General features: G+C 43.4%; 1 protein-coding gene and 1 long non-coding RNA gene across 4 annotated transcripts; one reads left to right on the forward strand and one right to left on the reverse strand.

The window, feature by feature from the left end:
- Positions 1–8,664: 8,664 nt before the first annotated feature.
- On the reverse strand, positions 8,665–10,989 carry LOC147633251 (uncharacterized). The gene is made up of 3 exons (XR_015267051.1): positions 10,650–10,989; positions 8,957–10,569; positions 8,665–8,878 (listed from the first exon to the last, which is right to left on the reverse strand). It is a non-coding gene; the product is annotated as an uncharacterized LOC147633251 (long non-coding RNA).
- An 8,564-nt stretch (positions 10,990–19,553) lies between these two features.
- RAD4 (DNA repair protein Rad4 family) lies at positions 19,554–108,104 on the forward strand. Of its 3 annotated transcripts, none has more exons than XM_086806284.1 (14): positions 19,554–19,924; positions 20,400–20,477; positions 20,872–20,999; positions 21,220–21,705; positions 21,806–21,898; positions 51,353–51,442; positions 64,517–64,645; positions 64,788–64,837; positions 65,056–65,973; positions 66,079–66,421; positions 66,555–66,749; positions 66,901–67,059; positions 103,284–103,493; positions 103,589–104,393. In XM_086806284.1, exons 1-14 carry the CDS (start codon positions 19,882–19,884, stop codon positions 103,964–103,966), a joined length of 3,300 nt encoding a protein of 1,099 aa, XP_086662410.1. In that variant the 5' UTR covers positions 19,554–19,881; the 3' UTR covers positions 103,967–104,393. The 3 variants fall into 3 exon arrangements, with proteins under 3 accessions (XP_086662410.1, XP_086662412.1, XP_086662411.1); XM_086806285.1 differs by having other exon boundaries at positions 19,560–19,924; positions 20,872–20,993; XM_086806286.1 differs by lacking the exons at positions 103,284–103,493; positions 103,589–104,393 and adding an exon at positions 107,486–108,104.
- Positions 108,105–144,179: the final 36,075 nt, after the last annotated feature.

A 144,179-nucleotide genomic window follows, 5' to 3' on the forward strand; every position in this document is an offset into this window, starting at 1 on the left:
CTTTTGCCCCTTCATCATCATCATCCTCTTCATCTTTATCAGCCCTTTAATCTTCCATAAGCCCTTTGCCCTTATCTTGAAGATGTGATTGGTTACATAGAATTTGAGTCTTCATAATATAAATCGCAATTCAAAAAAAAAATTAGAAATGAACTGAAATATCTAATTACATAGTACATACCATCATCTTGGATTGCTTTGATTTACGATTGTACATCTCCTTCTTACTATATCCTTGCATCCCAAAGTTCTCAAAGTTGTTGCTATGTATATGGTGCTCTCAAGTCTTAGATCTCGCCACTCATTTACGATGGCTAGCACAACATCAATATATTTCTCGGCATGGCACTTAGGAATCCATCTACATATAATTGTTTCCATTCATATTACGAATATAAGAGCACAATAAAGTAGTAAGTAGTCTTTCTAGATTGTTACGGACCTAAATACAACACGCTTAGTAGCTTTGATGAAAGCACGGTTTGAAGCTACCAAGCCTTATTTTTTCAGGGACCCCATCATTTTCTCAAACAAATTCCCAAAATACAGTCTCTTGAGATCGGCGAGGTCCTCCTAAAATGTATCTAGAAAATGTATTTTATACTTATCTGTTATTTCTGTAAGGACTGGCACACCTTGTTATCCAATCTCGTGCCATATCACCTCAGCCAATCTATGAATAAACTTACATTTAGTGCATTGCCATTGAAATTTTTATTAACACAAGATACAGTGCTTTGTATATATCAAGAAAATAGAAAAAATAATTATTACTTACTCTTTGGGATTTGGAAGTCCTTCAACCTCTGTTGCGAATCTCCATCAATCAAAATATCTAAAATTGTAACTTTTTGGTCCATTGGCAATGTGTTGGATGCCAAGCTAAATAACATATCAAACAATCTGGTTTGTCATCCCAATTTACTTGCATTAGTCGACTGTAACACACAACACCAAAATCAAACCGCAACATTAAAACCAAAATATGTTGTTGCCTACCAAAAAGACTGAGAGGGAAGAGTGTAGGCTTTCTTACTCAAAGAAACCTTCTCCTTGTGTAGGGTTTGCAATCACGACGGCCAACCATCTAGTAGTATGCCTGCACTTTCTCTCATCTTTATAAAATATAGTTCTCCATTTGCCTTCAAACTCATTTGTAGGCAGGGTATCTACAAGGGGATCATTCTCTTGGGTGGCAGCAATGTACTTATCCTATAGTTCATAGGTTACTACATTAGTATATAAACATTAATCATATATTGCAAATGTTAGAAGATAGGAGATTATACCTGGAATACTTTTGGGATAGTTTTGAAAGTTCAAAGTTGTACCAAGATGGGCGACCCTTTTTTTATATCAAGGCATGCTTCTCCATCCATGCCTTGTTTTTCGCTCTTGTGTGCTTCATAATTATTTCTTTATTTTCTAATCCGAGCACCCTAATGAGACACACTTTGTCCATAAGAGATGATAAAACATAGCCCACTTCATTCATCCTATGGTAAACAAATTAAAAGTAATGACAAAAGATAAAACATACTGCACTTGAACCACCCAAAGTGAAGAGATTTAAGACATATATTCTCATAATGTGTACGTTCCCTCACCTGTTTAAGTGAGCTATGACTGTGAGGACCTCCCCTCGCTATCCTTATTAAATTCAATAAGGATAGCGTCAACACATGGATGTCTTGATACAGCATTCTTCAATGCTACATTCAGTGCGAACCTAATTAGTCCATTTCTATTTTAAAAAACTTAACACCGCGTTCAAAAAGTTAGCAATTTAAGATGACTCACATTTACTAATCTCCTCCATCCATGCCAAAACGTGATTATTGTCGTTCCATACATAAAACATCTTCTTAGACAAGAATTTCCACTCCATGTCTTTGATCACATTCTCGAACTCCTCGTTTTCATTCATCATGTCATCCCATCTACTAACATCATCCTATGATACTTCTCTAACATGATTGTGGGATGAGGAGATGGAGAAAATAAACCTACATTGTATAGAATTCCCTTGCCAACTTCTTGTACCTAAACTGCACTCTTCTTATAGAGGGGTTAGGCACAAGTTTGCACAAGGGAATAGGTGGCAAAGGAGTGGGTCTCTTCACCTGCACTGCACACATAGAGGGTGTGCTTCCCACTTATAAAAACACCTTATGCAAGATTACTTAAAATGTGGATAATAATTACCTTTACTCTGTTTAGACCATCCTGCATGAGTTCTTCGCAGATAAGTTGCATGTGTGACCATGTAGTGATCTTCATTCTCACCTTCTTTTTTAGTTTCCTCTTCCACCTCTTCTACTTCCCTTATTTCTTTCATGGATTTCAAAGAAGAACTTTTCTTCTATTTAGACTATCCTGCAGGAGTTCTAGTCACAGACAAGTTGCATGTGGGACCATGTAGTAGTCTTCATTCTCACCTTCTCTTTCAGTTCCCTCTTCTACCTCTTCTAATTCCCTTTTTTCTTTCATGGATTTCAAAGAAGAACCTTTTTGGTAGACTTAGAAGATCAACTTGGATTTCTTTGTGAAGGTACCCAATCGTCATCTTCTTTTTCTTGCATTATTTTCCTCCTCTTCTTTGTGCTTGTTACTTCTTGGCTTGCTTGTCTAGTAGCAATGCGCTTTAAGCGATGTGCACGCTTTCGATTACATGTTGGGTTTCCATTGAGTGTGGGTCAATCTAAATACAATGACATCTACAAGATAAATTAGTTTACGTAAAACAAAAAAAATAAACATAATTACCAAGGTAAAAACAAATATAAAACCACTTATGCAATCTCTTGCTAGCCATACAATGATGTAACCTTTGCTTTGATTTAATGTGGAGACATCACCATCTTCAAGAGGAAAAGGAAGTAGTACTTCTCCCACTTTGACATCTTCAATCAACTCGCCAACATACCCAGACAACAAAGGAACTCCATGCACGGTATCAATAATGGAGTTTACATGCAACATAATGCCAGTAGCTACTTTCGAATCGTGGAACATCAAAAACACCCATGTCCCTTTTTTCAAGTTGAGGAGGTGCTATATCCAAGAGAAAAAAGAGAAGAGAAACAAGAGTGATAAAATTAAGAGATTAATAAAATAAAATGGAAAGGAAGGAGATTGGAAGAAAAAAGGAAAAGGAAAAACAAAAGAAGTGAACAATAATGGAGACATCAAGAAAAGAGGGAAGATCAGAATAAAACAAAGGAATAAAGAGATACAAATAGAGAAGCAATACAAACTTTTAGGCTTTTTGGAAAAAAGAGAGAGAGAGAGAGAGAGAGAGAGAGAGAGAGAGAGAGAGAGAGAGAGAGAGAGAGAGAGAGAGAGAGAGAAAGAGATAAGAAATGAAAGAAAGAGAAAGAGATAAAATATAGAAAAGATAGATAGAGAGAGAGAGAGAGAGAGAGAGAGAGAGAGAGAGAGAGAGAGAGGGGGGGGGAGGAGGGGAGGGGAGGCGCATGCGCACGCATGCACGAGAGAGAGAGAGAGAGAGAGAGAGAGAGAGAGAGAGAGAGAGAGAGAGATGGTGAGGCAAAAGAATGAAAGAGAGAGCAAGGAGATGAAGGAGAGAGGGGGGGGAGGAGGGGAGGTGAGACAGAGAGAGCAAGGGACGCAGAGGAGAGGGAGGGAGAGGCAAAGGAGAGTGAGGGAGGGGAGGTGAGACAGAGAGTTCAAGGGACGCAGAGGAGAGGGAGGGAGAGGCAAAGGAGAGTGAGGGAGGTGAAGGGAGATGCAAAGGAGACTGAGAGAGGCAAAGAAGAGTGAGGGAGGCATGCTACTACTCTTAGTGAGAAGAGCGAACACCCTTCTCACTAAGGGCAATGTTGCCCTTAGTAAAGGGGGGTGTCTCCCATCTCAGTAAGGGCAACCGATGTCACCCTTAGTGAGGGAGGGGGGGTAGGTCGCCCTTAGTGAGGGGGTCAACCCCCCCTCACTAAGGGCAACCGAGAGAAGAAAGTGAGGGCATGACCTTAAGTAAGGGCATTCCCCTCTCCCTCTCTTCCTTTCACCTTCCCCTCTCATTAAGGGCGACCAGACCTCTAAGGGCGATCGATAAAGAAGTGAGGGCATGACCTTAAGTAAGGACATTCCCCTCTCCATCTCTTCCTTTCATCTCCCCCTCTCATTAAGGGCAACCAGGCCTTTTTCCCTCACTAAGGGGCGATCACCCTTCTTTAAGGGGACCTTAATTTGAAGGTCGTTTTTATGAAGGGCACCCTTAATTTAAAGGCCGTTTTTATTAAGAGTAATTTTAATTTTGGTAAGGTTATTCTAAGGCTGATTTTAATGATGTTAATTTATTAATTAAAATGATTTAAATAAAATCTAAAGGAATAAAATAATAATATTTATAATTTAAATAATTTATATATGGGAGCTAGTTATGTAAATATTTATTATCAAATATTCTCATTAAAAATAAACTCTAGATTTTTTGTATTAAATGACACTATTTATAATGATTGAAGAATGTTTTTATGATTGTTAAAAATAATATATTTTATGAAAAATGAATATAATTTTTTAATTTTATTTTAATATGTATAGATTTAGTGTTAAAATTCAAATTCGTTTTTATTAGTTTATTATGGGTTTGTGAGTTATTTTGAGTTGTTTTTTGTGAGATATATACTTTGCAAATAGAGATCTCTTTCTCCTCTATTTTCTTTTAGTCTCTGATTTTGTTTATTGACATGGAGAACACAACATTTCACAATTTTGTAAGAGGTTTAGAGAGTGATCCTATTGTTAGGTCTATGCAGGAATGTTTTTATATTTCATGTTCGAATGTTATCTACTCATTCTGGATTGAAGGTTTTTGCAATCAAACCAAAAGACGATGGTATAGATCATCTTATATCTATCTAATCAGCTAGACGTGGAACCATGTAATATCTTTGATAAAGATATAACAATAGAATACCTTGTTGTTCCAATAAGAGGAGAGTCAAGCAACACTACAACAAGCACACCAAAGCAAGTCATTATTGATATTACAATATAAAATTCTCCCATAGGCACACCCTATCGGAAGAGTATGGTCAAATACTTATTATCTAAGGAATCTCATGCAGATGTTCTTTGTAGAATGATATTAGCATGCACCCATATTGAGAAGGTGGAAGACATTCCTCAAATATACAATGGCAATGTGGCTTTCAAGTTACCAAAAGTACGTGATTCTTTAGCCTCTCTAATGTAAGAAATGGAACAAGCACATGATGGCCATTATTGGGTGAAACCTACAGAGAGTCATGTAAAGTTTCTCGGAGTAGTCCGAAAGAGTTCTTGTGGGAGGCTATGCCTTGTGTGGAAGTAGGACTATGAACAGCACACCGACTAAAACATCATGGATTGGTAAGCTTATTATCTTAGCTCAATTTTAATAGAAACCTTGATTATTAAGAGTATTTATTGGGACTTGTATTTTTTTAAATAATAGGCAAGCGCGCACAGAAGCTCCCCTCATCGGGCTTAACATTGCATGGATATGGCTCTATGGCTTGTTTCTACTATAAGAACAAATATGTATGTAGAAGCACGTGTGGTGCTATAGTGTACTATTGTATGCATGATGACCCATATATTGTATGCATGACCCATATATGACCAGATTGATGATACATTAAGGGGAATATTTACATGAGGTGCAAAGGATCACATCAAGTCAAGCATTGCAAAAGATAAGAGAACTTGTGCAAGAGGCAGTTTTAGAGGTGGCTACAAGTGGTCCAAGGAAGATACAAATGGATATCACCAAACAACTTCATTGGATGTAGTTGTTAGGAAGTATATGAAGGATGGATCAAATATAAGCAACATGGAGTTATCACTATTATTGGAACACATACATCCCCTAATTCAATGTCAAAGGTAATTTTAACTCCATATTGATTTTAATTTTTTTAATTGTTCTTATAACTTAATTTAACATAGATTGTTAAGTTATCCAATTCTCTTACAGATTCAAGAGGATGGTACATACTTAAGGCAAATAATAAAAATAATAAGAAAAATTATAGTTAAAAGAAGACTTTATTCTAGAAAGGTTGTTACATCATCCTTACATACTGTTTACTAAAGATAACATGATAGCCTCATGTAACTACATAAGGATTCCTACAACTAAGTACTTGTAAGGGATATAGCCTTAAATTGTGTTTACTAAAGACAACCTGACATAACTACATAAGGGTTCCTACACCTTATGTGCTTTTATGGGCTACTCTATTCTTCAACTCCTCTTAAAGGAACTCCTCCTTTTCTTCAACAATGTAGCTGTAACTCTGCCAAGTGCCAATGACGGATTCAATCTTCATATTCTAGATATATAGATCTATGAAATCGATGGGCTCATTTGCTAGAAGCTTTCTCCAAAGATTACGGGCCTCTTGTGTGATTTTGAGATGTTCTTGCACATCTGCACCCCACTTCGTGCACACATCCTTGCAAATAACTTCAAGGGTACCCTTGAGAGTACAGTTGGGAGCATTTGATGAAGACATGATAAGATCAACTTTTTGCACATCTCCACACCACTTCATGCACAAATCCTTGTAAATAGCTTTAAGGTTATCATTAAGAGTAGAGTTGAGGGCATTTGATAAAGACATGATGAGATCGACAAAGATAGAGGATGAGGGAGAAGATGAGGGTAGGTGAGGAAGAGAATGATGGTGAGGGAGAGTTAAGTAAAGAAGGATAAATAGGGAGGGAGAGAAATATAATAAGCAAGAGAGGGAGAGAAATATAATAAGCAAGAGAGGGAGGCAATGGGAGTGAGGATTAGAGTAAGAGCTAGGGAGTCATGTATATAGATACATCATGCTAAAAACAAAAAGGGATTTTGCATGGATGTTCCTAAATTTAAAAAAGTAATAGCATGGATAAATGGTTCCCTACCCTGATTTAAAAATCGAGACATGTGCATGATGGATTCTTTTCCATAGTCACCCTATATTTTTCACTACGTAATAATGATTCCTTGGTCTCAATTACAAACACTTCCATTTACCCAACCTTAATGCCCAAATGCTCAAAGATCGTAACTGTGTTTGAAATTACCAAATCTATTCTCTTGACCGCCATATCTGATATGCCACTTATGTACTTTATTATTGCTTCTTGGTGTAGTCCCTTTTGCAACATAAATCCACTAGTGTCCAATGCTTGGATCTCACCCATAGTAAGGTTTGTACCTCATCCAACTGGCCATACAACCAAGGGTCTAGTAGCAAGTGATTGACAGATAGTATTACATACTCTCCAAGTATGATCCACGTTGTTACAAAACCATGTAAATTGATGCTTAACTGTAACGTTATCACCAATATAGTTTAGTTGCACATGCATTAGTGTGCCACTCAACTGTTTCCCCCACCAATCTGCTAGTGGTTGAAGGGTTTGGAGCTTTTGATGTTCTAGCCTTCTCCATCAACTTTGTTAATTACTATAGGGCTTGCTCCATGATATTTACCTTGCATGAATGCATGCTTCTTTGTGCATTGCAAGAGGGCATTAGCAACTCAATGCACAACACCACTGACGGCATAGTCGCTTGTGCTCTTCTTGAAAATTCCTCACTACATATTGAACTATATGAATGTTCAAGATTTGTTTCCAATGAAAAAGACACAATCGCTTACAACCTTCCAATATATTCTCTAGTCTATTGTTATAGAATGTCCTTACTTCTCTCCAATTGACTCTAGCTTCATCGGCCATGAAGCCAAAAAAATCTGGTTTAGGAAAGCCTTTATGCACTCCACAACATTGTTATCATCTCCCATAATAGAACTTGTGCCATTGTGTCTTCCTCTTTCATTTTGCAAGAAGCAATTATCATAAGCTCTTGTAAGCTACATGTCATCATATAACAGTTCTAAAACAACAATAAAGAAGTTTAAAATTTTTAAGAATTTTACAAGACAAAATTGTAACCTAGATCATATACATGTACACCCATTGTTTTTCATGTGCAACCATTGTTTTCCATCCTTGCACATGCCTAGTGTCATCAAAACAAACCCAATCCCTTCTCAAATCACCATCTCCTATTTGATGCATATGGTTCACTAGGTCTAAACCCGATGTGGTAAACACGTAACACCGCTCTGAGGGAATTACCATTTTCCAAGCTAAAACCCCCAAGCTAGCGAGAGAGGGTCAATTAGATTCTAATTTACCAAAAACTCATATTCCCACAAGCATATTAATCCAATAAATAGAGGTATTAAGATGAACATTTTTAAACTATTTCAAGAGTCTACTAAGTACTATTTACAAATAGCTAACTGACTAGTTATTGGTTGTTACTAATTATCCATATTAATCCATCAAACTTAAACCATGAGTCCATCTATCAATTGGTAACACAAGATGATATAAAGTAAGCCCAACGACTCCAGCCAAAATTGAAACATAAAAAGTTAAGTCACAACAAACACTTGAAGTATAAAAAAGTTAAGCCATCAATGGGCCTACCACATCAATAGAGAGGTAAAGCTCAAATTCAACCATCACCACTTAGAAAAATATAAATTGAAGCCACCATTGACATTATCATCAACTACACAAGCCAAAAATTATTATTTTTTGCTCATCACTACAATAACAAGCAAGAACAATATTGACAAAAGCATAGAGAAGTTCAACATCAACATTAAAAACCAAACTCAATACATGTTGATGTAATAATAAAAGCCCAAGAGTAAATGTAACAATCTACTTGATATCTTCTTCACCAACATCATCCACAAAAAGAGACCTCACATACCTTGTCTCTCACAAAGGATGATCAAAATAGTCATGTTGAGCTACCATAAAGTTTGCTGCATCTGTAGCATAACATGGCAAAGACCTTCAATTTAGAAATATCATAAAATTTTAAGTCAATGTGTGTTTGCCAATCACATACATCATATTTTAAGTTACTCACCAATCCATAGGAGCACTAAACTCCAAAATTGTATCCGCATCATCATCTACAACATGAGAAATGGATGGCCCAACAACATGGGTACAAGATCTGACAAAAGGTGTAAGAAGATCATCACATAGCTCCTTATCATTATCTATGACCAAGCATCTTCTCCCGGTATGTAGTGCTGCTCGTATGAGAGGTCTTGTGCCAGCCAAAAGCTCTAATAGAGTAGCATAACTAGGGGAAAGAAAGTTAAGAAACATAAAAATAAATGATGGACTCTTCTCCATAAAACATGTCCATGATCTAGGCTTTCCTACAAGCTTTGATCGAGTGGAAGAAGGAAGATATTGAGTCAACATGTAGGATTCCAATCATTGCTTTAACTCATGAGCAATGTCTCGACCTTGGGACTCATACACAAGTGGTGCAACCAAGCTTGCACAAAGCCATTACATGAAATGCATTCTCTTGCTTAATCCATAGACCATTCCAAGAATTATGAACAAGAATCTTAGAGAACTCCTAGGATGCCAAAGAAAATCTCACAATGTAGTATAGAAAGATTAAAGTTTAAGAACACCTTCACTTTGAAGCCATATTTCTCATTAATGGTGGAGTAAGCTTCGAGAGTTTTTGCAACCCACCTAAAACATATTTCCAATTTCACACATGTGGAGAGCACTCCACCATTGCCACACTTGATGCAAAACACAAAACAAGTGTTTAACTATTATCATCTATTGCTGTAACGGCCACTCCCAATGAGTAAAGGTAGTGATCATCTGTCAAGGCATTCAATAGTGGAACACTTAGAACACCTCCCATTTGAAGATCTTGTGGGAAAATCTATAAGACATAAATCTACACTCCATGCAGAAGCCTTGTTGCTCCTTTGTCTACCATGACCTCCACTTCCCAAGAAGAAGGTTCTCATCTCATTAAATCCTTTTGCAAAATTTATTTTCCAAAAGCTATATAATCACAACACCAAACCTTCACATTGTCATTTACTGCTTTGCATGCCATTGATGAAAAAGCAAGAAGAGGCAAGTGCACCATATCCATATCATATGTTTTCTTTCTCTTCTTAGCCTCTTCCATGCCCACACCTAACATCAAAATATATAATAGATCACATCTTGATTGAATACAAGTACTTAAGATTTGTTACATATCTACCTCTTTAACAAGCACAAAATATTTTACGAACAACCAAATCACCTAATGTGTCAAGGTTCTTTTGTTTTGGCCTTCATTTGTACCCTTGAGCCTCCGCATCAACCCTCTGTTGGTTAGCTAATATTTTTTTCTCTTCTTCTCGTTTCTTTCTCTCATCCTCATTTATGTTGCTAATAGAACCGGGATCGGACCTACACTCCTCCTTTGAATGCTTCTCGAATAAGTCCTTTTCTTCCTTAATGAAAGTCCCCTTTTTCATGTCCAACCACCATGGGCAGTGATTTCTTTCCCAATTGGAAAGCAAAAATGATCCTATAGAAGATGCATCCTCCCTAAACACTAGAGAAGTATACATACAAAATGTTGGTGGAGTCAACATAGTCCAAGCCTTGCATATATGAGGAATACTAGAATTTTTTTTGGACTCTACCATATAAAGAAGATACCTACAAAAATGATCATATGGTTAAATACCTAGAGTGTTAAACAAGCCAATTTAAAAACAAGAACTTGAGAATGCACCCACCTATACACCACATGCCTAGTTGCATTTGGAAGATCCACTTGCTTCAATGGAGGACTCGAAACTGTCATATCCTTAAAGAGAGGCTCATATAGACACCTTCTCTATATTGTCGAAACACAATGTCATGAAAATACTCATCAAGAGTCGGATGCTCTGGAAGTATTACCTTCTCTCCTCCCATGTTTTTCTCTACCACTTGAGATAGCAACCTTGAAGCTTCCGTTGGAACTTGGTCCATCCATACTTCCTTTGCAAAACCAGCGGATGAATCCATGGTCTGATGATTGTAGCCCATATAAGCTTTTCAAATTATCATCTACTCCCAATAATGACAAAATGTAGATAATATCTACATAAAAAAAGACAAGCCAATTAGGATATTTTAGTTTCAAGATTGATATGTATAAAGAGAGAATGAAAGCAACCTATCCAGTGCATTTTTTTGCTTCTATAAGTCTTATTGACACTCCTCTTGATTGACACAATCTTTTGCAACCTCTCTTTTTTTTGGCATGCTTTGCGAAAATTTCTTGCATTGAATTTCAACATCTCTTGGCCAACCTCCCTAAAATTAAATCTTGTTAATAAATAATCAAAACAAAAATGTAAAGCCACTTAGTTAAATAAAAGAAATACTCACAGAGAATGCGAGCCAATAGTGTTTAAGGGGATACCAAACCTTTCTTTCTCCGCTTCCTTATTTTATTCTAGCCTTTTCTATACTTTGCTTCTCTTCTTCAGTAAACCCCTCAACAAATAGTTGTGCATCACAAGCACGCAAAGTACTAGCATAGTATAGATAATCTCACAAGTTGGTCCTAATAATAGAATTCTCTTTAAGTTTGCAAAAATATATTTATTCAAAAAAAGAGGAGATAATAGGGCCACAATAAAATATAGTACAAGAAAATGCACTTACTCAAAAACTGCAGGGAGAAGGGAGCTTGAGCTCTTGCAACAAGCACACACACACTCACACAAACCCTAGAAGAGAACACACAAGGTGAGAGGCTGAAAATTCTTCTTCTTCTTCACACAACAAAAGAGGTCTACAAAGAAGATAAAGTGACTAACACACATAATAGAGTATATACAAGCGGTCCAGAATATGAACACGCTAAGAGGAGTGGGTAGGTGTGGACTAGTCAGTGTAGTCCAGCTGTAGAATCTCTGGCGAAGATATATCGGTGCAAGCTACCAAACCCGCCAGTGATGTAACGAATAGTCATGTAGACGCCTCGTGAGTGTCAGCTCATGTTGAGCTTGACATCTCAACACTCCCCCTCAATTTCAACTCCAGCTCATGAACTCCAAGCATATCTTGAAATCTACGGAGCTTCTCAGCTCCTAAGGCCTTCGTGAAAATGTCAGCGACCTGATCCTGTGTGCTAACGTAAGTTAATTCAATGTCGCCTGCTAAGATTCTTTCCCTGATAAAGTAGTAATGTATCTCAATGTGTTTCGTCTTCACATGAAAAATTGGGTTGTTGGCCAACTATATACTACTAATATTATCACAATATATGACAACCTTTCTCTCCACACGCAATCCCAAATCAGCAAGTAGCTTGTGTAACCAAGCTACCTCACACGCTGCCACCGCAACTCCTCTGTACTCAACAAGGCAACTGTGGGTGCTTCTTGCTACTCCATGGCATAGATAAGACATGTACTCTAAGAAGACACCCACCATTCTTACAATGGAGATTGAGAGCTTTCGAGTGATACAAAATGAGAAACGTGATTTGACATTGAAAAAGTTTTCTCATCACAGTGTCTTTGTTGTTAGTAGGAAGGAATTAGGTTAGAGTTTGAAACTATGTCAGAGTGTTGGATGCAGTGATGAGCGTGACGTTTATTTGAAGTTCCCTTCTCATTAAATAACATTGAAGGTGAGATTGTCTTGGATGTTCAGTTTGGAAACACATTCATTGTTATTGATGATGCACTAAAAGGTGCTAAAAGCATCGTCTCAGATATCTCCTTTGTAAGCATTGTTGAGATAATTAAAAATTTGCCTCTATCAAATGCTCTTCGAATTGCATATGGTCTTGTCATCATGGAAATACAAAGTGTAACAGAGCCGCCACATAAGTACGATGGTAATATATTGTTTGAATTTCCCTCAGTTGACGTTGGGTACAAGACTCAAGGTATGGATGTAAAATTTGATGGTCACCTCTGGTGTGAGGATATAGCCACAAACATTTCAAATTTCAATGGAATCGTGAGATTGAGAAAATGTGGTGGTGGTGAGCTAATGTGCAACAATGACCTTTGTTCATACATTGCAAGAACATGTATAAAGAATGAGATCCACTGGAAAGGTCACTTGATTTCAGTGCCAAAAGTTAGTCAAAAAGCTCCATGAACATTGCAATTCTTACACTTCAAATGCCATCCTATCTATAAATCTTTGTTTCCCAAGAACTCAAAGAGTAACAAGGTGTGCTTACATATTGTTACCATATGCACTTGGTTTCAGAAGGAACCTCTAGGAAAGAGTTGGAGGATTTAAAGAACAAGGTTGCAAACATGGTTACAAACACACCAGAATCAAGACCACCAGGGGTCCTGGCTCTGGAGTTGATCTGGTGAATAAGATGCGTCCTGGCAGAGAGCTAGGTAATTGTTGGGTGTGCTTTGACCATGTCAAAAGAGTTTGTGATTGGCACACGATGGCATGTCATGTTTATAATCCATATCTTCAAGAGATCCAAACAATAGCTATTGGAGACTTCAAGACAGAGGTTACTGAGGCTCAAGTGCTCTTTTGGAATTTATTAAATGAGGTGATGTTGAAGGCCGGTCATGAGCAAGCAGAATTCCATAGATTTATGGGGCTGATGAGGCAGTTCAAAATTGGAATGCTGTAACTATGTTCAATGGGGGTCCTGACAACATAATGGAGGAAAAGGAACGCACATGCTTGTGGCACTGGGAAGATAATTTACATAGATAGGCTATGAAGTGCATTCCATCTCAAGACCAAGAAGAATTCAAGTTACGAGGACAGTGAAAGAATGCTCCCTCTAGCATAGCTACTGAATCTCAATTGAAGTCCTTGTGTGCTTGGCTTGACACTGATCATGCTATCCCTAAATATATACACATGTTGGAAACATGGATTGTGTGGTGGCATGCTAGAATTCATCATTGGGGTGAATATATATTGAAGGTATCAGCACCCACCTTTCACTTTTTCTTTTTTCAAAGCTTCAAAAATTTAACAAGATTCCATTTTCTTGCTAATGTGTAGGAAATTGAAGAGGATGACCGATACCTTGTGCCAAGGAAAAATCTATCTGAATCAATTCATGGGAGTTGCTTGGCTACAAATAATCAGGTCAAATACATGTCACTATATGATGCATGTGTCACAAATCTTGTAGCGGTATGTTTGCAAGATGCAAGGCAAGAATCCTTCCTTACCGGCAGCATATTGGTGATGGGCCAGACATTCAAAGGCCGTGGTCTCTAAATTGTTTTCTTTTTGTATTGAGGACACCTTATTTGTGCTATGTGGTATCCTATCATATGTAATGGTGATATGCTCTTCTAACAACACAAAATACCATGTCTTTTTAATGGCACTATGATACTCTATTCATGTAAAGCTTGGAATCTCTAGCTTACTTTATATCATCTTTTGTTGCAAATTGATAAATGGACTCATGTTCTACTTGTGTAAACAACCAATAACTAGTTACCATTAGCCCTCGTGCTCATACTAGAGATAAGAAGAGAGTAATTGTACAAAGCATCTTCTCCTTGTGCTTTGTGGCTCGTTTAAAAAACTAGTTACCATGATATTCTCTTGAATAAATATATGAATAAACAAGACTTTAAAAACTTAGCTCGAACTTTTTGGCTCGGTTCATGTGCATACCGCCGCTCTGACTTGTCCAAAGCTTGCCTAGGACAATGACTACCATGGAAGAAATGGTTGTTTGTAGGTGTCTTGTTCAACAATCATACTGCTATTGCACATGCTTTTCCCAATAGTAATTTGGCATACTCTTCTGATCAAAGCATGGCTCGTGCTATCTCACCAATAACCCTATTCTTTCTCTCGGCAACTCCATTTTGCTGAGGTGTGTACCTACATGTAAGTTTCCTTCATACCCCATGATCTCTCAAGAAAGCATCAAATGCATGTGATGTGAACTCACCTCCACCATCTATCCTCAAACATTTGATCCACCATCCGTATTGCTTCGAACTCTTTGAACTTCCCAAATGCTTCACATTTTTCCCTCATAAAGTAGATCCATGTCATTCTACTATAGTCATCAATGAAGGTGACATAATACTTGCAACCATTTATGGATGGGGTTTGTGTTGGACACCAAATATCACTATGATATGATTTCCAAAGGCCTCCTATTTATTTGACCCTCCTTTGGAAATGGAAGTCTTGCTTGCTTCCCAAACTGGCATGCATCACATACATGATTGCTTCCATCATGCTTGAACCTTGGAAAATCACCAACAATCCCTTTGGTTTGCATAGACTTTAGCTTTTGGATATTCACATGTCGAATCCTCTTATGCCACATATCAATGCCTTGCATAATGCCATGACTATGTAAAAACATGGCTGATCTTAACTATGGAATACCTACATCCACAAAATAAATAGTCTTCCTTCCTTTTGTCCCTTTAAGCTCATATCCATTCTTGAAGTCCTCAACAAAATAACCATATTGATTGAACCTTACGTGCAATCCTTTTGCCTTACGTGCAATCCTTTTGCCTTGACCCATGGATGCAATATTCTTAGTGTTTGATGACACATACAATACATTGTCTTCACTCTCCCATTATGCATCTTCAATGGCACATATAATACATCCGACATTGTCTTCACTCTCCCATCATGCATCTTTAACATGAGTGATTTGATGCTGCGAATCATCTCTAGTAAGCACATATCCCTCTGTTTATGTGGGTAACTTCCTATTGCTTACTTCTATCATCACCTCCCTGTTTACTAGATGATGCACAGTTTCCTTGCTGCAACTTTCCACTTTTAAGGTCATTCTGCTTTTTATAGCAGTCCTTTGCCATGTGCCCTAGTTTGCCACAATAATAACACTCTATGCTATTTGCATTCTGATTTCTTTGCCAACCACCTCGACCTCTTGGCTCCCCTTACCTCTAGACTAGCGTCTTCCACCTGTGTATGATTGTTGTTGTGAATCATCCGACTGTTGTTGTCCAGAATTATAATTTCCTTGTCGGCCACCACCTTGGCCTCGACCACGACCTCTACCGTTTCCTCTACCTAAATTGGAGTAGAAGGCGTGTTCTGATGTGTTCTTGGTTTGTGAAGAAGATTCCTCACCTGAAGACTTTTCTTCTATGATCATAGATACCAAGTCTCAAAAGTTGGGAATATTCTCCCTGACTGTAATGGTCTTGAATGGCTTGTACTCTTTGCCAAGCCCATTCAAACAGACACTTGCCAAGTTATTATCTTCCACCGATACATTGATAGACCCAAGGGATTCAATAATGTCCTTGATCTTTAAAGCATACTCATTGATTGACATGCTTTTCTTTTCCACAGTATGTAACTCTTGCTTTAGCTACAATTTCCTTGCCTTTGTGTTGGCCTAGAATATCTGCACACCAGATTCTGCCACGCAACTGCTGGAGTGTTGGCATCTTGTATGTGTCCTATCATTATGTCTATGACACTAATTAAAAGCCAATACATGAATTTCCTTACACCCTGGTTCCAATCCTTCAATGCCTTTATGTTTACTGGAGTGGCATTCTCTTCAAACAACAATTACATCAGGATCACATATTGGGAGGCTTCTCATTGTCTCCTTTGACATAGTCCCAAAATTCTTTACCCATAAGGAAATTGGTTATTATGAACTTCTAAGCATGGAAGTTGTTCTTGTCCAGCTTCTCACACTGACAATTTGATTCATTCCGTCACCAGACATATTTTCCTGCAACAACTAAAAAACTGCACAACAGACAATTTCTGTATGCAAACCTATAACACAGCAGTATCTTCTGTGACTACTACAGTGGTACTTTACACAAACCTCTTGCTTGCCTCCTTAGCTCTCACACGAACCGGAGCTTTGATACCATAAAGAGAATGTGAGAGAGAGAGAGAGAGAGAGAGAGAGAGAGAGAGAGAGAGAGAGTGAGCTTGAGTTTCTTGCAAGCAAACACACACACATACACAAAAGAGCGCAAGACACAAGAGAGATGGATGGCTAAATTTTCTTCTATCTTCTTCTCTTCTCTACAACCATATAACTAAAAGATAAGAGTACATATATAAAGGGAAAGTAGTCTCCTACAATATACAAAGTGGTCGGTCTATCGTGTGCCATAACTCTAGTACTACAATTTGGTTGTCACATAGCCTGTCATCCACTAGTGACATATCGACCATAATCTCACCAACCATGCCAGTAACATAAGTGTGGAAGCTATCACCTAGGCGGGTCATCAATGTCCGCCCATAGCACTAGTTGATCTCCATATCTCAACACTCTATACCATGTGATATACATCTATTACGATCATTCTCGAGGTTTATGTAGCTATTATAGGAGGTTGTTAATAATTTTGCTTACATTGCACATCCCCGTTGATTTAACTCCTAAAAAAAGCTAAGCATTTTCATTGAATTGAGAGACAAGATAGATCTTTGAAGCTTTGAAAGCTCCTACTCATGCACCAATGTTACAACTACATAACTTGCATAGACCATTTTTCATAGTTGTAACTGTCGATCCTAGTGGTTATGGGGTTATTAGAGCAGTTGTTATGGAGGATGGGAATCTCTTAGCCTATGAGAGTTACAAGGTAAAACTAACAGAGAGGAACTATAGTATTTATGATAAAGAGTTAACTGTTATGGTGGTACATGCTCTGCAAACGTAAAAGAATCATTTTATGGGATCAGATTTTTGATAAAGATAACACACAACATCAATAAGTTTCAACTACTTTCGATTTTAGATAGGCATATCAAGTGGACATCTTTTATTCAGAGTTTTCAACCTATAATTCAATACTAACCCAATAAAGAAATATGGTTTTTAATGCTCTAAGTAGAAGACCATCATTAATCACATCTCAATCATAGAGTAAACGCTTTGAGGCAAGGAAGGATATCAAGTTGTGAGATGATAATTGGATTCTTGTCAATGATTATTCATCCTATGAGGGTTATATTTTCTATCAGAAAAGATTATCTCATCACATGAGACCTTTTACAAAGACAATGATATGGAAGGGATGCACCGGCCTCCACCACACATGGTACATAGGGGGTATCCTTTACGGCTTGAGAATTTACTAGCCTACAATGAAAATGGATGTAGCCACCTTTCCTACTTAATGCATGATATGTCATAAAATTAAGAGCTACAATGTTAAGCAACAAGGTTTATTGATGTCATTGCCTATAAAACAAATTAATCGTGGAAACAGATCTCGACTGACTTCATTTAACATGGGTGTTTGCAGAAGCGTGTTTATGATTGATAAAATGTGATTAGTGCCTAATCAAAACTTAAACATACTCAATACACAGTAGAGAGAGAGAGATGACCTAATCTATCATGAATTACTAACATTAAGTATATATAACGCTTAATAGAGATGTTGAAGGGTAGCACTACTCTTGAGTCCTCAATGATGATGCCTAATTGATCAATGAATGAATATGACTATGGCCTAGACTCCTATTTATAATGTCTAATGTTAGTGAGTTGACACCAATCCTAATAAGAATGTCCAACTATGTGTGTTCACACAATAACCTAATAACTTTGTCAAGACTTGGCTGTTGTTTGGGTGCGTAGATAATATTATAAGAAACTGGCACAATAGCCCTTACAAACACATAAATTCAGCCACATACTTGACCTCTAAGCTTGGCGAATCGGTAAAAGCATGTCCACATTACACTTGCGAGAGTGTGCACATGACATACCCTCCTGCTTATAACTTGGAGCACGGGTGCAACTGATGCTCTACCACTCCAACCTGGTACAGATCTTCTTGTGAAACTCGCTCTCTGTTCTACATACTAGTCCAAACTCCAATAACAGAGCTACTAGACCAATAATGTCTATGCCATTGCCTCTCCTTGGGAAGTGTGGGGCAGTGGAACTACCTCCTTTACCTTGGATGCTTAACTAGCATGGTAGACACCACTACAAAATCACTCATCTCCTCCTCCTCCTCCTCAAGGGGTTTAGAGAGAAAAGTCTAAAAACTCTTCCATGTCCTAAAAAACTGGAATGGACTCTAGGATGAGTTGTCCTCCATTTGTCTGGATCACCTCCAAGCATGGTAGTGTCTACTCCTTGAGCTTAATCTCTAGAATTTTGTCCTCACATGGGAGCTCTCTCTCATCGATATACCACTTCCTCTCTTGAAAGCTGTTTGGCATCCTCAGACACTCCCTCCGATACCAAGCATTATGAAGCTTGGATGCATACAAGCATAAGACTTAAGGAATTTTTGTGGATTTGTGGTCTTGCATTTGGAGCTAGATTTGTTAGTATTAGGGCTAGACTCAAGGATTTTGGTGTGGATCTAAATGGCAGGTGGTCTTGCATTTAGAGTAGATTTGTTAGTATTGTAAAGCAATGGATACCAATATCCATCGTATGTCAAATTTTTCAACTAGAACACAACGTGTGCAGGGACATAGGACAAAGTTGCTAAACATGGCATATGTCTCCAGATTAGGGGCACTGCCTTAAAATAATATAAATGCTTTTCTAGATTTTAAAATTCTCCTTGAGGATGTAGTCGGGTTTGTGAGGGTGTTCCACTCCATTGGGAGGAACCCAAGTTTGAACCCTATTGTACTTGATGGGATGCTTTAATCCATCCATAATAACTAATCTCTCTCTCTCTCTCTCAAAGAAGAAGAAGAAGTCATGATAAGGAGACCAAAATGCTTGTGAAATGGATATGACGATAATGTGCAAGCAACCTGGGAATTAAAGGAACTTAGGTTGTGCGAGAGTGTTGTCATCTCACATGGTCTGGCCGGCACCCCTTACTTTTGTCGACCAGTACGTATGAAACCAGTCGAACCCATTAATCATGGACAAAATTAGTTCTTTCTAAAGTGCAGACCGACCTGAGACGTTGAGCCCACGTTTTTTTTTTTGGCATTCCCAAGAGGTTTTTCTGTGATACTGCAAGTTGACCCATTATCAATTTTCATTCAGAAATGAACCCCAGAAGAAACACAAGGTCTGGCCAGCTCTCTTCAGGTATTGCAGCGCTCTCCTCAACGCATTCATTGTGTGATTATAATAAATGAGGGAAAATTAAGCATACCACTTTCCTCTGTATTTAGGTGACTATTGCATATCAGAACACATTTTTCGTTGCGTTCTTGCATACTACAATACATTTTTTTGTAAAACTTTTATTAATTTTGCAGAATTGCATTTACCGGGGCAATAGTGCATATCAAAGTATAATAAATAAATACATAAATAATATACATACATACATACATACATACATACATACACATATGTACTTACAATACTTTGAGTATAATTTAGAACTTGGACATTATATTAGGTTGTTCTCAGATATGTAAGAAGGGTATCTATAGTAATTAAGTTTGGCTCAATGATGTATTTTTGATGCTTCACGTGTGTTTAGTGCCTTCTTAAGAAAACAGTAGTGTTTTACTGATGTTTTGCTGACTCTCCCAAACTCATACTGTTAATGCAGACTTTCAGGGCCTTTTGGAGAACTTACATGCTCCTTCTCAAGAAAACTCTAGTCAGAACAGCTCTGCACCTGAACATTGTAAGTAGTGTGGTTGCAGTTCACTATCTTGCCATGGAGCACGCCACTAAGCTCATGTTTGTAATGAGGCAAAGCCATGTTAGAGTTGCTGGGATGCCACCGGATGGTAGTGTGAGCTAATACATGCGGCCTTATGATGTCGTTCATATTCTATGCCTTGTCTGCCATCTTGATTACAAAATTTTTAATCCAGACTCATTTTTCTATGTTTATGAAGTAAGACTTAAGTCATGTGCGTGTCAAACAACACATGATTCATGTTCATCAAAATGCCGATGATGTTGGGAGGGGGGATCGCCCTGATAGACATGTTTCTTCTTTATGTAATTCTTACTTGGTAGAGTAGAATTTTTTGTTATAAAGCATTGATTTTGGAAAATCAATTTCATTCCAGCAACTCTAGCAGAAGCATCCAAACAAGATGTTGGCAAGCTTCTAGATCGTGCTGGTGTGAGGGCTGCAGCATCCAAGGAGCGGTCAAAGAGAGTTAGGGATGGTTTTAACCCTAATAGTGGAGTAAGTGTATGTCAACACAATCTCTGTAAAACAACAAACGATTAAAATTCTATTTTTTTAAAACTTGAATAAAAAAATTCTTAAAATTCTCTTGTAGCAAGTAAGGCTTTCCACATTTTTTCTCTAAATTAAAACAAAACTTTAATCATGCATTTTTTTAGATGGGCATTTTGTATTGGTAGGCCAGTCCAACTGTTTGAAAACTTCTATGTGTGTATGTTGCCAGAAAAGAGGCAGGAAAAATGTTTTTCTTGAAGGAGAGGCGAACCTGTTTCATCAGCGAATCAAGAGGCATGATGGTGGACCCTGTGAAAACTCTTTGATATGTGGAGCTGTGGCTTCAACTTTAGTGGATGTCAAGTATGGTTCCTCTACTGGGAAAGGTGGCATCCCAGCTGCCAGCAGTGAATTGGTTGAAGTCGGGGAGAATGATGAGGCAATGCTTTCAAAGTATCTGGACACGTGTGTGCCGATGGAGCGGAAACAGATTCAAGATTTGAGACTGAAGGGTGAAGATGTTCTAGAAGGGGGGTCTTATATGGATGATGGATTTGAATGGGAGCTTGGATCTGCTGCTGTCGCTGGCGGTGATCAAGAAGACGATAAACCGTGGGCTGGGGAGATCAAGATTGAAGTTGACATGGACACCCCTGAAACATTGGAGAAGAAAGCAGGGAAGCGTATCGTAAGGAGAGCTAATGCAAAAGATAAGGTTCACCACTGTTTTAAGTGCACAACACTAGGTGGAAAAAATCAACCCACATATATGCATTGGTCTTTTCCCTTTTTGTGACCTAGTGATGTTCTTGCAGGAGTTTGCAGAGCTAGTTCACAAGACACACTTGCTGTGCTTGATTGCGAGGGGGAGACTTGTTGATGCTGCATGTGATGATCCAGTTTTACAGGTCACAGCTTACCACCTAAAATCTAGTGCAGAAGGAGAAGATAGGATCTTCTTTAATACAAAATGCTCACATTCAAAGAACAATATCTATGAGAAGAAAAAGGGGGGGAGAAAGAAAGAAAGCTTTATTAACTTCTGCTGGTGGACGCCAACTTAATCTATGAGACTGAGTACAAACATGAGACCATCAAAGTCTTAAGTGTCTGGAGTTTAAAAAAAACGGAAAAATCTAGAATTGAAGATAAACCCTTCCTAATCAGTTTGTGGAGTTTCTTGGCTGGGAGATGCATCACTTGGAGGCTGAGGATCTACTGGCTTAGGTTTGTCGAATTCTTGGATGAGGGCCCTTCCAAAGGTAAATGGACCACTCATTCTGAAGAGTGTAAGGGATTTTGTTAGGTGACACCAAGGTGACAGCAAAGGAGAGCTTTCTTTTAGTGCTAAATGTGTGTGACAGCTTGTATGTGAAACCCCTCTATGTTTTGCATGTGAATCATCTTAAAAAAAAGGCTTAGAGATAAGGTTGACCTTAGAGATTCTGCAGATAAATGTCAAGCAAGCAGAGTATGTGTAACAGGGAGCGTGTATCTCGGGATGATCAACCATTAACTTAATTAACCGCACATAAGCAGGAAGGATGAAACCATTTTGATCTCATGACCATAAACATTGCACTAGGGCTCAAAGATGGGTCGGGCCCGCCCCCCCTCCCTCTCTTATGGTATTGTATCATCAAAAGGGTGTTGATTCTTGTACAAGCTTTGAATGACTGGGAGCTACTGGCATTATACAATTACAATTGAAAACATTCTGAGAGTAGTGCATCGGTGTACTTGATCTGTAGAACACGTGTGTCTATGTGCAAGAGAAATAGAGAAGAGTGTTGCAGAATCACACAGCACATACAAGTGTCCTTAAACTACTGTGTGCATTATATACAAGAAAAGGACGATTACAATTGAATTCTCTGTTCGAGAGAGAGGCTGAGAGTGAAATCGTCAACACACAACCCAAACGATTTTATGAACACCGACATACTCATTTGTTGCAAAGCTCTCATCCTTACTATGTAGGATGGGTGGCAATATCACTTTGCCATAAGGGGGCCTTTCTCGTGGAGGTATGCATTGTGCTATTCTATGCAAACTCTACCAGCGTAGGTACTTCTCCCAAGCTGTTTTTTGATCTGCAGCATAGCATTTGAGTGGATCCAACATAGCTGAATTCACTACCTCACTTTGTGCATCCACCCGTGAGTGATAAACCAACGAAAAGTCCAGCTTCGTGCCCATATTTTCAAATACAGCTTTCCAAAAGAGGCTTGTAGTCTTGGGATCTCTATCCCCCACAATGGACTTAGGCATACCATGGTGTTTGAACACTTGTGCCACAAATATCTTGACTATACTCTGGCTAAATAGTCTTTTTGACCGGCAAGAAGTGTGCTTGCTTGCTAAATGTGTGAGTAGTGGTCCAAATAGCATCATTGCCTTGTTGAGTACGAGGCAAATCCATGATAAAGTCTATTGCAATACTTTCCCATGGTTGCGAGGGAATAGGCAATGACTGAAGCAAACCTGGAGCCTTTTGCCTGTCAAACTTGACCTTTTGGCATGTGATACATGCACGTGCATATCCCTCAGCCCTCAATATCCTTGCGTATATGTACGTGCATGTGATGCATGTACGTGCATATGATACATGCACGTACATATGCCTCGATATCCTTGCGCATACTTGGCCAAAAGAAATAGCACTCAATCATGCACGTAGTAGGTATGATACCTCTATCTTGTAGAAGGAGGAGCATGGCACTCAGCAATGACCTTTTGCCTCATGTTTGACACAATACATGTACAGTTATCTTTCATGAGATAGTCACCTTTGATCACGTATGAGGCATGTATACGACCAGTCATCAAATCAACCCATAAATGCCCAAAATCAGCATTTGTATGGTACAATTCACACATGGCAGATAAATCCCCATGTGCAGCAACTGACACTGTAGTCACATATGGCTTTTTGGACAATGCATCTGCCGCCACATTCTTCTTTTCCCCCACCATGAATGGTGTATTTATTTTATTAGAATGATCTAAATCTCCAAATAAAGACTGGTTCTTGACTTGCACTCTTCACCTTGGCTGAGCACTCCCCTTGGCCGTCCTGGCCCTTGGAATACACAAGCCCCTATGTGAATTATGAGATGATTGACCTGAATTACGCCTTGGGTATTTATACCCCTAAACACTATTGATCGGCCTATTCTTAATTCTCCCCACAACCTAGATTTCTCCAGGGTCTGCATCTTCTTGTTCAGATATGTCCACGTGGCATCCAAGTGCGGGATGCACGTGACATCCTCTTCTGCTTAACTTGACGGAAGTTGCATAGCCTCCTAATAGTGTGTCAATAAAGCCAGATAGTCTTTGAAGAATTCTTTGTCAAGCCAAACCGCTTCATGAGTCCCTCGGTCTTGAAACTTTGTGAGGAACTATCTTTGTCTTCGGCTTGAGCCAAACTGCTTCATGAGTCCCTCAATCTTGAAACTTTGTGAGGAACATCTTTGTCTTCGGCTTGAGCCATGCTTGAAGCAGTGCAAAAGGATCTGTTTTGGAACCATTACTCAGCTTCATCAACTATATCTTGTTCCACCTCGTCATTCACTTCTCAAGGGATTGGACTTGCATATGGTTTTAGCCAACTGACATGGAACACATTGTGCATAGTCCAGCTCGGAGGTAGCTTCAACTTCATTGACACCTCATTGATCTTTCTCTGGATAGGAAATGGTCCGAAGCTCCTGAGCGATAACTTTGGGCATCAATTGTCCACGTGTTTCAGTCTTTGCTTCATAATCCGAAGATAAACCCAATTTGATAAAGTTGCACAATGTGGAAGCCAAACATAGGAGAGAAGGAGAGAGGCAGAGAGGGGGAGACATCAGACAATGAACATCTTATTATGTAGCATGAGACTTTGACAATGGCAATACTAGCCAACAAGTGGTGTAGAACAATGTGCCTATGAATGAATGAATCGAGTTGGATACAAGTGATGAGAGAAAGAGGACATTATATAGGGAGACCATGTAGTTGGCCGAATGTCCTAAAGCTGGCCGACAACAGTCCCACTGCAGAAATCCTCACGACTAGTTCAAACATGAGAAAATATGAATATGTCAATAAAAGGTCTAGAACCCACAACACTTGAGAACTTCATATCCCTTCGGTCTTTGTTGACTTGTCGAGTGTAGGCCTCCTGTGCTTTAGCCAACGTGTCTTTAATTGATTCTAAAATCTCCTGGTAAGACTCCGTCATTTTGTTCGCTTCAGGTATTGAAGACGAGGTTCTGCTCAATAGCGATTGGAATGGTCTTCCAAACGCTGCTTCATATTGAGTCCTTCCAATAGCTGGAAAAAATGAATCATTTAAAATTGCTTGAACTAGAGGCAAATACGATTCCCACTTACCTTGTTGATCGTGGACATAACACTTCAGCACATTAAAGGCCAACTGGTTGTAGATTTTTGTCTGGCCATCAATCTGTGGGTGAAAATGCACTAGGAAAATTCAATTTAGTATCTAAATTATCAAACAATGCCCTCAAGAAATGACTGGTAAACTTGGCATCTCGGTGTGACATTATGGTCCTAGGGATCTCGCCAATCGGGTGCCAATGCCGAATGAACAAATGGGCAACATCTTCGGCGGTCACATTGGCTCTGCATGGAATAAGCATAACAAATTTGCTAAATCTATCAACAATAGTTAAGCACTGGGTACGATGCTTACTCGGATTGGGAGGCAGATTTGTGACAAATTCCATCGATATATCCTAGAAAGGTCCTTTGAGAATTGGTAAAGGCTGTAACAACCTTACAAGAAGCTTTCACTTTTTGACAAACGTGACAGTGTTGCACATGAGTGAACACATCGTGCCTCATTCTTTGAATGGGAGAAGAAGAATTAGGGTTAGGTTCATGTGTGGGAGACATACACAGAGAGAACAAGGGAGAGAGAGAGAGAGAGTTGTGGGGATAAGTCAACTCATGGGAATGAGTGTGTGACTCCCCTATCACACATGTGTATTGCACTAGTACACATAGTGCACTTAGTACATTAAAAGTACTAAGTGTACTATGTACTATAACTTATGGGCTTGTACACACTATAAGGGTGGGCATTATGCCTTTACTCCAACAATTCTTGGCCAATAGTCTTTCTAACTTCTCTAGAGTTGAATTCATGTCCCGGTGACCACCAGTGATGGCGTCATGGGTGTCATGGAGAAGAGCTGCCCTGAACGACTTCATGACACAAAGTCGGTCTTTGTAGAAAAGTCAACCATCTTGTATCAAAAACTGGCATGGTCCTGTGGCATCCAATGCTTGCTCCCACTGTGCACGGAATTCCTCGAAATCCGTTTATGTGTGCTTCATGTCATCTAGTCCCGTACCAACAAGGTCGAGTCTAGTGGTTTGAATCAATGTCCATGTTCCCTTCCTGCTCAAAGCATTGGCCATTGGGTTGGCCTTTCGTGGAAGGTAGTCGATCATACCACCAAATTGCTGGAAGATTTAGCTTTAATGGTACTGACGGTCACTCCACTGTGCACTTGGCATTGTCTGAATCCAGCGCAATGCATGATGGTCAGTGTGAATCTCAAATTCACGGCCATAAAAGAAAGGCTTTAAGCGCAGAGTTCAATCGGGCGAAGAATGACTCATCCCATTCCAGTGGATAATGATTCTGTATGGTTTAATGCTTCCAATGTTTCAAGGCCTGAATAACTGCTAGGAGTTTCCGATCGTAGATAATTTGTTTCTACAGGCAGTAACTTACAGGACATGTAAGCTACTGGATGGCCATTCTGTTGCAATACAACTCCAATTGCGATGTTACTCACATCGGTGATTACTTGGAACGGCTCGTCCCATGAGACAAGCGCTAGACAAGGCGCTTCTGACAAAGCCACCTTGAGGTTCTTGAATGCCTTCAACACTCGTGGAGTCATTCGGATCCGCTGCCTTCTAGTCTTGACACCCTTTGGTAGATCTGTGAGATCCACTAAGAGGTTAGAGAATCTCTCTATGTGGGTGGAGTGTGCTTGGCATATATCCACAAAGGATCTAATGTCGTATGTAGTCTGTGGTATCTCCCAATTGACAATCTCGACTACCTTGGTCAGATCAAGTCGGATGCCCTCAGCATTGATTATGTATCCAAGGTAGTGAATCTTGACGTAGAGCTCATTGCTTTCCAGCAACTTCAAGACTTTCTCCACATCAATGTCATGCTGCTCAACCGCAGTTGAAAAATACCAGTATGTCATCCAAAAATATGAACACACTCTCCAATCAAGTCCCAGAAAACCCGCATCATCATGCGGTTGAATGTGGCTGGGGCGTTCTGCTAGTATACACTCAATGCCCGCCTCTTAGCATGTATCTCACTTTGATGTATAATGCACATTTGTTAGGCTCCCATTATGAGGAGTAGCCATGGTGCATGTCTTTAGTGGCAACCCCGGCTTAGATGCCGATGGGGTCATTATTGTGACCATTGATGATGGTGGGGCTCGGGGAAGCACCTTGACTGGGGGGTTCGGGGGCAGGAGTCTCCGAGGCGACAGTATGAGGAATATTTCCTAGAATATTCTCTCTGGTACCAGGTCCATTATTAGTGGGCGGTGGTTGGTGGTCAGTTGGCTAGGTTCTTGATACGCGGGTGGTGACCGGGTCTATGCAGTGTAACCGTCCTCGTTGTATACGCGTCTACCACACCGCCTACAGTACTATACATGGACATGGTTGCCATGAGCTAAGGCATCTAATGCTTGTGAGTATTGATCCCCTTCTACACTTCGTACATCCTCCATCCAGAGTCTGTCTAGATCGCCATGTAAGCTCTACTTGAGAGCGCATGGGTGGACATCACTACTATCACTTGTATCCCTTTTGGTATAATCAAAAATTTTGAATCCTCTCCATTGTGTATTTATTGCATTGTCTATTGTGCTTTGTCTTGCTATCTCTTTCTGCTGCGTCATATTCTTTTATGGTATCAAAGCTTAGGTGCTCTTAGCAAGAATAGTGCATAAAGTTTTGTAATATGCAACGGAAGTCTTCGTATTGGAGGATCCTGTCACACAAATGCTCACGGTCTTCTGTATCCTAAGTTTCGTGAGTTTAGCAATCCACTTTAATGACTTCAAACTTTAAAGAGATATGAGAGAGAGAGATGAGAACTATACACCAGATTGGGTCCCAAATTACCTACTGAAGGGCCCCCTATCCCGATAATGCGATTGTATTTGCTTTATTACTTTAGAGAGAATGACTGTGGACTGTAGATAAGCCAAACGCAAGATCTCAGAGGATCGGAAGCCTGGCTGAACTGTACACGGCTGTAGAAACACCTCAATGAACTGATCTCGAGTCTATGCACTCTTCCCAAGGGCATGAGGAAGGGCTGCACACCTGAGGCTGAGAAAGGACTACGGTGGACTGTTCTAAGCTATGTAACTATGTTGTAAATGCTTATGAATGATATGTTACCTTCACCAGATGACTGTTGCATGTATGGATGATGCACAGAAGAAGGCAGAATCCTGTTGTAGAACTGATGCTGGACTGAAACGCAGATTGTAGGGTTGAAACGCACTGCTGTATGGCTGTAGATCTGCAAATGAACAGCTGATCGCCAAGGTAGATGCATAAACGCAGTTGTAAACTGCTGTCTTGGGCCTGTGGAGGTACTGTATGGCTGTGCCTATTATCTGTAGGGACTGCTGAACTGATGAATGATCTACTGAACTGCTGCGTTGAGGTACAAGGACTGCTGTACTGCTGTGTTGGACTGCTAGGACTGACTAAGCAAAAAACTAGGTTCTCAAGGGTTGGAGAAGCAAACGTAGAAGCTCCAAGGGTTGGATGAGACTATGGCTGCAGGCGGGGATGCTCCTGGGGCTGAGGATATGAGGCGCCTGGATTCTGAGGACTGAATGGTAGAACTAAGCCCTATGCAAGCCTATTTATACTAGATAGGGGTTGGTCAAGTTGGCTGGTCATAATTTAATAAACTTTATGTTTATAAATGACAATAAATGCTTAAATAAATACCATAAAATATTGGAAAAATACCAGATAAATCCTAGTAAATTCCCTAAGGCTTCTGGGATGTTCTAAATGATGCACATGCATATGAATGAATATTATGCAAGATGTAGAGTGCTTTTTGATGCAAACCCTAAGGCTTCTACTGACTCTACATGCATGAATGATTCTCTCCAAGTGGGTTAAGGGACTTGATTGACTGACTGACCCGCTAAGGCTGAGGAATGACCTACGTAGCTCGTGCCTGACTTATTATGGACTGAGGATATACAATGGGGTCTCGGCATACAACAAATATCATCCTACTGGGTTCTAATAATGTACAACTGTTGCACTGCTAATGATGAGCTAGTTTGTCACCATGCACTGAGTACAGAGTGCATGTGACATTCCCTCCTGCGTAGCTTGGCGGCAGGTTCATGGCTTCCAAGTAGTCCGCCAAGAACTGGGGGTACTCCTGGAAGAACTCCTCGTCTAGCCATACGGCTTCGTGGGTACCTCGATCTCGGAATTTCATATAGAACTGACGTATCCGTCGATCGGAACTATGCTTCCATCGATGAAGAAGGATCTGCTCGGGCTCAATAATTTCTGCTTCATCTACCACGTCTGGCTGCTGTTCATCTGAAACATCAAACACTTCTGGACCAACATATGGTTTTAGCAACTTCAACTTCATGGAGACATCACTTAACATTTTGACTATTGGAGAAGGGCCAAAACTACGGAATGAAAGCTTGGGACAACGTTTGCCCACTTGTTTCAATCTTTGTTTCATGATACGCAAATAGACCCAATCTCCTTTCTTGAAGTGGACATCTCGTCTAGACTTATTTGCCTGTCTGCTATATGCTTCATGAGCTTTGGTCAAGCGGTCCTTGACTGACTCAATGATCTTGGAAAATGCTTCCGTGGTTTTATTAGCCTCTAAAGATGGAGACACCATTCTTGTCAAAAGAGAAGAAAAACGGCGACCAAAGGTTGCTTCATATGGAGTCCGTCCGACACTGGATGAATGAGTGTCGTTCAAGATAGCTTGGACCAATGGAAGATAATGTTCCCATTTGGACTGCTGGTCACGACAGTATGACTTGAGAACATCAACTGTTTATAAATTTCTGTTTGGCCATCTGTCTGCGGATGGAATGCACTAGACAATTGCAACTTAGTTCCGAAGTTTTTAAATAATGCCCTCCAGAAATGCGAGGTAAACTTGGAATCTCTATTTGATGTTATGGTGCTAGGCAAACCACAAACTGGATACCAATGCTTGAGAAACAGATGGGCTACGTCCTCGGTTGTGGCCGTATGCGTGCATGGGATGAGCTTGCAGAATTTACTAAAGCGATCCACAATGGCAAAACACTGAGTGTTACGTGATCCGGTGGATGTTGGTAGAGGCCTTACAAAGTCCAGACTCCATAGATATGTCGATGAGTCCGTTGGGGATAGGCAAAGGTTAAAGTAAACCTTCCTTCTTTGTATGGGGAACCTTGACTTTTTGACAAATCTTACAGACTTGTACATGTGCATAGACATCACGTCTCATCTTTGGCCAATAAAAGGACCGTTCTAATTTCTCGAGGGTACTATTGATACCCTTATGTCCTCCAACTAAGGAGTCATGGGCATCGTGGAGAAGAGCGGAACGCTTTATTGAGTAACACAAAGACGGTTCTTGTAGAACAACCAACCGTTCTGTACTGAATAGTGGCCAAGCTCAGAATTGAGGGCCAAATTGTACTGAGTACCAAACTCAGGGGAGTCGACATATTGGTCTTTCATACTATCTAAGTCCTTTCCCGTGATTTTGAGAATGGTAGATTCTTGGACTGCCTAGATGCTGGACTTTCGACTAAGAGCATCTGCTACTGGGCTATGCTTACCAGGGATGTATTCAATCATACCTCCAAATTGTTGGAAGATTTGACTCCACCTGGCCTGTCGATCACTCCACTGGGCACTTGGCATAGTCTGAAGCCACTTAAGTACTTGGCGGTCTGTTTTCACTGTGAAAGCCTGTCCATAAAGAAAAGGCTTCCAATGCTTGAGTGCTGTGATCACACCCAAAAGCTCTTTGTCATATACCGAATAATTCTTTTCGGCGACATCCAACTTTCTACTATAATATGCCACGGGTCTATTGTCTTGCTGGAGGACTGCACCTATGGCTACATTGCTAGCATCAGTGATGACCTCGAAAGGTTCGTCCCAAGATGCTAACTTTAATACAGGTGCTTATGAGGCAGCTTTCTGGAGTGCACGGAATGCATCAAGCACCTTGCCTGTAACTGAGACTTTCTGCTTGTGAGTCTTCACCCCCTTGAGCAAGTCGGTAAGAGGTGCTGCAAGGTTGGAAAAATGATGGACATGGGTACTATAGGCCTGACAAAGACCTACGAATGAACGGATTTCTTGGGCCTCATCCTTTTTCTTCTTTCCTTCGGGCCTCATCCTCTCTCCTTTGTTGTTCCATCTGAAAGAAGAGGGAGATGTAGTCGGGTGCTGCTGGAGGCGGAGGAAGACGTGCTGTTGCTACCTTCAAGAGTTGGAGACGCTCCATGAGCAGCTGGTTCCGAGCTCTAAGAAGAGCTATGGTGTCTGCTGTAGGCGGAAGAACATGGTCTCCTTCGGGGGAGACGTCTTCCGGCTGATGAGTACTCTCTTCTGTAGACATGATGCTGAAGTCGGTGGTCGTGCCAGAACGCAATCTAACCATCCAAGGATGCCCCCACGCTAGGATACGGTGTGTGTGGGCAATTTGAATCTGATACCAATGTAATATGCAGCGGAAGTCTTCGTATTGGAGGATACCTTCACACAAATGCTCACACCATCTTCTGTATCCTGAGTTTCGTGAGTTTAGCAATCCACTTTAATGACTTCAAACTTTAAAGAGATATGAGAGAGAGAGATGAGAACTGTACACCAGATTGGGTCCCAAATTACCCATTGAAGGGCCCCTTATCCCGATAACGAGATAGTATTTGCTTTATTACTTTAGGGAGAATGACTGTGGATTGTAGATAAGCCAAACACAAGATCTCGGAGGATCGGAAGCTTGGCTGAATTGTACACGGCTCTAGAAACACCTCAATGAACTGATCTCGAGCCTATGCACTCTTCCCAAGGGCATGAGGAAGGGATGCCCACCTGAGGTTGAGAAAGGAATGCGGTGGACTTTTCTAAGCTATGTAACTATGCTGTAAATGCTTATGAATGATATGTTACCTTCACTAGATGATTGTTGCATGTATGGATGATGCACAGAAGAAGGCAGAATACTGTTGTAGAACTGATGCTGGACTGAAACGCAGATTGCTGTATGGCTGTAGATCTGCAAACGCAGGACTGGAGGGGATGCACAGAAGAAGGCAGAATACTGTTGTAGAACTGATGCTGGACTGAAACGCAGATTGCTGTATGGCTGTAGATCTGCAAACGCAGGACTGGAGGGGACTGAACAGCTGCTGGCCAAGGTAGATGCATAAACGCAGATGTAAACTGCTGTCTTGGGCCTGTGGAGGTACTGTATGGCTGCGTCGGTTGAAAAGTTTGCTGAAGGAGAAGCTGCTTAAGCATTTACCTCGTGGATTAAAAATCTACAAGATCAAATGGCTGTTGTAGGGATTACACACACTAGTGAGGAGTTGGCCCGGAGGTGCATCCGAATTCTTCCAGAGAAGTATGATGGCTTCGCTACATCACTATGTTAGAATTTATGCATCTCAGTGTATTTGGGTTGTACCATTTATTGGGTATTTTATGCATTTTCTCCTATTTATTTGTCTTGTGAGCAGTCAGCCAGTCCTAGAGGCAGTTGACCAGCTCACTCATGCACTATATAAGGAGTTCCCCCATTATTCACTATTTCATCCACTTCCCTTGCACAAGTTGAACATCTCTTGCTAGCCTATTGCCACTGTAAAGCTTCAAGCTAATATGAAAGGTGATCTTGTCCACAAGCTCTCTCTACTCTCTCTCATCTTGTTTATGCTTCCGCCTGAGCATTCTCCAACATGGTATCACTCGCTTAGGTTCAGGCTGCTCCATCTTTTGCAAATCTGCCCGCCTTCTCATCTGTGCCTTGCGTTTTCTGCCCTAGTTCCTCCTGGCTGCAGATGAGTCCCAAACATCTGCTGCGTTTCCCTAATTTGCTGCATTTTCTGGTCCAGCCAGCCCTTCCCTTGCTGCCAGCTAGTTTGGTGTTTGCGTTTTTCTCTCAAAATACACAGCGGAAATGATAACCAAATCTGAGACCACAAGAGCAAGTAGAGTGCAGAAAATAGACAGCACAAGAGAAGGAGAGAGATAGGCGTATAACTCTTCTCTATACACAAGATCTCGAGGAAAAACTGAATACAATACGTGGGGGGCCATGGGGCCATTTTATATGGCCCCATGAGTGCAGTCGGCCAGTAGATGGACAGCCGACTGGACCTGAAATACCCATGACCAGAAAATACAGGAGTCGGCCAGCATATCAAAGTCGGCCATCACTCGTGTGCAGTCGGCTAGCAGCAGAGAGCAACTGGGGCTGCCTGTGACCAGTGGGCGAGCAACTGGTACAGCCGACAGGTCCTACACTGCCTCCCACACCCTGGAAAAATAGGGAAAAATGGGAAAAAAATATGGGGAGTGAGGAAAAATGATAAAACACCTATACAGGGCGGGCACACCCACAATAGAGGCCCTGGTGTCTGATAAAGACAGGAGATGACTTCTAACACCCCCTCTAGCTCCTGGCTGTGAAATCAACCCTAGGGAGCTGGAGTGCCGCGTGAGCGTAGCTTGAGGTAGAGACTTCGTGAAGAGGTCCGCCGCATTGTCCTCCGTCGAACAATAAAGTAGCAAGATGTCACCAGCCAAGATCTTCTCACATACAAAGTGATACTGTATCTCTATGTGCTTGGTTTGGGCATGGAAGACCGGGTTCCGAGCAATAGCTATACAACTCTGGTTATCGCACTGGATGACTGTGGGCTCCTTCTGTGGAAACCCAATCTCACCTAGCAGCCTCCGCAACCACACAACCTTGCAAGTAGCACCACAAGTAGCCCGGCACTCTGCCTCTGTTGAAGATAGGGCAATAGTTGGCTGCCTCTTACTGCTCCAAGAAACTGCTCCTGAGCCGAGGGTAAAACTGTAACTTGAAGTAGATCTCCTCGTGTCTGGATCTCCTCCCCCCAATCTGAGTGACTCGAACCTTGGAGTTTGACTCCATCCCCTCCTGTGTAAAAGAGTCCTAGATCCTTCGTACTGTGCAGATACCGCAAGATTTGCAATCCTGCGTCCCAATGAGACTTCAATGGCATCTGCATAAAAGAGCTCAACAGCCCCACGGAGAAGCTCAAGTCCAATCTGGTGCTCAGCAACTAGATCAATGAACCAACCAACTTCCGATACTGCGAGGCATTAACTGGCTCACAAGGATCATTAACGGTTAACTTTGTGTTTGGGTCCATCGGCGAAGTAATAGGCTTGCAGTTCTCCATCCCAAAGGCCTCAAGTAACTCATGAACATACTGCTGCTGAGAGACAAAAAACCCCCTCTGGGTCTACCAGATCTCCAATCCCAAGAAGAAGTGGAGTAAGCCTAAGTCGGTCATCTCAAACTCCTTTGACAAGGCAGCCTTCGTCACGCCAATGTGCTCCACATGACCGCCGGTGAGAATGAGATCATCCACATAAAGGATGATAATCGTAACCATGCCGCGTTCCCGAAAGAGATACAGGTTAGGATCTGCAACTGATCTCTGAAATCTAGTCCGAACAAAGAAGGAATCAATCTTCTGATTCCAAGCCCTGGGAGCCTGCTTAAGACCATACAAGGCCTTACATAACCTGTAAACCATCCCTTCTGATCCTGGAACAACAAAGCCTGAAGGCTGCTCAACATACACCTCCTCCTGCAAGTCACCATTTTAAGGAACGCAAATTTTACATCCATTTGATACACGGGCCACCTCTGAGAAGAAGCAAGGGCAAGAACGGTCCGAATTGTGGACATCCATGCTGTCGGTGCAAAGGTATCCTCGTAGTTGATGCCTAGTCGCTGAGCATAACCTTTAGCCACAAGTCTGGCTTTGTGTTTGTCCACCGACCCATCTGACGCATATTTGGTCTTAAAGATCCATTTGACACCAATGACTGACCGTTTCGACGGCCTCGGTACCAACTCCCATGTGTTGTTCTTCTCGATGGCATCAAGTTCCACTTGCATGGCTTTCCTCCATGTATCTTGTGAGAGGGCTTCCTTGACGGAAGTGGGCTCCTTATCCCGCATAATACGAGACATCAGAGCATAGTTTACCTGAAGAAGCTCTGCTATATTGCTTTTGTCTCGGACTCAGTGTGATCTTCGAGGGCCGTTCTCTGTGGTCCACTGGGAGGGTAACTCCGTGACACCTGACTCCCAAAGGGTGTCCAACAACCACCTAGGTACTCGAACAGATCGTGGTGCTGTTGCGGGGGCTCTACTCCAGCTGCGGGCTCAACCTCTTGTGCTGACTAAGGTTGATCAACTGGAGCAATGGTCTGGGAATCATCATCAGACTCTTTTGGATCTCCAACAAGTGGCGGCTCCTCGACAGTGGATACTGGAACATGCTCATCAAAGACCACATCCCGGCGACAACAATCTCGTTCCTGTCTGGATCATACAATCTGTATCCCTTGGAAAGAGAATTATACCCCACAAATATAAGCTTGCGGGATTTGGAGTCAAGCTTCCCCCTCTGCTTCTTCGGAACATGCATAGTAGGCTCAGAACAACAAATGGAACCTCCAAATCTTGATCACAAGTAACTAGAACATCTACAAGACTCGTATATCTGCATCAATGCTAGCCAAAACTAGCTTCTTGAGATCATCATCAAGAAGCTCAATGAAATCTTCTACTGCATCATAACTCTTCTCACTATACATCATCTCCTCATGTGTAAAAGCATCATCGTAAATATGAGAAGAAACATGGCTATCATCAACCATATCTAAAATACATCATGTGATGAAGTAGACTCAATCACATGAGTCACACATAGCCTACTCCTCTCCGTAATAAAGAATGTCACAACGCATCACTCCCAAAAACACGGAAGTGCGAGACATCAAGTTTCCTGCCAAAGTAGGCCTCAAACGGAGTCATATTAGGTACTGAAGTCGTTGGAGACCGGTTGAGGGTAAGGACAGCCGTTGCCACAGCCTCTCCCCAAAGTGGACGAGGAAGATCAGGATGCTCCAGCATGGTCATCGCCATCTCCACCATAGTCCTGTTTTTGCATTCTACAACTCCATTCTCTGAAGGCGATTGTGTATTGGCCAGTTCCCTCTTGATGCCATGGTTTGCATGAAATCTGAGAAATACAGTCGAGGAGAATTCACCCCCTTTGTCAGCCCTGAGAGTCTTTACCTGCAATCCAGACTCTTTCTCCACCATCACGTGCCAATCCTTGAACCGTGCAAAAGCTTGGTCCTTCTGTGAAAGAAAGTAGACCCACGTGAATCTGGTACAGTCATCAGTGGCCAAAACCAAAGTGCGACAGATATCCGACGTGAGAACCTGTCCAACGAGAGGAGAGTGCAGAGAGCTTGTAGATACCATTCTCCACACCGCCTTCCCAAACAACCTGGCCAGTCTCACAGTCCCGTAGAGCAACTGAATGCTCCTCAAATTCCACCCGAAAGCCAGTCTTGCATACTTCATGCACTGACAGAAGATGAAAACCCAGAGCAGGGACGTAAAGAACACGGGAAGCATGCTTGCCCCCCTTGCCGTCAGGAATAATCTCCATCCGGTCCTCCCTGTGTATCAGAATAGTGGAGTTGTCGCCAATAAAAATGCGACTTGACTGCGGTTTCAGATCCAAAAAGAAGTCACGGGACGGAGTCATGTGCCTGGAAGCACCATTGTCAAGAATTCATTACCGGGTATCCTTCACGGTGAAGCCAACTGCCACCTTGCTCGAAGACAATGAAGCATCGGAGTCCATCATCTCTAAGTGCACAAATGCAGGAGTCTTTGCAGTTGAGGCTGAAGAATCAGCACTCTTCCTAGTCCGCTTAGGACACTTCCTCCAATAGTGGCCTTTCTCGCCACAATCATTGCAGGATCGTTCGGCCTTTAGCCTCTCTCGTTCTGTGTCGGGCTTCTTCTCAGAAGACTTCTCCGGTGAAGCCTTCCCTTTGCCCTTGTTGTTATTCCGGCCTTTCGACCGTTGGCCAGTTGAGGCCTCCAAACCTCCGTTGTGAGGAGGGATCGTGAAACGTTCCTCCTGGTCCAAGACCATGGGCCCAAGCTCCTCCCAGGTAATGGTGCTGAGCCTGCCACTTGTAATCAAAGAGGAGTAGAAAGCGGAATACTGAGCAAGCAAGTGGGACAGCAAAGTAATGGCCATGTCTTCAGATGATATCTCCTTCCTAGCCTGGAGGACTTCCTGCTGAAGGGCTTGCAGCTTGTTAATGTGCTCCCGCATCGTCGATGACTTTGCAGGGTTCATAACCCACATCTGCACTTCCAAGGAGATCCTCTTCATGGGTGATACCTTGTTATAAAGAGAAGCCAAGTGCTGCCATATGCCTCTGGCCAGCGTCATATGCTTTACGTGATTGATTACTTGTGGTGTGCAATTGAGGAAAATAAATGACCGGACCCTGGCGTTGACACGATCCCACATCTATGCCTGTGCCTCGCGGTCCTTCTTCATTGACAGTAACTCCCCTTCCTCTGCTTCCGGCCGCCGTGGAACCCCGATAACGATGAAATCAACAAGGTCATATGACTCCAGCACAGACTCCATCATAACCTTTCAGATGCCGTAATTGTTCCCGTCCAATTGACGGTCCACTGGGAACGAGGGGAGAGTCGGGATCTTCACATGCTTCTCAGCCATCTCTAACAAATCTGCCATTGCGGGGATGTAACTGAAAAGGGTGGGTTGGTGGGAAAAAAAAACTCTAAACCTGCAAGCGGCTCTCATACCATGTCAGAATGCGCAGCGGAAGACTAACGCACGTAGGAGACGCATCACCATCGAGCTCCACGAACACCCCCAACGGGCACTGCAGCATCCCTCCACCGGGCTCCCATCTCCCGGTGAGCTGCCTCCCAAAGCACCGGCCGGAGGAGATCATTATGACAAGGTGCCACTCTAGCCTATATATGGCTCTTCAACTTCCCATGCTTCCACTTATGGGATAATCCAAGGCACCTTCTAGCCATAGATCACACGCTCGAAATCGCCAACCTTCCAACACCCTCCCTCGATTCGAGCTCTGCAAGCCACCGAGGCGCAAGGGGGTTGCCCAGAACGAGCAAGTAGAGTGCAGAAAATAGACAGCACAAGAGAAGGAGAGAGATAGGCGTATAACTCTTCTCTATACACAAGATCCCGAGGAAAAACTGAATACAATAGATGGGGGGCCATGGGGCCATTTTATATGGGCCCATGAGTGCAGTCGGCCAGTACATGGACAGCCGACTGGACCTGAAATGCCCACGACCAGAAAATACAGCAGTCGGCCAGCATATCAAAGTAGGCCATCACTCGTGTGCAGTCGGCACAGAGAGCAACTGGGACTGCCTGTGACCAGTCGGCCAGCATCTGGTACAGCCGACAGGTCCTACACTGCCTCCCACACCCTAGAAAAATAGGGAAAAATGGGGAAAAAATACGGGGAGTGAGGAAAAATGATAAAACACCTATACAGGGCGGGTACACCCACAACAGAGGCCGTGATGTCTGATAAAGACAGGAGATGACTTCTAACATTTTCTCCTACAGAGGCCAGCCGACCAAGTACTTGGCTGCGTTTTCTTCTACAGAGGCCTGCGTTGGAGTTTTGGCTGCAAATTCTGCTCTGGCATCAGTTGTTGGTGAGTTCTCTTGCATGTGGAGTTGCCAGACAAGTGGTTGTACATTTCCTCCTTCCTCCATGAGTCCCTACCCTGCCGGTAGGAGGTTCCCGGTGGTTTCTTGGACTGTTTTGCTGCTGTCCAGCAGCCTCTCTCAGGTTTGAAAGGGGGCTGATTGGTTCTGGAGCCTCGCTTCGTTGGAAAGCACTTGAGAGAAGTGTTTGAAAGCTGAGATCTGTGTTTCTTGTTGCTGTGGATATGGCTCTCCCCTTGTACGAACAAGAATGACAAGTTGAAAGGACCCAACTATGCTCATTGGAAGCTTCAGATGCGGATCTGGTTCATCCACAAGGGTTTGTGGGATATTGTTCATGGCACTGAAAGGAAGCCCGAGCGTCCTCCAAACTCTAGGTGGTGGACACAGGATCAGGAGGATGAATTTGCTCCGGAATTACAAGACTGGGAGAATCGGGACTCCAAGGCGCATTATGTGCTTGTGCGGACCATCACAGAGGATGTCTCACTGACCGTGCAAACTCTCACCAGTGCTCATCAGGTATGGTCTAAATTGGAGGATCTCTTTGCTTGAGATTCATTGATGAGGGCAGTTACCTTGCAGGGACAACTCTACGGTTTGTTATTTCTTGAAGGCAGTTCCATGCAGTCGTTTCTCATGAAGGCCAAGGTTATCCATGACTAGTTACTGGCTATGGGTGCTGCTTTGTCCTCTACTTAGCTGGCTACACTTATCCTCACCAAGCTTTCTCCGGACTATGATGTGATTTCTTGACCTTGCGGTGCTAGGTCACATCCACTCTGTTGGATTTTGATGATCTTAGCTCGCTACTTTTGGAGGAGTCCGTTCTCGTCTCACAAGGAAAGTTAAAGGTGTTAATCAACAGTTCTGACCAGGCACTTTCCTCCATTCAGAAGAAAGGTGGGAGTCGCTGCATCTCTTGTGGGAAAAGAGGACATCTGTCTAAGGATTGTTTGTCCAAGAAGAAGGACAAGACCAAGGGCAAGGCTTCATCTCAGAGAAAAGGCAAAGACACGACACACAACAGTGATACAGATTCTAATACCACTTCTAGGGCTCCTAGGGCACTTCCGGCTTAGGAGGACCCAGATGGTGTACTTCTCTAGTACACATATAATTTTCCCCATGTGCTTCCTGCCAGAGGAGGCTTGTGGGCTTCGAGGCTTTTGGGACGTGATGTGTTCGGTCCACTGTTGGGGATTATGGGCTCCGTGTGTCCAACAGCTCATCATCTATTCTTGGAGTTCATTGCACACTTGTGTGGGAATTCGTGGCCAAGCAAAGTTCCTTGCTGTTCGTGGTGGCATTTTGTTTCGAGGAAACAGGTTGGTGGATGCTCTCTCCGAGGTGATTTCAGTATTTGCTGTGCTTGAGGGTCCATGGTTGCATCTTCATCAACTTATCTTCTTCCGACTCTTGCACACTATGAGCTCCAGAGGGGGTGTTAGAATTTATGCATCTCAGTGTATTTGGGTTGTATCATTTATTGGGTATTTAATGCATTTTCTCCTATTTATTTGTCTTGTGAGCAGTCGGCTAGCTCACTCATGCACTATATATTCATTCACTTCCCTTGCACAAGTTCAACATCTATTTCATTCACTTCCCTTGCACAAGTTCAACATCTCTCTACTCTCTCTCTTGTCTTGTTTATGCTTCCGCTTGTACATTCTCCAACACACTAAACACTCAGGTTAGAGTACCACCTTTATCATTTGAAGAATTTAGTGCTATGTTACTTGAGAAGGAGATGCGGTTGAAGACCCGCGATGGTGGTGATGTTGCATTTTCGACCAATGCTAAAGGCAAAAGCGCGACATCTTTTGATGAAAAGATCTCATTGTCAATATGGCCTTGATGGTTGAGATAATGGGAACAGTGAAGGAGCCAGCTACCTTGGATAAAGCCTTAGCAAATCCAAAGTGGAAAGCCACAATGCAGTCTGAGTATGATAGCATCATAAAGAACAACACCTAGGAACTAGTTGATCGACCACTAAACAGAAAGGTGATTAGTACCAAATGGGTTTGGAAAGCAAAGTTAGTTGCACAGGGATTTGCACAGGTAGAGGGTTTCGACTTTGATGAAACCTTTACTCCCACAGCTCGTATGACAACTATCAGGGCGATACTTGCCTTGGCAGCTTGGCTACTAACAAAAAGTGGCTAGGCTTTCACATGGATGTCAAATTAGCATTTTTGAACGGCCATCTTAAGGAGGAGGTATATGTAGCTCAGCCACCAGGTTTTGAGATGCCCGGATTAGAAAACAAAGTTTGCAGGCTAAAGAAGGCATTGTACGGGCTGAAACAGGCCCCAATGGCATGGTATCACAGGATAGACCAATTTTTCAAAAAGATTGGGTTTATAAGAAGTGCTTCTGATGCTAACTTGTATGTTCGAAAAAGGCATGACAAGATTGTTTTGGTTGTCTTGTATGTAGATGACTTAAACATTTTAGGTGACAATGAAGAGATGGTCCAGCAGACAATGGATATGCTGAGCCATGAGTTTGATGGATAGACTTGGGTTTTATGCATTTCTCTTTGGGATTGAGGTTTGGCAAGAGTTAGGTAAAATCTTCATTTTTGTAGCAAAAGTATGCTTGGGAGATTCAAACTGCAAGCCTGTGTCTACGCCAATGGAAGTGAACGAGAAGCTTTCTGCAGAGGATTCTTTATCACTTGTTGACATCAGGAAGTACATGAAGCTGGTGGGGAGTTTGATTTTTCTCACCAACACTAGACCTGATATCAGTGTCATAGTTAGTGTGTTGGGCAGGTTTTCCAACAAGCCACGAGAGAGTCATTAGAAGGAAGGGATGAGGGTGCTTAGGTACATCGGGGGTACTCTTGAGTATGGCATCACTTACAGCATGCGTGACACTCTGACAAGTTATTGTAACTCAGATTGGGCAGGAGATTGTGATTCTAGGAAATCAGTTTCTGGATATTGTTTCTCGCTTGGTTCCAGTGCTTTCTCTTGGACCAGCAAAAAGCAACCTACAGTGGCACTTTCTTCCACAGAGGTTGAGTATAACGTAGCTTGCTTTGTTGCATGTGAGGTAGTATGACTGAGGAGAATCTTGGTTTACATGGGAGTTTAGATCAGGGAGGCTACAGTCTTGCGGTGCGACAATCAGAGTTGCATGGCTATCTCAAAGAACCTTGTGTTTCATGCATGCATGAAGCACATTGAGATTTGGTATCATTATGTGCGGGAGCTCATAGAGGATGAGATAGTGGACCTGGAGTATTGCTCTACAGAGCAACACTGCGTTGACATCTTCACCAAGCTCTTGGGAAGGACTAGCTCACTCGGCATCTTCATCAACTTGGCATTGGGCCCATAGTTACCAGGGGACGGGGACGGGGACGGCTAAAGAACGAGGACGGGGACGGCACTCAAAATTGTTAATTTTAGAGGAGTAAAGAATCAAGATTAATCAATCAATAACAACAAGCTTTCTAACTCCAAAAGTTATGAATCATGATACACATTACATTTAAAATTAAATTACGCTACGAGGTGCAAGAGTCAAGAGTCAAGAGTCAAGACTTGCAAAGTCGGAAAAGAAAGAGTTTAAAGTTGATAACATTAAATAGAAAGAGTTTAAAGTTGATAACATTAAATAGATATACTCAAAAGATGTTGGGGTCTGGGCGATACAAAATATAAGTCACTCGCTCTCATACTCTGCGCTCCCAATAAGAGAGGTGCTAGCCTCATGATCATGAGTGCGTGAAGTGTGGATGGGGGTTGTGTCATCCGATGAAGGCTCATGATGAGAACCATCTGTCCCACCCTCCTGTGCAATAGTTGTAGCTGCCTCCTCTTGTTCCATCTCCCACTGTGTAAAAGTATCGGCATTGCATCTTGCACTCTTGCCAAGCATGCGCAAGTTTGCGCTAATTAAGACAAGATCATTAGCTTTTTCCACCCCAAGCTGATTTCTTTTCTTTGATGAAATGTGACTGTAGGAGGACCATAATTGCTCTAGGTAAGAAGAGCTAACGGAGTGGCTCAAGATCCGGATCGCCAACTGTTGTAGCTCTGGTCCATCTGATCCGAAGTCCTCCCACCATAATGCTGCACCAACCTTGAATCTGTCCTGCTGCGCATGTGCACATCCATATGAGCCTTGAAATGCCCTGTAATTAGAGAGTTGGTCTCTAATTTTGTGCCTGATTTCCCGGCGTGAGGCGATCCAAGATGAGTCTGCAACCGTTGCTCACTTCTTTATCACCCTCCTTCCCTTTTCCCTGAAATTCTGGGTCCACCATAAAAGCAGTTGCATGTAAAGGAGAGGAATATGAGCTCCATCTCGCCACACAAAGCGAGTGGATCTCCTCATATCTATCTACGTCTGGCTCAAGCTTCTCAAGACTCTCTATCATCCGGTCCATGGCTTCGTATACTTTGCCGATGCATGGCTGCATAGCATCAACAATCCTGAGCAAGTGGACAATGGGATGCACCATGGCGTCGGTACGCTTGAGGTCCTCCCAAAAATCAGCATGGTCGACCTTTTTCTTGCATGAAATCCCTACCTGTGTACGTGCAAAAGATGAGGAGCAAAACTCATCACTGATGAATAGTTGCCGCATGGCACCCTGACAATCCTTCAAGCGATGCAACATAAGGAAGTTGTATACAAAGCGAGTGTCCGAGTACTTGAGAAGGACCTTTGTGGACCTCTTCCCAAACTCGGATCGAAGGTATGTGTGATTGTTGATGAAGGTCACAATTGCACATATCAATCACCGATTCAATCCATGACAATTTCCCAATATCTTTCAAAAGATTATTGAGACAATGTGCCATGCAAAAAGAGACGGTGATTTGAGGGTACATACTCTCAAGAATAGCTCCCGTTGCCCTATTTGTCGCCTCACCATCCGTGATGAAACCGATCACACATTCGGGGCCGATAATCTGGACAGTGCTACTCCACTCAGCAGCAAGTACATCCGCACTCTTTCCCGTCCCTGAAGCATCATGTGAGGAGACAAAGTACATCTCCCCCCGTGAGTATGCCACAAGGCCATGGATAGACCTTTTCCGTGTGTCACTCCATCTGTCTGCAATCAAAGAGACTCCATTGCGAGCCCATTGTCTCTGTGTTTGCCGCCGCTTGCTCAACAAGGCGTTTCTCCTTGTCAAGCATAGTGGTCCGCAAGGCTTCGGAGGATGGAGGTGTGTAGTGAGGACCGTACTCGCCAATCTTCTTCAGCATCGTTTTGAAGTAGTCGGACCTATTTATCATTTCAAAAAAAAAGAGGGTAAGTAATTAGAATGGCAAAATGGTGACCCGTGAATCGTGACTCGTGAGACATGATGATGAAATCATGTGAGTGAAATACGTACCATGCCACACGAAAAGCAATGTGGTCATGGAAAAAGAAGCGGGCCACCGCGGCATCAACCTCCTCCTCCTTTTTGGGATCCCAACTCCCCTCAAGAGTACTTTGCCGACGAGAGAGAGAGGGTGGACTAAGTTGCGGCATTGAGAAGGCGGTTTGTGTGAAGCCTCGAGTAGTGCCACGAGGAGGACGTGATGGAAGGGTAGATGAAGATGCACCACCACCCGATGTAGAACCTGATGTTTGGGTTGGAGTGACATAAGTGTTGGGATCCACTGCACGCACCCTTTGGCTTGCACTCAAAGCTTGATGGGCGGCAAGCTTTGCAAGAAGCTCCTTTCTTATCTCCGGTGTGACCCGCTCACAAAATTTCACCTCATGACCGTGCTCATGCAACAAATTGGCCCTCACCCTATTGGCCCCACCCACACGCTTATATGGGCAAAGCTTGCATGTCCATGGACGTGCACCCCCCGCATGAGTAGGAGGCTCGAAGTTGACCTCATCCCACCATGACCACCCATCCGTTCTACTCCTACCGCCCGCACGAGAAGAGGATGCCATGAATAGTTAGTAACTTAGTAGTAGTCTAGTAGAAGAGGGTGGAGAGAGCTTAGAGGGTAGAGTTGGAGAAGAAGGAGAGGGAAGATTGAAGTAGATAGTAGAACTAAGAATCTAGATACTAGAGGTCCGAGGCTCGAGCCTCGAGGAAGATGGTGGAGAGGAAGAGGATGGAGTAGGAGAGGGAGATGGTGGCGAGGAAGAAGGTGGAGAGTCGAGACTTGTCACTTGAGACTTGAGTAGGAGAGGGTGGAGAGGAAGGTGGTGGAGTAGGAGAGGGAGATAGTGGAGAGGAAACTTGAAAGCTTGAGTAGGAGAGGGAGATGGTGGAGAGGAACTCAAGTCTTGGAAGGCTTGAGTAGAAGAGGAGTAGCTTGCAGCCCATTATATAGTATATGGCAGCTGGCTACTAGCATGTGCATTGTGCATTGTGTTACCCTCTCTCTCTCTCTCTCTCAAACTCTCAAACGGCCAGCCGCCAACGGCTAGTAGCCGTTATTTGAAAAAAAAACGACTGGAAATGTAGCCGTTGCAGCCGTCCCCGTTCCCGAATGACAACGTCCCCCCATTCCCACGGGGGGGACGAGCGTTCCCTAGCCACATCCCGTCCGTACCGTCCCCTAGGCCGTCCCCAGGCCGTTACGCAAGTGTCCTTGCTCGGGACGGCGTTCCCACGTCTCACGTGGGCGTCCCGCCGTTCCCCTGTCACTCTGGTTGGGCCAAAAACCTAGTTCATCTTCGGGTGGACATTGAGGGGGGGTGTTAGTATACACTCAATGCCCGCCTCTTAGCATGTGTCTCACTTTGATGTATATGCACATTTGCTAGGCTCCCATTATGAGGAGTAGCCATGGTGCATGTCTTTAGTGGAAACCCGACTTAGACGTTGATGGGGTCATTATTGTGACCATTGATGACGGTTAGGAGATGATCAGGGGTACGAGCGTTAGCTGGGGCCCGAGGCAGCGCCTCGGCTGGGGGGTCCCAGGGGAGCTAGCATCCCGCTCTTGAGGCGACGGTATGAGGAGTATTCCCTAGAATATTCCCTCGAATACTAGGTCCATCATTAGTGGGTGGTGGTCGATGGTCGGTGGGCCACGTTCTTGATACGCGGGCGGTAACTGTGTCTATGCAGTGTAACCGCCCTCGTTGTATACGCGTCTACCATACTGCCTTCAGTACTATATATGGACATGGTTGCCATGAGCTAAGGCATACAATGCTTGTGAGTATCCACCCCCTTCTACACTTCGTACATCCTCCATCCAGAGTCTGTCTAGATCGCCATCTAAGCTCTACTTGAGAGCGCACGGGTGGACGCACCAGCACTTGTACCTCTTTGGTATAATCAGAATTTCTGAATTCTCTCCATTGTGTATCTATTGCGTTGTCTATTGTGCTTTGTCTTGCTATCTCTTTCCGCTGTGTCATATTTTGTTACGTTCGTCAAGCCAAAAGGCATGACCACAAATTCATAGTGAGCCTGCTCCGTACGGAAGGCTGTCTTGGGGATGTTCCCCTCAACAATTCTCACTTCGTGGTACTCACTCTTCAAATCCAATTTTGAGGACACCTTGGCTCCATTCAGCCTCTTGAGAATATAATCTATTCGAGATATCGGGAACTTACCCTCGATAGTCAGCTTATTGAGTGCATGATAGTCGACACACTATCGAGAAGAACCATCTTTCTTCTTGACGAACGGGATCAGAGCTACAAATATCGGCACACTTGGGCGTATGAAGCCAGATTGCAACAGTTCTTGGAGTTGGTGGTCCAACTCCGATTCCATTGCCGTGGACATGCGGTATGGAAACTTGCCCGGGGGATCCGAGCCTAGGAGGAGGTCTATCTTGTGGTGTTTGACTCGTTGCATTCAATTGATAAATCCATGCAAACGGTCACCTTGAACACTCCTGCAGGCATTGTGAAATTGCTCTTACGAGAGAACGAGACCTTGGAGGAGCTAGAACTTTCTAGACGGGGGGAGCTGGGGAGGGAGATGGTCCCGAAGAAAAATCTTCTGAAACTTTTCATGGAGAACCTGGTACTTCTCTAAAGCACTGGCCACTGTCTGGGAAGTCTGGACGCATATCATCGCACGTTGTGTACCTTTCGTGATTTCTCGTTTAGCTTGCAAGTGGCTTAAGAGAGGAAAGATTGGGATTCCTGGTTCACATTTAATGGTTATTGGGACTTTGGACACATTCCGGATAATCCATAAATTGTGTCTATTCCAATCAATATCTGGCTGGAACTTGTGAAACCATTAAATTTCCAGAATTATGTCTGCTCCTACAAGAGGGGAAATCATAAAATCTTGCACAAACTCAATGTCATGAATCACCAATTTCGCACCTTTAGCTTCAAACTTGATGATCGTGGTCATGCCTGTGCTAAATCCCTCCACCTTCTTGTCTACTGAAGTCAGGATTAAATGAGCTCGCAGAGCGTCTTGTTCCATGACCACATCCTCCATGCTGCCGTTGTCAAACAAGACAACGACTCTCTGGCCACCTATGTAGTCAAAGGTCTTGAGCAATTTGTTGCGCTCATACTCCTGGTCTTGGGCGCCCTTTTGCTTATCTTCGACTCCCGGCTAACGATTGCACCAATCGAAGATCCGAAGAACTCGGGACAGTAGCTGGGGTCTGTGTGGGAGCTGTGCTCACCACGGGAGCCATGGAGGTTGGGATGGCCGTCTGTGGAGTGGTAGTCTTCTTTGGATAATCCTTAGAAGTGTGCCCTTTTGTGTGACAAAAGAAACACCTACCCTCCTTCTTGTACTGAGCTGTCTCCTCAGCACTCAATTTTCCACCGGTCTTGCCTGCTTGAGCTTACTGGTCTGGAGTAAGCTTAGGCGCGGTGGTCGAGTTCTTGGACCCAGAGGCTCTCGTGCTTTGTCCCGGGGAAGACCCTGTCTGGTACTGGCCTTTTTCTCTCGAGGCGGGTGCCTTGGGAGTGGAAGGCTAGGAAGTCTTGGGCTTTCCACCATTGTACTTCATTTCAGCACTCCGTGCAAGCGAGAGTGCATTCTCGAAGGTTGTTGGCTGAAACATATGCACCTCGCATTGGATTTACGTGTCAAGGCCATAAAGGAACTGCCCTTTCTTGTCCTTGTCAGATATGCCCAAAACATAAGTTCGAAATCTTATTGGCAAACTGTAGGACTGGTCGCACGTTTTGACGTGGCTCCCTAAACTCATCTTCGAGTTGCTCAAGGTAATGGGGCGGTAGAAACCGCCGCTTAAGATCTAGGACAAACTCGTCCTAGACATAAGCTGCCATACCTAATTTGGTGTGGGCATGAGCCACTGGGTCCACCAAGGAGTGGCCTCACCTTCCAAGTACCAACTAGCCAAGATCACTTTGTCAGTATCATTCTTTCTAACTGCAGCCAAATAAGCTTCAATTTGATGCAACCAGGAATGTTCATCCTCTCGGGAGGATGACTCAAGGAAGCTGCTGGTGTCGCTCTTGCGTGGGGTGGCACAAACATAGTCACATGGGACGCGAAATGGGGACGGAGAACGTGGATGGAAAAGCTTGAGAATGGCCATTCCCATTGACTATAGAGTGACATGGGACGGGAATGGGAACGGGAAGATGCTGCCATCCCCAACATTCCCAAGTCTAAAAATGCCCATTCCCTGTGACTATGGGCACAAAGCCTACCCCTTGCCCATTCAAGGGATGCAACATCCCCTTCTTGGGATAGCCCTGAGGGCTGGTGGGCAAAGCCTAGGGGTGGCACAAAGCCTACCCCTTGCCCATTGCAACATCCCTTCTTGGGGTAGCCCTAAGGCTTGGCCCCACCATCCTACATGCAAAACTACATGCTTCCTATAGATGCCTGGCATCTGGTTGCAAACCAAACACTTAGATCATCTGACATCATTCCAGAGGGAGACTCAGTACGGACTGGCACTGCTTCATGTGCAGGACAATGGACACCGACCTTGGATCCTTAAGAGTGGAATCCTGGCTGACTCGTCTCGGACTGGGCTTACATGGACTAGTTTCCACTCCAGGTGTTGCACCTTCTGTTCAGATATGTCCACGTGGCATCCAAGTGCGGGATGCACATGAAATCCCCTTCTGCTTAACTTGACGGAAGCTGCAGAGCCTCCAAATAGTCCGTCAATAAAGCCAGGTAGTCCTTGAAGAATTCTTTGTCAAGCTAAACCGCCTCGTGAGTCCCTTGGTCTCGAAACTTCATGAGGAACTCTCTTTGTCTTCAGCTTTAGCCATTCTTGAAGTGGTGCAAAAGGATCTGTTTTGGAACCATCACTTCAGCTTCATCAACTATGTTTGGTTCCGCTTTGTCTTTCACTTTCGAAGAGATTGGACCTACATATGGTTTTAGCCAATTGGCATGTAACACATTGTGCATAGTCCAGCCTGGAGGTAGCTTAAACTTCATTGACACCTCCTTTGATCTTTCTTTAGATAGGAAAAGGTTAGAATCTCCTGAACGATAACTTTGGGCATCACTTGCCCACTTGTTTTAGTCTTTGCTTCATAATCCGAAGATAAACCCAATCTCCTTCCAAGAACTTCACATCCCTTCGGTCTTTATTGTCCTGTCGAGTGTTGGCCTTCTGTGCTTTACCAAACCTGTCTTTCACTAACTCCAAAATCTCATGGTAAGGCGCCATCATTCTGTTCGCTTTAGGTATTCCCCACCCACATTCTGTGTGTTCCTCTTCTCCTTCATCTCCCGTCTCGCACAGCACAGCATCCGTGCACACCCCGAGGTCCCTTCAATTGCCTTTCTAGCTTCTCCATAGTCAAATTCATGCCCCTTTGCTTTTGACCCAATGGCTAACAAAGCAAGGGCCCACGTTGCTCCTAAAGCCCCCCGAGTGTCATCATCAAAGTAGATGGGGTCCCCTGGTAGGTTTCTCAGAATAACTCTCTGTCTCATGAAGGTTTGCCTGCTCACTTCGTCTGCGAACTGTAGCACTAGGGCTTTACTTTGGGTGGGGTCCTTGGGTGGGGCTGTCCTCCATATCTTGGTGAATGGAAGTGGTGCATCCTCCGCATGGCCTAATTTTATGCATAAGTTTTGGCCGTCCGCCTCAGGGGTGCACCCCTCTTGTCTCTGGAATACCTGTCATGCGTATCTTTAGGCGACGGAGAGAGAGAGAGAGAAAGCTGTATTAACGTCTACTAGAGGCCGAACTCGACCTATGAGACAAATCAATGTACAACTATCAATGTCTTCTGGATGGCCAGAAAAAAAAGGACAAAATGAACATGAAATAAACTATGAAAGTACTGAGCTAGTGGGGGGGTGTGATGGATGGAGCACTACTGCTAGAGGCTCAGTAAGCAACCTATATGCGCAGGGTATATAAGAATGATGCAAATCTGTAAATAAAATCTGGTTCTTCACTTGCACTCTTCACCTTGGACTGTAGCAACCCCTCATGAATAATGAGGTGCTTTGACTGATTTATGCCTTGCCTATTTATAGGTCTTGATTAAGCTGGTCGGCTGGCTGATTTATCAGTCAACCTGTTCTTATTTTTCTCCACGGCCTGGTCCCATGCATTTAATGCATTATCTTCAGTGTTTTCACACCTTTTCTGGTTTGGCCACTTTTTGCTGTCTGTCCAGGCTGCGCCTGGCTGGTGGGCAGCACCTTGGCCTGGCCGACTGGCTGCTGGGTAGTCTATCAAGCCTGGCCGCCTGGCTGGGCTGGCCCCAAGAGCCTGTCGGCTGCCTGGCCAACAGCCTGCCGAGCCCTTCATTGGGCTGGTGGGGAAAGCCTAGGGCCTTTGTTGGCCCCTTGGGGTGGCACAAAGCCTACCCCTTGCCTATTCAAGGGATGCAACATCCCCTTCTTGGGGTAGCTCTAAGGGCTGGCCCCGTCCTACATGCAAAACTACATGCTTCGTATAGATGCCTGGCATCTAGTTTTGCAAACCAAACACTCAGGTCATCTGACATCTTCCAGAGGGAGACTCACAGTACGGACTGGCACTGCTTCATGTGCAGGACAATGCATACCTGACCTTGGACGCTTAGAGTGGAACCTTGGCTGACTCGTCCTGGATTGGGCTCACATGGGACCAGTTTCCACTCCAGGTCCTACACCTTCTGTTCAGATATGTCCTCGTGGCATCCAAGTGCGGGATGCATGTGACAGAACCCTACCCTACTTATTAAGGGGTAGCCATAATATGATAGAGGGAATCAGAAATTCGAACCTTGTTCTTTACATATACATATATGTATGCAAGTGTGCTTGCGTCTGTCACACTTGCATACATATATTTATGCAAGTGTGCTTGCGCACGCATAATGTCTGTGTGTGTGTTTGTGTGGCATGTGCATGTGTGTAAGACACACATGCACATGCCGCACATATATAAGGTGTCAAGGTTTGATCTCACACCGATATGATAGCCTCTTGGGCAAGGGCCCACAGAATTTCTAGTGCTTTTACTGCATGAATGTAATTCACAACAAATTTGTCAATGATTTTGTCTCATTTGTATCGATCTTGTGAACAGGCATCACTTCTTTCGGTTGTCCATCCTCAGTTTGACTTCCTTGATACAGAATCCACTTCTGCAATGGAGCTTGGACCTTTTATAAAATGGGTAAGGGCAGGCTCTTCAACTGCTTTCAATTCCAACAGTAAACTCAAAATATTGTTTTGTTTTGTTTTGCACAAGTAAACCACAAAGCTTTATTTAACTGTAGCAAAACAAAAACAAGTGATAATGCATACAAGTGTAGACATCTCGCTTATAAGGTGTAGATCAAGGGATGCATCTGAAAGCAATCTCAGACAAGGGAAGACAATCCAATTCAAGTCAGTCTGGGCTATTTACCCGCTATTTACAGCCAGAAGTATGTCATTTTACTCATTCAATAAAGCAAATACACCATCTGTGATGGGGGCCCTTAAAAGGGTATTTGGGACCCAATACTGTGTATTTGTCTTCTCCCTCCCCCTCTGTGTGTGTGTGTGTGTGTCTGTCTGCACTCTTATCTTCTGTACGTTGTGCTATTCATTGTCAAGAACCAAGGGCTGATAGTGTTTATCAGAGTATAATCCTCATCTGTAAGCTTCTGCATGTTACAGCTTGTTGAAATCTCCTAGCTTGCGTTTAGCGCTGAGGGCTGCCTCTGGCAGTTGTAGCAACACATGGGACTTGCAAGAATATGAGGTGGAGGCCAAGGCCTGAATCGCATCCTGATATAGGGGGGAGGAAGCTAGCCGACTGGTGAATATGCAGGCTGACTGAATATCCATTGCCCCCAAAATAGGTGGCCAATGGGCTGCCTCCAAACATGGATTTTAACCATGTCTCCCAAATGGTTGGTGTTTCTAGTACCATTTACATGGATTTGCACACACTGGGATGACACATTTGACTTATGACCTGACATGACGGGCACCCGATCAATGGCCTAATAGGTGCCTGGGATGGCTCGAGTCATTACATCATACAAAAAGGTTACAATGGTGTGCGGGATAGGCATGACATTGACATGTGCGGGACGTGCATGATGCTGATGACCGAGACTACCCCTTGGTGGTACATTGGTGATTCGTCCTGTACAAAGGCTTACAAAATGTTTGGTGTTTGAACTTTGGCCTTAGGGCCTTGCGCTTAAGTTGTAGTATGCCCATTGCATCCAGGTGCATGATGCATGTGACAACTAGCTTAGCTGTAACAGACCATGCCTTGCTAGAGATCAAATTATTCACTTCTAAAATGAAAAAAAAGAAGAATTAAAGCACACAATGGTGCAGCCAAGCATGCTATGCATCAATTCATATACGTGCATATGTGAGTATCTATGTGATCAAATTGAAGACAACACCGGAACTAGAAGAACCGGGTTGTCTGCTCCCCCTTCGTGCCTCGGAGGGATATTTTTAATTCCTCAGCTTGCATCAACCTGCACTAACATCTGGTAACATCTCAAATCAACCAATTTCTACCTTGTTTAATTTAAACCATGTTAAAAAAAATTTAACCTTAGAACCTTAGACCATTTAATTTAAATTTTTCTCAAAGAGAGAGAGAGAGAGAGAAATGAAATGAAATGTTATATTAACGTCTTCAAAAGGTCAAAGTGACCTATGAGACCAAAGTTACAACCATGTGACATCTGATACACTGTCTGGAAAAGAAAAGAAAGAATTGAAGGTAAGTATCTAGCCCTACAATACATCAGTAGGGAGCATCCGGAAGTAGTGACTACGGAGAGCTCTCTCAACTAGAGTCCCATGGGGTGCCCATTGCTGGGTTGTCGGCTGTGTGTCCTCCTGGGTAGCCCCTCTAAAGAAGTCAGTAATCTGTCTGTGTGGACTCCCTGCCAGTCGGGCGTCTGCTCCTGTTAATGGACTCTCTGAGCCTGCGGATCTCCAGGAGATAAAAACCCAAGCATCGCTGATCACAATAGTTGCCAGTGGTCCAAATCCCTCTCTGAAAAGGCAATGGTAGCGCCCTCGAATCTCATAATATGCTGTGCAACGACAGATGTAGTGCTCCTCCGTCTCTGGCTCTATTCAATAAATTTGACAAATCCTGTCCCCTGGAATGCTGCATTGCATAGCATCGTTATGTGCTTGCTTGCAATTGAAATTGCATGTTGTTTTCATGCTTGCTTGACCAATGTGTAGTTTCGGGTAAGGGGACGCCCACCCGCGAACTGTGCGTGTGAAACTGTCTGCTCACATGGTTATGTGGCATGTGTGACAGGTGGTAAGTATTGGTCATAAACCTAGCCTTAGGAGTTAGCATTAATTTATAAGTGAGTGTTTACACACTTCATTAAGTTTTGGGCGACCAAAACTCACTTATAAATTATGACCAGCCCGGTGTTCACACACACTGATGTCCCAAGGTGGACATAACCCAATGTCCCCACTGCCCAAACCTTATCCCCTTTGTACAAAGGGAGTAACCAGCCATGTGTCCACTGTAGCTTGCTCCACAAAGCACCTGTCTGCCGCCTACACTGGACAACTCACCACCTCACTCTTCCTCCTCTCTCTAGAGATTGGCGCCTCCCTCATGAGGGCTGTTGGGTTGCATTTTCTGCACTTTCTCCTTCCCAACTCCATTTCCAAGCTTGCTAAGGTGTTTCTCAAGCTTCCAAGAGTGTTTTCGGATGCTAATCACTCTCCTACACACTCCCAATGACTGAAATTCAGCAAAACAGCTCTCTTTATTGCTGTAATTTTCGGTCTTTTTGTTGAAAATCCTAATTTCAGCCCTCCTTTCTCAAGTTGAATCATAGGGGAAGCTTTTCCAAGCTTCCCTTCATCCTCTTGAAGACTTTTGTCGCGAAGAAATGCGACAAATTGAAGATCTTATCACTCCAAGGACTTCCATTGCGAAGACTTCCGCTGTCATCGACTCTACTTGCAATTGGTAAGCTTTTATGCTTAAATATGGAAGCAAGTAGCACGAGGGAGGAACCGGATTACATGATCACATACCCTATGTAGTGTTCTCTTGTCTTACGTGCTCTCTTGTAGATTGTTGCTACCATGTGTTGGTGGAACAATAGAGAGCAGATGGTAGGGAACATGGGCAAATGGATTCCCAAGGTCATGGGGATTACTCTTTTAATATAAAATTTAATTACTATAAATTCCTCTTTTTCTTAATTCAATAATTATGCATAATCATAAAAATCAATTTCTCCATGATTACTATGAAAATCTTTCCATTAATCTAGGATGATAATTCCTAGAATATGGTAGGAAGTCCTCTTTTCATACTTTGAATGAAAATGTTTTATGTGTAAATTTTACAGAAATTTTGCCATAGCTCCGTTGCTATTACTGATAAATCTCAGTTTATTTTAAAAGAATGAACTTTAACATTATAGATATGATTAGAATGATCCCTAATTGGATCGTTAACCCATTATGGATTGAATCATAAATTCTCATGAAATAACTAACTTAAAAGCACAAAAAGCCATTAATTTGGCCTCCAATTAAACAAGCATAGAATTTATTCTTGGATTAGGGAAAAGCTTCATGAGAAGCTTCATTTGTATTGAGAATCGGTCATGGGAATGACCATTCTTTGAGTAAGAGAGAGAAATTACATAAAAACCATTAAAATTAAGCATAAATAGAAATTTATGTATTCCTTTACTACCATTCATCAATTAGCTTCAATAGCATTCAAAAGCTATTCCAATTAAGCTTCTCAAGCTTGAGAGGGGTTGAGAAGAGAGAAACATTGAGAAATTATGAAAAAAGATCAAAATTCACACTTTACCTTACAAATTGCTTGATTCTTTGATCACGGTAGAGGCCTCCAACCAATCAAGTCGTGTGGATTGCAAGTCTACATCGACAACTACTTGTTTGCAATACTGTATTCATATGCATTGGTATGGAAATCTGGTCAGAAATGCCCATGACACTATGTATTTGATTTTCCCGAGATCAATATACTTTATTTTAGGGAGGGGTCGGCCGTTCCGGCTCATTGTGTGTCTCTTGTCAATTCAGCAAATTACTTCTTGTATTTGAGCAAGCGTCCATCAAATCTTAGTGTATTGATTAGCATTGTGCTCAACCAAGTTACAGTTTGCATACAATTGCCTCTTCACACGATCAAGTTCAGCCCTCAATGCATTGGCCTCCTCATCTTGTACCGTCTCTTTGCCACTCCCACAAAAACTATATGAGATTCATGAGTGCCTGCAACATACCTGCTATGGGATGCAGTGTAACATGCGGAAGCTCTGAGATGCGTCTTTCAGCCCTAAACACTACTTAGAACATGCTGAGGCAAAAACGCAGACAGAAGGGAGAGTAGAGAGAGAGAGAGAGAGAGAGCTGGAAATTCAGTATATTCATATGGTACAAAAAGGTACTTCCATGTCCTTCTCTTAGTCCAACATTGGCCAAAATTGCACTTCATGCTCCAAAACCTTGTTCTAACTGATTCTTGAGTTCCTTTCTTTATCTGTTGCCCTTCAGGTCTAGCCTCAGAGAATGTCCATGGCAAATCTTGCACATGACATTCCCCTCTGCTAAACTTGATGATGGGATTCCAACCTACTCTTGGATGACTGTCATCATCCCATTATGTTCCCGGAGTCCCTCTGTCATCCCATCCATCTTTGGCAACTCTTTTCATTGAAAACCCGGCCCGGTCTCCAAAACCACTTTGACTCTTAATAAGATCTATGCATGTGTTCCATCCAGTCCCCAATCCGTTCCTGCCCTGTCTCTGAACACCGTCTTGGTCTTCATTCGTGAGAACTGAGTCTGGCACTCTCACTCCACCCCTTCCACTCTGACTCTGAATAAGATCTATGCATGTGTTCCATCCAGCCCCCAATCTGTTCCTGCCCTGTCTCTGAACACCATCTTGGTCTTCATTCATGAGAACTGAGTCTGGCACTCTCACTCCACCCCTTGGAGGATCATCCTCCCTTGGGACCGTTGCCCGAGCCTGATGCACTGATACCAATGTAACACGCGGAAGCTCTGAGATGCTTCTTTCAGCCCTAAACACTACTTAGAACATGCTGATGCAAAAACGCAGACAGAAGGGAGAGTAGAGAGAAAGAGAGATAGCTGGAAATTCAGTATATTCATATGGTACAAAAAGGTACCTCTAAATCTGCAGCCATCGGCTGCCGTCCATGAAAAGGTGGAAACAAACAAAACAGTCCTAAATGCTGGACCCACTCCATAAGGGAGTGAATGAAAAACACAATGAGCAACTATGTCTTTATATAGGCCTCTTGGACAAATAGAGTGCTGGCTGACTGCTAGTCGGCTAGCCGACTTGACATAAATATCATAAACGCTGATCCGCCTGTTCTCCATGCAGCCGACAGCATCCTATGCAGTCGAAAGGTCCTTCGATGTCCTTCCCTTAGTCCAACACTGGCCAGAACTGCACTTCATGCTCCAAAACCTAGTGACATGCATCTTAAGCATGAGTAGCGCTAGAGTTCCCTCTAGAGTTGGGCACTTCTTCACGCCTTGTTTGGCTGTCCATGATGTCAAGTGTACTATTTAGGTGGTGCCCAAGCCCACAAGATTATTTTCCCGTTGAGGAGAGGGAAACAACCGAGATACCAAGGTAATTCACTCCATTGGGTGTGAGCACGTTTTGGGCACTGTCTCATAAATAACAATCAATTAAACATTTAATGAATTAGACACAGCACAAAACTTAACAAAGCTGAAAACTAAAAATTGCACATGCACACCACATCGGGGCCGGATCCCGGCCCCACCCCCTCTCGATACCAAGTGTATTATTGGAGTATTTTATATATACAACGTTCCACGGGCTATGATAGCCAGATTTGCCATAAACAAAGAAATAAATACAAATACCAAACAATGTTTGTCAGGGAAGAATTCCATTGGGGAAGACTTTCAAGGATTCTGCTCACTCATTGGAGAGAAGCAAATGCGTGCTTGGTGTTCCGGGCCCACACACGACAGTGGTGTGTCCGTACTAGCACCTGACTTGCCCTCTCACAACGCGGGAATGTTGAAAATGGAGAATTGGCATTGGTGGTGGACACTCTCGAGCACGATTTCAGGCAACGACGAGAAGCGGCCTCGACAGTCCTGCTTCTTCCTTGGCTTCCCCTCCCTTCCGTTGGGTCTTTTCGGTGCATTTTGGTGGATTGTTTTGTAGCTGTCCAGCCCCTTATCTACCCTAGTTTACAGAGGGGTTTTTGCGGCGTACTTTGTTGCTGTGGATATGGCTCCCCCCCCTTACGAACAAGGAGGACAAGTTTAATGGAACCAACTCTGCCCATTGGAAGCTAAATATGCGGATTTGGCTCATTTATAAGGGTTTGTGGGAGATTGTTCAAGGCAATGACAAGAAAATGGAGCATCCTCAAAACTCGAGGCGTTGGATCCCGGTTCAAGGGGATGAATTTCTTGCCGAATTACAAGACTAGGAGCATCGTGATTCGAAGGTGCACTTAGTGCTTGTGCGGACCATTACGTAGGAGGTCTCACCGGCTGTGCAAACTCTTGTCAGTGCACATCAAGTTTGGTCCAAGTTGGAGGATCTCTATGCTCGAGATTCCTAGATGAGGGCAATTACTCTGCAAGGGCAACCCTACAGTTTGGTGTTTCCTGCTGGTAGTTCTATGTAGTTGTTGCTTATGATGGCAAAGATTAGCCATGACCAGTTAACTGGCTATGGGTGCTGCCTTGTCCTCTACTCAGTTGGTTGCACCTATCCTCACAAAGCTTCCACTGGAGTATTGTTAGATATCCGTAACGCCGCTACGGGCGTTACCACGAGAGGGGACGGCCTCTGGCTCACCACCCAGCCGTAGAGGAAGAATGAGGATTGCCCCTCATCCCCCAGGCTATATAGTGTGTGGCCTGCCGTCCACACTAGCCTGGCCGCCCATGACTCCGCATGGGCGTCCTCTCCCACTGAACCCCGGATATGGCCATCCGGTCTGCCGTCGGTCAAGGCATTACAGCCTACGTGACAAGTATGATGTGGTTTCTTGGGCTTTGAGGTGCCAGGTCACAAGAAGTCAACTGGATTTTAATGACCTTAGCTCCCTTCTCTTGGAAGAAGAATCTGTCCTTATTTACAAGGTTAAGGGTTCCCACAAGTTCGGGGTTGCCCACACAAAGGTCTATTGGGCCCCGGGCACTGGCCAGTGTCTAGTGCCCAACTTTAATGAATGTGAACGGTAAATGTTATGAAACCTTTACAATAAAGAATAAAGGTCTAGATTAATACTTACCACCTATTCACATGCTACAAACCAGGGCAGAGTATAGGACATTCGCACGATGCACAGGTGGCTCCCCTGTTCGTGAACTAGACACATCATAGCAGGCAATCACACAAAAACAAGTCATGCGAAAATAGTTTCAAGGAGGCAGACATGTGTGCATATCCATTATATATCTCCCGTTCTTGGAACTTGTAAATAGCAGGTTTTCTTGAGCACGGAACTGGCTTAGGAATCAGTGGGAAGCCTAAACTGGGATCCCTGACAGTGGGTTTCACGTTATGGCCACAGTAATGAGGCCTAGCTGCCCGTAGGTGACGCAAGTCCAAGATTTAGTACTGGCCACACGAGACTCTCTGGCTTCGCTTACCTTGGCACGAAATAGGGGAAGACCACTTGGGCGGCCAAATGATGACATCAACTTGGATTCCAAACACTCGAATCCACAAACTAGCCACACATGGGCACAAGACATTGGAGAACCATTTGGGTGGCCAAATGGTGACAGAATGGCTGGTGGTGGTGGTTCCCTGAGTAGTCGCACCGCCCAAAATAGGTGGCAAAGATGGCACTGCCGCCGATGGGCTGGGTTTGAGGTGGTGCACTTGGGTCTAGCGCCCCCTGAAAAAACTGACGGTAATGGCGGCGGCGCTTTAGGCTACGAACAACAAGCTTTGATACCATGGTGTCTTTTATGGTAGAGTTGCACACCAAGGTGAGGCCATGGTGGATCAAGAAAATCCATGGTGGTGTGTGTAGTAGAGCGAGAGCGAGAGCGAGAGATGTAACAAACTGAAAGGAGAGGGGGACAGTGATTGGAGGACTCAACGTTCCTTTGATTGATGATATTTTAGCTTCAAAGAGTACAATGCTTTTATAGGCTTTTAGAGCCTTATCTTTTGACACACCACACATTGGGGCAATGACACATGGCAAGTGCCCATGACATCATCGCTTATCACATACACACACAATACTACAAGAGGTGGTTCACACACTCTTACACACTTACTCACGTAAGTGAGTCTTAAAAACACATTCAAGGGCTCTTTCACACACTTGAGACTCCAAATACCCAACAGTCAGTGCATGTCCTGCAAGTGTGTCACCCAATGGAATGATGTAGAGGTGTACACCAAGCATTTATTAGGCTTCTAGTTGGATGCACGGGCACTAAGGTAGGTCAGAAGATGGACTTTGTAGGAATCTGTCTTAGGGACAGCCATGGAAGTATTGTCCAAGAGACACCTAGGCACTTGCGATAGCATTGGGATGACCCTATGGGGCCATGTCGGCTAGCAAGAGGGCTGTTGGCCAGTAGAAGGGCTGCCGGCCAGCCTCAAAAGGCTCATATACTACAAGTGCTTATCATTTATTGCCTATTTTGCTAGTCGTGGGCTGATGGAACAGGCTGACAGCTTTGTGAGGATGCTGACTAGCAAGTTGAGGCCATATATAAGCGATGGGAGGCAACAAACCTAAATCATCTCATAATCTGCAAGTGCTGAAAGTCCAAGGGCTTAGGGCAAGCCAAGTGAAGGGGCAAAGCAAGGTGGAAGGTGTAGATCAAGGGATTCATTTGAAAGCAATCTGAACCAAGGGATGAAAATCCAAGTCAAGTCAGTCCGGGATATTTGCAGCCAGAAGTCTGTCAATCTACTCATTCAATGAAGCAAATACACCATCTGTGGTGGGGGTGTCACGTGCACGCCCGTGCCATGGCTAATCCTCAGCATGAACAGTAGAATCCCTGAATAGGACAGCATTTAGAGCATTATTAGTAGTAGAATCATTACCATCAGCATCAATATTAGCATCAGTATCATCTGCAGTAGCATCATCGTCATCATCATCATCATCATCATCATCATCATAAGCATTGGAGGGCTTGAGAGTCCTGTAGGTAGCCATCAGAACACAGTCGGCGGCCAGCAGGGATCCAAGTAGGCAGGTGGCCAGGTGACAACATGCATGGCAGCAGCAGGTTTGGGCAGCATTGAAGATAAGCGCAGCATTTCAGGGAAATATTTCATGAATTATTTGTGCAGCAGCAGGCTGACTGCAGCCTAAACTGGCCGACCAGCTCCTCTCAGCATATATGTAAGCATCATTCATCATTCAGCAGATTACATCAAGTCATTCCTTCATTTATCATTCTCAAGAACTCAATAGAAGTCATGTAGGGGCCAAGCCTGCATATTCACCAGTCGGCCAGCTTCCTCCCCCCTCTCTCACGATGTGATTCAGTCCTTGGCCTTCATCTTATATTCTTGCAAGTGCTATGTGTTGTTACAACTGCCAGAGGCAGCCCTCAACCCTAAACTCAAGCTAGGAGATGTCAACAAGCTGTAACATGCAGAAGCTTACGGTCGAGGATTAAACAATTTCAGCCCTTGGTTCTTGACGATGAATAGCACAATGTGGAGAAGGTAAGAGTGCAGAGAGAGAGAGAGAGAGAGAGAGAGAGAGAGAGAGAGAGAGAGAGATGAAATGAAATGTTATATTAACGTCTTCAAAAGGCCAAAGTGACCTATGAGACCAAAGTTACAACCATGTGACATCTGATACACTGTAGGGAGATTGGGAAGCTAATGCTACTAGTCAAAATGGGGGGTACATGAGTACATGGATACATGAATACATGAATATGGGGGAGTACAAAAGTGACAGTGAGTACAACAGCATATGGCTGGAGTGGTAATCATCCTAGGAGTACAACAGTATTGGGTCCCAAATACCCTCTGAAGGGGACCCGCCCCCTATTGCATGCATGAAAGCCTTGCTGTACTGATCCACAGCCCTAAGCCTGATTAAGAACAAGATGCAGATTTAAACATGAGAGAGAGAGTTAGTGTCAGATTTTCTTGTATTTAATATGGTACAAAAAGGTTGTTGAATGCTTGTACTTGGTCAGCCCCCCCACTACCCCCGAAATAGGTGGCTAATGGGCTCCCCACGGTGGATGGGAGCCTTTACACAGTTGGAGATCCTGATTGCTGTCAGAGCTTGCACTGAGGATGGCAGATGCCTCTACTATGAGATCCAGGATGAGGGCAGACTTGAGAGAGTGGAGGTGGAGTCGCCTTTGGTTGCAGAGTGCATCTTTCAGAGGATACGGGTAGTGGCCGCTGCTTCTCGAAAGTGGCATATTGACCCAGACCCTGCAGATGTGGACTCTGATTGGCGCATTTGGGCATATGCAGCGCGTCCCTTGGCCCGGCTCCAGTGGGACCCTGGCGAGTACGAGTGGCATGATCCTTATGCATCCCTTGAGGCCACCGAGATCACCTTTTTCCAGTATACTGTTCGGTTGGGGCGACGTATTTTGACGGCGAGGAGGATGGTCTCTGCAGCTGCATCGGGGCACTGGCAGCTATAGGGACTCTCACAGGCGTTCCTGGAGGATTTTTGGACCAGGCTTTGGGCTAGTCGACAGGCACGCAGGATCTTGACTTTCCAGTGGCTGGTCGCCCAACCACAGGGGCTCTGCAGTTGGCACCTGGCTTGTTTACAGCGGTCTTCCAGCGGCCTGCGTGCGATGCGGCCACCCTATGGAGACACAGAGACATTGCCTATGGGACTGCCCTCAGGCGCAGCAGATTTGGCTGCGGATGCTGCGCATTCTGGCCCCCCTCTCTCGAGAGGGTATGTATACGTGGGGTGCCGTTGCTTGGTCGACTTCGTCTGGGCCTGCTATGGGCTATGAGACGGAGCAGGACAGCCAGGCCATCAGATTCATTAGGGGCCAGCCTCGCCTTGTTCCTTCACCGGATTTCTCGTCCGCCGGCTAGACACAGGAGAGGGATCTACGATGGGAGCTCCTCAGCAGCTTCACCATCTGGTTCACTTAGAGGGCCCGGTGTTGCAGGGCCTTTGAGGGGAGACTGGAGCCACCAGCAGAGACTGTTCGGGGGATTTGGCAGGAGTTGATCCACACCCTGCGAGGACAGTATGACCGCATCCGGGGCGACTCGGATGAGGTGATCTTGCGGCGCCAGGCCTTTCACACCACTTGGCGCAGCGGCCCCTTCTATACCCTACACGCGGGGTTCCCCCGTTGGCACTACAGGTCACCTGTTTGGTTTTTCCCCCTCCTATTGTATGATATAGTCCCTCAGTTCTTTGTACTGATACTTGTACTTTCCAGCACCTAGGGAGAGTCTCCCTGGCTGCCTTGCTTTGTTCTCTGCTCTGTTTTCTTATGAGCAGGAGAGGATCTTTTGTAGCCCTACGGGCGGTTTTTATATAACTAATGAAAGGATCTTTTCTCGGAAAAAAAAAAGGTGGCTGACGGGCTACCGCCAAACATGGATTTTAACCATGTCTCCCAAATGGTTGGTTTTTCTAGTACCATTTACATGGATTTGCACACACTAGGATGACACGTTTGACTTATGGCCTGACGACGGGCACCCTACCAGTGACGTAATAGTGCGCGGGATGACTCGATGCATTACATCATACAAGAGAGTTACAATGGTGTGCGGGATGGGCACAACACTGACGTGTGGGACGTGCATGATGCTAATGACCTAGACTACCCCTTGGCAGTACATTTGTGATTCGTCTTGGACAAAGGCTCACAAAATATTTGGTGTTTGGTGTTAGGGCCTTGCACTCAAGTTGTAGTATGCCCTCTGCATCTAGGTTCATGATGCACGTGACAACTAGCTTAGCTGTAAAGACCATGCCTTGCTAGAGATCAAATTATTCAATTCTAAAATGAAAAAAAAGAAGAATTTAACCACACAATGGTGCATCCAAGCCTGCTATGCATCAATTTATATATGTGCATGTGTGAGTTTGTGTGTGATTAAATTATGGTTCTAGAAGAACTGGGTTGTCTACTCCCCCTTCCTTCTCCCCTTGGGGGGATATTTTTTAATCCCGCAGGTTGCATCAACCTGCACTAATATCTGGTCACATCACAAATCAACCAATAAAAGCAAATTTGGATGTGTAACTTGGAGAGGGTGTTACATTTCCTTCTCAGAAGCATGTTTTTAAATCCTCTTTCCTTCATAAAACAACCTGAAGCAACATATATATAGTTCTTGCTGACCTGCTTTTTCATGTTTCCACAAAAAATAACTCTAAAAAGCAAGTTCATGATAGTCAAACATTGATATAAGACTGATAGAGGCTCAGTCCAAAGTTGGTCAACGGGAGTCAAACTTTGGTCAATGCAACCTGAGCGGATTGGTCAGTGCTTTGGTCAACCCTGGTGAATTCCAGTCAATTCAGGTCAAAACTGCTCAGAACTGGTCCAGAAATATGCAGTACACTGTTAGGGAAGCTCATTTCCAACCTCCGGCATCAACCAATGCCGAGAGAGAACTCGGCATTGGAATTTGAATGCAGAACACTGTTAGGGAAGCTCATTTCCAACCTCCGGCATCAACCAATGCCGAGAACTCGCATTGGAATTTGAATGAACTTTAAGCTCTTTTTACAGAAATCTTGGCCTCTGTTTTCCAAATGTCTTTTTATTTTTGCTTGTGCTTTTACTTCCTTTTGTACTGCAAAAGCGATCTTCTCTCCAAGCCCTTTCATTTGATTGTGATATCTTCCATGATGCACATTGTTTCTCATACAGTGCTTGAGTGATGTCTGGCGATAGTAGCTATGAACGGAGATGGTGTCCGTTTGATGGAGCAAGAAAATGAGGTCACTTTCCACTTCATTTTCTACTTGACTCTATCCTAAAGGTTAAACTTTTGGCCTTGCACTAGAGCCACTTGATTTTGCCTACACATGACATTATGGTGCTGACATGGCACGCCAATGGGATGTCACACAACTAGATATGCTGTGACTCGGACATCAAGAAGACCTGACCTGCTATCTGAAAATGATTTTATCCAAAGGGCATGCCTGAGATTTTTGTACCCTATGCATATGCACACAATATATATTGTTGATAGTATGCCCCTTTTGCCTTGCAGTTTCAAACAACATTTCGTATTTGTTCAGATAAGGAGTATACTTCCTTTTCTGCTCACAACTCTTCTAAAGAGGATCTAACTTCTTGTCTCTTTAACGCCCTGCATAGGCAAGCAGGATCAAGTGAAGAGGTAAGGGCTCCCAATTTGAGATAACATTTGATCACTTTTGCAGATGCACACTGTAATGATACATTTGTTATGAAAGCTTTTGCTTGTGGCCATAAAGTCTAGGCCTCAAGAATCGCCTCATCATTAGACATGTTGTATGCAGGTTGCTGCATTGTTTGTTTGTCTTCTTCGAGCTTTTGGTTTCACTGCTCGGTAAGCCAATACAGAAGCTAAGCTGCATGATTTTTGGCTGTCTACAAGCTGCTCTTGTATTTTTTAGCATCATGTATACATGGTATAATAATTGTATGTTGGGGGTGGCTAGGTCAGGGAACAGAATGGGATTTTTTTTTTGGGGGGCGGGTGGGTGTTGGGATTTTTTTCTAAATTAAAAAGTCTTTTTGGGAGCTGATTAAGAGTTTTACAATCAGGTATGTATCAGTTTTGGATGTGGTTCCCCTCAAACCAGATGCTTCTTGTCTTGAGGCTTCTGCAGATTGGGATGCATCAAGAAGTGGCATGGCAGCTGGTGCAGAGGATGTTTTCTCACAGCAGTACCTGAGCCAAAAGTTCGCGTTAAGCTTGGGACAGCTGCTTGCTCGATGTGCTCCCCAATCCTTGGCTACTGCATCTACAAATGTGAGGCCTCGACAGGCTGTATCATCATCCGACCTTTGCCTTGAAGGAGGGATGGCAAGAGAACATTCTGGAAATGGAAAACAGAAGGTTCTAGAAGATTCAGATTCCCCGAGTTGTAATCAAGCAGAGAAATATAAGAAACTCAAAGCTGGGGATAGCATTATGAGGAAAGACTTAACAATTCACAATAAAGAAACAATTCACAATAAAGAAACAAGCAATGACAGCCCAGATGCTCCATCTGATGCCTCTGAGAAGCATAAAATGGTAACAAAGGTGAAGAAAAAAGGTGATTTAGAGTTTGAGCTACAGTTAGCAATGGCCATTGCTGCAACTGCTGGTGCCAATTGTAAACCAAACATCTCAGAAAGGGAGAAGCCTTCTCTAAATGTAGAAAACGAGGATGATGGCATACCTTTTAAAGGGACTAGATTTTCTGTTAGCCAAGAGAAACGAAAAGTCAAAGATGGTAATACTACTAGCTCTACTACAAGTGGGGGTGCAGTGTGGTCACGCAAAATGGGACCTTTGCTCCACTGGGCTGAAGTCTACTGTGGAGGAAAGGATGGTGGGAGGTGGGTGCATGTTGATGCTGGAAGAGGCCTTTTGGATGGTGCTGGAATGGTGGAGGCTGCCGCACGTTCCTGCAAGGTTCCGCTCCGCTATGTTCTGGCTTTTGCTGGGAATGGAGTGAAAGATGTCACCCGTCGGTAAGCAATGATCTGTTGAATGATTTCTTTGGTTGCTGCGTACAACATGGCTGCTTCTGCAATTCAAGTGATTTGAACTTCTGCTACCAATTTGCCTTCTTGCAGTTATGTTACATTGTGGTCAGCTGTAGCTCCTTTACGAGTTGGTCCTGACTGGTGGAGTGTTACTCTTGCTCCTCTGAAGGAGCTAGAAGCTGCTGCAACCTCGGGTTCCCCTCTCAAGGAGAGTGTTAAGAGTTCATCAGCATCTATGATGGTGGATACTGAGCAAGAGAAAGAGACCCTTTCAGAGGACATGATAGGAACAAGTGGTACTAAGGTTACCGGTAGCTTATCCAAAGTAAGATCCTCCTCCTCACAGCATTTACAGGTAAATGACCGTGGCTCTTTGGAAGACATGGAGCTGGATATACGAGCGTATACAGAGCCACTCCCTAAGAATCAGCAGGTATTGGCTACAGCTTTTATTATTTCTTGGGGGTTGGAAGGTTAAACAGCTTGTTGGGATTGGTAGGATGCCCTTGAGGCTCAGTACTTGATTAAAGCTTCAAGCTGCTCAACATTCATACGCATTGTACCAGGCTTACAAGAACCATCACTTGTATATTTTGGAGAGATGGCTTACTAAATACCAAGCACTGCACCCAAGGGGTCCGATTCTGGGTTACTGCTCGGGGCAGCCTGTGTTCCCCCGTACATGTGTGCAAAACTTGCATACAGCAGAACGGTGGCTCCGGGAAGGGCTCAAAGTAAGGGCTCATGAGACTCCTGCAAAGGTAGGCATTAGTTTCAAACTATTGGCCAGCTCTTCTCATATATCTCAGCATTCTCTCTCTCTCTCTCTCTCTCTCTCTCTCTCTCTCTCTCTAAAACCGCAGGGTTTGTGTTAACAATTCACGTTGTTATTGATTCTATTGCTTTGTGCAGATTGTCAAGAACCCCCGTTTGGTGAACAAACAAGGCACAGATGATCCTTTGGATGTAGTGGAGGGAAGTCCTAATGAAGCTCGTACCACTACTTTGTTCGGGAAGTGGCAAACGGAGCCCTGGCGTCCCCCACCTGCTGTTGGGGGGATTGTGCCGAAGGTAGATTTGCTGTCTATGTTAAACTTTTCACCATTGTGCAGGGTTCGCTTGTTTGTTTCAGCCTCTTGAACCGTAGAGTGGCAGCTACCAGAGAACTCTTGAGCGCATGGTCTCCTTGCTCAATGATCAATTGTGAGCACTGAGGTCCCTCATTGAGGGCTCAAAGAGAGATTTGCAATCTCCAAAGAGTTTCTTCATTGAATGTGAATGGGAGAGTTAGGGTTAGAGTTCATGTGGGAGACATACACAGAGAAACAAGAGAGAGAGAGGGAGAGAGAGTTGTGGGGATAAGTCAACTCATAAAGATGAGTGTGTGACTCCCCTATCACACATGTATATTGCACTAGTACACATAGTGCACTTAGTACATTAAAAGTACTAAGTGTACTATGTACTATAACTTATGGGCTTGTACACACTATAAGGGTGGGCATAATGCCTTTACCCCAACAACCTCCCACTTAAAGACAAGGTGCCCTTAAGTAAAGGAAAAGAAAAAATCAGCATGTACATGATAATATACAAGGCCATATCAAGGCTGAAACTGGCCTCATCCAATGCCCATCAAGTGTCTGCAATGAGCAAATCGCTCCGGAGGCAAACTCTTTGTCAACAGATCAGCCGGGTTGTCATCCGTATGAATCTTAACAAGCTGAATTTGCTTGTTCTCTATCACCTCTCTGATGAAGTGATACTTCACATCCACATGCTTTGTCTTTGCATGAAAGACAGGGTTCTTTGCCAACTGGATGGCACTCTGACTATCACAATGCAACAATGGAATATCCCCTGTATAGCCCAAATCAACCACTAACCGAGATAGCCATAATGCCTCCTTGCAAGCCTCTGTGGTGGCTGCAATATACTCGGCCTCTGTAGTAGGTAAGGCTGTGCACTTCTGCATCCTGGATATCCATGACACAGCACCTCCTGTGAATGTAAACACATAACCGGTAGTAGACTTCCGGTTATCTGGATGACCGGCATAATCCGAATCTGTGTAACCATGCACTAATGCATCCTGTTTGCCAAAACATATGCACATATCCTGTGTGCCCTTCAGGTATCTCATGACACCTTTCACTGCTTCCCAATGCTTCTTGCCAGGGTTGGCCATGTATCTAGAAACCACTCCCACTGCAAATGCAATGTCCGGCCTAGTAGCAACCATGGCATACATGAGACTGCCACAAGCTGAAGCATACGGAATCTTGGCCATATCAGCCCTGCCACTATCTGACTGTGGGCTGTCCATAGCACTGAGTTTCACATATGGAGGCAAAGGAGTACTAGTCTACTTCCCCCCGTCCATATTGAACCTCTGCAAAACTTTGCCAATGTATTCCTTCTGAGACAAATACAACACATGCTGATTTCTGTCCCGAAGTATCCGCATACCCAAAATGTGATTTGCATCACCCAAATCCTTCATATCAAAGGTTTGATGCAGCCTCTGCTTCAAGGCATCCATCTCTTTACGAGATTTCCCGGCAATCAACATATCATCAACATACAAGATGAGGATCAATAGACTGCCATCCAAAGCTTTCTTGGTGTATAAGCAGTGATCTATGTCACTTCTCCTGAATTTCTGGGATTTCATGAATGTATCATATTTATGATACCATTCCCTTGGTGCCTGTTTGAGCCCATAAAGACTCTTTTTCAGCTTGCATACAAGCATCTCCTTTCCACTCACTGCATAACCCTCTGGCTGCTGCATATATATCTCCTCATGGAGATCACCGTGAAGAAAAGCAATCTTCACATCCATCTGAATCAAGTCCAGATCATCATGTGCAACCAAAGCTAACACAGCTCTAAGTGTGGTCATTTTGACCACTGGAGAGAAGATCTCATCAAAGTCCACACCATATTCCTGCTTGAAGCCCTTAGCCACTAACCTGGCTTTGTACCTTGGCTTTGCATCAGGTGCAACTTTGAGCCTGTATACCCACTTGCATGGCAAAACCTTCTTGCCTATCAGCCCTGCCACTATCTGACTGTGGGCTGTCCATAGCACTGAGTTTCACTTATGGAGGCAAAGGAGTACTAGTCTTCTTCCCCCCGTCCATATTGAACCTCTGCAAAACTTTGAGCCTGTATACCCACTTGCATGGCAAAACCTTCTTGCCTGCAGGCAAATGCACCAACTTCCATGTTCCATTTTTGTGCAGAGAATCCATCTCTGACTTCATGGCACGCTGCCAAAGAGCCTTGTCTGCCCTCTGTAAAGCCTCCTTATAACATGAGGGCTCCCCACAGTCAGTAAGCATTAAGTAGTCAACCCTTGGAACAAACCTGTCAGGGGCTCTGGAGGGTCTTGTGGACCTCCGTACCCAATGACCATCATTTGCAGGTTGCTGTCCAGCCTGCATATCACCTATTGGTGGCTCCTGTTCCATGCCATAAGGTTGAAAAATCATGCCCGGTATCTCCTCTAACTGTGGTATATCCATAGGGATATCTTCTGCCATCTCTGGCTGTCCATTTGGACCATTTTCAGCACCATTTAAGGGCTGGTTTTGCTGCTGTAATGGCTGATTTACAGCCCTTGGTTGTTGTCCATGATGTCCATCATCAAAGATGACTCTGCTAGGCTCCTGTTGCCTTGCAGGCTCCTTATACATGCATGTTTCATAAAAAATGACATCATTGCTGCGTATAATCTTTCTATTCACGGGATCCCAAAGTCTATACCCCATTTCACCTCTGTCACCATATCCTAGGAATATGCATTTGTGCGACTTAGGATCAAGTTTGGTGCGCATTTCCCTGCGTATGTGCACGTACGCAGGGCAACCAAACACTCTCAAGTGCTTGTATGACGGAGGCTTCCCTGTCCATACTTCTTCTGACACTTTCCCACCAAGCCTCGTGTTAGGTGACCTGTTTATAAGGTGAACGGCTGTCATAACAGCTTCAGCCCAAAAACCATGAGGTAACGCAGCATGTGACAACATAGAACGGACCTTCTCCTTAATGGTCCTATTCATCCTCTCTGCTGTCCCGTTTTGTGGAGGATCATAAGGAGTAGAGAGCTCCCTCTTGATGCCTTTAGCATCACAAAAGTCCTGAAACTGTTTGGACATATACTCTCCACCATTGTCGGAATGCAAAGCCTTCAGTGTTTTGCCAGTTTGATTCTCAACATGAGCAACAAACTTCTGAAACACTGAGAATGTATCACTCTTCAAACGAAGAGGATAAACCCACACCTTGCGTGTGGCATCATCAATAAAAGACACACAATATTTTGCCCCTCCCAAAGAAAGCTGAGGCATCTCACATACATCTGTATGCACAAGCTCTAACTGAGCATCTTTCTGTCCAAGAGCTTTCTTGTGGGGGCACTGTAGTTGCCTACCATATATACAATGCTCACAAAACTGAAAACTTGAAAACTTTAGAGAAGGCAAGTAACCCAAACGAGACAATTGCTCCATTCCTTTGACACTCATGTGTCCCAACCGGCTATGCCACATAGAGATTTCCGGCAGCTCGGTTGCATTTACATTAGCATGGTGACAAACACCTGCATGCATGAAGTAAAGAGTGTCCACCTTAGAGCCTCTGGCAACAACCAGTGAGCCCTTACTAATCTTCCACTTTCCACGACCAAATGTGGTAACATAATCAGCATCATCAAGCTGTCCAGTAGAAAGCAGGTTCTTCTTGATCTCAGGCACATGCCTGACATCATGGAGCATAAGCTGTGAGCCATCTGAAAACACAAGCCTCACATCACCTCTGCCAAGAATCTTGCATGCATGGTTATCACCCAAATAAACTACTCCTTCATTGCCAGCAGTATACCTGACAAACAAGTCTCTGCAACCTGTGACATGAAAGGAGGCACCTGAATCAATGATCCATGAGTGCATACCATGACCATCTCCTGTAAGAAGTGAATGGGCATCAAGTGAAGACGTGAATAGGACCTCATCCTCACTGTCACCTGCATGTGACACATTGATTTCTTCAATCTTGACTCCACTTTTGCCCTTTGGCTTTACATCTTTGGCTTCATCTTTGTCTTTGTCTTTGCCTTTTCCCTTTTCCTTTTGATCATTTTTCCATTTGTAGCATTGCTTTTTGATGTGTCCCTTCTTGCCACAATAATGGCATTCCAAGTCCTTTTTGGAGCAAGACTTGCTCCTTCCCCGTTCTTGGCTTTTACCCCTTTGCTGGGATCTCCCACGTGCATTCATTGCATTGGACTTTTCAACAGAGTTGTTTTTCCTCTTCATCTCTTCTTGAAGAAGAGCACCCTCAACATCTGCATATGACAGCATAGCATTCGAATTGCTAGTGGCTGTCCTGAATGTGTCCCAACTCTCTGGCAAAGTGCATAAGAGAAAAGTGGCTTTGAACTCATCGTCCATTGCCAACTTTTGATTAATAACCTGGCTGACAATACCATTAAACTCATTTAGATGGGCTGCCATAGACGCCCCTTCCTTCATTTGAAGACCTATGAGTTTCTTCAACTAATACACTTTGCTTGAGGCACTTTGCTGGGCATACAAGTCCTGCAATCTCTGCCACATTCCCCAAGCTGTCTTCTCTTCACGAATGCTGAAAAGTAAAGAGTCTGACACAGACAACATGATAGTAGATCTTGCCAGCTCATCCATACCTTCCCACTCTTCAGCAGTAAGAGAAGCGGGCTTGACACCCCTTTCTTTGATAGGCTTGTGCTGCTTCTTCTGGAGCAACACATTATAGCACTGGGTTTGCCAAATATCATAGTTATGTGAGCCTTCAAGCTTCTTGATGTGAAGCAATGAAGAGCTCTCACCTGTGGTTGCCATAGCAATATGCAACCTGTCAATGCCTGACTCCCTGCAAAATGTGCAAACACTGCACCAAAAGCACACAAAGTGCTCACAGTTGTTCTCCCAAGCTTTATCTCCCACTGCGGAAGCACAAATGCAACTCTACTCCCACTGTATGTGATGAAATCACCAAAATCTGGTTGCTGCAGATTTAGGACAGCACCTTAAATGTGCTATGTTCCTTTTCCAAAGTACTGTACAGCAGTACTAAGTGCTCACCACCAGCAAGTACAGCAGCTGAAATTGAACCTTTTCCTCACTCAAATCAGTGTACAGCCATGCCAAAACTTGCACAAAGCTGTGCCAAATCTGTACCAGCAGGTACAGTAGCAATAAATGCTCTCCTGGCTGTCCAAATGAGTGAAAATCAGACTTTTACAGTCCCGAACACTGCATACAACAGTCCCGAACAGAAATTGGGCACAAGCCCCTTGACTGCAAGCTGATTTCTGAGGATTCAAGGCATAAAAGTCTTGCCTGCTGCTTTGCCAAGCTCAACAAGCATAAAATCTTGAAAAGCCCCTTGATTTAAGATCATTGCTGATCATACATGGTACATTGACGCACATGAAGGCATCCAGAGTCTTCGCAATACTTCCCCCTGGCCACATATACATCCAGTACATAAAAGCCCCTTGATTTACAGGCACATTTGAGTGCTTGACAGGCATCAACACATTGCCCAAAGCATCAACTGCGAGTGCCTGCATGCAAATCAATCCAATCGGCACAAAAGCCCCTTGATTTGCACTGCAATTTGCCCGAATGTGCGATTTCTCACATCATACAGCATGTATGAATGCTTAATTGCACAATTACATCAAAAGCCCCAAATTTTGACATCCAATTTCCTGCAAATTGATCTTGATTGTGACCAATGTCACCCAATTTTGCCAATTTTGCTCAAAAATTGAGCAATTTGGCACCTGTACCTGCTCAATTGATTGAATTGATAAGAAATTCCCAAAATTGAAGGCAAATACCTCTTAATTTTTGAATTTCTCTGAGATTTGCAGGCTGAATTTCTTTGTGTTGATGCTGTTGCAGAAAATCTGATGCTGTTGCAGAAGGGGGGTGATGAAGCTGCTGTAGCTGTAGCTGATGTACGGATGGCTGGCTGCTATGAAGCGCTGGCTGACGTGGAGCGAAGCGATGGACGCCCGTACCCGTCTCTTTCCGCCCACCTGCTGTGCGCCTTGTGGCTGCGCCTGACCTCCACCACGTAGGCGTGTCGCCTTAGCCTACTTACGCGGACCACCACCACGTAGGCGTTGCAGCCTTCGCCGCCTCCTTCAGTGGCTTGCGCTACACGCGTTGCTCCCAACGCCACCAGTCGCTGGAGATTGCCTTCGCCTTCTGCCTGGATGTTGGCTATGGCGCTCCTATCGCGTATCAGCCCGAGCTTCTTACTCGTCCCAGATATGCCACCACGGCCTCTGCACCTGGTAGCGCTACACGCTTCTTGGACCAACGCCTCTTACTGTGCTATCTGGTGGGCGTTGCTGCTGTTGCTGCTGCTGTAGGCGCCTGGTTGGCAGGTACAGTAGTGCTTTAGGCTTGTGCATCAGCAGAGATGCACAAAGAATACGAGCCGAGTGTGCTGCACCGGAAAATGGCAAGCTCTAGGGCAAAGGGGGAGGATCAAGACAGCACTGGCTCTGATACCAGTTGAATGGGAGAGTTAGGGTTAGAGTTCATGTGGGAGACATACACAGAGAAACAAGAGAGAGAGAGGGAGAGAGAGTTGTGGGGATAAGTCAACTCATAAAGATGAGTGTGTGACTCCCCTATCACACATGTATATTGCACTAGTACACATAGTGCACTTAGTACATTAAAAGTACTAAGTGTACTATGTACTATAACTTATGGGCTTGTACACACTATAAGGGTGGGCATAATGCCTTTACCCCAACAGAATGAACTTGAGGAGGACTTGTCCCTGCATTCTTCGTCCCATGTGCTATTTTATTTAGTGCATTTAAGTGTTCTTACAACCAGATATACAATGAAGTATATGAATATGAAGGTGAGTCATTCAGACTCGCAATGTAGCTGCTGTTGACGAAGCCATTGGGGAAGCTAATTAAAGAATTCAATTGACTTGCGAGGCTAATGGAGAACCTCTTCACTATTCTTGAGAGTGGAATGTGGGGCTCTACAGTGAAGGTATTTTGTTGAGGGAGCCCTGTTGTTTTTTTTCCCCCGGAAAATGATCCTTCTATTAGTTACTGAAAAAACTCCAAAGATGGCTACAAATGGGCCCAGTCCCATGGTGGGAGTAAAACAGAGAAAACAGGGAGGGAGGTGCTATTCCTCTCTGGCTGGCCACTCTCAGAGGAAGGCTACCAGCAAAACACACTTATTTTTTCACCACTCCCGACCAGCCACTCCAACGAGTGGCACAAGGATCTTTTCCTTTCCCCTAAGCATGGCTCTTGACCGGGAGTGGAGCAATGAGTGAGTTTGCCGAGACCTCAGCACTTCTCCGTGTCTCTGTTATTTTTGACCACACCTGACTGGCCACTCCAACCAACGGCACAGTGATCTTTTCCTTTCCCCTGAGCATGGCTCTGGACCAGGAGTGGAGCGAGGAGTTCGTTTCGTCTGCCAGGTGGTCGAGTTTTCTCACCATCTGAACGACCTGCACCTCACTGACATTGTCACACATTTTTGGACCTTGGCGCATACAGAGCTTGGCTGGTCCTGTCACAGAAGGATCAGGATGGAGAGATCGAGACCTCCAGCATGGAGGTACTACTCTACATTTACCTCCATGTTTCCTTGGCGATACCTCTACCGCTGTCTTACAGCTACCTCCATTGCGACAGCTGGACCGAAAGAGTACCCTATGGCAGAGCGAGGAAGGAGTGGTCCTTCATGGAGGACAGGATTGCAGCCTTCCTTGGAAGGCTGCATACCAGGACGGACTGTGATTACTCGCTGTCCAAGACAAAGCCCAAGACTTTTCGAGTGGAGGGCAGTTCTGACAGGTCGCATCATCGACGGACTTAGACATGTGGACACCACTCCGGAGTCTATAGGAGGTACCTCTGGGAGACTTGACGTTCAGTCTCCGTCCCCCCACAGCATTGTCACGGATCTTCTTCTTTAGATTTTTTTGTTTTTCGAGCCGGGGTCAAAGATGAGCATGCTTCTTCTTTTTTTTTTCCGAGAAAAGATCCTTTCATTAGTTATATAAAAACACCCGTAGGGCTACAAAAGATCCTCTCCTGCTCATAAGAGAACAAAGCAAGGCAGCCAGGGAGACTCTCCCTAGGTGCTGAAAAGTACAAGTATCAGTACAAAGAACTGAGGGACTATATCATACAATAGGAGGGGGGAAAAGCCAAACAAGTGGCCTGTAGTGCCAACGGGGGGACCCCGCGTGTAGGGTATAGAAGGGGCCGCTGCGCCAAGTGGTGTGAAAAGCCTGGCGCCGCAAGATCGCCTCATCCGAGTCGCCCCGGATGCGGTCATACTGTCCTCACAGGGTGTGGATCAACTCCTGCCAAATCCCCCGAACAGTCTTTGCTGGTGGCTCCAGTCTCCCCTCAAAGGCCCTGAAACACCGGGCCCTCCAGGTGAACTAGATGGTGAGGCTGCTGAGGAGCTCCCATCGTAGATCCCTCTCCTGTGTCCAGCCGACGAACGAGAAATCCGGTGAAGGAACAAGGCGAGGCTGGCCCTCTCTGCTGGTGGCTCCAGTCTCCCCTCAAAGGCCCTGAAACACCAGACCCTCCAGGTGAACCAGATGGTGAGGCTGCTGAGGAGCTCCCATCGTAGATCCCTCTCGTGTGTCCAGCTGACGGACGAGAAATCCGGTGAAGGAACAAGGCGAGGCTGGCCCCTAATGAATCTGCTGGCCTGGCTGTCCTGCTCCGTCTCATAGCCCATAGCAGGCCCTGACGAAGTCGACTAAGCAGCGGCACCCCACGTATACATTTCCTCTGGAGAGAGGGGGGCCAGAATGCGCAGCATCCGCAGCCAAATCTGCTGCGCCTGAGGGCAATCCCATAGTCAATGTCTCTATGTCTCCATAGGGTGGCCGCATCGGACGCAGGCCGCCGGAAGACCGCTGTCTACAAGCCAGGTGCCAACTGCAGAGCCCCAGTGGGCGACCAGCCACTGGAAAGTCAAGATCCTGTGTACCTGTCGACTAGCGTAGAGCCTGGTCCAAAAATCCTCCAGGAACTCCTGTGAGAGTCCCTGTAGCCTCCAGTGCCCCGATGCAGCTGGAGAGACCATCCTCCTCGCGGTCAAAATATGTCGCCCCAACCGAACAGTATACTGGAAAAAGGTGATCTCTGTGGCCTCAAGGGATGCATAAGGATCATGCCACTCGTACTCGCCAGGGTCCCACTGGAGCCGGGCCAAGGGGCGCGCTGCATATGCCCATATGCGCCAATCAGAGTCCACATCTGCAGGGTCTGGGTCAATATGCCACTTCCGAGAAGCGGCGGCCACTACCTGTATCCTCTAAAAGATGCACTCTGCAACCAAAGGCGACTCCACCTCCACTCTCTGAAGTCTGCCCTCATCCTGGATCTCATAGTAGAGGCATCTGCCATCCTCAGTGCAAGCTCTGACAGCAATCAGGATCTCCAACTGTGTAAAGGCTCCCATCCACCGTGGGGCCACGGGCTCGAGAGGCGTGAACCACTCCTCTGTGAGTGCCTCCTGAATGTCATCCCTCATAATCAACCCCCCTCTGAAGTGACTCAGCCTCTCCACGTGGATCTCCTCTGGGAGACTGCAGAAGGCCTGCCAGTCTCCAAAACTACGTGCTGGGCCTGCCGCCAATGGTCCCCAGGCTAGATGCGGCCGAGAACCCAGCATATGACCCTGCTCTGTGCGAACCGCTGGGCTCCAGATGAGCGGCTGTCTGGCCCGCTCCTCATCACAAGAAGGTCTCTGAGAGAGCCCTGGTCTCAGCAACTCCCAAGCTCTCAGGATGCTCAAGGCAAATCTGTCCTCCCATCCTCTACTGAGGCCTGTCCTCCTCATCTCTATGAAGATCCATCGTATCTCTATTGCCCAAGTGCCCCCTGCTGGGGAAGCGCGAGCCTGCAGTCGCTGCAAAAGAAGCTCTTTCCAAGGCTCAGCGCCTGGAAGCAGCCCCCGAACAATAAGCTTCCCCAATAAAAGTGTAATAACTGCCCAAGCAACCTTTGCCTGGGCTGGCTGACCATCCCGCTGAGAAGAAAGTTCCTGATCAGCCTCTGTACCTGGCTGATACAAGAGCTCGAGAAGATCCAGCAAGACGTAATGTACCACATGGTCGCTAAAAGCACCTGATTTGCCACCACCACCCTCCCAACCAAGGATAGCCGAGCTGTACTCCAATACAAAAGCTTCTTCCGAATGCTTAGAAGAAGCGGGGCAGTCTGTTGCTCAGGTGACAAATCTAGTCCAATCTGGCATCCCAAATATCGCATTGCTGTGCCAGGAGGAATCCATCTAAAACCCGGGTCTGGGCTCCATGCCGGAGTGGGAGCGCTACTGATCCAAAAGGCCACTGTCTTGCACCAATTGATCAATGCGTCCGAAGTTGCACTAAGAACCTGGAGCGACTGCTTTGCCCGCTGAAGATTGGCCTCCTGGCCATGCAAAAATAAACCCGTGTCATCAGCAAACTCAGCATCGAGCAGGTCCTCCCCCCGGACTGGGAGCTGGAGTCCTCTCAAACCAACCTCCTCTGTTGTCAGATACATGCTCATAGCCTCAGCAAAGAAGAGAAAAAGAAACGGGGCGAGAGGACACCCCTAACGGACTGATTTGGTCAACTCAAAACTCGGCTCCCGTCCTCATGCAATCAGCACCTGGCTACGAGCTGTGGAATATAGAGCCGCCACCCCTCGAATCCAACATGGCTCAAAGCCCAGGCGAAGCATAGTGCCCTCTAAGAAACCCCAATCGACTCTATCGTATGCCTTCTCAAAGCCACCACCCCTCGAATCCAACATGGCTCAAAGCCTAGGCGAAGCATAGTGCCCTCTAAGAAACCCCAATCGACTCTATCGTATGCCTTCTCAAAATCGAGAAGCATCACGACCAAGTCCTCACCAAGAAATCTAGCTTGGGCCGTTGCCTCCTAGAAGGTGAAAATGTTGTCAAGGATACTGCGCTCCTTGACGAATCCTCTTTGGGTAGCATGAATCAACTCCCCCAGGAAGGGCTGGATCCTCAAACTCAAGGCCTTTGCTAAGACCTTGTAGATAGTATTGAGGATCGTAATAGGTCTCCAATGCCGAATATCATTTGATACTTCCTCCCCCTTGGGGATAAGAAAGATCAAGCCCTCTGAAAAGCTCCCCAGTGTCCAAAACATACTGAAAGCCCCTGCGGAGGCTTGGTCCCAAAAGGTCCCAATAGCGCATAAAAAAGGCAGGCGTCAATCCGTCCTCCCGTGGGCAACTATGGCGCGGAAGGACCCTCAAGGCCTCAGCAAGCTCAACCTCTGAGAGAGGCTCACCCAGAACTGTACGCATACGATCTGTGACCCTTCTCTGCACATGGGCCCACACAGTCTGTCTGCAAGCATCCCGAGCCTCAGTGGCTGGCTCCGCTGAAAGCACGTCTCGAACCCAGTGGCAATGGCTCTGATCTCCTCGGGCTCGGTAGCTACCGATCCGTCCGGCCTCCCAAGCTGGCGGACTCTTGCTCGAGCATGGCGGGGTCCAGTAATCTCAAAAAACTCCCCAGTCACTCTATCACCAAGCTGCATCCACTGAGAGGCCTGGCGACGATAGTAAAACTCATGCCTCTGCTCCTCTGCCTCTCTAACCTCCTGGCGTGCCTGGCTCAGCTGGGACGCCTCCCACTCACATGTAGGCTGCTGCACCTGAAGGCGCTGAAGTGAAGCAAGGCTACGTCTCAGCCGACGCTCCCGCTCGCGAGTCTCTCCCAGCCGTGTCAAGGCTGTAGCATGCAAAAAAGAGCTGAGCTCGATGAGTCCTTGGGCACACTGGCCTGCTGCATCGTGGTCATAGCTCTGACTATCATGCCATATCCTCTCAATGTCCTCAGCGAGCCTAGGATCTGTAAGTACCCTCTCTGGGATCCTCAACTGCAAGCTGGTCTCCCGTGTCCTCTCCTCAAGTGTCAAAATAACTGGCGCATGGTCTGAAAAAGAGGTGCCAGCGAGAATGCCAACGGAGCCCCCTCGCTCCCCTAACCTGTCGCCCACATAGAAGCGATCAATCCATGATAGATTAGTCCCTCCCTGCTGGCGATCCGACCGAGAGAAACTAAGACTGTCCTGAGAGCAGCAGGAGGCCTCGTGCTGCCGTGCATCAGTGATCCTCAGTGTCATGCAAAATCGCTCCCAAGCTGCAAGCTCCGTACCGTGTACTGTAACATGACTGCCTCCCACCCTATCGGCCGGGTCCTCAAGCATGTTGAAGTCTCCCCCGACACACCAATGTGCGGCCTTTGGCAATGCATCCGTAACCTTGGTCCAGAACTCTGCTCTGGCACTAGCATGGTTGGGCGCATAGACATTGAGCACGCCAAAGAGCGCATCATGCGTCCTCAGAATGACATACTGTGCTCTACTAGGCACAATGATCCCGCGATCCACAATGGCCTGCCGCCATACATCCGCAATGACCATACATACTCCTCCCTGCCCACCCAAGGGGCCAAACCCTGCAGACCAAAAGGTGTCCCATCTACCAGGCATCACCGAACCATATCTCCGGATCCTGCTCTCACCCAAATGGTGCTCCTGCATCATCAAAATATCAAAACTGTCCCCAACTAGGCATCTCTGAAGCTCCTGCCTCAAGCAACCACGATAACGTATATAATGTGCGCTGCCAAGGCCCTGTACATTCCATGAGATGATCCTCATGGATGACTTGCTGAGGTGGATGCTGTCTCAGCCGTACGGCGGGCCTTCGCAAGCGGCTTGGATGGAGAATAGTCCCCATCCGAGCGGCTACGAATCTGTCCACCCTGTGTGCTACAAGAAACTCGGATGAGGCGCCAGTGGTGGCTGTGTCCCATGGCGACTGCCTCCCGCTCAGACAGAGCAACCTCGTGTATGCATACATATCCAGGGTCGCGTGCTAAGTCTGCCACTATGCGAACGACCAAATGTCGAATCCCCGAGGCATCCACACTCCCGGGATCAAAGAAAAAATGAGCCAACTCCCATAGTCGGCCTATCACATCTGTCACCTCCAGATCGCTCACATGGTGAGAAAACTCAACTGCCTGAGTCTTCAAAGTGCTAAGAGCGAGCTCCAGAGTCCACTCCCGGTCCCGTGGGCCACAGAGAGGGAATGAGAAGGCCACCGCTGAATCAAGTGCCTCCTCCCCACGGGCCGGAGGTATCACTACATGAACTCTGATGGGTGCTGGCTCATGGGGGCCCTCTGCTCCAAAAAGCCGTGTGAAGGAGTAATCAAAAGCCTCCGAGCGCTTTCTAGTGTCGAGACGACTCAGCCGACTGTGGATAGAGAGGCTCACCCAGAACTGTACGCATACGATCTGTGACCCTTCTCTGCACATGGGCCCACACAGTCTGTCTGCAAGCATCCCGAGCCTCAGTGGCTGGCTCCGCTGAAAGTAGGTCTCGAACCCAGTGGCAATGGCTCTGATCTCCTCGGGCTCGGTAGCTACCGATCCGTCCGGCCTCCCAAGCTGGCGGACTCTTGCTCGAGCATGGCGGGGTCCAGTAATCTCAAAAAACTCCCCAGTCACTCTATCACCAAGCTGCGTCCACTGAGAGGCCTGGCGACGATAGTAAAACTCATGCCTCTGCTCCTCTGCCTCTCTAACCTCCTGGCGTGCCTGGCTCAGCTGGGACGCCTCCCACTCACATGTAGGCTGCTGCTCCTGAAGGCGCTGAAGTGAAGCAAGGCTACGTCTCAGCCGACGCTCCCGCTCGCGAGTCTCTCCCAGCCGTGTCAAGGCTGTAGCATGCAAAAAAGTGCTAAGCTCGATGAGTCCTTGGGCACACTGGGGCCTGCTGCATCGTGGTCATAGCTCTGACTATCATGCCATATCCTCTCAATGTCCTCAGCGAGCCTAGGATCTGTAAGTACCCTCTCTGGGATCCTCAACTGCAAGCTGGTCTCCCGTGTCCTCTCCTCAAGTGTCAAAATAACTGGCGCATGGTCTGAAAAAGAGGTGCCAGCGAGAATGCCAACGGAGCCCCCTCGCTCCCCTAACCTGTTGCCCACATAGAAGTGATCAATCCGTGATAGATTAGTCCCTCCCTGCCGGCGATCCGACCGAGAGAAACTAAGACTGTCCTGAGAGTAGCAGGAGGCCTCGTGCTGCCGTGCATCAGTGATCCTCAGTGTCATGCAAAATCGCTCCCAAGCTGCAAGCTCCGTACCGTGTACTGTAACATGACTGCCTCCCACCCTATCGGCCGGGTCCTCAAGCATGTTGAAGTCTCCCCCGACACACCAATGTGCGGCCTTTGGCAATGCATCCGTAACCTTGGTCAAGAACTCTGCTCTGGCACTAGCATGGTTGGGCGCATAGACATTGAGCACGCCAAAGAGCGCATCATGCGTCCTCAGAATGACATACTGTGCTCTACTAGGCACAATGATCCCGCGATCCACAATGGCCTGCCGCCATACATCCGCAATGACCATACATACTCCTCCCTGCCCACCCAAGGGGCCAAACCCTGCAGACCAAAAGGTGTCCCATCTACCAGGCATCACCGAACCATATCTCCGGATCCTGCTCTCACCCAAATGGCGCTCGTGCATCATCAAAATATCAAAACTGTCCCCAACTAGGCATCTCTGAAGCTCCTGCCTCAAGCAACCACGATAACGTATATAATGTGCGCTGCCAAGGCCCTGTACATTCCATGAGATGATCCTCATGGATGACTTGCTGAGGTGGATGCTGTCTCAACCGTACGGCGGGCCTTCGCAAGCGGCTTGGATGGAGAATAGTCCCCATCCGAGCGGCTACGAATCTGTCCACCCGGTGTGCTACAAGAAACTCGGATGAGGCACCAGTGGTGGCTGTGTCCCATGGCGACTGCCTCCCGCTCAGACAGAGCAACCTCGTGTATGCATACATATCCAGGGTCGCGTGCTAAGTCTGCCACTATGCGAACGACCAAATGTCGAATCCCCGAGGCATCCACACTCCCGGGATCAAAGAAAAAATGAGCCAACTCCCATAGTCGGCCTATCACATCTATCATCTCCAGATCGCTTACATGGTGAGAAAACTCAACTGCCTGAGTCTTCAAAGTGCTAAGAGCGAGCTCCAGAGTCCACTCCCGGTCCCGTGGGCCACAGAGAGGGAATGAGAAGGCCACCGCTGAATCAAGTGCCTCCTCCCCACGGGCCGGAGGTATCACTACATGAACTCTGATGGGTGCTGGCTCATGGGGGCCCTCTGCTCCAAAAAGCCGTGTGAAGGAGTAATCAAAAGCCTCCGAGTGCTTTCTAGTGTCGAGACGACTCAGCCGACTGTGGATAGAGGATATCGATGAAGCCCGAATCGGCATGGTAAGTCTCCTCTGCAGTGCTCGAGCAAGGTCGGTGCTCAGAGTCCTCTGGACTGCAGGTGAACGCCAGGGGACTGCCAGGGCCTCCCGGGGAGCTGAGGCGAGCGGCGGGGGGGGGGGGGGGGGGGGGGGGTGGAGAAGGGGGTGGAGAAGGAGCTGCTGCCGAAATCGGAGCGGGGACGGGAGGAGGCGAAGGTGGAAGCGAGGCGCGAGGGGGGGACGGGGGAGGGGGGGTGGGGGCGAAGGAGGGGGTGCTGGCATCTCCTGGTCCTCAGTCGGCGCTGGGGTCTCCTCCTAGAGGGGAGCAAAGCTATTCCTCACAGGAACCCAGCGATGCTGAGACTGTGGCTGCTGCTACATCGGTCTCTGGGCGTGCTGCTGGGGCTGTCTCCCTTGACGGCGCCCCTGTCCAGGCTGCCACTCCGAGGTCTCTATAGGCTGAGCAAGTGTCCCGGAGGCTGCCTGCCGAGCCGCATCTGTGGGCGGGCCATTAGGGGCCTGCTGCTGCGGTGAAGGTCGCGGTCTCCTGCAAGGGCAGGCCTTGGCCAGGTGGCTGACGTGTCTGCAAATAAAGCACTGGTTCGGGAGCCCCGAGAACTCCACTCTCTGATCAATCCATCCCCCCCCTATCCTAGGTAGCTGAATGACCTTCGGAAGGGAGGAGATGTCAGGAACCAAAACTCTGACCGAAGGTAGCCTAGTTGCTCTAGCCACCACTGAAGCTGCTATGGGGCCAGTCTCGAGCACCGAGCCCACCAGTGCTCCTAGCCTCGAAAGGAGCGGAAGGTACTCGCGGCGGAGTCCAGGGAAGCAAACTGTAACATGGAAAAGGCGCTCTCCTTGCTTGGCCGTGGGCAAAGCCATGCTGCCAGGGTCTAAAGAATGCCCGAGCGCCCCTGATGTCAAGGGGACTCATGGCTAGGACCTGGGCCACGCTCTGGGCTGTCTCGAACTCGATCTGGTAGTGTCCACGGCCTAGTAGCTGAACGTCCAGGATCTTGCCCACATCTGCAAGAAGGCGGGCCTGGAGAAGATCTCGGATCTCCCCTCTGCTGGGGCGAGTGCCGACTATACGGCAGATGGTGGAAAGTGCCTGGAGGCGTTCCACCTCTGCAGCGAGGCTCGCTTCCTCTTCTGGCGAAAGAGAAAGCGTGATGGGGGTATCCTTAGGGGCGGGCGAGGGGGTTGCGGAAGAGTCAGGTGGGGCGGGAGGAGCCTCCATCAGAGTCTGAAGCTATGGCGAAGGCGGAGCGAATGCGGAGAGACCTGCAAGAACCGAGCTGCACACAAAGGGCGGAGGGGAAGGGTGGAAAGTTAAAAAAAAGGAAAGAACCCCCAGGGGGCGGAAAAAACCAGAAAGAAGGGGAGGGGGGGGGGGTAAGGCGGCGAAGAAAAAAAAACCCGGGGGGGGGAGGGCGGGGGGAGCAGCGCGAAAGGAGGGGTGGGGGGAAAGAGAGGGCTGGCGGAGGGGGCGACGGGGCGATGAAGAGGGGAGGGGGGCGCGAAGGCGAGAAGATGGGGGCGGGCGCTTCAGCGCAAGAGAGCCAGGCGGAGGGGGGGCGCATAAGCGAGGGCAGGCGGGGGGGGGGGGGGGGGGGGGGGGGGGGGGGAAGGGCGCATGGGTGGGAAGGGGGAAGGGCGTGCAGGCAGCGCGAGCAGGGGGGGGGGGAGAGCGGGAGCTTCAGTGAGCGAATTCCGGACGTCGGTAACTTCCCTCCTCCTTGGGGGCTTAGAGTAGTAGATGTTTCTCAAACGAGCATGCTTCTTCTTTAGATCTCGAGGCCAATACAAGTAGCATCCTCAGGATTACATCATCAGGAATACAATAGCACGATGACCCAAGGTCCAAGGAACATCAAACTAGGGTGGCTGGTGGAGAGGTCACATCATCATCCTCAGGAACTGTGTAAAGGGCAGCAGTGCCCACATGTCCTGTGTGGGCATCCCTGTATCGCCGGAGCATCTCCTGGACTTGGAGTTGACGGGCGGAGCGCCTATGCGGCCCAGTAGGTCTTGGGCGCCTAGCTCGCTGCATCTGAACCGCCTGGTCTATGGCAACCCTCGGGAAACGGAGAGGCTCTTGTGCACTGTCTGACTGGTCTGAGAGGTGGGGGGTCCTGGGTGGGTTCCTCTCTCAGGCGGTGGCGAGAGGCTTCCTGGATGTGGGAGAAAAAGCTGATCCAGGCTGTGAGGTATCTCTGCCCGGACACTGTCAGCGTGATCCAAGCTGCTGGTCACTGTGTCTACCCATCTGCAGCAAGTAGAGCCCAAGACAACGCTGATCCTGATAGTCAATGACTCTGGATAATGACCGAAAACCCTTTCTGAACAGACAGTGGAATCCCACGTATCTCATACTACATAGGGCATCTGCAAACATAGTGCTCCTCAGTCTCCACCTCCAGTGAACAAAGTGTGCATATGCGGTCCACTCTATCAATACCCTCAGCTCTCCCCGTCTCCACTCTAAGCCTATGTGAAGAGACCCGGATCTGCCCAATAGCTATCCTCATGGCATGTGACATATGTCGGAATAGGTACCCAGGCTTCTGAATGAAGCCATTAGTTGTGAGCCGTAGGAAAATCTCTCTGTAGAGTTGTTGCATCTTGGTCCCAACATGCTCGGGTGCCTGCCATGTGATATGGGTCTCCAGTTGTGAGAGGTCAGCTCGTATGAGGCGGTTAATCTCCTGACGTGTGAGAGGCAAGAGGGGGGCATCCAAGCTATAGTTGAAGGGTGGAAGACGGTCAATCTGGAAACCATGTATCTGGAACCATCTCGACACCCTAGCATACCATGAAGTGAGTTGACCAGCTGTTGCGAGTCTCCTGGATAACTCAAGTGCTAAGCGTGGGAGTCTATCATGGCTCAGGGTGTAGATTTGTTGTATATATGTCACTGTCTGGAAGAGTTTGCTTCTGATCATCCTCGAGTACATCATGACCTGCAGCCTCTCCACCGTACTCCACTCCATCCTCCCAAGATCTGGTCTCCAGAATGCTGCTCCATACATGGCTGCCGGTATCACGAGTGTCAAAGAGCCACCCTTTCGTACTGGGCTCCTGGAAATGGGCCTGAAAACAGTCTCTCTAGGCGGGCTAGGGCTGCATATCCCCTCATGAGGCAGGCCGAGGCAGCTGGTTTCCTGTTGAAAATGGGTCCCGTGAATGTGACTCCAAGATACACATGAGTCTACAATCTCCACTGTGTCACCCCCATAAACAAAACTCCTCATGGCTTTCACTGTGGGCCTGGATGTGTTAAAAAACATAACCTTGGTCTTGCCCAGATTCCCGTTGCTCACAAAAGACCTGCAAAGCCTCTAGATGGTGCTGCAATCCAGCCACTGAATCTGAAATCAGCACCATGTCGTCGGCATATAAGAGGAGAGGTATCACTGTATCATATAATGTGGCTCCCGGCCCCCCTAATCTGTCTATAAACTCACGAAACTAATCAATGTACAATCCAAATAGAGTGGGTGCGAGAGGGCACCCCTGTTTCACCCCGATAGTGCTCGTCACCATGTCGGACAGCCCTCCTGGTACTCTCACTCTTCTTGTTACAGACTCATAAAGTGTCATGACTCCCCAAATCAATCTCCTCTAGCAAGCGGAGCTCTTGGAGTCTGTGAAAGAGGCGGGCCCTTGGTATAGTGTCGAAAGCCTTGCAGAAATCCACAAATCAACAGTAAATCTTGACGTCTTCAAAAGGCCAAAATGACCTATGAGACCAAAATGTTACATCATGTCCATGGAATACATCATCATGGTACTGAAAGAAACTGAAAGAAAATATCCGCCGTGAAAAAAAACAAAGAGCCTCAAGCTCTCACATCAGCCAAGAATATCTGGCATAGGGCGTTGCAACATGGTACCCAATGTAGTGAGGCTGATAGGGCGGGAGAAAGTCCTGCGGTGGTGGGAAATGATGGTTTGATCCTCCTAAGGTGACGTGAGCGTGGGTGGCGGCCACTATAATGGGTGCGTCGGGCTCTGCACAGCTTGGTGGCTCTGTCTAATGTCACTCTTCTCAGCTAGGCTCTTGCATTAGCCTGGAGGTTGGGGGGAGTGGGTGGATCTGCTCTCGGGGCTCTATTCTGGAAGAAGTCAGTGAGAGCTCTCTGTGCTGGTCCTCGGGCGCGTGCAGCTGATTTGGGCCGCAGTAGGGATTCCTTGTGTCTGTGGAGCCCCAAAAGGAAGAGCCCCAGGCATCTTTGGTTTGGGACAGAGAGAGAAAGAAAGAAAGTTGTATTAATGTCTTCAAAAGGCCAAATGACCTATGAGACGAAAAGATTACATCATATCCATGAGGAACATCATCGTGGGTACCACTTGGGTTCGGACCACTTTCTAGGATCACTCGATCAGAGATGCCTGGTACTTTTTCTTCTAGAGCTCTGCAGACATAGGGAGTCCTTAGTGAGATCCAAATCAACTATACTTGCTCGAGCACCAGCACATAGAGAGCTCTCACCGATTTCTTCCAGACCAGCACTCTGAGGGCCGATCCACCCACCATACCCGGACCATAGGCTACTCGGCAGAGGCAATGTAAGAGAGAGAAATGAAATGAAATGAAATGATATACTAACGTCTTCAGAAGGCCAAAATGACCTATGAGACCAAAAAGGTTACAACAATTGGTGGATCTGATACAATGTTTGTGTAAGAAAAGCTAAAAACAACTAAACAACTAACTGAAACTGAGACAACTATGAGGAAAAGTACTGTACTAGGAGCTCCTAATGGATAACTTCTGGGAGGAAAACTCTAGCAACAAAGGTAAGCATCATACACATCACTATCCAAAGATGTCTCTCATCGGTCGATGGCGGATATCCTCAATGTCCTCCATGGTGAGTACTCTGACTGGACGTCTCCCATGCCGTGCTAGTATGGTCCTGATCCTCTGTTGTAGTCTCCGCCGGTGTCGAGATGGGCCTCTCATCTTGGGGCGCCTGGACCGCCCCAGCTCTATAGCCCGATCAATCAGTGTACCTCTGGTGCGGCTATACTCTGGGGCTAGCTGCAATGCCTGCTGGCCTGACTGCTCAATCTCTGGTGGAAAGAAGTTTGTAATCTGCCTCTATAGGTGTCTCTCCCTCTCTGATCCCCTCCCTCTCAAGAGAGAGAGAGAGAGAGAGAGAGAGAGAGAGAGAGAGAGAGAGATTAAGCATCTACTAAAGACCCAATGGGCCTATGAGGCCAAAGTGATACAATGATGTCCATGGCATATCTCATCATGGAATGGAAAATAAAACATAAACATAGCTATCGTATTGGAAGATCCTGTCACACAAACGCTCGCACTGTCTCCTGTATCCTGAGTTTCGTGAGTTTAGCAATCCACTTTAATACTTCAAACTCTAAAGAGATGAGAGAGAGATATATGAGAACTGTACACTCCCGAATTACCCACTGAAGGGCCCCCTATAGTATTTGCTTTATTACTTTAGAGAGAATGACTGTGGATTGTAGATAAGCCAAACGCAAGATCTCGGAGGATCGGAAGCTGGCTGAACTGTACACGGCTGTAGAAACACCTCAATGAACTGATCTCAAGCCTATGCACTCTTCCCAAGGGCATGAGGAAGGGCTACACATCTGAGGCTGAGAGAGGATTGCGGTGGACTATTCTAAGCTATGTAAATATGCTGAAAATGCTTATGAATGATATGTTACCTTCACCGGATGACTGTAGCATGTATGGATGATGCACAGAAGGTGGAGGAACTGCTGTAGAACTGAAACGCAAGGTAAATTGTTGTAGAACTGATGCAAGACTGAAAAGGTAGGCTGGACTGGACTGAACTGCAGCCGGCTCTGTTATGTGCAGAAACGCAGGTGTTGATGCTGATCTGGGGCCTGAAAGAGTGCTGAATGCAGGCGTCTAGGTTTGGAGGGGACTGAAGAGCTGCTCGACTGTTGTGAAAGACTGCTGATTTGCTGCGTTAAGCTGCAGGGGACTAATTGAAGCAAGCACAATACCTCCTGGCTGTAGAAGTAAAACGTAGAAGCTCCAATGAAGTTGGATTAGTCTAGGACTAAAGGCGGGGAATGCTCCTAATGCTGAGGATGAAGGCTCCTAGCTTCCTGAAGACTGAATGGGAGAACTAAGCCCTATGCAAGCCTATTTATACTAACTAGGGGCTGGTCAAGTTGGCTGGTCATTTATTTAATAAAGTTTATATTTATAAATGACATTAAATGCTAAATAAATACCATAAAATATTGGAAAAATACCAGATAAATCCTAGTAAATTTCCTAAGGCTTCTCTGATGTTCTAAATGATGCACAGGCATATGAATGCTTGTTATTCAAAATGCAGAGTGCTTTTTGATGCAAACCCTAAGGCTTCTACTGACTCTATATGCATGAATGATTCTCTCCAAGTGGGTTAAGGGACGTGACTGACTGACTGACCTGCTAAGGCTGAGGAATGACCTACGTAGCTCGTGCCTGACGTATCCTGTACTGATGATGTACAATGGGGTCACGACGTACGACAAATATCATCCTACTAGGTTCTAATAATATACAAATGTTGCACTGCTGATGATGAGCCAGTTTGTCACCATGCACTGAGTGCAGAGTGCATGTGACAATATGTGAAGTTCAATCTAGATGGGAAGGGGCAAGAAGTATTGAAGACCATTACCTTGGTTTTACCAAGCCATTGGTGCTCATAAATTTGGGGATTTTCAGCATTGCTTATCTGCAGCCTTGTACTCGGGGCAAAACATTTGCACAGGACTTTGTGGTTGCTTGGCATTGCATTCCGGTGCGTTTGGGATTTTGCCTGCAGGTGCTTTTTACAACATATTTGGTTGCACGTGTTTGCATCTCTCTTGCAAGAGATTTTAGCACATGGCTGGAAATACGACTGACATATTCGGGGTTTTGTCCCAAGAGGACAAATTGGATGGCAGTAATTACTCCCTATGGAGTTTCATGCTCCGAAATCTACTTGTGGCCAAAGGATTATGGGGTTATGTGTCAGGTAAAGATATACGTCCTGTTGACATAGATGATAGCACCTAACACGCATGGCCGTGGTGCTCAACAAGCTGCAGTACCCACTCCTCCCTCACAGGAGTAGAAGAGATGGGATACTCGCGATGCCCAAGCAATGGCTTTGATTGCTTTGTCAGTAAAGCGATAAATCATACCGCACATTCGGTCTTGCAGGACCTCACGACGAGCTTGGGATGTACTTGAAACCATGTATTAGGCAAAGAATGAGGCCAGGGTTGCATTTCTCAAGAAAGAGCTTGAGAACTTGTGCATGAATGAAGGTGATAGTATGGCTGATCATCTTACGAAGATCGAGGATCTTCGAGAGTAGCTGCTCAGTATTGATGAGGTCATTTCCGAAAAGGAGTTGTTTTCCAGGACACTATGATCTTTGCCAGAAACCTACTTGAACTTCCACACATTGCTCACTCTATCTATGCGGGGAAACCCGGAACCAATCTTGTTTGAAGCGTTGGTTGGTTTGTTACTACAGGAGGAGAAGAATCGGAAGAACAAATCTTCGAGCATGCGTGGTAGTGATGGGGCTTTTGTTGCCCAAGATAAGGGTAAAGGAAAAGCCAAACAGTGTTTTTAGCCAAAGGCTAATTCAGGACAGCCTTCACAAAAGGCTAAAAATGATGCAGGCAAGCCCGAGAAAAAGGGCAAATGGCACCACTACAAGAAGCCAGGTCATTACTTGAATGAGTGCAGAAAGAGGCTTGCAAAAGAGAAGAAAAAGAAAAGCGGCATGGTTGTAGATTCTTCATCACCTGTGCAGGGAAAGATGATGCATCAGTAAATCTTGTGCAGGATGACTGGACTTTCCTTACAGTCATGATGCATCATTGGAGCATATGTCTCTGAGTGTCAATGAAAGACACGACACATGGTACTTTGACAGTGGTGCTTCTAAACACATTACCTCACAGAGGGATTTGTTTGAGAAGCTTATGGCTGCCCCTGAAGGCAAGCGGGTAACATGTGCAAACAGTTCTTCTTATCTAGTTCAGGGTGTTTGCTAGATGTCTTGTATGTGCGAGGGATTAAGAAGAACTTGCTGTTTGTCTCCTCTTTTGCTAAAAGAGGATATGCAGTGAACTTTGAAGACAACAGATGCACAATGAAAGACCGTGAAGGTGGCTATGCATTGGTCACTTTTCCAGCACATTGTACCATGGGTTATATCAGCTTGACAGGTTTGACAGGAGAGAACATGATGCTCATATTGTTACCACCCATACACCTACCATGCATGAGGCAGAATTGTGGCATTCCAGGTTTGGACATGTGAATTATGGCAGTTTGATGCTGTTGCAAAGGCATAAAATGGTACAGGATATGCCTCATGTAGAGTTGCCATCAAAACATGTATGTGAAGGGTGCATATTGGGTAAGATGCACAGAAATGCATTCCCAAAAGATGGATCAACAAGGGCGGTCCGGAAATTACAGCTTGTGCACAATGATATGTGTGGTCCTATGCAGATACCATCTTTTGGAAAGCATGTATACATTTATTGGCATATATGCTATGAGTTATGCCACATGACATGAGTAGTGCCACATGTGAACATGGGCTAACCAAGGGCACTTTTCTCCCTTTGGGTTTTTCCCCTTGGCTATTAGGTGTGAAAGGACACCACACTTATTATATTTTTTGATATTGATGAGTCAACTCTCTTGCTCCACACGTTGTATCCATCTTCTTTGAGCATCAATCACCATCTCTCTCTCTCACTCTCTTGAGAGTGCTTGCTGCTGTGTGCTTCTCTATGTGTGCCTCTGTTTTCTGTGCAACCCTAACCTAACAAGAATTTGCGAAACGTAGCCTTCATGAAAAAAAACACAAACCTGAGTGAGGCACAAATGATGATGGGGCTCTTCATGATGAATCGCTACACGTTTACGCGAGAGAAAAAATTGTAGACTTTTTGTCGTCAAAACGTGATGCTTTGATACCAATGTAACATGGGTGCTTGCAGAAGCGTGTTTATGAATTGGTTGATTGCGATTAGCGTCTAATTAGAGACTTAAACCTATGCACAAAAAATTTCTTCTTCTTCATGGTCAATATATAGTAGAGAAAGATGGCCTAATCTACCATGTATTACTAGCATGAAGTATGTGCAATGTTGAATTGAGCTACTCAATGGCAACAGAGCTCTGGAGCGCTCAATGACTCAATGATGATTGATTGATCAATGAATGAATATAACGAAGGGCTAGACTCCTATTTATAGTAGTCTAATGTTGGTGAGTTGGCTACCAACTCTACCAACCCTAATAATAATGTCTAACTAAGTCAATAACCCAATAACTATGTCCACACTTGGCTGCTCATTGGACGCCTGGATAATATTACAATGAATTGGCACAATAGCCCTTACAAACATATAAATTTGGCCACGTACTCAATGGCCAATGGGTAGAATCACACTCAGAAGAGCGTGCACGTGACAAAAACTAACTTATGTACAAGGCCATAAGTGTTCACACACTTAAATTGTGGCCGGTGAGGCGCCCAAGGCTCATAAGTGGCCTACTTGTTTTTTTTTTCCTGGGAAAAAGATCTTTCTATTAGTTACCAAGAAGACAACCAAAATGGCTACATACAAACTCGTCCTCAAATGGGAAACGAGAGTCAAGATGCATAAAAGAGGGAGGATGCTCTTCTCCTCCGGCTGGTCAGTTGGCCGCTCTAGGAGGAGAACGCTATCTCATACAATCGGGGGAGGGGGAAACATTGCCTCCTGGGATGAGCTGTTTTAGAATATCACCATCACGAGTAACATGCAACCGAGGTTGTTTTGCAGCAGAACAAGCATCCGGTAGCTTACAAACTCGTCCTCAAATGGGAATCGAGAGTAAGATGCATAAAAGAGGGAGGATGCTCTTCTCCTCCGGCTGATCAGTTTGCCGCTCTAGGAGGAGAACGCTATCTCATACGATCGGGGGAGGGGGAAACATTGCCTCCTGGGATGAGCTGTTTTAGGTTATCACCATCACGAGTAACATGCAACCGGGGCTGTTTTGCAGCAGAACAAGCATCCGGTAGCTTACATGTCTCGTAGGCTGAACTCAGTAGAAAAGAATTACTTAGTCTATGATTGGGAATTTATTGTAGTGATCCAAGCTCTTAAGCATTGGAAGCACCTTCTTTATGGGCACAAATTTTAGGTTTGCATACATCACTAGCCGTTGCGCTGCCTTCAAATGATGTCGAGTTCACATTGGAATGACCATCAACACCACTGCGGCCATTCTAGCAGTATGGTGGGATGATTGAGTACCTTCTTGGCAAGGCCAATCCAGTATTCGATGCACTTAGCAGGAAAGGGTCAGTTTTGACTGTCCGGACTACACTTATCGAGCTTGTGAGTAAGGAATTCGAGGACATGAAGCACAAGTACACGGATTGTGAGGAGTTTGGTATGCAAAGTGGGCCCAAGCTTCGGACCATGCTATTTCTTGATACAAGATGGTTGGCTTCTATTTAAAGGCCGCTTCTGTATCTTGAAGAACGTGAGGGGCAACTCTTCTCCACGATGCCCACGGCACCATTGTTGGTGGCCATATTGGCATGAACTATACACTTTGGAGAAGTTGGAGAGGCATTTTTGTTGGCCACGGATGAGGTGCCATGTGTTCACTTAATGTGCAATGCTCTCTGGTTTGTCAGAAAGTAAAAATGTTGCATGGGAAGAAAGCGGGGTTGTTACAACTAGTGCCTATTCCGGATGGACCTCACAAAACACCAAAAAAGCATCATTCTGTAGTGGACCTACCCTCTCATGCACGTGAGAATCACTTCATTTTCAGGCTTGTGAGAATCTCATTCTCATGTCTGTGAAAATCTCTAACACATTCTGGGATTTCAAGGATTACCTTACTAAAATTAGGGTCATCTTATCCAAAGGAATCTTGTTTCATTTCATGTGAGAATTGATTCTGCCGTTCATGAAAATAAGTCTTGATTCTCACATCCCTGAAAATACGAGTCTCATATTAGGCAAGGGGTGAATCATTGGAGCAACTAGAAAGATCAAAATCAAACCATCATTACATTCTCATGTGTGTGAGAATTAATCTTCATGCCGTGAGAATCTAGGATTTTCACGTACCTAAAAATCAATAGAAATCCTAACCCAGTCCACAACCTACTAGTGCTCTCATCGGCTGGCTGGGGTAGTAAAGGCCAACAATTTATACAAATTGCTGCGCGTGGTTCCTTTTTCCATGACATTGCTGTTGGCATCCAAGATGACTGGGCCAGCTTGATCAAAGTGAACCCTCAAGTCACGATCCACGATGGCCACAATTGATAGTAGATTTCGCTTGATATTCGGCACATGAGGGCATCCGACGACAACTTTTTAGTATCACCGTTACTTGACACACAAGAAATAGTACCTGTACCTTTTGCTAGGCATTTGGCACCATTCTCGACCCGACTATTACCAGGATGGACTTCTCTACTGGCCTAGGGAGCTGTATCAATCCTTCAAACTGGTCATGTACGGTGACACTTTGTTGTCGATGATCCACGAACCATCCGGAGACTGAGGTTGTCATGCACTAGGCAAGCACACACAACATAGTGAATATAGATCTAAACTAGATGATCTCAATATGATAGAGAGGCTGCCAAATGCATTTACATATAGTGCCTATTGGTCATATCGTAGGTCGACACCCGTCATCGGCCATCCTACAACTGGTCCAATGGACTGAATTGACCACATCACCCGACTTGGACAATAATAGACTAAACAAGAGACCGTGAGTCTTGGCACAACTTCTAGGTCCATTCGAGATTTTCTAGGTGTCTATTCGCGATCTGACTAAGGACAAGGTGTCCCGGGAAGATTTCCTTCTTCCCCAGAGTATAGGCTATCTCACATGCATATTGCATCCTACTTGGCATGGTGCCAAGTCTTCATAAAAAGACCCACAATTATCTGGCCACTTATGCCCAACATGTAGTGTCTAAACTGGGCATTGTCATGCACCCGGGCTTGCTCAACACACACGGGCTACTCCTCATAAAGGGGGCCTTACAAAATAGAGCAAATCACCACCCACATAGTCACAATGTTGAGGGTGGAGCATTGATTTCCAACACAAAGTTTCCCGGGAAGATCTCCTTCCCTAGAGTACAGTCTATCTCACATGCATCCTACTTGGCATGGTGCCAAGTCTGCATAAACAGTCCCATAGTCATCGGCCACCTATGCCCATCATTGAGTGTCTAAATTGTGCATTGTCGCGCACCTGGGCTTGCTCAACGCACACCGGCTACTCATCATAAAGGGGCCTTCCAAAATAGAGCAAATCGTCATCCACAAAGTCACAATGTTGAGGGTGGAACATTGATTTCCAACATATATTAGCCTTTGCCGCATCACCCTCGTGTTAAATCACTTGGGAATCTAGATCATGTTCCTCACTTCTTGCATCTCGTGTATCCTTCCGCCAGAGTATTGGCTACTTGTATGTGCATGTATGTTCCAACTTTTCCCCGCTGAGTGTGTGGACCACAAATGTTGTTGTTCAAGTGAGTAATCACCCTTTGCATCTGATCATTGCTATAGGCCATAGTTAGTGATATCATTCTAGGCTTCTTGGTCTTTCTTGATTCTTTGATCTCATCAGTGTGTGTGTGTGTGTGTGTGTGTCTGCACACGTACGCACGTGTCCCACATGAAAATACGCAGGAGCTTGCTTCTAAAATACAAATAGAACCAGGAGATGACTATTGGGGATTAGGGTTTTAGAGAACAAAGACACACACACACACACACACGTAGATGTACACAGCAGCAAGCTCTCAAGAGAGTGAGAGAGATGGTGATTGCTACTCAAAAGTAGATAGATACAAGATATGTGGAGCAAGGGAGTTGACTCCACAATATCATAATACAATCAAATAAGTGTGGTGTCCTTTCACACCTAATATCCAAAACCCAAAGGGAGAAAAGTGCCCTTGGTTAGCCCAAGTTCACATGTGGCACTACTGATAGCATATGTGGCATAACTCATAGCATATATGCCAATAAACCCCCCTGTAGTGGCAATGTGAACCTGTACAAGGTCAATAGCAGATCACTCTCTGTAGGAGAGTAAGCCTAAAGCTTTGCGGAAAGCTTCAAACTTCTCTCGAGGCAATGCCTTCGTGAACATATATGCAACATGGTCCTGTGTAGAGTAGTAAGATAATGTGATCTCCCTTGCATGAATCCTCTCTGACGTAGTGATAATGAATCTCTATGTGCTTAGTGCGTGCATGAAACACTGGGTTTTGTGCCACGGCTATAGTACTCTGACTGTCAGTGAGTATGGTGGTAGGTGTCTTCTGACACTCATGAAGATCAGTCATCAATCTCCTCGGCCATACACAATCTACTGTGGCTGTAAAGGTTGCCCTGTACTCAACCTCACAAGTAGATGTGGCAACAACGGGCTGCTTTTTGCTAAGCCACGATATGCATGAATGCCCCAAAAAGAGACAATTCCCACTGGTGGACTGCCATGTATCATAGTCACCAGCCCAGTCTGAATCACTGTAATCATGTAACTGCAAGCTGTTCCCCCTAGGATATACCAATGCAAGATCCAGGGAGCCCTGAAGATAGCAGAACATCCGCTTCATTGCTTGCCAATGCTTTGTACCTGGGCTGTGCATAAATTTGCTACACTGGGAAATCCCAAATTGAATATCTGGGTGTGTGTTGCATAAATATATGAGGCAGCCCACTGCTTGGCTGTAAACACTCATATCAAAAGGCTCTCCAACATCATACATGCTCAATTTTAGCCCTGGCTCCATCGGAGTAGAGATGGGCTTACAGTCTTGAAACCCGAATTCATGCAACAGCTTTTGAATGTACTTTGATTGGTGTACATAAATCCCAACATTTGTCTGCACAAATTGTATGCCCAAATAATAATGCAACAATCCCAAATCTGTCATCTCAAATGACGAATGCAATTCAGCTTTGAATGCTGAAATTTTATCCATTTCCAATTAGCAACATGTCATCCACATAAAGAATGAGCATAATCAAAGTACCATGATCCTCTTTCACATAGAGGGTGCTCTCCGTTGGACTATTGCAAAATCCTGCGTGGTCAAATAAGTATGGATCTTCTCATACAAAACTAGAGGAGCTTGTTTGAGACCATAAAGCACTTTTCGAAGCTTGCATACTTTGTTTTCCTGACCATGCAACACAAAACCAATGGGCTGATTTACATACACTTCTTCCTGCAAATGCCCATTGAGAAAAGCTGATTTTATGTCCAATTGATGCACTTTCCATCCATGATGGGCAGCCAATCCAACAACACATCTAACTGTGCCCATACGAGAAGTGGGTGCGAAAGTCTCATCATAGTCAATGTCTTTTTGCTGGGCATATCCTTTGGCTACTAGCCTGGCCTTGTACTTGTCAATGGTACCACCAAACTTTCTTTTTAACTTGTAAACCCACTTTGTGCCAATGGGCTTCTTGCTAGTAGGCAAGTCTCCCAAATCCCAAGTGTTGTTTTTATGGATAGAATCCATCTCATTTTGCATGCTGTCCATTGGGCAAAGTTGATGGCTGATCTGTAGAGCCATCAATTCCCAACGGGAGAAGTCCTTCAAATATGTTATGTGGGCCGGAAGGTGGCTGTCTAAAAAATTCAGCCAATGGCTGGTCTGAATTTTCAGCAAATACAACATCTCTGTTGTCCAAAATCCTTTGTGTGGAAGGATTAAAGAGACGGTAGCCTTTACTGCCACTGCTATAACCCACAAATATACACTTAGTAGCTTTGTCATCAAGCTTACCTCTCAACTGCTGAGGCACATGTGCATATGCTATACATCCAAAAACTCTAAAGTGGTCAACTTTAGGTTTCCTTTCGTGCCAGGCCTCATATGGTGTGATGGTTTTCAATGCTTTGGTGGGGCATCTGTTCAACACATGTGTAGCACACATTATTGTCTCCATCCAGAATTTGTGAGGCAATCCTTTGCCTTTAACCATGCATCTAGCCATTTCCATCAAAGACTTGTTCTTTGTCTCAGCAACACCATTTTGCTGAAGAGAATATGGCATCGTGCATTGATGCTTTATGCCTATCTCTGCCATAAATGCTTTGAAAGCAATGGACATGTATTTCCCCCCTCGATCTGTACACGGAGGGTCTGCACTTTGCAACCTGCTTGATTTTCAGCTTGTGCTACAAAATGCTGAAAACATGCAAATACTTCAGATTGGGCATTCAAGGGATACACCCATGCAAATCTGGAGTAGTCATCGATAAAGGTTACAAAGTATAGATGCTTTCCAAAAGATGGTGTCCGCATAGAACCTTTTCGGAAATAACCTCATCAATGTTGAGCAGCTGCTACCGAAGATCCTGGATCTTTGTAAGATAATCAGCCATACTATCACCTTCATTCATGTCCAATTTCTCAAGCTCTTTCTGGAGAAATGCAACCTTGGTCTCATTCTTTGCCTGATACATGGTTTCAAGCACATCCCAAGCTCGCCGTGAGGTCCCGCAAGACCGAATATGCGGTATGATTGGTCGCTTTACTGACAAAGCAATCAAAGCCATCGCTTGGGCATCTCGAGTATCCCATCTTTTCTGCTCCTGTAAGGGAGACGTGGGTAGTGTTGCTTGTTGAGCACCACGGCCAGGCATGTTAGGTGCTATGTCAAAACAAGGCGCACATCTTCACCTGACACAACCCCATAATCCTTTGGCCACAAGTAGATTTCGGACCATGAAACTCCATAGGGAGTAATTACTGCCATCCAATTTGTCCTCTTGGGACAAAACCCCGAATATGTCGGTCATATTTCTAGCCATTTACTCAAATCTCTTCACCAAGAGAGATGCAAACACGTGCAACCAAATATGTTGTAAAAAGCACCTACAGGCAAAATCCAAAATGCACCGGAGTGCAATGCCAGACAACCACAATGTCCTGCACAAATGTTTTGCCCAAAATTTCAAGCTGCAATGCTGAAAATCCCAAAATTTTTGAGCACCAATGGGCTAATTTGTGTGTCAATTGCACATAATTGACAAAAACCCTAAAAATTTGTGTATCAATGAGCTTTAATTTTGCAATTAAGAAATGATTCCACAAAAGCCTCAATTTTATGTGTGTCCTGTAAATGCAATTGTGCAATTTCTGAAAAATCCCCAAATTCTGAAAATCCCCAAAATCTGACAAATCCCCAAATTTTTCCGTGAATCTTGCACCCTAATTGTGCCTTGCATTGCTGCCTGCACTTGAATGTTCCAATGAAGCAATGAATTCACAAAAGCCCTTTGATTTGAGTCTAAGAACAGTTACCTGACTTTGAAGGGTTGCTGTAGCTTCTAAGGCGTTGTTGTCTTCTTCTCTCTCTTCGACCACTGCTCCTGCCACCACTTCTCCCGATTTCTCCCTCTATGCTCTCCTCTATGGCCATGCGAGCTGCCTCCGACAAGCCAGTGAAGGCTAAGAGGCAGCTATGGTTTGATCCACTGGGTTTGGGTCTGGGTCTGATGGACCCTGCTGATTTTGCATTTAATCCATAGCGGCGGGGGAGCAAAGTAGCCGACAGCGATTGGGAGGGAGCGAAGCAGCTGGACAGAGAATAGCGTGCAGTCAGTGGAAGACTAGAAGGCAGGCTCGAGCAAAAGGCGGCGATGCCAGGCTGGCTCAGGCACAGTGTCGACGGCGAAGTCGACGGACAGCTGCCGGACGGGTGCACCATTGGACCGGTGACGACGACGGGGAAAGACGGAGCTCCGTCGGGGGCCACCTCCTCTCCTGCGAGCGCCGCTTGTGGGCGGGGCAGTGGTGGAGCCCTCTCCACTATCGTCGCCCGTTTCGGTGGCTGGGAAGGGCAGTGTGGCTTGCTAGGCTGAGCGGAGGTTGGGGAGGCAACGGAAGGCCAGCGCCAGACGGACAGACTGTGCAGCTGACGGAAGTTCAAAGTAGCGACGGACGGACCACGCAAGCGATGGAAAAACCCGGGTAGCTGGCCGGAACTCAAGCGCTAGAAACTGCAAGGCCAAAAGGAATACTGTTTCTCCTCCTGTGGGGGCCGGCTATCTCAAAAAAATCCCCTGTGACTCTATCGTTGCCTGAGTCCATAAAGAGGCCCTGGCATGATACTTGTACTCCACCCTCCTCTCCTCTATGGATCTAATCTCCTTGCAAGCGGCAGCAATTTGACTCTTGATCCATTAGCTATCCCGGGACCTCTCCTGAAGCTGCTGTATAGAGAGGCAAGACTTCTCTGCAAAATCATCTCCTGCTACCAGAAACCCTCTGGGCTGCCTCATGCAAAAAACTATTGATCTCCCCTAAGCCCTCATGCACCGTGCGCGCAGCAGAGCTTGAAAGAAAATCCAAACCCGTCCATTTCTACTCTATCCTGCTGCAAATCTCTGGGTCCTGAATGAGGCTGTCGGGGATGCTCGAGCTCATCTGTCTGTCATGCCTCCAGGGGTCCTCTAAGGACAAAATAACCGGGGCGTTGTCTGAAAATTTACTGCCTGCCAAAATACCAATCATACCCCCTCGGCTGCAAGCCCACTCATCCACGTAAAATCTGTGGAGTCTGGAGAGGTTGTGGCCGGTCCTCCTCCTATCCGATCTCGAGAAGCGAAGGCTCCCTGCACTATGCCCAAACTTTGGAAGATGCCATGGATCCTGTCCCCTGACTGCAAGAACCATCTCCTCCCAGGCTGAGTACTTTGCTCTTGAAACCATGGCCGTGCCACTCCCAAGTCTTTCCTGTGTTGCCACTATCATGTTGAAGTCACCACCCAAGCACCAAAAGTGAGCCTGAGGGAGGGCCTGTCTAATTGAGCTCCAAAAGAGGGCTCTACCTGCAGGAGCGTTTGGAGCGTAAATGTTAAGGAAGCCAACGATATCCTCTCCGATAGTAATGGTAATCCACTGTGCACGCCTGGGGATAGTGACTCTTGAGCCTGATACTGCCGGCAGCAACTGCTCACTGACTGAAACACACACCCGTCCCTGCGTCCGAGAGGGGTCGAAAGAAGGGGACCAGAAAGTGTGATTCCTGCCTCGAAGAATCTTCCCGCATCTGCGGGTGCGCCCCTTTGAGAGGTGATGCTCCTGGAGGAATAAAATGGGTCCCCCAACCATGGCTCTCTAGAGCTCGCCTCGTAGGACACCTCGTTTATGAAAGCACTGAGGCCCCCCTAAACCCTAAATGTTCCAAGTAAGGATCCGCATATCAGTCTCTGCGTGATGCAGCACCAGCGGAACTACCCTCCACTCGAAGAGTCTTGGGCGAGGGTTTAGATGGGGAATAATCACAATCCGTGCGGGGGCGAAGGCGTGCTAGGTGGGCACTAATCTTATCCTCCATGTAACTCCACTCTGTACGAGTGCGAGCATATGCATGCTTCGGAATCCATCTATCACAATAGAGGTATCTGTAAGAGGGGGGGAGATGTATCGCGACAGAAGTATGCATGAAGAACAAAAGCAGCACCTCCTGGCCTCGGTGAGCAGAACCTCCAAGCTCCATTCTAGCCAAAGGCCAGAAATGGGTGAGAATGTCTGTGATACGAAGCTCCTGAAGGTGTTGGGAGAGCTCGACTGCCTGGCCTTGGATGGCAACTACTACCATCTCGGTATCCCACTCTGTCCCCAGGGCTGCAGTGAAGGGGAAAGAGAAGATCATTGCACCATTATCTGGCGTAGAGGGCTTGGAGTGGTGAAAAACCACACATACCCCAACAGGGGCTATTGTCTCCTCGAAAATGTCGGTCCCTTTCGTCGGCAGACATCAGAAGAAACTATAATCCACTAGCTGTCCTAGGATCCTGGGAGCCCCACTTGGGGACTCTTGGTGGAAGAGCCTTCACGGGGGGAGCGGCAATGGTCATCTCTACTGGGTCAGAGAAATGGTGTATCAAGCGACGGACAGATCCAGCCAGTTGCCTCCACTCCGGCGGGTCGGGGGCTGTTGGGGAGCGACGAGAGTGCTCTCGAGAGGCAGAAAGGGAAGGGGGGGGGGGACTGTGGTGGGTAAAGGAGATGACGGAGCAGGGAGAGGAGGGGGGGGGGGGAGGGGGTGAGGGAGGCAGAGGGGTGGAGAGGTGGGGGAAGGGTTCTGCTGGGAGACATCCATTGGAGAGGACGGTTGTGAGGACGGGCTCACCGGGTTTCAGAGGGGCCGGTCGGTAGAGAGGGGGGGGGGGTCTCAACGAGGGATCGGTTGCCATATTGGTGGGGCGGGAGGGGCCCTCTTTGGGACTAGTGAGCGTGCGCCACCAACGGGAAAATCTTGAGATAAATGCTCATAACGGTTCTATAACAGAACCAAATCCTCTTGAGATCTGCCATCCTGGCGTACGTGGCGGCGACACTCAGCTCGGGTGGTCGTTTGGCGGCCCGGGCATGGGCTAGCCATCCGCCACTCTCCGGTGGCTGGGTCATCCAGAGTTGGGGCCTACGGCTCTGCTGCCTGAGGGCCAGCCTCTCTCCCTGCCCCCTGATGAGGATCAGCACGAGAAACGGGGGGAGGAACAACTGGGGGTGGCCTCCTAGCCTGCAGCCGAGGGCAAGCTCTGGCTAGATGGCCCATCTGCCTGCAAATGAAACATTGGCCTGGGAGGCGTGAGTACTCCACTTGCTGTTGTATGGGGTCACCTCAGAGGCTAGGAAAAGATATACAATGCGGTTCAAACTCCGGCGAGGCCACACAAATGCAGAGAGATGGAATCGTAGCTGCCTGCGTGAGGACCGAGGCAGCAGGGGGGGGGGGGGGGGGCTCCCATCACTCGCCCGATGGCACCACCAAGCACCGGGAGAAAAGGAAGGTACTCCTTAAGGCATGGAAAGCAAACTGTCACTGGGAAGCACGAAACGCTAGCCAGTGGGTCAGACGCAGAATCAAAGCCGTCCTGCTACTGTGCAAAGAAGGCCTGCGCCGTATGCAGTGCAAGGGGACTCAGCTGCCTGACCCGGTCTGACGCTGCTGACAAGTCGAATTCCACCTGGTACGGGACAGGTGAGGGTGAGCGAAGGAAGAGGTGGGCAAAGGGGTCTCTGCGCAAGCAGAGGAGGGAGGGCGGGCAGAGGCAAAGGGGCGAATCCAAGAGGAGCAGCGAGGGGGCGGATGGCACACGGAAGCGAAGGAGGGGGAGGCGAAACACGCGACGGGCGCAGGAACCGACGACAATGGGGGGGAGCTTGGGTAGCGCGTGTGACTGGAGTCGCACTGTCTGCTGACCTTTTTTCTTGAGAGAGTTTTTCTTTATGCAGCCCGTTCTATGCATTCAACGTATCACTCCTGGCTGCAGTGACCATTGGGACTTCAACCCCCTAACCACTCAACTACATGGCAGGGGACTGTATATACGTTATATGTTCCATGCCCTGTTTTCTGCTCCTGGTGTAGGTATTTGCTGTTCACCCTTCTGGCTGCCTCACCTTCTGGAAAATTGCCCTGTTTTCTGCTCCTGGTGTAGGTATTTGCTGTTCGCGCTTCTGGCTGCCTTACCTTCTTCTTGTGTGCGGTTGTAGTGCAGATACTTCCCATCCCCAAGGGGCAGTGCAAACTCTAGATGGAAAGTATAGATACATGAGAAAGGAGCATGCAGACACAGATGGGAGATTTGGGCGGCCACACCCATACCCTCTCTGACCTCACAGATGGAATCTCTGCCTAGGTGTCATTGGGCCTTATCTAATAGAGTCCCACCTGTTTGTGTAAGCTGAATTGTATGTAGGCCACTGCAACCTTTTCTTCGTCTCTTTTTCATAACAGTCTCCAAATTCCTTCTTTTTCTGTACGTGACACAAATCCAATGCTCTAAGATGTTGATTTTTACTTCGTAGAATGAGAGAGGAAATGTGGAGGTCTGGTCTGAGAAGTGCCTGCCACCCGGTACAGTACACATTAGCCTCCCACGGATAGTGCATGTGGCCAAAAAGCTGGAGATCGATTTTGCACCAGCAATGGTCGGCTATGAGATTCGGAATCGGAGATCCGTGCCAGTCTTTGAAGGCATTGTTGTGTGTCAGGAGTATGAGATTGCTTTGCTAGAGGTATAATATGTCCTCATCTCTTCATATAATCTATCATTTTTTCTATGGGGTTGATGATCATGGTTCAATAAAGGCTTGCATTGTCTTACATGTAGGCTTATGCTGAAGAGGAATACAGGAGAAGTGTTGAAGCAGACAAGAAGAGAGAAAGCCAAGCTATTGCAAGGTGGTGCCAATTGTTGCGCTCTGTTACCACAAGGCATCGTTTGCAGGCTACTTATCAAGTTTCTCATGAAGCTCTGATTCACGGCTCGATTGCTGAGGATGGTGGGAAAGCTCAGGCTGTCCCATTATTTGAGAGCCAAAGGGCTAATCATAGGGATGATACTGATGATATCAAGAAGCCGATCAGCATTGAACATACAAAACATGAACACATGTTTCCTGAAGAGAGTCAGAGCTACGATGAACGAACTGGCATCCGGACTAAAATATGTCCGTGTGGTTTTGTACTCAGTGTGGAGGAAATGTAATGGTTTCAGAAGAGGTGTACAGATGGGTTTCTCTTTGATTGGAAGCCTTAGCATGTGCTAATACATGCTGGTCTCGGGAGTGTACTAGTGTACCCATCCTTTTCCCCAACCAGATGATCCAGATCTAGAGTTGTAGTGCTAGATTCCACTCCACAATATTGTTAAAGTAACCTTTCCATGGTTATGGTCAGCTTCAAGAAGTCACAAATCATGAGGTGGTAGCTGATGGAATGAGTTGCCAAGCTAAGCCCAATTCTCCAATCAACAGACACTCTTGTTATCTGTAATGACAAATGCAGGATTTTATGTGAGGGAAAACTTGTGTGGATATCATGAGTTTTTCACCCGTGTTTCTACCATACACAATGTGTTGAAATATATGCGTTGGGGTTGAGAGGGTATGCAGGCTCACGCAATGCATTTCTTACATGGGCGCATGAGAATTTGTTGCACATTGCGAAAGAAATGAGTAGAAGCCCAACCCTCTTGACTTGTGTGGGCTGGCGTGGAATTCCAGAATTTTGAAGGTGTGTAAATAAATGCTGATCCCGAGAAGATGCAGAATGTTTATGGCTAAGGAATACTTTCTGCTAGGAGCTACATAGAAGAAAAAACGATTATTCTCTATAGTGGTTTTGACTTATATAGGGCTCTTAACCCAGTTGTCTCTCAATTGCATAAGAATCTAGTGTCCCCATCTCTATCCCACACACTTAAAAATGTCCTAGTTGTCTGGTAATCTAGTGCCTCTATTGTGTGACGGTCTGAGGATCTGTGTGAATGCGTGTTCGTAGAAGCGCCAAGAGGGTATTGCCTCGACTAGTCTGCATATGCACACCACCATTGATAGTGTCCCATCCTTCAATAGTCCTTGAAAGCGATGTCGAGAAGGCCCGCACACACGAGTAGCAAGTGTACGTGAACACTCTTCAAGAAAAGGGTCGTCGCGTTGTGGACTAAAGAGCTCATTTAAATGATAAAGAAAAACGGTTGTGTGGATGTCTGCTAGGGGCCAAGCCTATGAGGTCACACAACTTTGTTACGCAAGAACCGCCAGTAGATAGCCGTCATGAAGCGACCACAAGAAGCTGCCGCGAGAAAACCACAAGAAGCCGGTCAATACACAGATATGGTCAACCAACCAAGCCACACCAACGAAAGCTACCAAAGACCCACAACCACCACTGTGTGAATACCACATCCCAACAGCGTGGCTCGAACCCGAAATTGCGCACAAGAGCTCTAAGCATCTCCACAAAGCCAAGACACCACACGGTTTGCGTGTTAGAGGAGCCATGTGCAAACCTTGTATACCGACTTCTTCCTTGCTATCCGCTCTCTGCTCTTGCTTGTTGTCCTTGATGATAGCGGGGTGTTGATGATGGTAATGATGCTCTCCTTATGGTATCTTCGCTATGCACATCATGTTAAAGCGCTCTCTCTCTCTCTCTCTCTCTCATGCATATGTTGAAGAAAACACATCATTTTGATTATTAATCCTTCTCCATGCTTTTTCAAAAACATCGATTCTCTTTCCTTTACAAATAAACCATAAGTACCTTTTGGACCATTGCCCTACGGTCGTTGTCCCTCATAGGACCTTGTTTGAGGCATTTTATGGCGAGAAACCGACTATTTTCCATTTTCGTGTCTTTGGTTGTCGTGCTTACACACTCGCTCCGAATGACACGAGGGGCAAGCCTAAGCCAAAGGAGTGAGTTGCTCGTTTTTGTGGGCTACTCTTCTAAATCAAAGGCCTACAAAGTCTTTGATCCAAGATCAAATAAAGTTTTCGTTCGTCAAGACTGTCTTTGATGAGTGGGACTTCGCCTTTTGCTATCCATATCACCTGAACAAGAATCTGATTGTGCCAATGCAATATGTGGTAAGTCCACAAAGCATGAAGAAGAGCTTCATCTTAATGAGGCTTATCCTTGACAATCTTGAAAATAATTCCACACAAGATCCCATTAGTTTCTCACCTAACCCATTGCATTGTGGATAGGAAGGAGACAAGCATCGATGTTTAATAGAAAGTTTCGTCATCAACTCTCTCAAAAGATCACCTTGAAAACTTGACCCATTGTCATAAGAATCTCCAAAGGTCATGTACCAAAACGAGAGCACACATGCTCCACAAGGAACTTTACCACCGTCTTGGTAATAGCATTATGGGTAGCCTTAGCCTTGGCCCATTGTGTCATGTAATCTGTAGCCACAAGTATGCCTTACCGGTAGAGGAGCATGGAAGTGGTCCTATAAAATCAACCCCCCACTTCTTGAATGTTGCAAACACAAGTATAGGATGCAAAGGTCCACTCACCAATTGTTGACGTCCAAAGAGTTGACATTCCTTACAAGTACGACACCATTCATGAGTATCCTTATGCATAGTAGGCCAGTAGTATCGTGACGTGAATCTTTGTGACGGTTGCATTGCTTCGTTGTCTCAAACACGGCTTGATGTGCATTGGTCCAAGCATAAGCACGTGGTTGAAGAGTAAGACGATGAAGAGGGTAGAGAAGTTGTGCAAGATCCTCCAAGAAATATGTGTAATACTTAACTTTCTTAACGAAAGTCAACAATGTGTGAGCTAATTTGAGAATAGGTAGAGAAAGAATAGTCTCCACCTTCTCCGGATCCATGGGAATACAATCGAAAGAAACAAGCGGATGAACCTTGGCTTCAATGATGTGACACTATGAAGAGTTGAGAGATCCTTGCGCCTTATCAAGATTCTCAAAAGCTTGACAAACCTTCTCAAGGTGCTTAAACCTAGAAGAGTAGATGTGAAAATCATCCAAATAGACATGAAAAAACGTACCAGGATACGGCTCAAATATCGTGTTCATAAAGCATTGAAAGGTTGCTAGTGCATTCGTCAATCCAAAGGGCATCACACGATAAGCAAAGCATCCCTATGGTGTGATGAAAGTAGTCTTTAATTGGTGCTCCTCGGTAATACGAATTTAAAAGTAGCTTGAATACCCATCACACACTATGTACATCTCATGACCTGCCACATGGTCCAGAATCTTATCTTGGAAACGAAGAGGATGATGATCCCTTTTAGTGCAAGTATTAAGAGGTTGAAAATCAAAACATATGCACCACTTACCTCCCTTCTTTGGAGACACCACCCACAAAGAATCTAGTTTTTGCTGGGTAGATGATTCAGCACGGTTTGTAGGTATGCTTCAACCCCGATGATTCCTATGTAGAGGACTTCAAGAACAAATGTCATTTGGTTGCAAACGGCAAGAGAGTGGCTAGAATGTTTACTTTAGATATAAGCATTATTGAGCTCAAAGGTGCTATGTTTGCATAAGGTACAGGTATTGTGGTCATATATATATTTGGCATAAATGTATTGGTTATGTAAATGAACAACGATTGAAGTCTGTGTAAAATTATGAAGGTGTTACAGGTTTACCAAAGTTTAAGGTGGATGGAATGCATAAAGTTTGTGAAGCATGTCAATTTGGGATGCTAACAAAAAATGTATTTTCACATGACAGAAATGTAAGTAAGAGGGCACTTGATGTGGTGCACTCAGATGTATGGAGGCCGAGAAAGATGGCATCAATGGCTGAATGTCGCTATTATGTATCTTTCATTGATGACCACACAAAGGTGTGTGTGTTCTTCATGAAAGAGAAAAGGAAAGTGTTTACTTTCAAAATTTCTGAATGTTGGCTGAAAAACAAACAAGTTTGTAAATTGAGTGCCTGAGGTCAGATGTAGGGGGAGAATATATGTCCAATGAGTTTAATGCTATTAAGTGCTATCGAAGACTTCTATGACACCGTGGTCAGCCACCACATATTTTGTCATTCCTTGGCCTAGGCACTAGAGAATTCATATTTCTCTTGTAATGGATTATTTTACATATACAATCATTGCTTGTATATGAAAGGCGCGCCATGGGATAATAAGGTTAGAGTTATTAGCTAGGATAAGGTGTTTGTACTAGTTTAGGTAGTCTTGGATGCACTAGGACCTCATTTTTAACATTGGTCGGCCAAGTGTGAACACTATGAGCCAAGTATAAAGGTCAAATTGTAACTCTAAATCCTCATTCTTGTATGTACTCTTGTATGCTCTCAAGTGAAGATAGTGCTCTATTCTTCTCTCAAACCTTGCCTATCTCTTGCCTTCAATGCTTCTGTGAGTGTGTGTATGCGGGAGGGAGTGAGAGAGAGCAATGGCTACACTTGAGCCATGGTGGTGGCGGCTTTGTTGAGTTACTTCGGCATGCTTCCATTGATGTAGCTACCACGAGGAGTCCTCAATTCAAGCAAACGAGATAGAGGTAAGTGAGAGTTACTTCACTAATGCATTGCATGTTTCCCATGGCATATTGGGTTCGAGTTGGAGTTAGGGTCCCTAAGGCATGAGAGGAGAGTCCCATTAAGTGGCAAATGGTTCCATTTCCAAGACACCAATCTCTTATCAAGCATCTTGCATAAGTTGCTTGTTTGAAGTGGTTTCATTAATGAGGAAAGGAATGATTCAATTAACAAAAATCTCCTAAAATCAAGTGTTTTTGTTTTTTTTGTATCAATTTTATGTTTTTCATGTTTCTAATCACTTCTTGTTACTCTTAATCCTTACAATTTCAAGTTTGTTTGATCAATTTTGTTAATTTTTGTTCAATTTTGCACTCTTTTTTCAAGAAAATTGAAAAACAAATTGCTCAATGGAGCACAAAATCATGGAAACCCCTCCATTGTGTTGTTGTATGCCAATTAGTCTATTTGTATGTGTGTACGCATGAGTTGACAAAATATGAGCTTTAATTGGATATATGTAGAAAAGGGTTTTGTTATATAATTTTTTTTGGTTTTTTGCAAAAAAGAGAGCCAAAACTCTCTGTTAGCTATTGGGAAAAACTAACATTGCCATCGTGTTCGGAGCATGTCAATTAGTATGTTTGGTTATGTGTGCATGTAAAGTGGTGAGAATTATGCTTGATTTTGGTGTATGGATCCCTTATGAAAATGACAAATTGGGCATGAAATTGGTACATTTTGGAAAAACAGATCCCGAAATTGAATTTTTGGCCATGGATTTCCTCTAATAACACTTATCTATGTGACTGATTAATGGGAGAATTAAATTTAGATTACTTTTTGACTATACCTAGTTTTTTGTATTAGTGCTAATTAAAAAATTGATTAGGCCAATCTATGGTGGTCCACGTTGAGTACATGCACTCTTGTATGCTCTCAAGTGAAGATAGTGCTCTATTCTTCTCTCAAACCTTGCCTATCTCTTGCCTTCAATACTTGTGTGAGTGTGTGTGTGCGGGAGGGAGTGAGAGAGCAGTGACTATACTTGAGGCGTGGTGGTGGTGGCTTTGTTGAGCTATTTCGGCGTGCTTCCATTGACGTAGCTACCACGAGGAGTCCCGATTCAAGCAAACGAGATAGAGGTAAGTGAGAGTTGCCTCACTAATGCATTGCATGTTTTCCATGGCATATTGGATTTGGGTTGGAGTTTAGGCTCCTCGAGGCATGAGAGAAGAGCCCTATTGAGTGGCTAAAAGGCTCGAAAAATGTGTATATGAAAAAGGATGGAATTCAGAGGCAATTTACATTCAAATACACTCTGCAAAAAAAAATGGTGTTACTAGGAGGAAGAACAAGCACATTGTAGAAGTTGCTTGTGCATTAATGGGACTGAGAAGAGCATATCTCATCATTATTGGGTTGAAGTAGATGACTGCAATTTATATTATGATCAAGACCCCCACAGTGTATGGTATGACTCTAAAGGAGAAGTACTGTGTTGGAAAATTAGATTTGTCACACCTGGAAGTTTTTGGATGCATTGCATATGTATATATTCCTAATGAGCTATGCAGTAAGCTAGATCCAAAGGCTAAAAATGTGTTCTCATTGGTTACTCCCTTGAGCAAAAGGAGTATAGATGTTACAATCCTATCACACATGAGATGGTGAGCAAGGATGCTATATTTGATGCGATGAGTAGCTAGAATGCTAATTTAAAAGCTTCGATTAGGCTAACGCACAAGAACAGGTGGTTGCACAAAATGCAAGTCAACAATCAAAGTCATTAAGTGGACCGAGAGAGTCCTTTAGCAATGGCTCTGTTGATAGACCATGGAGTGGCAGGTTATGTCAGAATGCCAGTCCTGCAAATTCAACAAGTGCATCACGTAAAGGTAAAGAGAAGGTTGATGAGACCCTTGGTATGCCTAACATTTCAGTCAAGCATTCATTTTTTAGAGAGTCTAGTGGCTCAGAGCAAAGCGTTGACGAGGAGTTTTGGATTTTAGCTATCAAGACACCTGGTGTAAGGAAGGCTAAGGCAGCCACAAGGACACCAAGGATAGATCCAAGACCATGCAGGTCGATAGGGTGAGAAACCCTGTTCAGAGATTGATGTATGATGGTTATGTAGCTCACCATTATGCATACATAGCAAAGGTTATGTAAGATATTGAACCCACATGTTTTGAGGTATTGTTGGGCATGCGAATTGGGATACATCCATGGATGAAGAAATGGATGTATTGGATGCAAATAAGACGTAGGAATTGGTGCCTTTGCCTGAGGATAAAAGAAGGCCATTGGTGTACAAAGTGAAGCACAACTCAGATGAAAGTATTAGAAGATACAAACCTAGATTGGTTGCTTAAGGTTATGCTCAGACCTATGACATTGATTATGAGGAGACATTCAACCCTGTTGCCAAGATGGCAACCATGAGAGCTATAATTGTAGTGGTTGCTACGTCAAAAGGTTGGGTCTTACATCATATGGATGTAAAGAAAGCATTCTTGCATGGTGAGTTGCAAAGAAGAAGTTATTTGGACCAACCACCCGGTTATGAGGATTTGAGTCACCTAGATTATGTGTGCAGGCTGCATAATGCCTTGTATGGTTTGAAACAGGCACTGAGAGCATGGCATGATAAAATGGTAGAGTATCTTGACACCGTTAGCTTTAATATAGCAAATGTAGATCATTTGCTCTATATGCAAAAGAGTGATAAGGGGATTGCCGTCTCATTACCATTTATGTGGATGACTTGATTGTTGGGGATGACAATGAGTAGAAAGTTGAGCATGTGAAGGGTATCCTTAAGAAGAAGTTTGACATGAAGGATTTGGGTAAGCTGAGATACCTTCTTGGCATTGAGGTCTTGAGGACGCCCAAGGGCATATGGCTATCATAGTGAAAGTATGCTTTGGACTTATTCTACAAATATGGTATGGCTAGCTATAAGACCATTTCTATACCACCACTAGATCAGGATGGCAAGCTGCATTCGAATACAAGAGAGATGTTGGATAATCCCACTATGTACATGAAGATAATGGGTAGCTTAATCTACATGTAGTTGAGTTGGAGAGCTAATTTATGCATGCTCCTCAGAAAAACCACATTTGGGTGGTGTGAGGTACACACTACACTACATGAGGTCCACAGTGGATTATGGTCTCTTCTATGAGGCTGGTATAGAGTTGTAGGTGTATGGATACACTGATGCAGATTGGGCTGGTAGAATCTTGGATAACATATCTACTAGCAGATTTTATGTTTTTCTTTGAGAGTGGTGCTATTAGATCAAAACTGGGATGTGAAAGAATTAAATGGGGCTACTTGCAAAATCCAACGGAAGTATATTGTTTGTAAATTTATGACCCTTTCATTATATGAAATGGCATTATGTCAATTCAATGTGTTTCATGCTTCTATTGGTGAGAGGAGCTATACAAAGAAAGATCAAGCAGGTCTTTGACAAAGAGGGGAGTTTTCTTTTATGATAAATTTTACACAATACATCATAGTGTTATAAGTTATGGATCTTTGGAAGCATTACCACTACCTTCATTTGAAAGTCCAAAATGGCCAATACCCACTTTAGAAATAAATGAGTGCTTTAGATTAAAGATATACCAAGACCTGGAAATATGTATGAGACCAAATGTAGCAAATCACCAAGTGAAAATTGTTATCTTTATGCCATTGCATGTTTTTGTTGACTTCTTCTATGGATTTCTTAGATCAAAATTGGGATGTGAAAGAATTAAATGGGGTTACTTGCAAAATCCAACGGAATATTGTTTGTAAATTTATGATTGGATCTTAGAATTATATATTAGCCTTTCATTATATGAGATGGCATTATGTCAATGGAAATCTTGTAGCACTTGGAGGATGAAATTGAAAATCCATTGATCTTATTAGAGGTATGGTTTGAACATGAGCTCTTGACAATACTCAATATTAGGTCAAATGTCTCCCTGCGTCAAGTGAGAGTAGACTTTTGGCAAATGAGGACTTACAAGTGCCTGATGATTATGTGTTCAAATGCAATGACCGTAAGGTATGGCAATCACTCAAATCTTGGAAATTATTATTATTTACATACAATTATCATTTCTGAAAATAGGCACCAAGGAGAAAAGAAAGGTGCGTTTCATGTAAAGACATTACTAAGAAACAAATTTTCTTGGTGCAACTGACTATGTTATAAGAATCATTACAACATGGAGATACATATGTGACAGACATATTGGAGACATTCGAAAAGAGCCTCTTGTATTCTTGATGGCAAACAGTTACAAAGGATTAATGCCTTGTTTACGTCATTCATATGAAACCATTTTGTATTTTTAAGAGCAATACAAGCAAAATCAATACGTTTTTACATTGTCAAATATTTTATATTTTTACATTGTCAAATATTTTGTATTTTGACATTGGATCATAGCCTTGTTCCCAAAATTAGGAGTATGCTATGTGGCTTAGGAAGTGGGAGAGGGGAAGCTTGTTGTTCTTAGGGAAAGCTTGGTCTTCTCGGGGTGGTGAAGCTTGATGTTCTTGGGAAGCGAAAGATTGCATTTGTCGGGGAGGGAAAGATTGCGTTTGTTGTGTTTCAAAGTCTTCAACGTTTGATTCGAAAAATATTTCAAACATTTTAAAATTTTCTTCATATCGTTATCGTTACCATTTTTCAGTCCCATTTAGTTATATGTCTCTGGATACTTGTTGATGCATAATTTTTTTACCTTTTTAGCAAATAATTAGAATGTAAGGTTGAATGATGGTTGTGTCAAATCACTACAATGCAAGAAGGGAATGATGATTTTATCTGATGACCTCATATCGCGTTGTTATGATCTTTATTTTTTTTGTTATTTTCAATGTCATTTGTCACCAATTAATGCATTATTGTGCTATTGGGATCCTTTTCTATTCAAATCACTACAACACAATATGCTACCTCTAAAGGATCACGAAGACCTTTTATCGTGTTGTATTAATTTATCTTTTTTTCTTGTCCTTCAATGTTGCTCGTCATTAGAGATTCCTGCATGTTGATGCATTTTTCTACCTTTCTATATTTTACATGGCTCCGTTGGAAATTGATATCGAGCCTGATGTTGATGTTAAATAAACCCCTGATGAGGAGAAATTGTTCAACCTTTTGCGCAAAGTTTGCTAGCATCATCACCAACCAAAAATTTTACACATGTTTGACTGCAATTTTCCCATCGAAGTATTCTACACCGCAAAAGAAACAAGTAGACCAAGAGAGGCCTCCACATAAAGTCTCTCCAAAAGGTCATAAGAGATAAAAGCAACCAGTAGACCAAGAGAGGCCTCCACCACCTCCATTATTGCCCATGCCTAAGAAAGCCTCTCAAAAAGGTTAGTAGAAGCTTGCAAACCCTCACAATAGAGAGCAAAAGAAGAAGCCATCTAGGCCTTGGGAAAAGGAGAGATTCTCTTGCTTAAAAAGTATGTACCCAGCCAGAGTCATGTGCTAGATGATGAGCACTTTTTCGACTCAAGGTCAGATAGACCTCCAACCCAAAGAAATCCTAGATATTCGAGGGAAGGCTCTCAGGAACAAAGTCATTAGAGAATTTTTGGTCAAGTGGAAGTTCTACCCTTTAGAGGACGCCATTGGGAAAAAGAAGATGAACTGGTAAAGGATTACCCCCAGTTTGCGAGATGAGGGCATCTCACGTTTTTCAAGTGGGAGAAGATGTAAGATTCCTTCCCAGCTCCTAAAGATATGTAAGTTCTCCTTTCAGTTCCCAGTGATCATCCCCTTTTTCAGAATGCAAAAAGGCATTGTTTTCTCTTATTTTTGGCCTAGAGTGAGAAAATATTCTAGAGAGAGATGATAAAAATTTGAAATATTTTTGGATAAGTATTTTCTTCCAGCCAATAGGAAGTGATCCCTTGAAACAAAATTTTAGTCTGAAATTTCTAAGTTGCATTAGATTTGGACGGTGGGTGGACCAAGGAGACCCCTAGTTCAAAGTTCTAAGCCTTATTAAATTATTTTGAATTTAAAAATATGATATCCTTATCCAATAAGGTTGGAAAATAGAATTAAAAGAAAAATAGAAAAATTTGGAATTATCCACAAGAAAATAGTAAAGAAAGACTCACATGAGGTGGAGATGTCATAATCATGAGTTTTTGATATGTAAAAGAGACTGTTTGTTGGCCTTTTGACGCCTCAGGGGAGTGGGAAGCATGCTTCAAGGAGGCGCCTAGAAGTCCCATCAAACCCCCATTAAAAATACTCTAAAAGCATGGGAGATTTCATCTCTCATCTCTCCTCTTCCAAACTAGATCAAAAAGTGGGCATAACTAGTCTAAATCTTGTCCAATTTGGCCCAAACTGAAGCTGAAAGCCTCTAGATCCCAGTTGGGCTTGGTTGATGGACTCCCTCACCTATAAATACAACACTATTCCTTTGTATTTCCATTCTAGTGTATTCTCATGTTGGTGTTAAGTTCATTTTAGTGTATTTCCATCATCCCTCTTCCTTGCCTCTCCATTGTGAAGCTTTGGTGTTTCACTAAACCTCTTCTTCTCTTGGTGGCCAAGCCTCTTCCTTGAGGGCTACACATCTCCTTGCAAGATAAAGAATCAAGCAAGGGTAAGCCTAAACAATGATGCTGGTGGGACAGTAGATGCCTGTCCATCTCTTGAATCATAAATTAAGCTAAAGACTTGTAATCATTCCCATTTCTTCACTATGAAGAAGGGATGCCCGCCTGATTTAGAGAAGTTTTCCCTAAGACTTGAAATCATCTAGAAATAAGTTAGAAATTTGTTTTGATTGATGGATGGATCACCCGGCGAGATACGAGATTCGTGATTTTCGTTGAGAAAGTCTGGGTTTTTGAATGAAAGGTCCTGTGAAACCAATACTACAGATGTTTAGAATGCTAACCAGAATGCTAAAGGAAGCATTTGGTTTATTGTTTAATCTAAGGAGAGTTTAGTCAATGAAGGACGTCTCGGCGAAACCTGCCCAAGGTCTTGACTAGCCTCGGTACGGTTAAAAATTGTGCGCTCCTAGTGCAATGGGCGAGGGATCGACAAAGCGACCTCTGAGTGAAGAGCTAGGACACCTAAGGAGACAATCCTAGAGGGTTTTGTCCAGACGGTATTTCGGACCTAACACGCATGACCCCGTCATCTCGGGCTCGCGATTACCGCGGACACCCTGGTGTATGTCGAGGGAGATTTCAAGGAGTTGGAGCGGTATACTATGTATATATTTAAGTAAATTGGAAACTATGAAATTGGATCTCGTTGGTTGACTAGCCGGTCTTAACGGAGAGTCCGGATGACACTTGATTGGAAAACAATGGAACTTGATTATTTTCGAGTTATGATATTTTGCAATCAATGTATTGGTGTGATATTTGGTTACTCTTCCATGTTTTGAAAGAGGAGTGTGTGTGTGCGAGTGTGTGCGAGGTGTGTGTGCGAGGTGTGCGTGCATAACTATTTTCAAAAGCTAAAGCTAAGAATGGCATTTTAATTGTGTGTGTGTGAGTAACTAAATATTCCACCAAGGACAGTGGTTGGGCAGTCGGCTAACCCATGGAATTGGATGGGGTTAGGCTGGAACGGTGAAAGTTTTATAAATTAAATAATAAAGGTTAATCTCGATAGGAGTTCGTTTAGGATGTGATCAGTAGCTTAGAAACCTGGACAATCAGTTTTAAGAGATTAGATCAACGGCTATGCCTCTTTTGATGGGAAAAAAAGTGTTGGTTTTTATGAATCAAGTGTAAAGATTGTTCCTCCTTCAAGTCAGTCATCCGAGTGAAGGATAGCCTACACTCTTGACCCTGTTAGATAAATTTTTGTTAGAAGATTTTCTCGGAGGAATCGTCCATGCTTTCTGGAGAGGAAAGTTTTTTCCGGGTTCGATTTTGGAAGAGTCACTGGGCTAGTTCCTTGCGCCCAGACATTCATGGGCTAGGCCCCGAGTGGGAAGCTTTGCCCTACGCGTGAGGTTGCTACTTCCGCTACTAGCACTCCAGAGTTCGATGCGGAGAGAGGGCAGGGGTCTCACATACTGTTTGAGATTATAATTGAAAATCTAACAATAAGTTTTCAAAAAACGTGCCAAAATAGAGACAATGTTTATTATTTCCATCTTCAATCCATTAAAAAAATGATACAACTATAAAAAGAAGCTATTTTCTAAACATATAGCTTATGCCATAGTTATGATTGCTCATAATCATTGCTACACCATCACTAGTTGATGTACCTTTCCCCCCCGAGAAGGTAGACGAGGCATCCTCTTCTTCACTATCCATAAATACATTTTTTTTCTTCCATGTATACACTTGAAGCATAGACTCCTTGGGTCATCTGCCATGTTAGCATGATTGAGGATGTGCTACAGAGTGCAACTATAAAAATTTATTTATATGATTATATTACAAAAGCATTATCTTGATACAGTTATTATCTTAATTATCATAACCTATTCATGACTCATGAAGTTCACAATTGCTCCTTCATCAAATGGTTTTGCCCTAAAATCATCATGCAAATGGATCGTACACAACACTAGCCTTGTGAACTACCTTTGCTTGGACGACTTTGTGCTGATTTCTCATTGACCAGTGTTTCCTCATGCTTGGACTGAGAGTAGAAAAAAGCTATAGAAACGTCATGTGCCAGTGTTTGTAGATCCTCCATCAAGTCATAGGCTTTGACTCCATGGCCAAGCTCAAAATCATCCAATTCGATCTTCCTTATCGAGCTCTTGTTCTTAAATTTTTGTGCTGTATGAGAAGTCTCAGCCTTTTCTAAGCCTCATATGAGAAGTCTCAACCTCTTTCGTATCCGCCTCCACTCAAGGCATGAGTGCTTTTACCGATAAAAACCTCCACCTCGACTTGTTTGGTGGTTTTTTTGAAGCTATCTCATTAAAACATGCCCAAAACATTAGCTCATAGCGCATAGAAGATGGATTAGCCTCTGAGAGCCTTGGATAATTCTAATGCAAAGAGGATTCACCACTCAACAATATTTCTATGGATGGGTTTGGTGTTCATCTTGATGTTTTGGATAGGGATGCCATGCCACCACATGAGAGGAGGACTAACAATGCAAAGATGCTTCGATCCTCTTTGATAGAGGAAGAAAAGGAGGCTCACCTTGATATGCTTGACAATTTTCCCAACTCATTTTTCTACGGAGCACACGGATCTTCAAACAAGTGACTATGATTGAGCATAAGATAGATTTGAATCCCAAGATAAAGCCATTGGCACGATGACTTTAGAGATTGGGGAGAGTGCAATATTATGCCTTGAAGATAGGAATTGATCCATTTTTGAGAGAGGGCTTTATCTTTCCCTTGGAGAATTCGGAATGGGTTTCACCCATTGATGGTGGTGTCTCCAAAGAAGGGAACTAAGTGGCACATATGTTTTTATTTTTTACCTCTTAATACTTGCACCAAAAGGGATCAGCATCCTCTTCCTTTCCAAGACATGTGATGCCCTTTGGATTGACAAATGTGCTAGAAAACATTTTAATGCTTTATGAATGTTGTTTTTGAGCCATATCTTGGTACATTTCTTCATGTCTATTTGGATGATTTTTGCATCTACTCTTCTAGATTTAGGCACCTTGAGAAGGTTCATCAGGCTTTTGAGAATCTTGTTAAGGCTCAAGGATCTCTCAACTCTTCAAAGTGACACATCACTAAAGCTAAGTTTCATGTGCTTGGCCATGTGGTTTCTTTCGATGGTATTCCCATGGATCCTGATGAGAAGGTGGAGGCTATTTTGTCTCTACATATTCCCAAATTTGGCTCGCACATTATTGACTTTCATTAAGAAAGTTAAGTATTACACATGTTTCTTGGAGGATCTTGCACTTCTCTACCCTCTTCATCTTCTTACTCTTCAACCACATGCTTTCGCTTGGACCAATGCACATCGAGCTCTATTTGAGACAATGAAAAGCAAGATATTGTTCGGAGGCTCCTATCCTTACACATCCTAATTGGGATGAGGAGTTCTATGTGTCTTTGAGTGTTGGAAACAATGAGGCAATTGGTGTTACTCTATTACAAAAAGTGAACAAGGTTTTATAAGGCTAATCTACTACATTGGGTGTGTGATGCTTCCTATACAAAGATGAAGTATATGGATATGGAGAAGGTTAGTTTGGTTCTTCTCTTTGTGGTAGTAAGGAAGCTTTGTTCATATATTCTTCACAATCATTTTATAGTTTCTACTATTTTGGCTTCTATATCTTATTGGTGAGAAAGATGACTTCGTCTCGAGAAACTTTCCTAAGTGGTTGATGGAGCTTCACGAGTATGATTTCTCATTCTTGGGGGAAGACTCCACACATGCGACCATTTTGCCAACATCTTAGCAAGGAAGGAACATAAGAGTGAGAAGGAGGTAACACTGTTGTGAGCAAAATAGGTAACTAACGAGGGTTACCTAAAAAGATTCCCTCCCAAAATGTGTGAAATCTCAAAAATGGCTTAAAAACATAGTTTTTTGAAAATACATCTAGAATTCCATATATAAATATAAAAATTATATGAATTTTACTATTTTTTCAAGATTGAGAACACGTGTGACCTTCATAGATTTATTAACTACTATTGTTTGTGGCATAAAAATAAATTTGACTTATAAATTTCATGAATGTAAGACACTATTTTTAATGGACTTTCTTGGGATAAATTCTACCACTATGCATAAATATGCGCATTATTTGACAAAAACTCAAAAATATTAGAGTACATAACAATATAAGCTCCATAATTTATGAAAAAATCTACAAACATCCTTGAGTGTATTTCTAGACCCAAATAGCAAAGCCTTTAGCATACACTTACCTTGATAGTTTGCATGACATAATTATTTGCTCTATTATTTATAAGAAGATAGTGGGCATGATATACAACCGATGCTAAGAGTTTAAAGAGGTTCATGTATATATGTAGAAGATGGTAATTACAGAGGCTCTGTGTAAACCTAAGCATGTTAAAAGAGTAGAAAATTAAAATATTTTTTTGGCAGGACAATTTTAGAGGCAAACATCATATAGCCTATGGGTGTAAATTTTGTGCAAACATCACAAAGTGATTTACTACATCACTAAATCGCTTTGTGATGTCTGCACATCGCATCAAAACATAGTCGTGTTGGTACTCAAAATTTGTAAAATAGGTAGTCTGAGCATGCCATTTAGGACGGAATCGCTAAAACAAGCAATTTGTGAAAATCGACCTTCGATGCTCCAACTTTCTTCTCCGGAGCATTTGAAACTCGATGCAAAACATCAAGTTTTGTGGCAGAGTTGATGTTTTGCATCAACTTTGATGCAAAACATCGAGTTGTGTGGAAAAGTTGATGTTTTGCATCAACTCGATGCAAAACATCAACTATTAGCCTAAAAGTTGATGTTTTGCATCGAGTTGATGCAAAACATCAACTTTTCCACCACACTTGATGTTTTGCATCAAAGTTGATGCAAAACATCAAGTTTTGTGGGAAGTTGATGTTTTGCATAAAGTTGATACAAAACAACAAGTATTGTAAAAAAGTTGATCTTTTGCATAGAAAGTTGATGCTTTGCATATAAAGTTGATGTTTTACATTAACTTGATGCAAAATATCAAATTTTCATAAAAGTTAATGTTTTGTATCAAGTTGATGAAAAACATCAATTCTTAGCTGAGAAGTTCTTACTCAGTATTAAGTTGGCTGCAAATGTTGCAGCTAAAACATCCTTACCATCAGTAAGATTCGAACCTAAGGCCCTGCTTGATATTTTACAAAAAAAGTATTTTGGAAAGTATAAACTGTTATTTCTTAAAACAAGCTTTTTCATCCTTTCTAAACTCATTCAATAACTAAAGTTACCATTTAACCCCTTTTTGTCACATCAAGGACACATCTTCTTTAAAAATGAGTGTGTAATTATTTTTCAAAATTAGATAACTTTTAAATAGCTTATTCAAATGATATTTTGAAATTCATCTGTACATAATGAACTCTTTTTAAAAAAAGTATATATTATCAATTAAGAAATTGTGATACTCAAGAGCTTCAAAATGGATTTTAATACTACTCTCATCAAGAGCCAACATGGCCACATTCCCAATAATGAAAACACTCCATTTGGGCTACCCCCCTTCTCTAGGTTAAATATTCATGGTCATTTTTGTTACAATAATTGAACTCAAAGGTTAGAAAATCATTAACTTAAGGATCTATGGGACTCTCACCTTGAGGAGAAACAACCGACATTTGCATACGATGGTTGAGGTCATAATGCCAATCACATCTTTCTTTCTCCTTGGCAATCCAAATTGCATCTTGAAGAGTGGTGGCTTTTGTCCTCGAACCTTGCTTTGTAACACACAATTAAAAACATCAATAAAGTGATTTAGCTTCACAAAATAGCCTTAGGGCGAGGAGTAGTGGGTTGGGCCCCACCGCGCTTATTGTCCCCTTGAGCCACTGCTTGCTCAAAGCAAAAATATTTGCGATTAAACTTTGCTACAAACTCTTGCACAGATTTCGTAGGAGCTTTTAACAAATTCTAGATTTCTGTCCATAACTATATAAGGCTCTTAACCAGCTTAGGCCTTGTGCAAAAAGCCTATACTCGTGCATCTCAATCCTAACCAATGGCTTGGGGCAAAGAAAAGCACCAATCATGAGCATCATCTTTAAGATAAAATTTGAAGTTTTTTATGTATTCTTCAACATTCCATTTATCTCATATGCATATACTTTTTGCAAGAAAGACATCCATGGACAAAGGACCATTAGGGTAAAACACATCACCATCCATGCTAGAAAAAGATAGAGGAAACACTAGAAACTAATACAAGATATCAATCCACATCAAAAAGGAATCCACGCTCACACTACTGCACCAAAAATGTGATGCATTTGAGGATCTATGTGAATGTTAATTTTTCTTCATGGAGGTGTTAGAGGGTATTGCCCCAACTAGTCTACATGCCTACCACCAATGATAGTGTCAAGTCCCTCAATAGTCCTTAGAAAGTGATGTCGAGAAGCCCGCACACACAAGTACCACGTGTGCATGAATACTCTTCAAGAAAAGGATCGTCATTTTTGAAGACTTAAGAGCTCTTTTACTTCTCATGAAAAAACAATCCCCTCATGGGAGGATTCCAAAAACGGGAAAAGCTTTTGGCTTTTTTTCTTTTCGAAAAAAAAACCAATCTACCAAAATAGCGGATGTCCTAGCTCGGCCAAGTCAGAGAGTTCACATAGTTTTATTGTGTACAAGAACTACCACTAAACAACCACTAGAGAGTGATCATAAGAAGCCACTAAGAAGCAACTACAAGAAGCCACCCAATACACGACTATGGTCCACCAACCAAGCCACACCAATGGAAGCTATCAAAGACTCATGATGAACACCACCACCCCTGTGTAAACATCACACCCCAAAAGTGCGTAGACACATGTCTCGAACTTGGGAGGGAGCACAAGAGCTCTAAGATCCTCCACAAAGCCAAGACACCACACACGGATTGTTCATTAAAGAAGCCATGCACAAACCTTTTATACTGACTCCTTCCCTGCTATCTTCTCTTGCCCACATGATGGGCCTCGCCCACGATGACCCTCATACTTCAGGTAGATCGTGGTCATCATCTCCCACCATAGGAGGATCTTCTCTTGCCAGCTTAATCCCACCAACTTGAGCACCATGCAACACCTCTTGATGAGGGATATATTAGGATGAGGGTATATAGATATATGCTTTCAGTTATAGTATCAACTTTAGATTTTCATTTTTAGTTCCTAGGTTTTCTATTTTTTATGTGGCTTTGTTAATCCCATTTTGGATTAACAAAGATGCTCCTCCAATTGAGGACATTAATAAGTGTCATGTAAAGGCACTATAAAAGTTATATTGAGATACTGGCCACCCATTTCGGATAAACAAAGATGCTCCTCCAATCGAGGACATTAATAAGTGTCATGTAAAGGCACTATAAAAGTTGTATTAAGATACTGGCCACCCAAGGCCTTAGTAAGTTTTGGGTACCCAAGTGTGAATAAGGGAAATTGTATAAAAGGTAAATTCTCATACTGAAATGACACAATCCCCCTTTGTGCTATGGGAGCTCTTGTCTTTATCTTGAGTGAGTGAGAGAGGGAGAGAGAGAGAGAGAGGGAGAGAGGGAGAGAGAGAGAGAGAGAGAGAGAGAGTACTCTAGTGCATGTTCCTCTTTCATGCATATGTGTGAGAAAGTTAGAGGTAGATTTCCTTGCATGTGGTGCGAGCGACTCTGTGGTGACAACATGGAGGTGGAGATAGGAGGAGTGGAGCTTCCAGCTTGGGAGCCTCAAGGACGTGAGCTCGAAGCATTGGTAAGTGCCCAACGATTGTTGTGTCTATTGATTCTCCCATTTGCGATTTTGTGGAGTTCCCTCTTGGGAGATGTGGTAGTCCATAACATTTTTGGGGCCGCTACCGGGGAAACACATTTGTTTCTTCCATCCTCTTAGAGCTTCAATTCCCACTATGCAAGATTCACTATTGCCTTTGGATTTGGAAGGTTCATTTTGTGAAGAAATGATGTAGATAAGGTTTGAGTGGTAGAGAAGAAATTATAGAAAATCGTGTGTTGAAAGTGTGGGTGAGTACTTGGGAGAACCTAGAGGAAAGCTACACTCAGTGTTACATTCAATTTTGTTATTTTTTGTCACCAATTCCTACAATGTGAGCTAGCAATTAGTGACCCGCATTGTATTGTTTTTTTTTAAATCATAAAAACTACAAAAACAAAGGACCATCGCTTGTGATTTACAACTTGCATTGCATTCCTCATCCTTAGCACAACCTGTTTGGATTATTTGGATAGGGAAATCACCCTATAACATCATTCTGTCGACGCGAATATTAACATGTGAAAGTACAAAAAACGTTTCACGACGTGAAACATAGCCTGCTACTTTATGGTGTAAAACACCTTCCGCAATCAACACCGCAAATCTTAGGATTGCCTTACTAAAATCAAGTCGTTATATCCTAACATATATGACATAGCGAAACCAAAAAATATTATCATGTGAAATAGCAGCGAAGCATTTCACGACGTGAACCACACTTAGTTTCATGGCGTGAACCATATTCTATTTGTAAGACTCCTCCCTCTAGCTTTTGAGATGTAAAGTTATAAGAATCTCCCCTTCAGTCTCTTGTAATCATTCCCCCCCTTCAGAATGGATGTAAGGTTCTTTCTTAGCCCCAAAAAGATGTATAAGTTTTCCTCTCAGTCCCCTATAATCATCCCCTATTTTAGAATGTAAGAAAACATTATTTTCCTTTGTTTTTGGCCTAGAGAGAGAAAATATTCTAGTGAGAGATAATAGAGTTTTGAGATATTTTGAGATATAAAGTTATCCCTTTTATTTAAGATGAATTCCCCTAAAACAAAAGTTTAAAAAGAATTTTCTAATATGCATTAGACACCTTAGCCTAAGGGTGCCAATTTTCAGAAAATTATGGATTAAGGTCCAAAGAGTGTTCTAAAGGGCCAATGAGGTTAATCCAAGTGTTGGAATAAGAAAAATGTAAGAATAAAATAAAATCCCCCCAAAAGGAGTAAATTCTCACATAAAATGAAGAGTTGACTAGTACAAGCGCTTGATAGTAAAAAAATAGAGATTTATTGTAAAAAAATAAAATTTTGACACCTCAAGAGGGTGAGTGGAGCTCATGAAGGAGGCACCTAGAATCCTCATGATTACCTCAATTTTGTAATAAAAAAATGAGATATTTCATCTCTCCTCTCACCTTTTTCAAACTAGATCAGAATAGTGAGCCTAATTGGTCTAAAACTTGTCCAAATTGTATCAAACTGAAGCTAGAAACCTCTAGATTCTAGTTGGACTTGGTTGGTGGCCTCCATCACCTCTATAAATAAATCCCTATTCCTTTGTATTTTCATCTTAGAGTAATTCTATGTTAGTGTAATTTTTAATTTAGTGTATTTTCCTCTTCTCTCTTCATTGGCCCTCCATTGTGAATCTTTGGTGCTTCACTAAACCTCTTCTCTTGAAGATTACCCTTTCCCCTTGGTGGCCAAGCCTTTTCTTTGAGAGCTACACAAATTTTGCAAGAAGGTAAAGAATCAAAAAATCAGATAACAATTCATTCAAAACATATCATTCATATCTTTAACACAATAATGGTCTATTAGACCAAAGTTTTCATCTGAACAGTACTCCATGGGGGATTTCAATTTTATAGATTTTTAATTTGCCATCCCTTAACTTGATCCACTGGGTCAAGAGTTAATAGTAGCAATCTGTCAGCACAATCCACTAATCTCATAGTGATTTGTTGAAGTCATTAACGTCATTCCAGTTATGAACATCAACACAAGGACTCGTCCCATTTATCCTCATTGTGGTTTTGCTCAGTTTAGCGCTTTTCAACCAAAAATTCAGGAATCATCATTTTTCAATCAAAATCCAATTCAACTCATCAGTTCTCAACCAGAATTTTAAAATCATATCAACCACATTCGAATTCATCATTTGGATAGCATTTTAGCTTATAATTTTAAGATCTTAGATTTACTCGTATATAATTTTAAGATCTTAGATTTACTCGTATATACTACCAATAAAGAGCTATAGTTATACCCTCGGTATATATGGGTAGTCACGGTCCTTAGAACTATAAGGTAAATACCATCATGTCTAGGCCTCAAGTAAGTCAGGGATTCTATACAATTGTAGTACATCCATCTAAAGACCCAATTATCAATTTAAGAATTTCATTCTGAATAACAATTTGTATGAGTTTCATCACACAATTTTAACCTTTTACTATTACTTCATAAATTTATGACATTCTTGGCTTCTCGGTTGATCCACTTCAGCCAAAATGGCTCTGATACCAGCTGTAAGATCCATGTCCCCACCATCGCGCAACGAATTCAGGGGTGCTAACAGTGGAAGTAGCACTTCTTGCATGGGGAAGGGTCCCACACTTCGGGGCCTCGCCCCTCCCCCACAGATATCCGAACAAGAGACTAATCCATCGGTTCTTCCAAAATCGAACCCGAAAAAACTTCCCTTGCCCGGAAAGTACGGGCGATTCCTCCAGGATAAATTTTTCTCTAATGCAGTCAAAAGCCTTAACTAATTGAACTAATCTGACCGAATCCGTAGTATCAAAGTCATATCAAGGAGAAGACTGCACTTGGATCATAGAGACCAATGCTTTTTTCCTCATTGAGAGGCACAGCCATTGATTATTTTCCATAGAACAATTTTTATCCGAGATTTACTTCATCTATCGTACCATAATAGAACTGAGTCTCATTTTAGGGATCTATCAATCCAGCCTAACCCCATCCAGTCCCATGGGTTAGCCAACCTCCCAACCACTGTAGTGATGGGATCCAATTAAGAATTTGGTTAGGTTTTGTCCTGGGTACCAGGGAAAAGAATTCCCAGGCCCCCTAGCTGGATATTCATGCAAACTTAAAACTAGTCACACCACTTACACACCCAATATGAAATTTCCTTTTTCACAGAATCAGCATCTTCTAAAAATAATCTTTTAATGAAACCATTGTGTCACTGATCATAATCCTCAAAATCTCCGGTTGAATCCTTATTTCCAATCATTCCTTCATTGGTGTACCTATGGCATCATTGGTAACCAGAACGCTCACCACCTGTCCACTCAGGGGCCTTTTCGATAGTTCCTAGCTCATAGTAACCGGTAAATATTAACATATCAAAAATGGAATCTCCGTTGAAGATCACCAAGATCAACCAACGGATCCATATAAAAGAGCCATGGACTCATTCGTTGAGGAGGACCAGCAAGGTCAATCAACCAGATCTATGCCTGAATTCAGAAAATAATTCTTACTCCTTATTCCAATATCTTCCACGACGCATGTGTGGGTATCGTCGGCGACCCAGAGCCCGAGCACCCTATGGTCAGCATCCTCTAGGATCTTTCACAGGTGACGTAGCACTTCACTCATAGGCCGCTTGCTTGGTCCCTCATCCATCATCGTACCGGAAGCTCACCATTTAAATCGAACAGAGAACTCGGCTGACCTTGCTACGCGAGATATCCTCCGTTGACTCTCCGTCAACTGTTGCAACTTTATCAGATAGGTCTCATGACCTCATTCACAAGACGGTCAAAATGCCTCCCCAGCATTCTTGACATAAAACAATCATTTTAAAATAGGCCATAAATACAGTTTCTATAACAAAATCTTGTCTTTCCACATTAATCAACATTACTTAATCCACATTCATTTCATATAAATTCCCATTCTCATCCAATCACATCATTTTCCATCTCATCACTTCTTTCCTCAAATATCCTCATCAGATCTCATCCACTCGCGTTTACCCATATCGACATCTCATCACATCACATTCATTCACATCTCATCCATTCATATTTACCCAATTCGCATCACATCACATCACATCACATTCATTCACATCCCCATTCACATGACATCACATCCATTCTCATCCCATATCATTCATTCATATCGTGATTCACATGACATCACATCCATTCACATCCCATATCATTCGTTCACATTTCCATTCACTTGACATCACATCCATTCACATCCCATATCATTCATTCACATCCCGATTCACATAACATCACATCCATTCACATCCCATATCATTCATTCACATCCCGATTCACATGACATCACATCCATTCACATCCCATATCATTCATTCAGATCTCGATTCACATGACATCACATCCATTCACATCCCATATCATTCATTCACATCTCGATTCACATGACATCACATCCATTCACATCCCATATCATTCATTCACATCCGGATTCACATGACATCACATCCATTCACATCCCATATCATCACATTCAATTCATATCCATCACATTCAAATCCACATATATTTTTTCACATACATCCACATATCATTTCGAAGGGTCTCAACTTAGTTTCAGATTTTTCGGGGATTTTGAGAGTATTTTTCTAAATTGGTCACACCTTCTTTCCTTAAAAGAGTTTGGTCTTGGTCATAGTCTGATTCAAGGTTCGAGTCTAATAAGATTTTTCCTGAACTAGCTTCCTCGGAAAGGCTTGATAATCGAGTTACTATTTTATCGAATTTCTTTCTTTGAAAATTCACTTAACTGATTTCTAAATTAATTACGAATTCCAATGAGGAATAAATTTATCATTTATCTGAATATTTCAATCTCGATAGATCTCCTGAATTTTTTTTTTACAATCTCGGTGAATATAAAACGATAGAAATTTCCTTCTTTTAATAATAAATCCTTTATGTATAAAATCAAAATTAATGAGAATAACACTTTTGAATTAAAAAAAATTTCCTTTATGCATCTTTCTATGCATAAAATCAAAATTAATGAGAATAACTCTCTTGAAATAAAAATAAATTCCTTTATGCATCTTTCTATGCATAAAATCAAAATTAATGAGAATAACACTCTTGAAATAAAAATAAATTCCTTTATGCATCTTTTTATGCATAAAATCAAAATTAATGAGAATAACACTCTTGAAATAAAAATAAATTCCTTTATGCATCTTTCTATGCATAAAATCAAAATTAATGAGAATAACTCTCTTGAAATAAAAATAAATTCCTTTATGCATCTTTCTATGCATAAAATCAAAATTAATGAGAATAACTCTCTTGAAATAAAAATAAATTCTTTTATGCATCTTTCTATGCATAAAATCAAAATTATTGAGAATAACTCTCTTGAAATAAAAATAAATTCCTTTATGCATCTTTCTATGCATAAAATCAAAATTAATGAAAATAACTCTCTTGAAATAAAAATAAATTCCTTTATGCATCTTTCTATGCATAAAATCAAAATTAATGAGAATAACACTTTTGAAATAAAAATAAATCTTTTAGAATGCACAAACGAAAGGAATTACTCTTTTAGAATAACCTAATGATAAACTTTAGTTCCATAAAATTTAAGAAAATTTTGCCATAACCTCCTTTGTATGGCTGACCATTTCTCAATTTTAACATTCAATTTATGACATTTCCTCTTCATGATGGGTACCTATGCATCGAGGCTATCACTGTCCAATTCATCACCGCTCTGCTTGGCCTCTCTTGGAGGCTGGCAACATTGGTAAACACCACCATTTCCTGCTCAGGTTCTTTGCACTCCCGCTTTTCATCTATGCAAGGGGAAAGAGTCTGAAACCTAGAGAATCCTTGAAGGGGATACAAGGTCAGATTCGAGTACCAAGGATGGTAAGGCAAGAGTTACAGGCTTGGGCGCAATGGGCTTATATCTTGACAAGATGCGGTTTGCCTTGGAAGGGAAAATGCCGTAGCATGTAAGGCAGTCCATGGCCGAGGAGAATTGTGAGGATTCAAGCTTTCAGGGTTGGCGCTAAAGAAAATTAGGCACTGAAGCTAAAAAGAGGATTGATCGGTGTTTTCAAGGCAGTAGAAGCTTTTGCCCTAGTTTTTCAAAGGATTTAGGGTTTTAAGTTGTTCCAAAAAATGAAGTTACCTCACTCCAGTCAAAACAATATTGCAACAACTCAGTAACGTCTTGCGCAAGGTATCTACTGAACCAACCTTGCTATTGGTGGCACTAAAGATCTACTCCATTGTGGCACGTTGTTGTGCCAAGTAACTGCATAACCCCTAATGCTCTGATCCTATATATCTGATTTATCGTTAATTCTTCTCCTTCTCCGATCTAACCTAAACTTTGTAGGAAAGTGAGGGAAGAACAAAACTAGCAAGATCAGGAGGGTAACTAAACATAGAGGAGATTGCAATGGCTAGCATAGAAGTATAGGGTAGAGTGTGACCACCATAGCCACCAATGAAGAGCTGAATTCTCACCAAAATCAGGTTTAGGCACAAGGCTATGTGAGACCAGGCGTGGGAACTAGTGAGGAGATGAAGATCGAGGAGGTGTATTTGCTCGTGCATGGATCCAACCGGCCCGGCCTCATCGGCCCATCGGCTCGGCATGGCTCGCCGTCGTGGCGGCTTCGTCGTTTCCACCGTTTTTCCTTCCGTTGGTTCTATTTCCGCTTTGGCATGATCACCGTCAAGGTGGGGAGGGCATCCCCCCCATGAGAGAAAGAGAGCTCGCACTTTTGTCAACCTTTTAGGCCGGCCATGTCTGACACGAATCTCATCACTAGACCTGGTGAGCGCAAAAGCAGGTCTGTGCTCTTTAGACGGGATGAACTTTTTGAGGAATAGCATCCACCTCCTACACAGTCCCAGCTCACCAGAATTAGGTCTAGGCACAAGGTTGTGTGAGACCAAGCATTCCATTGCTGCAGAAACTCCATCCCTCTCAAGCTCTCCCTCCTGAAATTATGCCAATAGTGTGATGATGAGGTTAAAGAATTAGATGGTGGTGATGATGGCCGGATATGAGCATTTGGCATTGAAGGATATCGTTTAGGCTATCATGATTTCTTCTGAGTAAGGATAGGGTGGGAATTGAATCTTGGGAATTTTAATTGTATATTTGAGTTCTTTTGCTATTCTTGGTGGAACAAGTTCCATGCCCATTGTGTGGATGGGGAGGTAGGCTGAGTTGGTGTGGATAGCATTCTGGCATAACACAGTCCTTTAAGAAAATAGGGTTTCTATGCAAGTTTTTTAGTTTGATTTTCTTTTGAATACAATGAGTATATCTTAAATCACTATCCCCAAAACTTCTGATCGTAGGTTTGAATTTCATGATAACAGAATTCCTCAAATTCTATAACTTGATCCACAGATCAAAACAAAGGGTCTTAACTTAGTTTCAGATTTGGTGGGAGATTTAACTGTATTTTCTTGAACTGGTCACATCTTCTTTCCTCGTCGAAAGTGACGAAAGAGTTTGGTCTTGGTCATAGTCTGTCGACTCTGATAAGGTTTTTCCTGAACTATCTTTCTCAAAAAGGGCGTGATATTTCAGTTACTATTTTACTGAATTTCATTCATTGAATATTTACTTAATTGATTTCTAAATTAATCACGAATTTTGATGAGGAATTAATTAATCATTTATCTGAAATTCCAACTTCGATAGCTTTTTTAAATTTTTTCTTTACAATCCGAGTGAATATGAAACGATAGAAATTCCTCTCTCAGAGTATTTACTTATTCACTTATCAAATACTCATAGAAATTAAACATAGAATTAAGAGAAATCTAATTTTGATATAAAAATTCTTTATGCATCTATTTATGCATAAAATCCAACTTCAATGGAAATAATACTTTTATATAAAAGAAAATCCTTTTATGCATCTATTTATGCATAAAATCAATTTAATAGGAATAACACTTTTAAAATAAAAAAGAATTTCTTTATGTATCTTTTTATGCATTGAAATTAAGTTAAATGAAAATAACACTTTATAATAAAAAAATTTCCATTATGCATCTTTCCATGCATAGAATTGAAATTCAATGAAAATAACACTTTCATAATAAAAACATTTTCTATTATGCATCTTTCCATGCATAGAAATTGAATTCAATGAAAATAACACTTTTATAAATAAAACAAATTCTATTATGCATCTTTCCATGCATAGAATTTAAATTCAATGAAAATAACACTTTTTTAATATTTTTTTTTCCAATATGCATCTTTCTATGCATAGAATTGAAATTCAATGAAAACAACACTTTTATAATAAGAAGATTTCTATTAAGCATCTTTCTATTCATAGAAATTGAGTTCAATGAAAATAACACTTTTATAATAAAAAAATTTCTATTATGCATATTTTCATGCATAGAATTTAAATTCAATGAAAATAACATTTTTATAATAATAATGATAATTCCAATATGCATCTTTCTATGCATAGAATTTAAATTCAATGAAAACAACACTTTTCTAATAAAACGATTTCTACTAAGCATCTTTCCATGTATAGAAATTGAATTCAATGAAAATAACACTTTTATAAATAAAAAAATTTCTATTCTGCATCTTTCCATGCATAGAAATTAAATTCAATAAAAATAACACTTTTATAATAAAAAAATATTTCCAATATGCGTCTTTCTATGCATCAAATTTAATTTCAATGAAAACAACACTTTTATAATAAAAAGATTTCTATTAAGCATCTTTCCATGCATAGGAATTGAATTCAATGAAAATAACACTTTTATAATAAAAAAATTTCTATTATGCATCTTTCCATGCATAGAAATTAGTTTGAATAATTAATATCAATGATATCCATGCATATTCATAGGTGAATATGTACATAGAGTAAATAAAAATATTTCTTTTAGAATGCACAAACGGTGGGGATTACTCTTTTCGAATAACATAAAAATAAACTTTATTTTCTACAAAATTCAAGAAAATTTTGCCATATTCTCCTTTGTATGGTTGACCATTTTTCAATTTTTAACATTCTAATATCACTTTAAAATTAATCCCAATTTGAAGTAAAGTACTCTAATCTACTTAATTTTCACTTTCTAGTGAGTAAACAATAAGAAAAGGTTAATATATTTATTTATTACTCATTCTAGGATAAAGAAAGGATGAATTCTTAAGGAAGAGAATGGGGTGGCCTTTTCATCAAGGCATAACATCAAGATTCACTTTAATCAACTTTAAAAAAATAGTAAAGAATCAGAAACTCATAGATTTGAAATTAAAAAGTAGAATTTTTAGCTTACATGGATTTTTGTGAGCTTTCCTTTGGCTTGAGGGATTGAGGGTTCTACTCTTGTTTGGATCAAGAGTAGCATTAATTTCTTTGGAGAGGATTTACTAGTCAAAAATAATTGAATCATAAAGAGAATTTAATGTGTTTAGCTCCGGGTAAGAGTAGAGTAACAGTGCATAAACACTATTAAGATTTCACAAGGAAAGGCTTCTATTTATAGAAAAAAGTGAGCCTCTAACCAAGCAAACCGATTCTAGAATTTTCCAGATCAGTTTGGTCCATTTTTGACCATTTTTGGGTCAGTTTAGCTTACTTTTGGAACTAGACTTGAAATAGGAGAGAGGAGAGATGAAAATATCTTATTATTTTTTAGTTTAAAACTCCTCCACACATGTGAAATAGACACCTCCTTCATGAGGGGGAATCCCCACTCTCTGAGGTGTCAAAAATTCATTTTTTTAAAGTTTCCTTTGGTCCTTAGTCCACTCTTCATCTTATGTGAGTATTTACTCATTTTTTGGGGGGGTTTTCCTTTATTTCTTCAATTTATTTCCTCCCTATAGTTGGATTAATCAGATTGGTCCCTTAGAACCTTAATCCGAAATTGTCAAAAAATCTGGACCCTTAGGCTAAGGTCTTTTGAGCAGATTATAATTTATGTCTAATGTACCTTAGGAAATTCTTTTTAAACTTCTGTTTCGAGGGAATTTATTTTAATAAGAAAGGATATTTTTCCATCCAAAGATATCTAAAAACTGAGTTACCTCTCTCTATAATATTTTTCTCTCTCTAGGCCAAAACAGGTAGAAACAAGATCTTTTATTATTCTGAAAAGGGGATTGATTACAGGGGAAGATCTTGGACATCTTGAGGGACTAGGGAGGAATCTTACAGTCTCTCCCACTTGAAAAATTTGAGATGTCCTCATCTCGCAAACTGGGGGTAATCTCGCATCAGTTCGGCTTCTTTCTCCCAGGTGGCATCTTCAAAAGGTTTCTCTTAGAGTTATGTTCCTGAGAACGTTCTCTCGAACATCAAGGATTTCTTTAGGTTGGAGTTCCATCAGCCCTTGGGTTGGAGAAGTAAAGAGTTCATCATTAAGCACATGATTCGGGCTCAATACATACTCCTTAAGTAGGCTGACATGAAATACATTATGTACTTTGAGATGAGGAGGCATAAGAACCTCATAGGCTAAGTCACCTACTTTCTTTGTAATCAAATATGGCCCGCAGTACCTCGGGGATAACTTCTTGTACTTCCCAAGAGACAGAGAACTTCTTTTGGGGCGTACTCGAATGAAGACCATATCTGCTTCTTCGAATTTTCTGTCTGACCTCTCCGTATCTGCATACTGCTTCTGTCTATCCTGGGCAGCTCTTAAATCTTTACGGATTGATGTCAAGCATCTGTGTGGACATATCGACCCTAATCAATGGGTCGGACCAAGTTAATGGCATTAGGCAGTCTTGTCATACAGAGATTTGAAAGGGCTCATCCCCCGATGCTTCGAACTCGACTAGGTGCAGATAGCCTAGCCAATTTTTGGGTTCCCTACCACAGCATGACTGAAGTATATCTTCAATTACTTGGTTCACCCTAAAGATGGAGTTGTAACCTGATTGCACTGAAAGTAGTCCAATAATTAAATCATTACTGATACATTCCCACTTCATCTGCTGGGGGATGTCTAATGGATGTAACTTCCTAGGCATTTTTACTTTCTCTGCTTTGACTTTCTGACAAATCAGGCATTGACGTACATGATCAAGTACATCCTTTTTTAGTCCAGGCCAAAAGAAGCTTTTCTTTATAGACATGTAGGTCTTGATGAAACCTGGATGTCTTGCTATAAGGCTGTCATGGGCTTCATTCAAAATTTGACCCTTAGTTCCCTCATCATTGGGAATGCATAGTCTGCTATTGTAATACATAACTCCTTCATCCAGGCTGTACCCTTGAACTCGGTTCAACTCCTGAGGAGGAGTTTTTCTTTCCTGCATAAGTAGGGTAGCAATAGGGCCAAAGAATCTATCCTGCATGATCTTCTCTCTTGCTTCATTAATCAATGGATTTGACACCACTGTGATTGCGAGCAAGGAGGCTTTTCTGCTGAGGGCATTTGCTACCACATTTTCTTTGCCTGGGCAGTACTTGATTTCAAAATCAAATTCCTGTAGGGTCTGCATCCACCTTCTTTGGTGCATGTTGAGATCCTTCTGGGTGAAGTCCACTTTAAGCTCTAATGATCTGTCATCAAAGTGAATCTTTGACTAGTAGGTAATGTCTCCACAACTTCAAGGCATAGACTACTAAAAGTAGCTCGAGGTCATGGACAACATAATTTCTCTCATGTGTTCTGAGTTTTCGGGATTCATAGGCCACTGCATGACCTTCCTGCACAAGTGCACCTCCCAGGGCAAAACCACTGGCATCAGCTATACTACCTCAAAGGGTATGGCAATTTTAGAATGGGATTAGTTACCAAGGTGTCTCTACCTCAAAGGGTAGAGAGAAATCTGGCAATTTCAGAACGAGATTGGTTACCAAGGCGGTCTCTAGCTTATCAAAAGCGCATTGACACCTGGAAGACCATTGAAACGGGATATTCATTTTGAGAAGATTAGTCAGGGGGAAGCTATGAGAGCATACTTAGGTATAAAAATTCTATACCAACCAGTTAATCCCAAGAATCCTCTGACGTCTTTCACTGTCTTTGGTTCAGGCCAATCTATGACCGCTTGAACTTTTGCGAAATCTAGAGAAATTCTGTCTTTGGATACCAAGAAGCCCAAGTATTCGACAGAGAACGTGCATTTGCTCTTTTTTGCAAAGAGTTGGTGCTTCCTTAGAATCTCAAGAACTTTTCGTACGTGAGCTTCATGGGTCAGTTGCATTCTTTGAGTAAATTAGAATATCATCAAAGAAATCAAGAACAAAATCATCCAAGTATTCTTTGAGAATGTCCTGCATTAGGTGATTGAATGTAGCTGGGGCATTTGTCAATCCAAACGGCATGACTGTAAATTCATAGTGCCCATATCAAGTATTGATGGTTGAGGATATCTTGCTCATTAATCCTCATCTGGTAATACCCTAATTTGAGATCTATCTTTGTGAGTGAAGATCTGGGTTCCACTTAGCCTCTCCAGAAGCTCATCAATTCTGGGGATAGGATACTTATTCTTAACTGTCAGTTGATTGAGACCTCTATAATCTACACAGAGTCTTAGTGCTCCATCTTTCTTTTTCTGAAAGAGAACTAGCGCTCCCCAAGGTGAAATAGTGGGTCTTACAGACCCTTGTTCTAATAGTTACCTAAGCTGTTCCTTGAGTTCAATGGTCTACTGGCTCTCGGGGTCAATTCTATCACATGATCTACTTCCCAAATTGGAGGCATCTTTGTTAGTTCTGTTGGGAGTAAGTCATCATACTCACTTAACCATTCTGGTTCTTTAGCCTTTAGGCTTGTGTCTACCAGACTCATTTTGACAACGTAAATGAGTTGCTTCTTTCTAAGTCCTTTCAGTAACTTAGAAGGTTTTACTAATTGCAGACCTGGGGATCCTGGAATTTTGGTTCCTTGAACTTTGTTTCCATGAAGGTCACGGAAGGAAATGGTTCCATTGTGATAGTGAATGTCAGCTTGATTTTTTTGGATCCAATCCATTCCAAGGATGCCGTCGAAAACTCCCAAAGGTAGGACTCTAAACTGACAGTTAGTATAGTCCCATCTAGATTAAACTGAATAGGATCTGTCTCATGGTGAGTGAAAAGGATCTTCCCACCACTAGCCAATTCAACTCGCATAGGTTTCCTTGATTTCTATTCTAAGACTAGCTTACGCAAGCATCCAGGGGAAATAAATGAATGAGTACTGCCTGAATCAATCAAAAGTTTGAATGAATTACCCTTATACTCAGCTGGAGTATGGATGAGAGAGAATTGACGATTTGACCCTTGGTTTTCAATTGCGGCATAAATCTAACCTCTTTCCTCTTCCACTACTTCTACTATTGTAACTGCTCTGGCTGCTGCTACAGATTGTGGCGGAACTCTTTCTCTTTGGTTATCGTAGTTCTGGGAGGGAGTTCTGAGATTACTCTGAACAGAGGTAGATGGCTAAGATTACTCTGAACAGAGGCAGATGACTGAGCTGGATTCCTCTTGGGATTTCCCTGATTTTGACAAGTCGGGACCCTGATTTGACTGATAAGAAGGGGCTGGTCTCTGCATTCTGGGTCCTTGACTTCCCTATCCTCTTGACATGGTAGGAGTTGGGCAGTCTTTAAGATGGTGAGTGATCGAAACCCTGACATCCAAAACATCTGTTATCACTTCTAAGCTCATCCCTTTGAGTCCTTGAAAAAGGTGGTCTTCCTTCACTTCTGAATCTACTAGCATCTTGATTCTGATTGGGACCTTGCTGCCTCTTTGGGGGTGGAAAGTTTGAAGTACTTCCCGGGGTTTGGAACCTTTCTAATTTTGAGGGTGCAGGCTTTGGTGGGACCTTGACAACAAAAGCTTCGGGCAAAGTCCTTTGCCATTCTGAATGCCTCTACCATTGAGACTGGTTTGGCATTTTTCACTTAAGTGTCTAATGGCTCGTTTATTCTTTGAATGAATCTGGCCAGCTGCTCTTCATCCAAAAGTGGAGAATATTTGAGGAGAAGGGCAAATGCCTGATGGTATTCTTCAATTGTCTGGCTATCCTGCTTCAATTCTAAGAACTCATTCATTTTGGTTTCGAGGAAGCCCAGAGGACAGAACCTCTTTTCGAGGTATGCTTTAAGATCTGACCAAGTTTGGGTATTTCGATCGAGACGGTTTGTTTTGCAATGGTTCCTCCATGCGACCCTGGCCGTTTCCACAAATTTTAATCTAGCAAGAGCCATCTTGCTCCTCTTCACCTAATTGTTCCCCTTCACCCTTGAATGGACCGGGGTGCATGGCTTTACGAACGTCGAAATCTAACTCTTCGTCATCAGTAAGAGGATCCGGCTGCCTAGCATGGGCCACGTGCCTCATGATTCTGACAAAATGAGATTTTTGTGAACTTAGCTTTATGACTATTTAATTTTTGAGATTTATTTCTTAAACAATAAATATTCCATCATAATTTTTGAAAATAAGATTCACTCTGATAATTTTGTAACCAATATTCACAACCACAAAAACAATTTGGAATCTTTTGCAAAACATCATTTATTATCAAAAGTTTTTGATATATACATAAAGTGTCTCGGCTCCAAAAGTCACTGCCTCAATCGTGTACGCATAAAAAGGCGATACTGCAATGGGGACATGCTATGATATACATGATTTATCACTAATAAAGGTGCTGTAATTCTACTTCTAGGAATAAAGCGACGTAGAAGTGTAAAAATTCGGTAAGAATTTCTAAAATTTCAAGGCGAATGATTAAAGAGTTGGACATAATGAACAACTCCTAGCCTTATCAAGATCATGGCTAGTGAGATATTTTGCCTGATTGTTTGAAGCTGATTGGTATTGATGTTAATACATTGCCCTCTAGAGAACCACATGTGCTGACGTCGCTCTACTGGATCAGGGAAGAATATATCCTCAAAGTGACGAGCGAGCCTCACTCTGCTTTCTCTGGTTGTAGCAGAGTTGACGAGATTTTTGAAGGCAAAGGTGATCATATCCTGACTCTGGGAAAGTCTACGAATGCTAGACAGATTTGGGGTATCCATCTAAAAATCCAATTCAATTTATGAGTTTTCAATTTATGAATTCATTTCAACATAATCTTAGCAAGTGAAAACTTTATTTCCCAGATTTACCTTAAAATTTTAGGCAATTTTTGTTGTTGTTTCATAAGTTTACAATAGTGCTCTGATACCAGCTGTGAGACCCCTATCACGCACCGGATTCCCAGTTGTGGTAGCAGCGGAAGTAGCTTCCTCTTGTGCAGGGCAGAGTTTCCCACTCGGGACCTCACCCTCGAATGTCTGGGCACAAGACTAATTTGGTGGTCACTCCGAAACCAAAACTGGGAAAATTTCCCTTGCTCGAAAAACGGGGACGATTCCATCTTTTTAAATTTCTTAACGAATTTTCTAATGGGGTCAAGAGACTAACCTAACCTTCATCTAATTAAACTAGATAGAAGGAAAACTATTACAGACTTAACTTGAAGAAATCAACGCTTTTTTCCTAACTGAATTAGGCATAACCGTTGATCTATTAATTTGAGAAGTCTTCAAGTTTTTATTTAACTACTCGAGTTCTAAGCGTATTCCTATTATTCAATTTCATTATTAAAACTCTACTGATTCCGGCCTAACCCCACCCGGCCCATGGGTTAGCCACCGCCCAACCACTGGAATTGGTAGAACCAGACAATTACTCACCCACCCACAATTGAATGCCTTTCTTAAATTTGGCTTTCGAATATAGATGCACACACCCATCTCTAAACTTTAACTTATAAAATAATCCATTGACAAACAATTATTAATTACAGATGTTATAACTCAAAATTTCTATCCAATCCTTGTTTCTAAAAAAAAATAGTAACACTTTGGACTCTCCATTCAGACTAGCTGGTCAGCCAACGAGATCCAGTAATAACAGATTACCATAATCATTGCTTCATCATGCAAATCTTCCATGACATATGCATGGGTGTCCTAGGTATCGCGATCCAGTGCATCGCCCAGTCAGAACCCTCCAGGATCCTCCTTAGGTGTCCTGGCACTTCACTCAGGGATCGCTTCATCGGCCCTCGTCCATCGTATCAAAAACGTACCATTTTAACTATATCGAGGCTCGTCAAGACCTGGGCAGGCTTTGTGGCATGAGCTCTCCTTTGAACACTCCCCGCCAGCTTACAACCGAATTTTCCTTAGAAAAACACATATACCAAATGATCCCTCTAGCATTCTGGCGTAAGAAAGTCCTTTAAGAAAATAGGGTTTCTATGCAAGTTTTCAGTTTGATTTTCTTTTGAATACAATGAGTATATCTTAAATCAGTATCCCCAAAACTTCTTGATCATATGTCTGAATTTCATAACAGAATTCATCGAATTTTGCAACTTGATCCATAGATCAATTCAAAGGGTCTTAACTTAGTTTCAGATTTGGTGGGAGATTTGAATGTATTTTCATGAAGTGGTCACATCTTCTTTCCTCGAAACTGATGAAAGAGTTTGGTCTTGGTCGTAGTCTGTTTCTGGGACTCTGATAAGGTTTTTCCTGAACTATCTTTCTCAAAAAGGGTGTGATATTCTAGTAATTATTTTACTGAATTTCATTCATTGAATATTCACTTAACTGATTTCTAAATTAATCATGAATTTTGATGAGAAATTAATTAATCATTTATCTGAAATTCTGACTTCGATAGCTTTTTTGAATTTTTTCTTTACAATCCGAGTGAATATGAAACGATTAAAATTCCTCTCTTATGAAAACAACACTTTTATAATAAAAAGATTTCTATCGAGCATCTTTCCGTGCATAGAAATTGAATTCAATGAAAATAACACTTTTATAATAAAAAATTTCTAGTATGCATCTTTCCATGCATAGAATTTAAATTCAATGAAAATAACACTTTTATAATAATAAAAAAATTCCAATATGCATCTTTCTATGCATAGAATTTAAATTCAATGAAAACAACACTTTTACAATAAAAAGATTTCTATTAAGCATCTTTCCATGCATAGAAATTGAATTCAATGAAAATAACACTTTTATAATAAAACAAATTCTATTATGCATCTTTCCATGCATAGAATTTAAATTCAATGAAAATCACACTTTTATAATAAATTTTATTTTTTCCAATATGCATCTTTCTATGCATAGAATTTAAATTCAATGAAAATAACACTTTTATAATAAAAAGATTTCTATTAAGCATCTTTCCATGCATAGAAATTGAATTCAATGAAAATAACACTTTTATAATAAAAATATTTCTATTATGCATCTTTTCATGCATAGAAATTAATTTCAATAATTAATATCAATGATATCCATGCATATTCATAGGTGAATATGTACATGGATTAAATAAAAATATTTCTTTTAGAATGTACAAACTATGGGGATTACTCTTTTAGAATAACATAAAAATAAACTTTATTTTCTACAAAATTCAAGAAAATTTTTCCATAACCTCCTTTGTATGGCTGACCATTTTTTAATTTTTAACATTCTAATATCACTTTAAAATTAATCCCAATTTGAAGTAAAGTACTCTAATCTACTTAATTTTCACTTTCTATAATGAGTAAACAATAAGAAAAGTACTCTAATCTACTTAATTTTCACTTTCTATAGTGAGTAAACAATAAGAAAAGTTTAATCAATTTCTTTATTACTCATTCTAGGGAATAAAGAAAGGCTGAATTATTAAGGAAGATAAGGGGGTGGCGTTTTCATCAAGGCATAACATTAAGATTCACTTTAATCAACAAAAACAAACAGCAAAGAATTAGAAAATCATAGATTTGAAATTAAAAAGTATAATTTTTAGCTTACATGGGGACTCTCCCACTAGCTACTATATCTCCATTGATGAGCATATCAACACATTCTCTACTTTGAAATGGAAGGGCCATTTCACCTGTCACATAAGAATGGAAACCATTCTAAAAAATCAATATTGTTTTAGGATGGAGTTTCATACTCTTAATATATCCGTAAATTATTAGTCAAATCTTATAGATTTGTTTGAGTACAAATTTACCATGTACAAATCCATAATTTTTCAATGGGAGGCTTAGAGATTTGGACTTTAGTCCAAATATCCTTGGGAGGCTTGGAGGTTTGTCTCTGTAAGGCTTAGAGATTTAGACGTAAGTCCAAATCTCATTGGGAGGCTTAGAGATTTGGACTCAAGTCCAATTCTCTCTCCAATGCCTGGAGATTTGGAATTAAGTCTAAATATCCTCTCTATACTTAGAGACTTGGACTCAAGTCCAAATCTCCCTCCAATTGCTAGAGAATTGGAGTTACGTTTAAATCTCCCTCAATTTCCTAGAGATTTGGACTTTCAAGTCCAAACCTCTCTCACAAATTTCTAGAGATTTAGACTCATGTCCGAATCTCCCCTCTATGCTTCGAGATTTGGAGTCTAGACTTGAGTCCAAATATCCCTTCAATTCCTAGAGATGTAGGCTCAAGTCCAAATCTCCCTTGTATGTTTGGACTCAAGCCCAAATCTCTCTCCAATTCCTAGAGATATAGACTCAAGTCCAAATCTCCCCTCCATGCTTCAAGATTCAGACTTGAGTCCAAATCTTCCTCCAATTCCTGGGGATTTGGACTCAAGTTCACATCTCCTCTCCATGCTTTAAGATGTGGGACTTGAGTCTGAATCTCCCCCCAATTCGTAGAGATTTGGATTCAAGTCCAAATCCCCCCCCAAGTCGTAGAGATTTGGATTCAAGTCCAAATCTCCCTCCAATTCTTGGAGATTCAGACTCAAGTTCAGGGAGATTTGGACTTTCAAGTCCAAATCTCCCTCCAATTCTTAGATATTGCGACTTAATTCCAAATCTCCCCTCTAAACCTTGGAGATTTCCATGCTTTGAGATTTAGACTTGAGTCCAAATTTCCCCCCTAAACCCTAGAGATTTGGACTCAATTTTGAATCTCCCCTCTATGCTTTGAGACTTAGACTTGAGTCTAAATCTCCCTCTAATTCTTAGAGATTTGGATTCAAGCCCAAATCTCCCTTGTATGTGTGGACTCAAGTCCAAATCTCTCTCTAATTCCTGGAGATTTGGACTTAAGTGTCCAGATCTCCTCTCTATGCTTTGCGATTTGCACTGTAGTCTAAATCTCCCTCTAATTGCTAAAGATTTGGACTCAAGTCCAAAGGTACCTTCTATGTCTAGACTCAAGTCCAAATCTCTCTCCAATACCTTAAGATTTGGATAGAAGTCCTAATATTTCCTCTATAATTTGTAAAGATTTGGACTCCCTCCAATTCCTAGAAATTTGGACTCAAGTCCAAATCTCTCTCCAATTACTGGAGATTTGGAGTCAAGTCCAAATTTTCAAAGTCAACCAAAATCCCTTGCTCCAATTGTTGCTCTCAACCTACTGTGAACCATAGGTACCCAAGTGTACCAAAGAGACCTTTAACCTGGAATCCTACACTTGTATCCTTTCTAGTCTTGTTAAGGAGAAAAAACTTATTCTTATGGGTGGGTTGGTAGGTGCCACGCAAGGCAAGGGGTTCGGGGGGGTGTAGCCCCCCGATAGTGGGGGTGCGGGGGGGGGGGCGATAGCCCCCGGCGGGTCTGGGGGCAACACCCCCAATGACGGGGTCCCTTGCGAGACGATATGATCAATATGAAAGTCGATCACCCAATCGCTAAAGAAATCGAGCATACTAGCAAGCATACACATCTTGAAAATGCACAAAATTTGTGCACCTCCTTGCACACCAAAATATGTATCTCACAAGAAGGCTATGCTATATATATATATTATATACTAACTAATTAGTATACTAATTATTTACTATAGTGTATACTAATTAATTATTATTTTTATTAATTATTAAATATTTATTATACTAATAAATTAATATACTATATACTATGATATATTAACTAATTATACTATATATATGATATATTAATTAAATAATTATTATTAACTATATTATATACTAATTAATTAGTACTATAAACGTAAAAGAAAAGCAATGAACATAAAAAAATGGGCAACAACAAAAACAAAACAAAACCCTATCTCTTCGCACCACAGAGAAAAGAAGAGAACAAAAAGCTGTGAAACCCTAACAGGAGGGAACTTAGACGCACCGCGAAACCCTAGCAGGAGGGAACACAAACGAGCAACGAAACCCTAGCAGGTGCTCTCTATCTCTTTCTCTCTTCTTCTTCTTCTTTTTCCCTTCTGTCTTCTTCTTCTTCCCCCCTCTTCTTCTTTTTCCCTTCTTCTTCTTCTTCTTCCCCACTCTTCTTCTTTTTCTTCTCTGTTTTTCTCTCCTCCTCCTCTTCTTCTTCTTTCTCATCCTCCTCCTTTTTGTCTCCTTCTGCCTCTTCTTCATCTTAATCCTTTTTTTCTGTAAACCCTAAATTTTAAAAAAATAAAAGACAATGTTTTTTTTCTTTATTCTTCTCTCTTTCTCTCCTCTTCTTTTCTTCTTCTTCTCCCTCTACTTCTCTTAATCTAGTTGAACAAAATAGAGCTTTTTAAACTTTTTTTCTAATCTTCTAATAAAAATATTAAACACTATGTACTTATTAATCTAACTAGCATGCTTCTTAATTAAAAAAGCCATAATTATATTTTGAAACTTAATTTACAATCTTGGGGGTTCACCTCAAAAAATTTTAGTGTACCACATGCGATCAAAAGGAGGGGTATTTTAATTCAAATTTTGGAAAACTTTTAACAGGATTACAATAACAGGAGGGGTATTTTAATTCAACTTCAAAAAAAAATCTGTTAGTTCATAAGTAAAGAGGGGTGATTTTATTAGGGGAAAAATTTTCGTTAAGGGGTTTTTTAATGCCCCTTGAACGCACGTGATATGTACATATGATTTTTTAGAAGTGCACCCCCCGAGTTAACAATCTAAATGCATAATCTTAGTTATACTTACAAACCCTACTTCAAAGCCTAGATTAAATACATACTTTTTTATTTAATTTGAACAAAATTAAGAATCATGAATACACAAATAAAAAAATCTTGTTGAAACCTTGTTTTACAACCTAGTAGATGAATAGAAATCTTGTTTTTCTGTTTGGCCCTTTGGTATAATCCTTGCAGGTGAAGGGGTTGTGGATTCATGTTTGAAATTTTGGGGGGAAGATTCAAATTTTAAATTTTGGAGGGAAAGTTTTGAATTTGATTTTTTAATAGGAAAAAGCCATAAACAATAAGTTGGGAGATTCGGACTTGAGTCCAAATCTCCATGTGAGGCTTGGAGATTTGGACTCAAGTATAAATCTCCTTTGAATGCTATAGATTTAGACTTAAGTCCAAATCTTCCCATGAGGCTTGGAGATTTGGACTCAAGGCAAAAATCTCCTTCCAATGCTATAGATTTGGACTTGAGTCCAAATCTTCCCATGAGGCTTCATATTTGGACTTGGGTCCAAATCTCCCTACAATGCGTGTGTACATTTGTACTATTGTACAAA

The sequence above is a fragment of the Cibotium barometz genome, chromosome 12 (assembly GCF_041138505.1).
Source record: "Cibotium barometz isolate CiBa-2024 chromosome 12, ASM4113850v1, whole genome shotgun sequence".
Classification (NCBI taxonomy): domain Eukaryota; kingdom Viridiplantae; phylum Streptophyta; class Polypodiopsida; order Cyatheales; family Cibotiaceae; genus Cibotium; species Cibotium barometz.

What these genes read in the sequence shown, in the direction of transcription:
- RAD4 (XM_086806284.1), top strand. Translation starts at nt 19,882, where the DNA reads ATGAACCCCAGAAGAAACACAAGGTCTGGCCAGCTCTCTTCAG. An exon ending in GTCTGGCCAGCTCTCTTCAG is followed by an intron (nt 19,925 to 20,399) that starts GTATTGCAGCGC and finishes CTGTTAATGCAG; the next exon opens with ACTTTCAGGGCCTTTTGGAG. An exon ending in GTGATGATCCAGTTTTACAG is followed by an intron (nt 21,899 to 51,352) that starts GTCACAGCTTAC and finishes TCTTGTGAACAG; the next exon opens with GCATCACTTCTTTCGGTTGT.